The sequence below is a fragment of the Pogoniulus pusillus genome, chromosome 10 (assembly GCF_015220805.1).
Source record: "Pogoniulus pusillus isolate bPogPus1 chromosome 10, bPogPus1.pri, whole genome shotgun sequence".
NCBI classification, from domain to species: Eukaryota; Metazoa; Chordata; class Aves; order Piciformes; family Lybiidae; genus Pogoniulus; species Pogoniulus pusillus.
In genome coordinates, this window is record NC_087273.1 from 6,417,062 (window position 1) to 6,556,887 (window position 139,826).

General features: G+C 52.1%; 2 protein-coding genes and 1 long non-coding RNA gene across 11 annotated transcripts; 1 reads left to right on the forward strand and 2 right to left on the reverse strand.

Annotated features, from left to right (window-relative positions):
- Positions 1–21,441: 21,441 nt before the first annotated feature.
- Positions 21,442–58,293, reverse strand: G3BP2 (G3BP stress granule assembly factor 2). Of its 3 annotated transcripts, XR_010303653.1 has the most exons (16): positions 58,094–58,293; positions 49,896–50,014; positions 48,702–48,783; positions 46,758–46,931; positions 45,904–45,994; positions 44,882–44,984; positions 44,179–44,359; positions 43,174–43,272; positions 38,671–38,773; positions 37,303–37,431; positions 36,999–37,117; positions 34,313–36,347; positions 33,289–33,378; positions 32,479–32,684; positions 29,569–30,794; positions 21,442–21,848 (listed from the first exon to the last, which is right to left on the reverse strand). XR_010303653.1 is itself a non-coding variant. In XM_064149653.1 (12 exons), exons 2-12 carry the CDS (start codon positions 49,988–49,990, stop codon positions 36,072–36,074), a joined length of 1,452 nt encoding a protein of 483 aa, XP_064005723.1. In that variant the 5' UTR covers positions 49,991–50,014; positions 58,172–58,293; the 3' UTR covers positions 33,414–36,071. The 3 variants fall into 3 exon arrangements, 2 of the variants coding, with proteins under 2 accessions (XP_064005723.1, XP_064005722.1); XM_064149653.1 differs by lacking the exons at positions 21,442–21,848; positions 29,569–30,794; positions 32,479–32,684; positions 33,289–33,378 and having other exon boundaries at positions 33,414–36,347; positions 58,172–58,293; XM_064149652.1 differs by lacking the exons at positions 21,442–21,848; positions 29,569–30,794; positions 32,479–32,684; positions 33,289–33,378 and having other exon boundaries at positions 33,414–36,347.
- Positions 58,294–59,186: 893 nt separating this feature from the next.
- Positions 59,187–91,989, forward strand: USO1 (USO1 vesicle transport factor). 7 transcript variants are annotated; one of them, XM_064149657.1, is made up of 26 exons: positions 59,187–59,354; positions 59,823–59,909; positions 60,017–60,081; positions 66,389–66,468; positions 67,681–67,692; positions 70,415–70,515; positions 70,909–71,011; positions 71,177–71,232; positions 71,998–72,118; positions 73,745–73,923; positions 74,554–74,694; positions 75,451–75,539; positions 76,162–76,316; positions 76,507–76,718; positions 77,496–77,516; positions 80,856–80,966; positions 81,777–81,895; positions 82,259–82,440; positions 82,640–82,761; positions 83,891–84,029; positions 85,409–85,572; positions 86,003–86,092; positions 87,557–87,637; positions 88,542–88,637; positions 89,795–90,010; positions 91,060–91,989. In XM_064149657.1, exons 1-26 carry the CDS (start codon positions 59,289–59,291, stop codon positions 91,135–91,137), a joined length of 2,886 nt encoding a protein of 961 aa, XP_064005727.1. In that variant the 5' UTR covers positions 59,187–59,288; the 3' UTR covers positions 91,138–91,989. The 7 variants fall into 7 exon arrangements, with proteins under 7 accessions (XP_064005727.1, XP_064005728.1, XP_064005729.1 ...); XM_064149658.1 differs by having other exon boundaries at positions 88,545–88,637; XM_064149659.1 differs by lacking the exon at positions 67,681–67,692.
- Positions 91,990–92,975: 986 nt separating this feature from the next.
- Positions 92,976–105,037, reverse strand: LOC135178960 (uncharacterized). The gene is made up of 4 exons (XR_010303801.1): positions 104,981–105,037; positions 94,115–94,199; positions 93,188–93,217; positions 92,976–93,059 (listed from the first exon to the last, which is right to left on the reverse strand). It is a non-coding gene; the product is annotated as an uncharacterized LOC135178960 (long non-coding RNA).
- Positions 105,038–139,826: the final 34,789 nt, after the last annotated feature.

Below are 139,826 nucleotides of genomic sequence, written 5' to 3' on the forward strand. Positions count from 1 at the left end.
GTCCCTCCCCAGCCTTCCTGTAGGCCCCCTTCAGATACTGGAAGGTCACTATAAGGTCTCCTTGAATCCTTCTCTTCTCCAAAATGAAGAGCCACAACTCTTGTAGCCTGTCCTCATAGCAGAGGTGCTCCAGAGCTTGTCTAAATGTCTGCTTCTAATTGATAGAAAGTTAAAAGAGGGTTTCAAGTCTGCATAAGGCAGGCAAATGTGCAGCATTATTTTAAGACAGAAATTACTACTTGACCTCCTATGAACCATTCATCCTCTGAACAATGAGGGCTGATGTTTCTGGTGTCTCTCTCAGCCAGCACCCACACACAGGCCAGCTTCTGTTATACTGGGGGTTTGTTTCCATGATTGCTGTCCCAGTAACAAGCAAAGCTCCCTTTGCTCAGCCAGGCTTATGATGATTAAACCAGGCAGCACATCTTAAACTTCTCAGTGCCTGCTCATGCAGAGAAAGAAGTACAAACAAGGAAAGAGAAGTACAACCCCCAGGCTGATACTACAAGGGCCCATCTGAACAGTTGTCTTGGTTTACCCTTCCCACAGCACAGTGTTTCCTTCATTCCCTGAGAAGCCAGGCAAACCTTGGTCAGCACTGGATGGAGCTGGCAAAGGTTTCCTTCATTCCTTTGCTGTTTCAAACACAAGGCTCTGTTTGCCTGTCACACTGCTGTGAGGTTTGTGCCTTCCATCTGCAGAAGTCAGTTTTTGCTGCCACTCTGCCTGCTGTTTGCAGACTTCAGGGTTCTTAGGGTCTTCACAAACCATACTCACCACAGCATGAAGAGCAAAGAAAATATCAGACTGCAGAAGAGAAACATTGAGGTTGAAAAAAAAAGGTGATGCCCTTTTTCTCCTCATTCCCCAAACACAGGAAGCACAAAATGCTCAAGTTGCCACAAATATTCCATGAGCTCTGAGCCTTTCCAATAGGACAACTTCCTTTAGCAACTGGAGGGAATGGGAAATGCTACAGGTGCCTGTAAGAACCCTGCCCTTTCCACATGAAACTGCTCTAGAGAGGCAGAGAACAAAGCCAGCACTCAGGCAAGGTGGGGAAGAGCAGTCCCTACGCATCGGAGGTCACTGGAGGTGACAAAGGCAAGATGGAGAAGCCACCTCCCAGCCCTGTGAGCTGAAGTCTGCATCTTACCGTGGGATTGATGCTGCTTTTTGACACCTGCACTGAATCCAGTTCAGCTCCTGGGAGAGCAGGATTGAGAAAGGCAAGAGGAAACACAGAATCACAGAAGGTTAGGGGCTGGAAGGGAGACTGAAAACTCATCCAGTCCAACCCTGCTACCAGAACATGATCATCTACACCACATCACACAGGAACACATCCAAGTGGGTCCACTCAAGTGCCTCCTCTGTGGCAGGTCACTGCACCCTGTGAGTGCAGTCCCCCCAGCACACTGCACAGGTTCCACAGGCACTCCAGTGCAGCTCCTGAAATCCACACAGTGCCACAGAGCAGCTATGGAGTGCAGTCGTGGGTGCATCTGCCTGGCTACACCCAAGCTGGACACCAACACTGAGCTCCTCTTCCAGCCCTGGCTGCAGCACACCTTGCTGCTGGCCTCTCAGTGAGCTCCCTCTGGGAAGGCAGCACTGCACTTGTGCTGCTGCAAGCCTCAACACGAGTCCCTGGGCTGGGCCAGGGCAGAGAGGGAGCAACCAGGGTAGAAACCAGGCCTGCAGATAGTGCAGTGGACAGTGCAGCAATGGCAGGTTCAGACTAAATCCCCTCAAGCCCATCTCCACCCGCTGCACCCCAAAAGTAGGGATGTCTGTGGAAGAGTCCACAGCACTGATACTCAGCAGACTTTCATCGGGGCACAGAGGCAGGGAGAGTCAGTAACTGGCTCAGTCCCTGGGGATGAGGGGCTCCAGCTGGACACGGTGCAAAGCAGGAGACAGAAGAGCAAACTTCTCCTGCTTCCCCTGAGTTTTGTTGCCCCACTAGCTCCCAGTGCCTCTCTTTCTTCAGCACCTTGCCAGGAGGAAGCCATGTGTTTTGTACCACAAGGTCTAGTGCCAGGGAAGCTGCTGCAGATGAAGCAGTGAGTTCACGCAGCTTACACGGATCTTGACACAGAGAAGTCCCCAGATAACCTGATTTCAAAGGCTTTTTAAAAGGCACACTTAGTACTTTAACCCCAAAGAGATGAACCAAACTGTTCTCCAAAGGCCTTTCCAGAACTGGATTCCTTCCATGCCACCTTTTCATCCAAATGCATTTGTTTTATTCCCTAAGTGCTGTGTTTTAATGGGTATGTCCCAAACCTCATCCAGCTCGGACTCAGCAGGAGCATCCATGGGGGCCAGCACCATGCAGTGGTTTACATGCTGGCACAGCAATCCCTTCTCTCATATTTTGCTCCAACATTTCCTGGGCTATTTAATCTCAGTGTGCTGTAAAAGGCAACTGCATTAGAAGGAAAGCAATAAACACTTCATTCAGTCTGCTGGGCCAAAAGAGCTCCCGGAGGCCTGGGAAGAAAAGCCCCTTGTCCACAGCAGACACAATGAGGAGCACAGACAGGATGGGTTTGCCTAGGAGGAGAAAACGCCTTGCAGCTTCAGGGGGAGGGTGAAGTCTCTCAGCGGGCAGGGCTAACGATTTGCTAACGATTAGGACATTTGTAATCTGGAGTGGGGAAGAGATGGGAGGTCAGAAGTGCCCGAAGGAGATCAAGAAGTGTACCTCCCATCTTCCTAAAATTTTTCCTCGCGCTCCCTCCCTGTCTCTCTGCGGAGACTATTTGGATAACTCATCACAGGAGCATTCCAAGAAGAAAACCCTATCGATTATCGCTCCCTCCTCCATTGTGCTGTCTGGAGGTTTTAACACTTGATCCAGCCCTTGATCAGTATCAGTTTTGTCTTTGCTGTTTGCATATTACCCTTATTGCTCACTGGCCTCAGGAGGTTTTGCACTTTGCCTCTGCTTCCTCCCCTTCATCTTGAGTGCCTTTTGCTTCTCTGGCACTAATCTGCAGGTCCCCGTGGGAAAGAGGATCCATGAGGAGTTCAAGTGACTCATGTTGCAGATCATAGAATCAGCCAGGTTGGAAGAGACCTCCAAGATCATCCAGGCCAACCTAGCACCCAACCCTGTCCAGTCAACTGGACCATGGCACTTAGGTGCCTCATCCAGGCTTTCCTTGAACACTTCCAGAGACAACGACTCCATCACCTCCCTGGGCAGCCCATTCCAATGCCAATCACTCTCTCTGCCAACGACTTCACCCTAACATTCAGCCTAGACCTCCCCCAGCACAATTTGAGGCTGTGTCCCCTTGTTCTGTTGCTGGGTGCTAGCAGAAAAGCCCAACCCCACCTGGCTACAGCCTCCCTTCAGGTGGTTGTAGACAGCAATGAGGTCTGCCCTGAGCCTCCTCTTCTGCAGGCTGCACACCCCCTGCTCCCTCAGCCTCTCCTCACAGGGATTTGTTCCAGACTCCTCACCAGCCTTGTCACCCTTCTCTGGACATGTTCCAGTACCTCAGCATCTCTCTTGAACTGGACACCGTACTCAAGGTGTGGTCTTGAGATGGCAGCAGCAAAAGCAAATTAAGGTGCACCCTAGAATCCAGAGCCACAGACTTGGACAAGCATTTGCCACAGTATCAGACCCCACAGCAGCACTAAGGGGAATCCTACAAAGTTTTCCTCTGCTAACAGAGGTTGTCAGTCATAGTGCCTTTGTTTGCCATCCATTAGTGCCTCCCTGGGTCCATAAATGAACCCCTAAGGTTGACATCAGCATGGCCACTGCCTGAGCTGCAGCAGCGTTACAGACCTCAGGGAGGAGGCTTGACTGAAGCCCAGAGCTTCATGTTCACTTCTTCCTTCCCTGAAAGTAACTCAGAATTTGGCCTCAGCACGGATCAAAGAAGCAGAAATCCTGCCTAAAACATTCTGATCATGAAGTTACCCAAAACAGTTTGTCTTCTGGCAAGGCTCTAAATGCAGAGGAGCTGTCAAACGAGGGAATGCTGCTCTGCACATCTACAATGCCGTAGCTGTTCTGAAAAGGATCTTTCAGATGTCACAGCATTTCTGTCCCTTCAGGGAGTGCTGCTTTCAGTTCCTCCCTTGATCACAAGTTCTCTGACAGGACTGCATTGGAAAATAATTGTTATTTGCAAGCTCTTTTCAGGCTCTACTCTTTTCATGCTCGGGATCACTAGACTTCCACTCTGTGAAAACTACAGGCTGCAAGACAAGACTTTTGTATTTGCCTCCCTTGGCAGCACACAGGAAATTTAAGGTAGGAGTGCAGAGTGTATGAACCGTGCAGGAGACCCTGCAAGGAGTCTCAGGTGTCCTTCCTGCTTCTGCAGACAACCTGCAGGGACAGGAGACTAGCAAGTCTGTGGTGCAGCTGCCTACGCTGAGAAAACAAACATTTACCCACCAGGAAACCTGCGGGGCTCAAGAGCAGCCATGTGCTTTCAGAAGGAGATCACCTCCCGTCTCTTGCCACGCAAAGGGAATCCCTGAAGGCATTTGCACTTGCAGGCTCAGAGCAATAGGATGCGGTTTGTTCCAAGGCAAAGTGCTTTCTGAAGAGGCTGCTGCATGCCTTCCAGATGGGCTGTGCATTACCCCTCCATATTGCTAGGGTACACTTGAACAGCACTGCCAGCAACAGGAAGCTGCTGATGTGCTTGCTTGTGTGTTCCGAGATGCCTTAAGGTGAGCTGCCAGATTTTCAAACAGAGGTTTTTCTGTTTTGCCTGCCAAATACTTCTTAAAGCAAGCACACTCCATTGTCTGTGCCCTCTGATACCACCCACTTGCTCTCCTGCCATGGAAGTTTTGTTCTAGTTGTGCTGCAGAGTAAGAGAAAGCAATTTCTGGGTATTTTTTTCCCCCTGGCAGGAGTACCAAGAGAAAAAGAGAGCTGGTTAGCTCAGCTCTTCATACTGAATACACCTCCCAGAGAATGGTTTGCCTGTCAATATTGCTGCCAGCCTTCAGAGCAATGATTCCCTGCAGCAGTGCCAGCAGCACTTGCTGACCTTGTTTTCAAGTGGAAGGTTGTCATGGCACATGCCAGCATTACATCTTGCACCACTGTCTAGATACAGCCAAAATTCCTCTCAGCCTCTGCTGACACTGTTAGGGGGGCAGAGATGAGCCTATAAGGTAGCTTTTCAACCCACCTGTCAGAGCACAAAGGAAGTTGCTTTAAGCTGCAGCAAAAATGAGCCCAGACACCAGAAGCACAGCCCCATCTGGCCTGCTATTGCAAAGCACAACTATTCTTGCCTTCATGTGTCAAAAATGTGCTGCTCAGTTGCTGGGTTTGTATTGTAAATAAGAAATTCAAGATGCAAACATCCAGAGAGCTCCTCGGAGAAGGAGCATCCCTCTCTCCCCCCTCCAAGAGCCAAACACAGTGAAAGTTTACTCACTGCAGTAGATACACAACTCTCATACATCTGCTTAGCCTGAAATGCAAGGTCTAAAGCTAAAGGAAGAGCTTTCTTCTTATTCCTTTAATTCTCACCATGTGTTGTCTGATCTCAGAACCATCAGCTGCAGAGTATCAAGCTCTGATTTCCCAGCTCAGTCTGTGCTTAAAACCAGAGAGTCAGGTAGGCTTTTCCAAAGTAAGACCTGAGCTTAACAGTGCAGAACTGGCCAAAGGCCAGGTGTACCCTCTGAATGGACAGCTCTCTCTGGCTGTCCCACCCTGGACTGAACTCTCACACTGCACTACTATCCCTTACCTAGGCTAGTTGAGAGCCCTGGGTAACCACACTGAGCTCAGCTGACAGCTATTCCTACCCTAAACATCTCCATGGGAGATGCTGCAGTGCCCTGACCACCTTGAGAAGTGCTTCTCCACCTGACTACCACAGACAGGAGAAAGCAAGACTCCTCTTTGCTTTGGTAGGATCAAGATTTCCACCCAGGAAACCGCAGAGTTCCTAACTTGGCAGACCAGCCACATTTTCCACAGCATTTCAAAGGAAGAAGGTGATTAATCTACAAAATATCCCATTTTTATTTATCCTCTAATGTAAATAACCCAGCAGTGAAGCACAACATAGCCCACATGTGTCTTTGCCTTATTGCCCTGCCTGCTTCCCCTTCAGCTTGCAGCATTTGCCCCTGTGGCAGAGACTCTTCTTGCACCTGACTGTGGAACTGAAGAAAACAGAGCTAAGACATAAAGAGAATTGTGCAGCTGCTACCTTCCTGGCTCCATGCTTGTTTTAAAGCCCCTGTTTTGCCCTGTGCACACCTCACAGAGTTTGGGGTTTTTCTTGTCAGGCCAGAGCTCTCCAGTTCTTTGTACAGCACTTAGCACAGGGCCCTCTCAGAGCTGGTCGAGCTGCTTCTGTGTCAAATGGGCAATTAAGGAAAACCATTCCAGCTTCTTCATGCTGGAGATAACAGAAATTATCCACTGGGAAGCAGTTTGCCTGCTTGTGGCTGGCCTTTGTCATATCAGTTGCCATCGACCTGGGGAAGCAGCCATGCTGAAGATGATGATATGGTTGTACAGTGCAAGCTCCTGCAGTTCACAGCACCTAGCAACAGACCATAAACGTGCTTCAGTTCCCTATGAAGCTCAAAAGAAGATTTCTGTGTTCTTCTCCTTTCCAGTAGGACACCCACCATTGTCACCAGACTTCTACCACCCATTTTGCTTGCCTTTAGCAAAAAAAAAACCCAAAGCCAGATATTAAAGCTCACCAAAAGCTATGGGCACTGTCCATTAATATTTGAGATGTTTAATCTAACATCTTGGACATCACAGTATCATAGTATCATCAGGGTTGGAAGAGACCTCACAGATCATCAAGTCCAACCCTGACATGACATACTGGAGCTAAAAATCTGGTAATGCCTTGGTTTGTCTGGAATTGTCTTTGGGCCTTTCCTTGCCTCTAGTCCTCAGCACTCACGCAGGTATCTAAACACATACACAAACTCCAGGGGGAAAGCTGCATTTCTTATGCAACAAGCTGACCACAAAAGCTGAAACAAACCAATGCTGTGAACCAGTGAACATCATCTGCTCAGGCATAACCTGCAAGCAGCCCTCCCTGTACTTCGGTTTGAGACTCAGGACAAGGTTTACCAGATCTCTGCTGCTAATTGGGTGACACTGAGGGAAACAAAACAACACTGCAAAGCCCCAGCTGTCTTGGCCAAAGCCACTGCCTGTCTCTCTGTCAAACGGCAGTGACACATCACTCTCGAGTGCCATTCACTGACCTCAGCAGGAGCTGTGCTTGATAACCAGTTGGCTAAGCGCAGGACCCATCTCTGTTAGCCTGCACTGTAACAGCAGAGGAGCACAAGCGGTCCTGGTGAGTCATCGGCTGCTCAAAACAGCTCTTTTGAAAGCCTGGAGTTTCCCTTTAAGTTCCGATGAGCTCCGTGTCATTTAACAGCTCCTTTTACTTCCTGAGCAGTTTCTCACTTCCCTGCTGTGCGCCTGGCAGTCATGGTCAAAGAGTTTGTCCCTTCAGACACAGGAAAGCTTTGGGCACTGGGGCCTGACCTCACACGTACTCCCAGGCAGCACACCAAACTCAGGTGGTGGTTCCTCTGGACTGCTCTTGGGACAGAAGGGGTGAAAAGCCCTCCACAAAAGTCTAAACGAGACAAGTGAACTGCATCAACTCAGTTGTCAGTGCCACCAGCAGAGCCCTGGAGCAGCAATCCCTGGTCACAGAATCACACCAGCGGTGTAGGGAGCACACACTTTAAAAACTTCAACCTAAGAAAGCTTTCCAAGGGACACAAGCTTTTGGTTTTCACCTTTCCCCTCCCACCCACCGGAGCAGTCCCTCGAAGCTGCCACTTCACCTCTGCCAAAGCACACAGCGCAGAGGCTCCGCTTTTTCCTCCCGCGGTTCTCGATTTCAGTTCTGCCTGCTTTACACCAGCCTAAATGAGCAGAGAATCAGACATTCCATCCTCAGTGCTTTTGTTTCAAAGATAAATGGCTGTGTTTTGCTGCTTTCCCCACGGCTTATTCCAGAGATCTGCTGCCAACTCAGACTGGCTCCGTGTCAAGGCTTGACGCGCAGCAAAACCAGGCGAAAACTCGCCAGGCTGCGCCCGAGCAGCCAGAGCTGCAGCGGTGGCAAGGCAGCAGACCCCCAGCTCCTCCAGATACCTGCTTCGATGAAAGAGCTTTGCAAAAGCTTACACCAAGAGTTTTGGACAGGAAACACGCCTGGAAAAGCTGAACCGCTGAAAGGAAAGAAAGGGGGCAGGGAGAGAGGAACCAGAGAAGCAGCTGGTCGCTATAGAGCGCATGCAGATGTGGGGGTGCAGCCAAGCAGGACACAGCAGCGTCGCACTTGAAGACAGAAGATAAACTGAAGGTCAGCCAGAGCAGTGCTGCAGAGACACTGATGACATGCAATTAAAGTCTCTTCTCTGAAGAACAGCCTAGTTCCAGTATTTGATCTCCTGCAAGGACTCAGAACTGTTTTACAGCTTGTCAGAAGAAAAACCTGTATCTGCTTCCTGCCCTATAGCAGGGCCAGGTTAATTTCCTTTGAGGCTTCTGCTGCTCATCTGTCCAAGAGAAACACCTTCAGAAACACTTTAGACATTTCACCTCCATCACCAATCAAGTCCACACCAGTGGAAACAGACCATTTCCATGGGGAAATTTGATTTTAGGTAACTCCAGAGTGGACATTCAGATTCACCTCTAAAAGCAGGTGCAGAGTTTGAGGCACAGCAACTACTTCATCAGAAACAACTTCCTAGGACTACAACACGTGGGAAGCCAAAGTGTTCAGTCCCAGTCAGAAACAGATTGGCTGTTCATGGCATGCTCCAATGTGTGCAACTCACTAAAAATCCATTTAGACCACAGACTTCAGCTTCAGTCTGACAGCTGCTTCTGTACAGAGCTTTGTAAGTTCCCTACGCAATGCTGAGTGGAAGCTGCACCCTGCAGAGTGAGTCTGTGTATAAAATTATCTGTTTATTTTTGCTTCTTGACTGTGAGCATCCAGAGCCACTGACTAATGGAAAGGAGACTCTTCCTGCTTCTCCCATCCTTTGGAGCTGAAGAACAAACGTAGTAAGAGGAGAGAGCCCATCCTCAGCTCCTTGTCAAAGCCTGGGTTGCAGTGCTGCTAGGCTCAGCGTGCAGGATTTTACCTCGCTGCCATCTCACCTGTGAGAGCTGCTGGGGAAGTCAGAAAGTTTTTCCTGCAAGATGTGTGCACGAGGAGCCAGCAGAAAAGTCAGCTCTGACAGAACTACAAAAGCCACCTTCCCGTGTGCAAGCTGCTGGGGTTTGCTTGGGGAGACTCAAAGGGTGCTGCCCACTTGGATTCCTCATGGGGTGTCCTCCCTGTTTCTTTACCAAAGTCTCTTTTAGGACTGGGACTGCATTTCAAAGGGCCCGACTGAAAACTGGCTGCTGGAGAAACAGTGCAAAATAGAGCAGTGCCCAGTGATAAGGGGCAGTGAGTAGAAGTTGAGGCATAGGAAGTTCGATGGAGACATCCAGGAATGTTTTTTTTTCCCTGTGAGGGTAACGGAACACTGGAACAGGCTGCTCAGGGCAGGTCGTGGAGTCTCCCTCTATGGAGATATTCAAGACATGCCTGGGTGTGTTCCTGTGTGATTGATCTGGTATAGGTGATCCTGCTCTGGCGGGGGGGCTGGGCTGGATGATCTCTGGAAGTCCATTCCAGCCCCTAACATTCTGTGATTCCGTGCAAACCCCACCGTGAGTAAGAAAATTAGCAAGACAGGATCTCAGGCTTGTTTTGACAGACATTCTTTGGCCAACCCAGCTGCCCATCAGTGTGGAAATGGCATCAAAATCCTTCTCTTCCAGGGACAGCTGGAAGCAACTGTGGGAGAGACAAGAGCACGGTCACAGAGCAGTAACTCAGCTCTGAGCCCAGCCTCAGCCGAGGAATTTAGGATGCTCAAGTGCTCCTCGGGGATGGACATGGTCTGCACTGATGGCTGTAGCAGAGCAGGAAGGTTACAAACAACAGATGGTTAAAGTGACTGCACTCTGGGGACTTCTTAAGCAAGAATTAGATAAATACTTCAGGAGCTAACTCCATTCAGTAAAACAGAACACCACCAAACCATCATTAAAAACCACAACACTTCTACCCTCCATCAAAAGCTGCTGACTCTCCTAACTACTTGCTTCTGCTTTCAAGCACAGATTTGTGTATCCTCACCGCCCCAGTTCCCACCCAAATCAGTGTCCTGTTTTATTTTCTTTCTTTTCAAGCAGGACTATTTCTTATCTTGCTGGATTTTGTGCTTCCAGGAGTCCCTTTCTCAGCTTCTCTTCGAAGAAGCCTATTTAAAATTCCCCAGAAAACTCTCCCTTAGTGACAAGCTTTCCAGAGCTGCTATTTCCAAGGAAGAAGAGCTCACATGAGATCTGTGGTTTAAAGAGTCAGTAATCCCAAACTACCACACTTCTCCAGAGCTCCACATTCTTTAACTGACATTACAAAGGACTTTTTTCCTCCTTAAAACACAAAATTGAAGGGAAGACTGCATGAGATCATCTTCTGCCAGAAAGATGAGGCAGTATCAGCCACTACAGGTATCATAGCTGGCTGCCTTCTAATTAAAAGATCATTCCCTGGGAGGCAGATACCTTTTATGTTGGACATGGAAATCATCTGGTAGTCTCCTTTCTGCATTGCCTCAGGTGTGTGCAGACAATCAGCAAAGCTGTTGCAAGCCTTACAGGTAGAAGGCTCCAAGAGTGTTACCCAAAGAAGATCTGCCACGCATTTGGTGCTAGGTGGGTCAAGGGTCCCAGAGGTTATTCTGTCCCTGTACTCAGCACTGCTCAGGCCACACCTTGGGTGATGTGTCCAGTTTTGGGCTCCTCAATTCAAGAGAGATGTTGAGATACTGGAAGGTGTCCAGAGAAGGATGACAAAGCTGGTGAGGGGCCTGGAGCAGAGCCCTGTGAGGAGAGGCTGAGGGAGCTGGGGATGTGCAGCCTGCAGCAGAGGAGGCTCAGGGCAGAGCTCATTGCTGTCTACAGCTACTTGAAGGGAGGCTGTAGCCAGGTGGGGTTGGGCTCTTCTGCCAGGCAGCCAGCAACAGAACAAGGGGACACAGCCTCAAATTGTGCTGGGGGAGGTCTAGGCTGGATGTTAGGGGGAAGTTCTTGCCAGAGAGTGATTGGCATTGGAATGGGCTGCCCAGGGAGGTGGTGGAGTCGTTGTCTCTGGAAGTGTTCAAGGAAAGCCTGCATGAGGCACTTCTAGTTGATTGGACAGGGCTGGGTGCTAGATTGGACTGGATGAGCTTGGAGTTCTCTTCCAACTGTTTGATTCTATAATTCTGTGATTCTCCATGATCAAGTGCTCAGTGAACTCAGCAGCCACAAACCCAAACTGATTTCAGATCCAGCTGCTGAGAAAATGCTGCAAAGTGACACCTCCCCCTGTAGTCTGGGCAGTCACACAGTGCTTCTGGCTTCAAACTTAGGAGAAACAATAACCCTAGGATCATAGTGCAGCAAGGAGTACTTAGCTGTACTAAGAGCAGGCTGCCCACTACATCCACCTTTAAAGAAAGCCTCAGCAGTATCTCCACTTATTTGCCAGGGTATGTGCCCTGTGGCCCAAGAAGTGCCTTTTCCTAGCTCCAAAAAAGGGCTGTGACTAGCTAAGGGAGCCACAACTCCCCAGGCAACTCTTTTTCTGCTTTTGTACCTCAGGGAAATCCTGAGAGGTTGCAGTCTGTAGGCATCTGAGGGTCAGCCAGCACAGCACTGCCTGGAAAGCAGCAGATGCTGTGAATCATATCCTGGGAACTTCAGAGAGGGTACAGACAAGTGAGGACAGGGCAGCATTCCCTTTCCAGCCCAGGAGCTGGCTGGCTCATGTTCTAAACAAACAAAAGAAACTGTATATAGGAAGTTTTAATGGAAGTGCAAGACCTGCTAGAGAACTCTGGTGATTAATAATCCACTATCCAGATGGAAAAATGTCTTTTTTTTTTCTCTCCAACTTCCCAGATGGGTATTTTCCTACCTCAATGCTGTTCAATATTTCCACAGAAAAACTGGGTGATACTTTTAATGAAGAGAGATCATGCCTCTAAAACCTGATGCTGGGCCAGCAGCTTTGTGTGTACCACAGAAGAACAGAATTAGTTTGAAGTGTGACTTGACAAACAAGAGTGCAGGGAGGTGGGGGACTTGCAGGAAGGGCTCAGGAAAGGGGCCTGTGATGGTTTGGGTGTTACCTGCCCCTCTCCCACTTAAGAAGATCACTCAGACTAACTCAGCCAATCTGGAAATTGGAGAATGAAGCTATAAGTACAGCTTAGCACAATATGCAAGCAGATGGTTACAATATATACATATATATATAAGTTTAAAAGGTAATACAGAAACACAACATCCCTACCAGAAAACAGAGTCCCCAGGAGGGGCTCTCAACCACCCTTCCACCTTCTCCCCACCTCTCTCCCTTACCCTAGACTTTGCCTTATGTTCAAGGTAAGTTTGGAGGGTCAGCGAGGGAGGTTAGGAAGCAGAAGGATTACTCACACAGACTGCTAGAGAGAAAAGTTCATGTAGCCCCCGAGCCTAGAGAGAGACTCCCTTATCTGTGTTTATGTTCTTGTTCTTAGACATCTCAGCAAGCCTATGAGTGAAGCAGACATCACCACTGTTTCCTTTTCACAGCCTAGCATCTAATTCTCCTCACCAAAATATTCTAGCTAGCTTCAAACTAGCACAGGGCACTTAGGCAGCATCAAGAACAGAGGCTGTGAAGGAAGCCTCTTCCCTTCTGTTCCACAGCCATGGGCATACTGTGTCCAAGTAGCACACTGAGCTTTAGAACGAGGTGTGGACAGACAGAACCAGCTGCAGGGGACGTCAGCGAGAAGCACCAGGAGTCTGGAAACCACATGGGCTGTGAGCACACACCAAGTGCAGAGTGAGTCAGTCCAGGGAAGGCAGGAGAAGGTCCACAGCCTGTTACCTACCAAACCAGCACCTGGAAGGGAACAGACTGTGCAGCTGTGATCCCTTCAGTCAGGGCAGCTAAAGCTGTACCTAAACTATGCCAAATGAAATCTAGGTTAAACACTGCAGACAAATTCTGTAGCTGCAAGGATAAGGAAGTACTGAAGAAGCTGCCTGGGGAGATGGAGGAGTTCCCAGCACAGGTTGATTTTCATAACAGGTTAGACAGTTGGGTGTAGCTAGGTCTGCTCTGGGGTAGGAGAAGAAACAGGATGAGCTTGTGAGATCCCAGGAGACCTCGTGTGGGCTAGAGAACAGTGGGCAGCTTCAGCTCCTCCTCTCCTCTGCAAGTGAAAGCAAGGTGCCAGTGTGTGTTTAGAGTCCACTTCTTTACTAGCCACACACTCCCCCTTCACCTGGCTCATACAATCACCTCCTCCTTTCCCTCATCTCCAGAGCAAGCATATTAATTTCAGATTATTTCACATTCTCCATGCAGTTCCTTTTCCCCAGTGCTCCTTTGCTCAAGGATTTAACTCCTCTGTCATCACACCACCTGCCCCACAAACTTCAGCTCACTGTGAGGGTTTGAGGAGTCACACAGCCCACACAGTCCTTGGCAGCTTGCTCGGGTATGCAATTCACTGCTTCTGTGTCAGGCTGGCACAAAGCCTCGTGTGCCTCACACTCAAATATCTCCCATAATCAAGTTGCACCCTAGATCAGAGCAGGCCTCCCTGCTGTCCTCCCTCAGCAAGGGCTGAGAACCAGACGTGTTTCCTGCTTGGCTGCCAGAGCTGGACTGCAGAGCCTTGCGCAGGGAGAGATTTCTCTTGCTCAGGGAGTGCCACGGGTGATTTTCAGTGCTCCTATTCTGGAAGCTGCCCCTTGTTAACCTTCCATGCTTGGCTGCTGCCTGCTAACAGCCTTTGGAACAGCTGCAGTGTGCAGCAGGGAGCACGCAGGAGCAAAATGGGTGCACACTCCCAGCAACTGCTTCCCTAAAAAAGGCTTCTGGAGCTTAATGTGTAGCAAACACTCTGCCCTCAGCTGGAGAGTCCTCTCTCTGCCATGTTGCCATCTCCACATGGCACAACTGTTTCATAACAGACAATGCTGCAGCAAAAACCCCTCCCTCCAGCTGTGGTACTGGACCATCCCTTAGTGGTGCAAGGCACAGCACTGCTGCCAGCTCCCAGGGCCTGCTGGATCAGTGACTTCAGGAGAGTTTGCTAACCAGCTGCAGTCATCTCCTCCACCCACCAAGATGCTGACATCCAGTTAGCCAGGATTCCTTACTGACACAGCATTTCTGTGCACATTTCCATTCACACACCAAGGATGATGATAACTTCTAGCTAGCTCTTGTGGCAGCTCTGTCTGGCTCTGCTCCCATGCCAGTTTTGTCTTGAAGCTGGCTTTAGTGATGGATTACCAAACGCCAAAGTTTCAAACGGCCCAGTTCAGTTGCATTTCTTGAGGCCTCTTGCTTGTTGTCCTGCTTCTCCTGAAGGCTCCATGTCCAAGAATCCTAATCCTGCAGGAAAACTTATCTAAGTTGCCCCTGTAATGAGGAGCATACAGTGTATAACCTGTAAGGGAGACATCACACTCCCCAGGCACTTGTATTTAGAGTGTGGAGCCTGCAAGACAAGTTCTCCTTTACCCTACCACCTGATAAGCAGAAGGAGTTAGCACTGCTGTCAGAGTTCCCTGGAGCAAAGGCTATAAAGGAGGAGGGTTTGGCAAGAACTGCTGTCATCTGCAAGACTGCCTCTTTGATCCTCCTTACACGTCTGTAATCATGCCAGCATCTCTGCAAAGCAGAGCGGAGCTGCTGCGTAAAGGCAATCTCCTTCTCACTTCCTTTTTGCCTCTGACAGAATTTTTGCTTGGTGACATCTCTTTATAGACTGAGGAAACTCCTGCACCTCCCTCTCCAGTCTCTCCCTCTATTGCAGCATTTCTTTTTAAGCTCATGGGAGCTCCAGGTATGGAGTAGTGCTGACAAGAAGGCGGAACACTTGGCTGCAAATGAGGAGACCCTTACGCTGCCAGCCCTGAAGCTGAGTGCCTGGGCATTTCCCCTGTGCTGCTTTAGTCTGGGAGCTCAACAGAACCACAGCTGGGCACTGCTCATGTGCCCAGCACATTGTTGAGAAATGGTCCTCTGAGGAAAAGCAACTCTCTGGCTCTAGGGCCTGCACAAGCCACCTCCTGGGCACCACGACCATGAAGAGTGTCTATAAAGTGATCTGTGATGTCAGTGTACACACATCAGTGCAGGCAGTGCCTGCTCCATGCTGTGCTACAGGTATTCCCTCTGATTTTTCACTGTATTTTCAGTACCATATTATGTTACATGGCAGCTGAAGAGTAATTCACTACAAGTCCAGTAGGAAACCTCATCCTGAAGACTCAGCCGCCACCAGGACCTGACTCTGCTGTGCCAAAAGCTGTGGCAAAACCCCAAGCAGTCTCCCAGGGGCTCACATCCATGTCCTGGCAGCATCAGCCTTTCAGAGTCCAGTCACTGAAGTCACCAGGCAAACAGCATTAATACAAATGATGGAGTTTTTTCTCCCTCCAGTGCTCTTCTGATTTCTGAGCCCTGAGGGTAAGCATCAGGCACATTTCTGAGCCTTTGTGCCTTGTTCTTTTGAACACAGTAACTGGTTTTCCTGTCGGTGTATTCACACAAGAGCTTAGTCTGTAAGAACAGAACTGAGCACTGGAAGAACAAAGCATTTGAAGTCAAAGTCTCTCTTAATACTTGTAACAGAAACCTCTATGTACTTCATTACAGTACATCCACTACATCAGTAATTCAATATTCATTGAAGTAACTCAAGATTATCAATATAAAAGTACAGGTGGAACACAGGCCTGAGGCCTCGAGCGGCCAAGTCTAGCTGAGAGGCACCCTGCAGGGGGCTGGAGCAGATGACCCTTCCAGTCTAAGCTGTTCTAGGATTCCCTGATAGAGTCCAGCAGAAATGACAATTTCACTTGAGACTCTTTGTACAACACAGAGGAAAGCTGAGTGAGATAAAAATATATGGACAACTAGCATGCAAGCTTTCACTTGCAATTATGATCACACTCCCTAGTCCTTCCACTACTTCATTTGGGCTGTTTCTGCTTTTGAAAGGAACAAACCATGTCCAGGCTGCTGAGCTATACATAGAGAGCATGAAATCAGAGTTTCCCAACATGTGCCTTTCCAGTTACCATCCACCACATAATTAGCAGTTTCTTTAAGAACATGTGTTTTGAAGCAGGAGCATCTTTGGAACCTTTGAATAGGTATTTTTAGCTTCAAAATCGAATAGAATTGGGCCACTCAAAGCCGTGCCTTTGCTCTGTGTTGGCAGGACAAAGGGGCTGGCTTCACAAGCAGAGCTCCTGTGAACTGCCACAGGATTTGTTTGAAAAGCCCTCTCCAGGTGTCATCTGCTAGTGTGGGAACTGTGTCCTCTAGAGGAGCTTGCATTTCACATGGCTCTTGACTGCCTTTTTTAGGGGCAAGCAGAGCCCTCTCCCTTGCCAAATACTTCAAATCAAAGGTATACTTTGGCAAAGCTGCAGTGCTGGGCTCCCTTCACTCAAATGTTTCAGTGCAGCAGGCACTAGCATCTTGCTGAACAGAATCAGAGCGTGAAGACAAGTGAAGAACAGAAATCACTGCACACATGGCCTGAGTTCATCGACCCAAAGCAGGTTCAACAGTTATCAGTTTGCATTTGACCTTAAGCTTCCAGGAGTAACTGTGGTTAACAGCTTTGTCCCCTGCCCATGTATCTTTCTGTAGTGTCATTGGTACCAGCACAAAGAGATGTGAAAATGTATCTAGATCAGAGCAGCAACATCTGACATGCACTCACTTGACCCTTCTGTCCTACTTATTCGTCAACCCTTTTCTCCCTCCCATTCTCTATTTAGAGCTAAGATGACATTTCAGACAAGAGAGAGAAAGAAAAGGTCATTATTCTCTGCACCACAAGGACCAGCTTCTCCATTGCTCTCCACCATGCCAGGCCATGCCAGTGAAAGTCATTTGGCTTTTCTGTAGCACAGGAGGAGCAAAAGCAGCCTGAATGCTTTGTGTCCCTGCTTTGAGCATGCTGAAATGACAGCATGATGTGCAGGCGAAGTTCAGGTGTGCGGCACAGTCTGCAAACTGGAAACAAACAGCACCCACTGGGCTGCAACAGGTGTGCTCCCTGAACAGCAAACAAGCACACAAACCCTGCTGAGGAGCCCTAGCCTGTAGGTTACCATGTCCCCTCACTCGTTCAGATTTGGACACAGCACCAACTTTTCCTGAGTGTGTTCAGTAGGGTGAGTCTCCCTCAGCTGCTCAAGTGGGCAGCTCATCTGGTGACCAAGAAGAAAGTCTCTTGAATGCCAGGTCAGTTGTTGCTCTCCCTTGCACAGCCATTGCCTGACCCTGCCTTTAGTTGCACATACAGCTTTGGCAAAGGAGTTTCAGTGGAAACTCAAGAGCAGATTGAGATGGAGATCATTTGATCATTGCTGAGCAACATCAACCAGGAAAGCAGCAAGCAGAGCCGTTCTGCTTTCACCCCATGCCACAGGGGAAGAACACCCCAAGTCCTTTTTGACTAGCAGGAATCTGTACAGGAAAACAAAAACCCTCATGTAAGAGTCTTGCCGGAGCACTGTGAGCCCAGTGGGAGGCAAAGGGAAATCTTCCATTCATTTTTTGAAGGCAACCCCCACACACAAACACCAATAACCAAGGGTGAGCCTTGAAGCATTTAAAAACCACAGCCTTTAAATGGAGTGATCCCCAGTGATGCCCAGCACTCCAGGTGGAGATCCTAAGGCTCAGACAGGGGCCAGTCACACTGTTTCTCCTGACAAGGTTTGGCTAAGACTCTCTTCTTTTTTGACCTGTGTTTTGATGCATCTGATAATTTCCAAGCTGTGTGGGTATTCAGTTATATTGCAGGAACAAACAAAAAGCCTCCTGCTGCAAAGCAGCTGGGAGGGAGCACTCAGGTGCTCTCTCTTCTCTGCAGAGCACAGTCTTGGTTTTAACCATGTGCTTTTGCACCAGAACTCCTCTGATTCCTCTCACTGCTTTAGCCCTCACTGATTAAGCAGCCTGCTCTTACAAGCTTGCAGCTGTATTAAGATATATGGTTCATACAATAGGAATAAATCCTGTCTGGCTAAAAGAGAGCTCACAGGTTTTCCAGCCTTCCTTCCATTTCTTTCGTTCCCAGAGGAGATTCTTCATCTGGAGCCACTTCAGCATTTCTAACTCTGCCTCTTTGTTGACCCATTATGGCAGGGAAATGCACATGAATTGAGCTCAACAGATTTCACCATGTTAATGATCTAGTGCACAGCATCAGCAGCAGAATATTTCTTGCTTTAAGAGCTTGGTCCTGACAACCTGAAGCATGCCTTTAACAACTCAGATAAAGCCTTACTGTGAGAGGAGATCTGTGCAGTAGCTTAATGCTAAGCACCCATCCATAACTATGGTGACTCTGGAAAATGGAAACATTTCCTAGCCTACCAGCACCTGAGCAGAGCTGCCCTGGTCCCTGCAGCAGCTTGTGTCAGTGGAGCAATGCAAGCTGAATGACAGAAGCATTGATTTCAGACAGGTGGTAGAGCTGGGAAGCCAGGAATCTTCCAGCCATAATTGCCATCAAGTTCTGTACCCATTTCCAAAGGGAGCTGTCATTTCCCTGCTGCTAAGTTCTCCTCCGGGCTGCTGCTGACAGGCCCTCGAAGCGTCCAGCCAGTCCTGCTCACAGAGCCAGTTAGATGATCAATGGGGAGACAAGAGGAGCTCCATCTGAAAGGGCTCTTGGCCTCCTGCTGTGCTTAGATTATGATTTAATGCTGAAAAGTTGGCATGGCAACCAAATGCTTGGCAACAAAATGTCACGGCCAAGGAACGGGTCCAGAAGAGGGCCAAGCAAGAGTGCTGCCCAACTGCTCTGCAGGCACAACCCTGCCCTACATACGCCTGTCACTGCTTCTGGAGCAGCAAGATGACATCAGAGGGGAGCATTATTAGTAAAATAGGCAGGTCTGCAATAAGTGAACAGCAAAATTCTCTGAAACGCTTCAAATGGACCCTGGCACCACATTGAGACTCCTTCAGCTCCGTGCCTTGATTGCCACACGTTGCCAGGAGACAGTCCCGCTCCACACGGGGACTCGCCACCGACTGCCATTGTGCTCCCTGCCTGTCCCCCTCCTCCCCATCCTGCTCCTGCTCCCCTCAGTGACAGGAGCCTGGCAGTGCCCTGCTCCTCAGTTCTGACACAATTACCTCTTTTAATTTGCAAGCTTTTTCTACAACAGCCAACCGAGCAAAATCTTCAGCCCGTGCAGCTCCATGCTTGCAGTACAGGCTGCAGAGGGATGCAAGTGCCATAAAGGCCAGGGCTGACCCGAAGGGAGAGAAGTATACTGGGGAGGGTCTGTGTCAGATGGATCAAAGACACTCATCTGCTGCATGAACACTGTAGCTGCATCTCCTGAAGTCTAAGATCCTGAGCTTGGGCACCTGGTGAGCACACCCTAGCCAGCAGCCTCATTTGTGCTGGGAACTCTTTGTAAGCCATCAAAGCATGCCCTTGGCTAGCTCAGTGCTCCTAGGCCTTTGTTTAATCATACAGGGCTTCAAAACCCTTACTTGCCTTTGGATATTGGCAGGCTCAGTCCCATGCACATCAGAAACTCAACCATTCATTCCTCAGCCTTCATGAAATGCTCTCTTTAACCCCCTGAAGGAAGCCTTTGGGATACAGGCTCAGTCGGAGCCAGCACAGTGTCACCTTCCCAGCCTGCTGGCACCAGTGCCAATCTCTCACTTCAGAGTGCAGGGCTGCTAAGCAGATAAGTGAAGCTAAAGGCTGAGCAGTCTCAGGGCTGGTTTGCCAAGCACTGTGTGCCAGAGATCAGTTTATGCTGCCATTTGGCATCATCTGCCATGGTCAGAACAAAGTGAAAGGCGGCAGCCGAGGAGATCACTGTTGTAGCAGAGATCTCAGCACAGGAAGGCCCTGGGAGAAGAGCACAGCCAAAGCACAGCTAGAGCACAGTGCTCCAGCATCCTCAAGGGCCTTGGAAAGCAGGCAGAAAAGAGCAAGGATTTTAATGCTCCATTTGCCAGGAGTTAACACTAGCCTGGGCCTGCAGCTGTGGGGAGGGCAATTCCCCTGTATCCATGCTGAGCTGAGCCATCTTGCCTCTCCCTGGATGAGAGGCCCTTCACCATCTGCAAGTGACCTAACCCAAGCATCCCAGCTCCATCACTCCCAGCACTTCTTCTCATTCCAGCATTCCTGTTCCCTGCCCTACACATCACCACTCCATGACCACCTCTTTTCCCTCCCCAATGTCACAGTTTTCCAGATGCTCCTACACACACATCAGCTCTTCCCCCCTCCTGTCATTTAACCTGGACAAACAGACATAGGAAATGTCAATTAAGTGGACAGGCAAATTACATTAATTCATTTAATTTCTCCCTAACTTCACTGTTCTGTTTCCCATTCACTGTGTCACCACGGGACACACTTCCCCTCATTCTTCCCTCCCAGTGACAAACAAGTGATACTGTTACTGCTCTGACTCTGCAGTTGAGAAAAACACTGGGAAACAAAGCATCGACCTCACCGTTTCCAGCTCTCCCAGCAGAGGGTGAGCCAAGAGCCAGCAGGCAGGAGCAGATCCTTCCTCAGCGCCCCCAGCTCTGTGTCCTACCAGCCAAGAGCTGTTCCCATGCACAGAATGCAAGGGGAGGTTCAGGCTGCTCAGCAGTGAAGTTGCTCCTCAGCAGGCAGTGACCAGAGCTGCAGTGATGGGCAGTGAAGGTGCATGGAGAGCCCCCAGCTGCTCACCTCTCACCCAGTGTCCTCACAGCCCTGGTAGTAAGCAGCTTAGTTGTGCTTGTGAGCCTCACCAGGAGAGATGCATGAGGTGCTTGTAGCCAGTCCTAATTCATAGACTCATGGAATTGTTTCATTTGGAGAAGCCTTCAAAGGTCATCAAGTTCAACCATAGACCCAACAGCACCATGGTCACTGAACCATGTCCCCAAGTGCCACGTCCACATCTCTTGAACACCTGCAGGGATGGGGACTCCACCACCTCCCTGGGCAGCCTCTTCCAATCCCTGACCACTCCTGCAGCAAAAAACCTCACCTGGCCTCACTTGCCAGCTCTGCTCTTACTAATACAAGGAGCTAGACACAGATCTCTCTCAGCCATGCCAGAGGCATAGCTCAGGCCCAGCACAGACTATAGGCCCCCCATGCAGGGCAGGGTTGTTTGCCTGTTGCTGCCTGCCCACCCCTCTCCTTTTGTCTTTGGTTAAAGGCACAAGCCCCGGAGGGCCCAGCACGTGGACAGGCAGCAAGGGGCGTGCAAGGAGGCTCACAAGCACACACACATACAGCTGAGGCTTTGTTCCCATCGTGTTTACTGCAAGGCAAACAGGCCAGCATTGTTTCTGTTTGACAAATTGTAACTGTCCAGCTAGGAGGGATCTAGTTCCAGCTGGTTAGAGCTGTTTTCATTTCTCACCTCCTCCCCCTCCCTCTTCAATAACTTACGAATCCAGCTTATCCAGGGACAAAAACAGCAAGGACAAGCTGCCCTTTGGCTCCCTTCCTGCTCTGCGTTGACCCCGACCTAACCAGAGTCCTGACCTTGACTGCCAGCAGAGCTGAAATCCTCACGGAGCCTGACTGGGAAGGGGAAGCCACTTGGCAGGTGTCTCTGGCATTCAAGTCCTGGACTTCTGTCATTAGGAGCAGTGGAGAGAGATCCTTTCACAGTCCCAACTGAAGTGCTTTCAGCTTGTCAGGCACTGGAGAGAGATGGACATTTGACAGTGTTGGAGCACAGCCACAGGAGCCTCAAGCTACTCACTACCTACATGCCCTGACTGCCTTGTACAGCACCTGGGGCAGCAGGGCCTGACCAGCCTTGCACAACATCCAGTGCCACAGACAGCTATTGACACCAGCCCCAGAAAAGGAGATGCTCTGTCAGCAGAACAAAGCTGCTCCTTTTCTGCTAGGCATAGAAAAGCCCAGAATGCCATGGAGGGTTTGCTTTGCACCACTAAAGGTTTGCTTTGCACCCTCTCTCCAAGTAACTGCATTACCTTTAAGCCAACTCCCTACTCGATAAGGTCATCAAGGCATAGCAGAAGAAACAGCAGCCTCAAGAAGCTGATAGCCTTCAGAGAAGAGGTGGCAGAATCAGGCTGGTGTTAAGTGCCCTAAGAGCACACTCACTTTCCAAAGGCTCTTAGCTTCCACAGCATTTGGAAGCTGCTTTGTCCTTTCTCTGATTAAAAGAGGAGAGATCTTTACCTAGTACTGAAATGTACCAAAATAGCCACAAGCACACAGGGAAGTCCTTCAGAGCATAACTCAAAGCCGAACTTGTGCCATCCCTCAGAAGCCTGACCTTTGGCTCCTGAGCTGCCAGCAGGAGTGGAAGCTCAGTGCACAGCTCACCTGTGCAACACTACTGCTTGTGAAGGTGGCTGAAGCAGTGCTTCCTACGGACTACAGAAGGTGTCACAGAATCCAAAGGGAAAGAGCAAATCATGAGCCTCACAGCTCTCCACTCATTAGCCCCCTCCCCCACCAGCACACAAACCAAGCCCGAGGTAGCAGTGTTGGTATTTCTGCTGCCCTGCATTTAACAGCCTGCTTTAGAGGCTTTTGCACCACAGCTCAGAGCTGGCTGAGCCAGACACCAGTTTCCTCTCCAGAAGGGGAAACCGTTTATTGTGGGCACTGGTGAGGGAAGGTAGCTCAGCTTCAGCTTTGTGCAGCCAGCTCCCAGCAGCACATCTCATGACTCTCCCTGTTCCCCCAGTTACTCAGAATTCTGCAGATAAACTTCACTTTATCTGGAGGGAGGAAGTCGCCGCCGGATGCAGTCAGGAAGGACAGCAGCCTATTGCACAGGGCAGGAGCTGGAGTAGAGCAGTCGTTTTCCCATGCAGGGGGGAAACAGGAGTGTTAACCACTCCAGTGCCACTAGGCTCACTGCTACAGCAAAGTGAAGGCCTTTCCCCTTACAGTTGAAGGGGAGGAAAGTAAACTCTTGAAGCTCTTTGACGGCCTGACAGAACTTAGAAGCCTTAAAATGCAAGGTTCCAAGGCAGGGATTCAGGACCTTGCCCTCCAACAGGTCTTAAGCCTTTCCCTCTGCTCTCAACTTCCCACCTGACCTTGGCTCCTTGGGCTCAGTCATTAGCCAGGAGCACAACACCAAGAGCTGATAGCTGCTGGCACATGTCAAGGCAGCTAGTGCAAGCATTTTGTGCTCAGGGGTTGATCACATCACTGCTTGCAGAGTCACTATCTTTGGAGGATAGCTACAGAACAAACCTGACCTGAAAGAACATTAATAGCCTGAGCATTCTCTTTTCAGAGGTGTTCTGCTCCATCAGCCTTTCTCTGCTCAAGCAGGAGGTGCGAGGGCCACGGTGTCACCTCCTACGCCAGGCTGCCAGGCCCTGGGTGATGTCTGTCACAGCGACAGCTCTGGCAGGTGGCTGTGTTACTGTGGCCCTAAGGCACACAGTGCCCACCCCTTTACAACTCAGGCATCTGCTCGGATGTGTGCTGTGTGCTTTCAGTCTAGCTGAGCCACCTTTTTGCAGGTTTTCACTTTTTGAAGAAGAAGAGAAAAAGGACAACTTGATGTACTGCTCTGTTTGAGAGGTCAGCTGGGGCATGCCAGTTGAGCAAAATCAGCAACACAGAATTTAGCCCTGATGATAAAGAAAAGGTCCCACTGCTGTTGCTTTAAAAAATCATCTCAGTAGAAGACTAGGAAGAGATCTCCCTTGACTGCTTGGCTGGTACTGCCATTCTGAGGTGTATGGGAAGGGGTGTGGCTACCAGGTAGAGAGGTTCTCCTGCCCCTCTACTCTGCCCTGGTGAGGCCACAGCTGGAGTACTGTGTCCAGTTCTGGGCCCCCAGTTCAAGAATGACATAGAAAAGCCAGAAAGCCAACCAGATCCTGGGCTGTATCAGGAGAAATGTGGCCAGTGGGTCAAGGGAGATGATTCTCCCCCTCTGCACTGCTTTGCTGAGACCCCACCTGGAGTACTGCATCCAAGTCTGGAGCCCCTATTACAAGAGGGATGTGGAGATGCTGGAGCATGTCCAGAGAAGGGCCACAAGGATGCTCAGAGGGCTGCAGCATCTCTGCTGTGAGGACAGACTTAAAGAGTTGGAGCTGTTGAGTCTGGAGAAGAGGAGGCTCCCAGGTGACCTTCTTGTGGCCTTTCAGTATCCAAAGGGGGCCTACAAAAAAGCTGGGGAGGGACTTTTTAGGATATCAGGGAGTGCCAGGACTAGGAGGAATGGAACAAAGCTGGAGGTGGGGAGAGTCAGACTGGATGTGGGGAGGAAGTTGTCGAGCATGAGAGTGGAGAGAGCCTGGAATGGGTTGCCCAGGGAGGTGGTTGAGGCCCCATCCCTGGAGATGCTTAAGGCCAGGCTGGATGAGGCTCTGGCCAGCCTGATCTAGGGCAGGGGGTTGGAACTAGATGATCTTTGTGGTCTCTTCCAATGCTGACTGGTTCTGTGATTCTATAGAACTGCTTAAGAGAGCCCAGTGCAGAGCCACAAAGATGATGAAGGGAATGGAACATCTCTCTTATGAGGAGAGCCTGTGGGAGCTGGGGCTCTGCTGCTTGGAGGAGACTGAGAGGTGACCTTATGAATGTTTATAAGTATGTGCAGGCTGAGTGCCAGGAGGCTGGAGCCAGACTCTGCTGGGTGATGCCCAATGACAGGACAAGAGGCAATGGATGGAAGCTGAGGCATAGAAGTTTCCTTTAAACACAAGCAGGAATATTTTCCCTGCGAGGGTGACAGAGCACTGGAACAGGCTGCCCAGAGGGGTTGTGGAGTCTCCCTCTGTGGAGATACTCAAAACCTGCCTGGATGCATTCCTGTGTGATTTGGTGTAGGAGATCCTGCTCTGGCAGGGGGGTTGGACTGGATGAGCTTTGGAGGTCCCTTCCAGCCCCTGACATTCTGTGACAGCTGCTGTCCACATTACAGCACAAGTTTGACACTGCAGTACCTGCTCATCTGCAGATGAAGAACCAGACCTGCAATGAACACAATGAGGTGGTCTCTGAAGGACTGATTTCTGGGAGAAAGCAGTGGAGCCTCTGCTTCTCTAACAGCTGAAGCAAGGCAATCAGGATATTCTTTACAAAGAGCAGCCACCTGAGTTTGGAGATGGAAACCCTGAACCTCAGAAGCTGGGAGGACTGGAACTGTGCCCAAAGGTGCAACATTCTGCATGTATCCCAGCCAGGCTCTCTCCTGCTTCCCTCTGCTGCTCTGTGGGCACAGACAGAGCTCACAAATTACACAGGCAGTTGGGGTTTTTTTATTGCTCTAGGATTAAAGTTCTCCAGGACCTGCTCACCTAAAGGAACCAAAGCCCATCGACTCCATGTTTACACAGCCAACAAACCTGCCACTTAAGCCAGCCTCTGCAGAGGCACTACATCTGCGTGTCCTGATAAGATAAGGAGACATCAAAGGTGTGACAAACTCCCTGATTGCCTCTCTCAGCTCCTTCAGCTTTGTCCCTGCAGCCTCCTTCCTTTGAAGTCCAACTCATTTGCTCCCTACTTACACAGGCCCTTCAGGGAATTCTCTCCCTTGTGTTAAGTGCAGTCTGGCTGTCCTGCTGCCAGAGCAGTTACCACACAGGCCCTGCCTGGAGCAGTGTGCCACCAACTGTGACAGGCCTCAATCCTGCTCTAAGGCACAGCTCCCCCCACGGCTTGGGTATCTCTCGGTGCACTGCTCCCCCAGCAGTCTCAGGCCCACAGCAAAGCCTGAACCCACATTCAGCACACATTCTCTGGGCTTCTGTAGAGTTTGCCAGGCATTAGCTGGGTTTGTTACCAGAGCATGAAAGCTGCCTCAGCCCAGCAAGGGGATAGGAAGCAGCATCTCTGTATTTCAGCACTGGGCACAGAGAGGCTCGCTCCACCCAAGCATGCCAAAGCCAGAGGAGCTCAGCGTATGGCTGCTCACACCTTAGACACCAGCCTCACCTTTGTAACAGCTGCTCAGCGTTTCGTACCAGCCCAGCAAGGCTCCTGCAGGCATGCTCACTGTGTGCTGTGGGGGTGCCCTGGTGGACATCTGGGGTGTCCATCCTCTTCCTCCCCATGGCCTTCAGCTGAACGTTGTGCATGCTCTCTAGGCTGTCTGATTGACTCCTGCTGGGGCTTTGATTGCGTTCACTCTGGCTCTGATTCTTTTTCTAGCAGCTGTTTGTCACCCTTGCACTGGTAGCTGTCCCTGTAATCAAGCCTCCTCCTGAAGAAGTACCCTTCCCCCACCCCAGATCCATAACTGACCCATGGTGGTGTCTTTTTCTCTCTCCCTCTCCCTTTTCTATCATTCCTCCTCTTTATTTTTAGTATTTGTAATAACAATGAACTATTATTGGCTACCCTCATCCACGACTCAGTCTCACTATGGGTGAAACAGAAAATTCACACACAGCCCCAGGCAAATCAGAAGAGGACAGGAGGCCCTTCATGAGCAGCTGTGTCAGCATGTCGGGTGGTTTCTACTTTTCAGAAGGGCCACAGACCTAAACCCCTCTGAACAGCCTCTTTGGCTCATTGAAGCAGCCTCATAGAATCTCACAGAATCAACCAGGTTGGAAGAGACCTCCAAGCTCACCCAGTCCAACCTAGCACCCAGCCCTATCCAGTCAACCAGACCATGGCACTAAGTGCCTCATCCAGACTTTTCTTGAACGCCTCCAGGGACAGTGACTCCACCACCTCCCTGGGCAGCCCATTCCAATGCCAATCACTCTCTCTGCCAACAACTTCCTCCTAACATCCAGCCTGTACTTCCCCTGGCACAACTTGAGACTGTGTCTCCTTGTTTTCTAGCCAACTGAAATTTCATATAGAACTGAGAGTTGACATTTCAGTTAGACTCTCCAGCTTGTGAACTTTATCAGGCTTTCATTTCACATCCTCCCTGGGGAGACACAACTTGAACACTCCTCAGCCTCTCTCTGCTTTCAGCAGTTTGTGCATCCCCTCAGCCAGGACTGTGACTCGTCGCTGAGGTTCTGATGGCATTATGCATACAGATTCAGAGACAGGAAGGCTGTTTGGCTTGTTGGGTTGGTTTAGGTTCCTCTGAACACTGGACTGGCAGTAGCTTCAGTTTCTTGCCCTCCTAAAGGACTTTAACTGTGTCTGTCTGGGGCAGGAGTGCTGCCAGCAGTTAGAAACAGCCCCATTTCACCAGAATGACTGGGCCAAGGCTAAGAACAGTCTGAAAGGATTGCTCAAGCTGACCTTTACATCCATCAAGAAGTTACACAAGTACCTTGCAGGAGAAGAGAACCAAGTCACAAAGAGATCTTATCTTCCATGAGCAGCCTAACCGTGAACCAAGCGCAGAGCAGGAAAACTGCTCACTTCCCTTTGCCCCTTTATATTGTTCATGGGTCAGCTCCAGGGTCCTGCCTGATCCTTGCTCTGGAGGGAGACAGGCATTTAAAGGGGCCTTCACCAGTTATACTGGCAGCTACAGCCACCCTGGCTAATGCATGGCATTCCAGGTGAAAGGGGGCAGAAACCCTTACACACCTGTCCACATTTATCCCGACTCCAGAGCTAAGCTGTAGCAGTTGCTGTCACCCCCTGGCCCCCTACACAGGGCAGGGGTTGGGGGAAGGACAACTGTGGGCAACAATGAAACAGATTTAATGAAACAGCCAAACTGCCACCACTGCCAAAGCATGGAAAGTCACACTTACCCCAGTCAATGTGGGCACAACACTGGTCACAACAAACAGGAAAGCAGCACTGGAAACAGAACTATGAGAGAGCCCCTCCAGGAACAGAGAGAAGCAGAAGCCAGCTGCCTCTTTTCACAGAGTGTGAGGTTTATGATATGGGATACACCTGTGAGCAGTTCAGGGCAGCTGCCCTGGTTGACTGACACTGCTAACAGCCTGCAGGCTGGCCTAGGAGTATGTCCCAGTAAAACCAGGGCAACATCCCCTTTGGATCCTAAACCCAAAGAGGGCCACTTCCCTGTCCTGTTCCTGACAGACTTCATCTCTGGTGGAAAGCACTTTTTTCACAGCATGAACAGACCTGTCTCATCCCAGACCGCTGGGGTCCCCTGGCAGCAGCACACCTCTAAGCTGGCAGCCCCATCTCTTCTCCTGCTGCAGCTCTTGTCACAGGATCACCTTCTTTCCTCCCTTCACACCAGCTCCTCAGATGTCCCACACAGCCTGACACAGGGAGCTTGGGCTGAAGCACAGGCAGCTGCAGCCAGTGACTGTTCCCCAGAACTGGGGCTGCTCCCCACAGCTTACAAGCCAGAGAGTTGATCAGAACAGGGCAGTCACTTCTCATCTGTAACAGAATCCTCCCTTGGAAGGGTTTGATGTGCTTTCTGGACAAGACATGGTTAAACAAAGCAATCTGCACAAGTGCAGAGGGCAGGGCTGGTGGCAGTCTCCTGGTGGCACAGGTTGGCATGCTGTGTGTCATCCAGGGGTGTGGAAACTTCCCAAATTGTCCAGTTAGGAACAGTGCCTCAGGAGGGGTCAAGGATGTTTCATGCTTTCTGAACTCAGTTTGCCTGCACATCTGCTAGTCCCAGCAAGTGCTCTCTGTAACAATGCCTCTCCCTCACTGAATCATGGATCTGGGGAAAATGGCTTGGCAATGACATTATCAAAGCTCCTGGAAACTACAGAACATTTTGCCTTTCATCCCTTGAAATCACCTTGACATTCAGCCACGCAGAGAATGCAGTGTTTGGGTGGGTTACTTGTGGGGTGAGAGAGGTGACTTGGAGCTCTCCTCACGCCCTGAGCACACTGACACTAGTGCTGCAAACAGCAAAGAGCCACTCTGGAGAGGGAAGGGAAAGGAGGGGGCAGTGGGAGGCATGGAAGTGGACCACGTAGCCAAACAGGAAGCTCTGGCCAAAGGGAAATGCTTCAGTGCTGTCTTAAAAACACTTTTCTATGAAACCCCAGGCAGCTAGAGAGAGGTGAAACAAAACCAGCTTCCTGCTGATTCAGCTTCCACAAGCCACGTTCTGCAGCACATGGACTGTTGTGTGCCCCAAGGAGAGGGCTGCAGCCTGCAGTGTTGCAGGAGACAGGAGCCAACCTCCTGACTGCAAGCCCAGATACACACACTTCCACCTCACAGCCTGGGTGGGTGCTAGAAGATGGGCTGTGGCCATTCCCCTCTGGTGGCATGTGCTCCTCCACTGCTTTGGAAGCATCTTGTGCAATGATGGGATGGGCTGCACAGCCCAGCATCGCTTCAGGATGCTGCACTGGAGGATGCTGTACAGCACCAGCCTTGCAAGCCTCAGCTGGCATTTCACTTCACCAGGAGAATGGTCTCCCCAGGGCCCTCAGAGAGTCTTCTGACACAGAGGTGCTAAGCTAAAGTGGCTTAACTAGATCGTGGTGAAGGAGTTTGGCCATTCCCATACAGAAATAAAGGACCACTCACCGGTGTTACCTTCTTTCAAGCGGAGAGCAAGCAGGCTCTTTTGTAAGGGTTAGGAGAGCAGAAGTCTCAGCAATAAGAGAAAGGCAGAAGTGGCAAGTGTCTAGAGACAGGAGCAAGCCTTGGGTAGCAGGCTGCGATGTCAGACAAGTCACATATACCACTCAGGCATCGGCATGGTCACAGCCACACAGCCCCTTCCTCCTGCAAGCTCTAACTGTGACAGCCGCTCAGCCTGCTCCGCCTGCTCCCAACACCCGTGGCTGCCTCCTGGGAATGAATGACAGGATGAGAATCAATGAGGCCTGTTCTTCCCAACTCAGACCTCTCCAGGGATAATTGAAACTTCACGGACCTCAGCTGCAACTGTCCATTTAGTTTGTTAAATGCCAGGAGAACTCTTGTTCTAAAGCAAGTCAGCTCCTTAAAGCCAATTTAGATAATCCCATGATCCCTGGAACACAAGCAGGCAGAATTCCCAAGCACAAAGATGGCCCTGTAGTCAACATCTCTGAAGTTGAAAGACTCTTTGTTTTGTGCAATCAGCATCATCTCCAAGTTTTCTTAGAAGCCAATGTAAAGGAGACCTCAGTCCAGCCCCCATTCTGTAGAGGGTAAAGCTCTTCTGCCTCATGTGCAGGGCCCCTGCAGCACAGAGAGCGGCTGTTGTAGGGCACACTGAGACCCAAACACACACACACGTGACCTGCCCAACCTGCTTTTGTGGCCGTGGGCATTCAGCAAAGTCCATTCTCCAGTTTGCTGAGTCGTCTCTTTTTCTTTTTTCCTCCCGGTGAAAGGCAGTTTGCAGAGCCATCAGCGGTGATCTCAGACTGAGGGGCCAGGGAAACACTGCAGGAAGCACAAAGGAGTTTGCTTTCCTTGGCAGCATTCCCCGCGCTGTCACATCGACGCGCTGCCAGCAGCCATTGTCCTTGACAAGTGACTCTGCACCAGCAGGACAGGATCCGCTGCGAAAAATTCTTCCCATGTGGAACACTGCTAGCATCTTCTGAGCCTGCAGGAAGGCTGAAGGTTCTCCCAGCGCTGGGAAATCCTCAGCCCCTTAAGAGCAGTCGTTTGAAAACAGCTCCCGGGCAGGTTTCCCCAGAAAACTCCGCTGGAGAACAGCAGGCGATGCACACAGATCTGGGGCCTTGTCTCCTCGGTTAAAGCAGCTAAGCCTGCAGCCGAGTGGCTGTGTGCAGGTCTTTGCTGGTGTCTATGGCCTGGAAGAGAGCACAGAGATAATGAGGAAGGGGCATTCCGCTCTGTGGAACAGGCAGCAGGTCAGCAGAGCAGCAAGCACTCGGCTCTTTAGGGCAGGAGGCAGAGAGCACTTTGGAGACCACCAAAAGGCCACGTTTTGCTAACACTGAATATCAGAGAGTGATTGGCATTGGAATGGGCTGCCCAGGGAGGTGGTGGAGCTGCCGTCCCCGGAGGTGTCGAAGCAAAGCCTGGCTGAGGCACTTAGTGCCATGGTCTGGTGGACTGGCCAGGGCTGGGTGCTAGGTTGGGCTGGTCTCTCCAAACTGGGTTGATGAGTTGATTGTGTGATCCTGTCCAGGTTCTGTTTGGTTGAGAACCCCTGTCGGTGGTGGTGGAACGAAGTGCAGAAGCATTCCCAAAGAGCAGACTGACACATTTCCTTCTTCCTCCCGTCACAGAAACCCTCCTGCACAATGTGTCCTCGGGAAGGTGCCAGCCCACCTGAGCCCAGCAGGGCCCTCTCAAACTGCCTCAACACTGGCACCAGAACCTTCCCTTTCAGAAAAGGGAATGGCAGACTCATTTCGCGAGCCACAGGGAGTACAGGCCTGCGCTGACCCACGCACAGGGCACTCAGCCCTCGGGCGGCCTCTGCTGAGGGGCTGCAGCTCGGCAAGGCCCGCAGGAGGTCTGGGAGCTCTCATCTGCACCTGCAGTTCCCAAGCGTGCCCAGACTGTGTTTAAGGAGAAGACTTTCCCTCGCCGGGCACGTCACGCACTGCAAAAGCGGACAGGGGTGCCGCCGCCGCCGCCGGCGGGGTGCCCCCGGGGCAGCGCCCCACAGGCCGGCCCTCCGCTCCCTGCAGCTATTCTCACCCTCAGGGAGCCGTTCCTGCTCCCTGCTGAGTCGGAACGCGTTAAGCGGGAGGTGGCGATGTGCGTTCCGGGCAGATCAAGCTGCCGGTGCCTCGGCCAGCCCCGCCAGCGCTGCCTGCACGCCGCCACTCACCGGCAGCCCCGGGCCGCTGCCCTGCGCCCGCTTCCCGCCGCGCCGCGCACGCGCTGTCCGCGCCGCCTTGCCGCCAGCGCCCCCTGCTGCGTAGTGCCGGAACCAGGGAGGCGCAGGCGCCCGCCCCCCGCGGGGATGGCGCCCCCTGGCGGATGCTCCGCGGCGTAACGCGCCAGTTGGACCCGGTGGGCGCTGCACCGCTCCGTGCCCCATCACGGGACACGTCGTGCGTGGGGCGCCGGGGCGGCCGCTGGCAGGGGACCCTCACTGCCCCTTGCTCCTCGCCGGGGACGGCCGTGCGCACTCGGGGCCTTGTTTCGCTAGCTCTGGTTGGGTTCCTGCCCCTCCCCTTTGCGGGGACTGAGGGGTTTCGAGGTCAGGGAAGGGGCTGCAGTTGGAGGCTACCTCAAAGAAGGCGGCCGGGGAGAGCAGCTGCTCGCAGCTTTGCTCACGCACACGGCAGACACACTGTGCTTCCTTCTGCTCCCACCCCTCAGAGGGAGCACAGGTGCCACAGAGGCGGCAGCAGCGCTACTGAGATGTCTCATTTCAGCCCAAGCCCAGCAGGTGACCGCCAGAACTCGCACAAACAGTGCTCTGGCGTCTCTGGCCAACCCTGCTTGGTTTCAGATGCACCTCGGACATCTCTCCAGCACCAGCTGAACGTGAGCCTGCAGGCGCCCATGATTTACCTCCTAAAGCAATGCAGGCTCTCGGGGGGCAGCATTGAGGGGATTTCTGGCACCAGCAAATCGTGTAGCTGTGGAGGATTCTTGCTCCTCAGAGGTGACTTGGGCTTAATGGTCTTCTACAGGATCTCATTTTTCCATCCCAGTGTTTCAGCTCACACAGCTGTGCCACTGTCCAACCACTTCCCAACTGCTACTTGGCAGAAGACCTAAAAGCCAAGACATGCACTCAGCAGAGGGATTTGAGATGGCAGCCAGCAGCCAGCTGCCAGCAGGAGCTTCACCCAGAGAAGACCACAGATTCCATGACTCATACACTTGATCTGCAAGCAGTCCTTTACCAGTCTCTCTGGGTAAATGCTGGCAGCACAACAATCCTTCCACACTATCCAGACACTGAAGTGACACTAAAGCTGAGAACAAGCGACTCCAGATGTAAGACTGCTTGGCTGCTGTTCCTCCCAGTCCTATCACAGTGCCTGCTCAAGCCATGTCCCCAGAGCCTTGCAGAGTGAAGTGCAATCCCACCTGGGACACAGCCTAGAGGAGCTCATGTCCTCCTGCTACCACAAGCAGCCTGAGGCAGAGAGGAGCCACCAGACAGAGGGCAACACCTTGCCAGCCACTGGGACATAAACTGTCTAATTTCTTCACTTTCAACCCTAGACTGGGAACAACACAAGCCAGGGCTCCTCAGAAGCCATGAGGAGACCAGCCACAGTTTCTGGGTGGCACTGGCTGAATTTCCAGCCAGTCCCAGTTCCAACCAGTTCCAGCTGGGTTTGCTGCTGGCTGCAGCAAACTGTAACTCACCAGCTCCAGCCAAACGCGCTACGGTGTCTCCTGCTACCACTGGTGGTCTTCAGACAGCACAGCAAAAGGTGAAGTGTGCTCCACAGCGAGCTGTGTCCGAGAGAAGCAGGAACATGGAGAGATGCTGCAGACATCAGTAGTTTATTGGTATGTTTAGTCAAAACACATTCAGAATGGAAACTTAAAAGTAAAAATACTTTCCACCTGCCACAATTAAACTAGAATCTACTAGCATAGAATGCTGGACACGTTACAGCAAGAAGGATGGTATCCACTGTCTTGGAGACCTACTGAAGCTGAGATGGTAAGCCAAGCTGGTTGGAACAGAACCATAATGACAAAACACTCCCACCACCCACAGAGCACCCAACAGCAATGGTCAGTGAACCCCTTCCTTTGCTCTAAGAGGTACGGGTGTTACTGAGAGTCCACAGCACAGCAGGTGAGCTATCCCCGTGTAAACATCTCTGGATGATGGTCCAGTGGTTGGTTGTGTCACTCAAACAGGGAGCAAGCCAGAAAGCAGAATGGCTCAGGAGCTCTTTCTTGATACTCCAGGGTTTGTTGTGGAGATTATTCCCAGGGCCATTTGCCAAATGAAGAAAGGAGGTGGCAGCGAAGCACCACGGCACTAGGAGAGGGAAGGATAAGGCTACAGGAATCACTCCAGGGGCAAACTGCCAACAGCAATTTGTCCAGAAGCTTCAAACCCAAGCAGTGAGGTTGTGTGGAGAGCAGGTCAGCTACTACAGAATCCCAGGGAACAGCTGAAAATGCCACACCTTCAACGAAACAGAAACGTGACAACGGAGAGCGGCAGAGGTGCATCCCAGGGAAGGGTCTGACAATAGCGCAAGACTTACCAGAGCAGAGACCTCCAGCCTGGGAGCACAGACAGACAGACAGACAGAAGGACGCTGCTTTGCTGTGCCTCACGTAAAGGGAAGGATGTGCAAAATCTTCCACCTTACTCAAACCAGCAGGGATTGCATAATCCAGAGACAGAAACTGTGTGGAGCCCTACCTGCTTCTGCTCTCCGAGGTGGGACCTTCTGTGCCTGGAGCAGCGTTAAGTGGTCACACTTCCAGAGAGGCACCTGCAAACACCTCCTTCTGCTCGGGCAAGCGCAGCCCAGCTGTGCTGGCTGCTGCAGCTGCCGTCCACAGATGCGCTCCGAGACATCATCCAGACATGGGCCACTCCGCGGGACACCCACCAGTCGCACTGAAGAGGAGGATGTCTCCTTCCTATCCTTCAGCCCGGAGCCACGGACGCATCAGCTTCAGCTGAGAGTTATGTGCAAAACGAGTAAGAGTTTGTAAAAAGTGCAACTGGAAAATGCAAATACTTAAGAGCTGCTGCTTTGTCCTCCGAGAACCGCAGTATCCTCCTCCGAAGAGCTTGGCCTGGCAAAGGATGCTCAGTTCTGCTGACCACGGGCTGGCCAGAAGCTCTCACCCACCGCCACCACCTTCTAACATTCACGTCCAGGGCAGATCTCAGCTCTGCTTTCTTTACTCTGATTAAAGAGACAAGCTGCAGACCACTCGATGCCTTCTTCCTCCCTTTCCCCCCACCCCTCTACCACGAACCAGGCGAAGCTGTTAACCGAGGAGCGGATGAGCACTAGCAAGGTTTTACTGATTGACAGATACTGCAGTTTTGGTTTTGTTGTTTTTTTTTTTTTTTTTCCTTTTTTTTCTTAGTTTGTTTTTTTTTTTTTTAATACAATTTTTTTTCCCAGGATTTCCTTTAAATGCTTTGCAGCCGACCGGCTTCGCAGCACAGTAATTGATACACGGTACTGTACAAAGTCACCAGCAAGACTGGAATGATGTGTTCAGAGAAGGCACCATCATGCTTATTACATTACCAGAGAACTCAAATACAGTCAAGACAAGTTTCACTGTACAACGCTTATCGAGGGGGCCGGGGCGGGAGGAGTGTGGCGAGCGCAGCCATCCCTGTACCGGAGAGGGGCAGATAGGAAAGTAACCTGACGTGAGCTATCAAACTGGTTGCCTACTCAGGGCCCACGGCTCTGGAGCTCTGGGTTCTGGCTTCGTTTACAAGCTAAAGGGATTCCTTCTGGAATACGGGTGTAGTCTCATTAAGGTTTGTGTGTGTCCAGGTGTTGGTCACAGCCAGCAGATCAGATGCCCGCATCGTTTCACAAGCGATTCTGTTCTGAGGAAGAGGATGAAGGGGCTGTTTCCTCCGAAGCCTCCTGCAGGTGTCACAGCCACGAGTTCAGAGTACCCATCAGTGCATTGGATGAGTGCGTAAACACGAGTCTGTCTGAGCTGAGTGTTCTAAGAAGGACCGAAAACAAAAAACCCAAACCAAAAAACCAACCCAAAAGAAAAAAAAGGCAAGCTTCTCCAATTGCACAGATTGCACTGTTTGTGTTTCCAACGGGAAGAGGCAGAAACAGGAACACTGACACAAAGTGTGCAGCAGAGGGTTTGGACTGCAAGGACCCGAATTCTATTGGGCACGTCCCTTAGGTCACCTTTGTTGCAGATAGTTCACCGGTCTGTTGTTTTGTGTTCTTTATTTGTTTGTGTTCTCAGTCCTCACTTCTCCAAGTCTACATTGATAAATTAACAGCGTGATTCCTGGTGTGAACTGGGGAAACAACGTCCACCTCGATTGAAACTGGAAACCAAAAGATGCTCTCACATCAAAGAAATGATCGGGAGGGCTGTGTCACATTCCAAAGCCAAAAGAAATGAACGAGAATGCAAACACGATGGACGCTGCGCCGGCGGGCACGGGGCCGTCAGCGGCGCTGCCCGGCGAAGCGCCCCTCCATCTGCCCGCTGCCGCGGCCCGAGCCCAGCTTCTGCGCCATGGCGCCCCGCGCCGGGGGTCCTCTGCCGTCGCGCTCCCGCATCATGCCGCCACCCACTATGCCGCGGGGCCCCCCGGGGCCGCGCTCGCTGCGCCGCAGGTCCCTGCGCTCGTCGCCGCCGCCGCCGCGCGTCTCCCTCTCACGAGCGGCTCTGGTCTTCTTCTCCTCCACGTTGAGGCGCACCTCGCCCCGGAACATAATGGGCTTACGGGAGAGGGGGTCAAGCACACGTTAGGCAACGTCCCGCGGGGCCTGCCTCCCTGCGGGCACAGCCAGTGGCTGCCTGCAGCGCACGGCCTGGGCCAGAGCTCTGCGGCAAAAGCCTTCAACAGCCTCCCCTTGGCAACCTGTTCCAGTGTCTCCCCACCCTCGCTGTCAAGAATTTCCTCTTCATCTCCAGTCTAAATCCCCCTGCCTCACGCTTCAATCCATTCTCTCTCATCCCGCCTCTGACAGAAGTCCCTCCCCAGTTCTCCAGTAGCTCCCACATGCTGGAAATGAAACCTGCTGCTTTCTCCTCCACAGCTGCTGAAGTCACAGCTGCAAACAACTGTGCCCCTTTGCCCAGTGCCCAGAACTCAGCGAGGCTGCCTGCTAGGCTTTCAAGCTTGAGAGGATCTCCACAGTGGGTGCTGAGCTGCACGTGGTGCGGTGCCCGCATGCAGAGTTGAACCTGAACTCCGCCTGAGGGATGCTGGCACTGCTTTTGTAACCTCCAGACCCCTTCTGACAGAATGAGTATGCCAGAACCAGGCCTTTTGTACAGCTGCTGTCTGAACACCAGGAACAAGCACCACACAAACTCGGCCAGCCCCCAGTACCTGGGGCTGAGGGCTGCTCAACGCCAGTACTTACTTTGGCAACTAGAATTCGCTGGACGGGCTCAGAATCATCAAACACCACAAACCCGAAGTTGGGCAGCTTTCCTCCCACTCCTTTGGTGTTTATGCGAAGTTCCACCACATTTCCAAAGCCTGGGGAAACACAAGGATAAAATCCCATGTTACCAAACCCACAGTGCCACCCCCCACAGCCTGTCCCAGGCAACACCTGCAGCGCTGCATCAGGTAGAAGCTCCCCTGTGTGGCCCTGCTTGAACGTTGCAGGACCTTTCAAGAGCGTTTCCTGCTCAGCCTGTGCAGCTGACATGGGCACTTACTCATGAAGAACTCCTTCAGCTCGCTCTCGTCGATGTCGTGTGGCAGGTTCCCCACAAAGAGCTGGTGGCTGTCTGGGTAGCGAATGATCCGGCGATTATCTGACTCGTTCTGCTCCATGTCCCCTCTCCCTGTGGGCAGCAGAAAGGAGAGAGCAGAGCCACTGAAGTCAGAAGATGTGTGGACTCAGATGAATACACCTAGGAACTGCACACTCCAACAGTTCTGTCCCTTCAGCTCCTGCACTCATGTTTACCATGGGTGACACAGCAAGGAGGAGGCACCTTCCCCTTCACGCAGCCCTGACAACTCTGTGATGACACAACACAGGAACTGTCTTCCTTTCACCTGGATTCCTTGGTCAGGTTAGGTAAATCCAGGCTAACTACACCATCTGGAACACTGGGCAAGCTTGTTTAGGATGTCCTTGTTATACCTGGGCCTGTTACATTGACGAGGAGCTCAACACTCAGTAAAGGCACTTTCATAGTGACCTGGATTTAAGTCACCTCTTCAACAATGCCTCAACACAACAACACTGCACTGACCAGCGCTAAAGGCACTTTGAAGCCCTGTCCACATGAGTTTGGTATGCACTTAGTGGAGATGTTTGGTCCTGAGACTCACCCACGTGTGCTCTGCCACCTCCTGCAAGCTCTGCACTGCCACTGAAGGGTAGACACCAACTCCACTCCTCCCACTCACCACCTGTTTTCACACTAAAGAAGGTGCTGAACTGATCAGCACCCTGTAACTCCAGGCCTTTGACTGGCAGCTTTTGCCCAGCACCATCAGAGCTCTGCCACACCACTGGGCTGGGCTGAAGATTGCAGCTCTGAAGGGTTTCAGCTGTGACCACCACTTGTGACAGCTGCCAGGTAAGGTGTGTGCTCTTCAGCTAACCTACCCTGCAGCTCTGGATGCTCTGTGCAAGGAAATGCAGAGAGCTGGCTGCTCAGAAACCAAGAGAAAGGTGAGGCAGCCAGCCTGGGAATGCCATTGTAGACAACTGCACAACATAATCATAAAATTGTTAACTGAGGCAAATGTGCTGGGAAGGTTTTTGTTCAAAACACAGGGCAAAAATGGACACTGAAGAGGTCTCACTTCAAAGGAGCAGCAAAGCTAAGAGGAAATGGAAAAAAACAACAGCTGTTGACGCCAGCCCTTCGGAACTGCATCAGGCCACAGGAAAACAACCTATGGCCTGGCTATCAAAAACCATTTCTCCAGGGCAGAAGCTTGGAAGTGATGCATGGTCTCTGAACCCCAGCATACTCCCACTTCTCTAGTTGGAGACAGGAGCAGGCAGGTCACTGTCAGCCAGTCACCTCCAGTGCCCGTCCCAAGCAGGAGCTGCTGCACCTCACCTGGCCGAGGGCCGCGGGGTGGGAAACCAGGCCGCTCCCTGGGACGCTGCTCACGCACACGAGGGGGCTGGGACTGAGCTTCAGGCTTAGTTTCAACTCTTGGCTAGAACAGGAGGAGAAGATGCATTATTAGACACTGGCCCAGGCAGAAGCAAAACCAAGCACCCAAACGACCCCTGCCCCCAGACACAGATAAGCAGCATGCACAGAGCAGACTCCAGAGATCCACCTCCATGTCAATGTGTTTGGGAGTGCATTTTTTAACCTCTATTAATTCCTCTGTACCAATCCAGGACTGCAGTGCTCAGGTTTCCCTGCCAAAAGGGGCACAGCAGAGGAGCTCTCAGCTGCTGGGAGGTGCTCGCAGTCACAGTGTCTCCTTAACACGTGGCTAAGTTTGACCAGGCACTGAGACCCTCACGCTCTGCTGCTCCCCCTCACCCTGACTGTAAACCCTGCAGAGATGAACTAAAGCTTCTCTGTACCAGGCTCAGATTTCATGGAGTAGGAGGTGGCCTGGGATGAACACGAAGAGATGGGCAAATCACATTTCTGCCTGAGTCCATCAGGGATTCTTCTCCTTGAGTGCAGAAAAGCTATAGGGAAACTACCAAAAAGGAAAAGAACAAACCCCAAGCCCTCAGAAGTGCACTCAGGACACAAAGCCACTCGAGGTGACAATTCTTACAGACTACCTGCTGGGGATAGTCTTCAACTTTCCTGATGTCACGACCATGATTCTCAAAACACCCTTCACATTCTCAGGAGCTATTCTGGGTTTTGCAAGCAAGGAAAAAAAAAGGCTTTTAAAGCCCATTTGGGAAGAAGAGACAGAACAACTCAGAAACATCTGGGCAGCCTCATGCTTATTTGCCAATGTTGCTGAGCTCCACTTTTTGTGCTGCAGATGCTGCTGTGCTGGGTCCTTATCTCAGAAGAAAAAAGTTCTCCTCAGGAGCATGAAGAAGAACACTGCTCTCCAAGGGAGACTAAACACAGGACAAGCTACAGGCCCAGACTGCCCTGCAGAACTGCTTTGTGTTGAACATCTCCTTCATTTCCCTCGAGGACAGCTGGTGGTTCCAGCTCAGAAGCCTGTCTTTGACATGCAACGTGCAGCTTTGACCCAGCAAGTGAGTGTTTCAGCTCTCCTTTCACTGGTGCTCTGCCCAGCTAGACATGAGCTTGGCCTTCCAGTACTCCTTGTTCTGAGTATAAGCTACAACAATCATCCTTGCTGTGAAATCTCTGTTCACTCTGTTCAGCCTCCTCATGGCTGGCTGCAGCTCCCCTGCCATCTTACACTAACAACTACTACACTGTGAATTATACCTTGAAAGCCAAATGTAGCACATGCAGACCTTCATTCCTGACATACTTAAGGATTAAACACTCAGTCCTTCCTTCAAGCACAGCAGAGACTTTGCTCAGTCACCAATGTCCTTCCATTCAAACCCAAATAACAGTTAACTTCACTGGCTTTTTTTCACAGATCTTCTCATCTATCACACAAATACTTTGTCCACCCAAACAACACAAAGCTGCTCTCACCAGCTGCTTTCTGACCTGAATAGCCCCTTTTCTCAGCAGAAGACTGGCTCAGTGCTCCCTGGCACTGCACTTGCACCACTTCGCTCCCCCAGATCACTTCCAGCACTCTCAGCATCACAAGACACCTATTAAGGGCTGCCATTTCCAGCTACCTGCGGCAGTAGAGGTGGATCAAGACACAGAACAAGGATTTCAACAGACAGCGACTAAAGGAGCCAAGCATGGGACAAACCTCAGCCTAACAAAGCTCTCAGAGCTTCTCCTCAGGTGTTCACGTGGGGAGGGAAAGGGATGGCAACCAGCAAACCCAGCCCCAAGTCAGCCTTTACTCACTGCCTTTGGAACTGTAACCCCTCTGACACAGAAAGGTGGCTCCAAAGGCTGGGACAATTCTATCTGTGAAACCTTACAAGGCTTAGAAATTCCTCTGAAGGGAGATGCCTGCCATAATGCACACAAAGAGCCAAGCAAACCGACGAGAACCCAGGTTGCATGTGAAGCAAAAGAAAAGCCCGTGTCCTCTCAGCTAGCTTAGATGTACACCTCAGGCAGCTGCCAGGCTGTCCCCAGGGTGAACATGCAGCACACAGCTTTCTACAGGCATCCCACCAATCTCTTCCACAAACGCACTGCAGATTCCAGAGGAGTCTACCCAGAGTTTGAACAGATTTACAGTGGTGAGAATGCAGCCCCTATAAAGTGATCCTTCCCAGAACTCATCACTTCCCAGCCAGAAGACAAGAGCCAGGGAGCACCCTGTCTGCTTCCACCACCCTTCCAGGATCCCTGCAAGCAGGAGCTGTGCAGGCCTTCAGGGGTCCTGAGCCAGTGCTACCCAGGCTGTAGCTGTAACCTGATAAAAGATGGGGGGAAACTGGAGAGCCATAGAGATGGGGAAGGACAGAGAATAGCTGCTCTGGAACATCCCTGAGGCTGGCTACAGCAGCATCCCAGAGGAGCTGCCCTCCCACTAGTGCAAGCTTCTGTCCTCCTTCATGTGCACCATATCAGGTATGCAGGGATCCCAGAGGACAGGGAAAAGCTGCTACTGATCTGCAACCCTTGCAGGAGTTCCTCAGGTGCCTTCTCTGCCAGCTTTCTGTACAGCTCATCTGAAAAGCGAGCAGGACATGGAGCTAAGAGCTGACTAGTTCTGCCTCCAGAAGAGCTGAGAGATGAATTCTTGCCACTTTGGTATGGTTCAGAAACTGCCACACAGAACTAGCTCACCATGAAGGGGCAGCAGGAGCCTCGAGGGCAGAGAGCAGGCCGAGCTGCAGCAGGGGCGCCTACAGATCCCTGTTCTGCTCCGTCCAGAGCACTGCACAGGCCTGTTGCAATTGTAGTGCAGAACCCCACTCTCTCTGCTGCAATCACCTCAAAGCCCACGCTGGTTCTGCAGGAGGGAAGCCCCTTCTTTACAAGAAGCAGCACAGCTTTCACAGCTCAAACCCCACTGCGACGCCCAGAGCCCCGCTGGAGCTGCCCAAGGCTTCCCAGCTCATCGCAGAGCCCTTATCTGATTGCCACGGCAGAAGCAGCACCACACAAGGAAGGAGGTGAGGGTTTGGCTTTTTTTTGCTGTTTCCTTTTTTAGCATGCATTTGGCTGAAAGGCAGCCCTAGACAGGTCCCTCTCTGTTCATTAAGAATCAGAGAAGAAAGCAGTGCCAAACCAACAACTGCAATGGCCTGGCAGCCTTCTGGAGATGAGCTCCTGTGGCACACAGAGCTTTGGTGCACAGCATCAGCAGAAGAGGTTAAAGCAGGAGAGGTTTGAAGAGCTTTTATACCAATAGAGGCAGCTGGACTAAAGGCTGCCTCACACCAGCATGGTGTGTGCAGGACATGAACCATCACTCAGGAAAAACTTAGAATCATAGAATGCATCCAGATGGTTCTTGAATATCTCCAGAGAGGGAGACTGCACAGTCCCCCTGGGCAGCCTGTTCCAGTGCTCTGTCACCCTCACAGGGAAAAATTCTTCCTCAGGTTCACACAGAACCTCCTATGCCTCAACTTCCACCCACTGCCCCTTGTCCTGTCACTGGGCACCATCAAGCAGAGGCTGGGTCCAGCCTCCTGGCATTCACCCTGCACATATTTATAAACATTAATGAGGTCACCTCTTAGTCTCCTCCACTCCAAGCTAAAAAGCCCCAGCTCCTTCAGGCTCTCCTCATAGAATGGTCTGGGCCAGAAGGGACCTCTAGGGAAGGGGCCTCAACCACTTTCTTGGGCAACTGGTTCCAGTGCTCCACCACCCTTATAGTAAAGAACTTGTTCCTAACATCCAATCTAAATCTGCTCTTCTCAAGCTTGAACCCATTCCTCCTCATCCTGTCACTGCAGGCCTTCCTTCCTCTTTCCCCATCTATCCTAGTCACCTTAGGAATGGGAAGACAGCATTGTCCTGGCAAGGAAATGTGGATCCTTTCATTCCTCCCACAGTCATAAGTTGGTACAGGGTTCTGTGACAGGTTAATTACAAGTGGGTAATGAAATCCAGCATACCTCTGTGGCCATCAAGCCTTAAAAGGCTTCTTGCACCTCCTTGGAGAGGGTGCTGTCCCTTTTTGCTGCTGGGGCACTTCTGCCAAGGAAATGCCCCTTTCAGACACACTTTAGAGAGTCACTGTTTTGTGGGCTGTTGGTTTGTTTTTCCCCTTGCAAACCAAACCATATCCCATTAAAGACAGGTCAAAAAAAGAAGTCAGCAGTGATTTCTTGCTTCCACATGAGCAGATTTTAAGGCCACCATCACCCAAAGTTACTCCTGTTATGTGAGCAGCGTGAACATTTCAGACACAATTAATTTGTGCAATTTAAGGCAAACAAATTCATCTGTTAATTACCAAAAAAAAAAAAAAAATCCCCCCCCCAAAAAAAATCCCCAAACTGAAGCAGTTTGCAGAAGTAATGAGACAATTGGAGGTGTTCACAGATGGGTTACCTGTGAGACTGGTGCTTTAACATGGGGTGGAATTCCAGAGGAAGAAACAGTACCACTAGGAGGCAGGTTTTTACTGGTCACTGAAGCCCAAGAGAAAGCCTGCAGGAAATGCAACAAACCTAGGCTACTAATCATGGCACACCACTGACATTCCCCCAGGGAAACTTCTCTGTTGAAAACACACTTTTGCTTCACATCTGACTCTTAAATAGCAGCTGTGCAAACGTTACAGTGAGGGATACAGATGGATTTGCGGCGCTGTGGCACGGAGCAAGTGTGTATGGTGCCCACTCTGGCTACCTGAGTGAGACCAGCTCCCTTAGCACCCCCAAATTGCTGCTTTCTATACAACCAAACCTAGGACTGGAAACCAGGTGGTGTTCAGTGTCTCCTGCACAAAGGAAGAAAGTGGATGCCAGAAGTTAGAAATGAAAATGGAAAAAGAGCAAAAGGATGGACCAAAAAACCTCTGTGGGAGACAGACTGGAGCTACAAAATGACCTCTCCAGCTTCCGTCAGTGCCACCATCGTCCTCAGAGACTCAGGAGTAGCCATACCACAGTGTGCCCAGGGGTTTGGAAGATCAGGAACCCTGCCTCTAAGGGAGACAGGCAGTGTGCCCTGTTGCCTTTGAACCTGTAGTGCACTCTGGGGTTTGTCATGGAACAGCACTGGCTCCCATTGTGTGAGGCTTTCCGTGGTGAGAGCTTGCGGTGCTTCCTTAACCTGTGCTAGCTGCACATTTACAAGGGTTTACACATGCATAACACACACACACTTTAAAAGCAGAGCTAAAATTTACCATAGGTGACTTGAGCAGCACTTAACAGTAACTTTCTCCCCTTTTCTAGTGAACCCTCTCCTCTTTCCAACTACAGGCTCAAGTCCAGCTGTTCACACACTGACAGGAGGGACCAGTCTGGCCACTCCAAAAGGCTACATCCAAAACCAATCCTGCTGGTTTACAACCTGTACCTAGAAGCCCAGCTGTGACTGTTAACTAACCTTTGGTGGTTCTTGTGGCAGTGAAACAGGTTCTACAGGAGGTGGAGATGGAGACTTCTCCTCCAGCTCCTCAAGGGTCTTCTCTTCTACTTCAGTCTTCAGCTCCTCGGGTTTTGTCTCCGATTCCAATTCAGGCTCAGGCTCATGAGATGACTCCTCCAGTGCCTCCTCGATCCCATTGCTGCAATCACCAAATGCAGTTCATGCAGCTTATCAATTGCTTTGGGTTGGATGGCTTTCTGCAAGCTCTGCTATGGTAACAGCTGCCATGACAAAAATCATTCCCCTCCCAGCTGCTACCATATGGTGCCCACTGCAAGGAGCATCCCTGTAGCTGCACACAAAGCCAACTCTTACTCCTGCTGAAGCAAAAACGTGTCCTACAATTCTCTGCAGAGCCTGAAAATCACACAGCTGTACAAACCCTTAAGGGAACAGCTGCTGAACTCTAGGGCTGCTGCTCTTAACAGAACAGAAGCACGATGAGGGTCCACGGGAAGGTTAAGCTTTGCCTCTCCTTGCAATACATCTTTACAGCAACCTCCCTTCCTCCAACAAGGTCCTGTTTTCAAATACTGAGTTAACAGAGCACAGATCCTAGTTTAGTTTTCTTAAGCTACCTGCTAAATCACACCCAGAATCCACAACTCAGGCCAGTCAGTTGGCTTTACTAACAAATTCTGAGTCTGAAAGCACATCTTACGTTACAGGGTGGTTTTCATAGTAAGTACTGCTTGCATTCTCCTGCACAGGCTCAGGTGATGGTTGTCTTTCCTCCTGTTCCTCTTCCACCTCTTCCTCAGACTCTGACACAAATAGGAAAAAAAAAAAATCCTTAAACATCTCTGCAAGTGTACAAAAGTCACACTTAAACCAAAAGCATGTTAAACTAGCAATAACCCAAAGAAAGCCACAGCAACAAACTAAGGCAAGAGCGGCTGTGAAGGAAGACCCAAGACCCTTCCAGTCATTCTAGAAGCTTTATTCCTTACTGTTTTCACCAAAAGGAGAAAGAGGAGACATAATGCTGCTGGGAAGTAGGAAGAGGCTTCAAGGGTCTCTTAAAGCCTTTGATGTGTTGACAGTAAAGCAGAAAGACTGCACTATTAGTTAATAAATCTCAGCACCTGAAACTAAGCAGATTCACCTCAGACACAAGGATTGCCTGAGATGCTCTGTTCCAACTGCAGGAGCTACCCAGTGCCCACATGCACACATTCTGGCTCTAGTCTGATTTCTTTGCCTCTGTGAAGAAAGCAGAAAAGCCCAGCCAGGTGATGTTCAGCCCCTGACCAGAAGTGAATTACTGCCGGTGGTTATGACAGGGAAGTGACCTAGGGGTCACACCTGGAATGCCAACCCATTTGGTTCTTCAAATCACTTTACCTAAAGTTCCAACAGAGAGAAGGAATCAAACATCCCCGGAGCAGGCAGTGGCAGCACAAGCTCCATTGCTTATTATTCCCATTCTCTTGCCCAACCTCACCCACCCTGTGCCAGATCAGCCCCTTAAGAAGTATGGTATTGCTGCACAACCTTCACTTCTCAGAGGGTTTAGGCCCAGCAGACTGTTCTAGCAACAGAACCCATACCCCACCTGAGCCCCCCACACTGCCCCAGAGGAATGCAATGCAGATGTTGCATTTCCATCTCCTCCAGACACTGCTGGAAGCTCTGTGTACATGCTAGAGGAACAAGACAAGCTATGTCTGTGGTTCTTCTCACCTTCATCAAGTTCTCCTTCCGAATCCCCAAACACTTCATCTTCGTATCTGAAGATATCATTATGGACATAGAACTTGTTTGGAACAGAGCCCTGTAAAAGAGCACCAACGGGGAAGATCAGAGACACAGGCTCTGGGGTACACAGCAGCATTTTGGAACAGAACTACTCCACTACAGCCACCTCCTGAGCAGTGCCTCTTCTCTAAACAAGCAATGGGAACAGTAACTTCTGCCCAATGGAAAGAAAAAAAGACTATTTTTGCTTAGTCAAGGCAATCACAGGTTCTAACTCGAGAACCTCAGCTTCAGCAAGGCATCTGCATTTTCCCTGTATAAAGACTTGACAGAACAAAACCAGTGACTGAATTACACAGGGAAATAACAAAGGAATTCAACAGGTCTCCAAACATCACCCACACACAGGTTGTGGTGAAGTGGAGGAGAGCAGCAGAGGAACACACGGCACCCTTTGCCCCTACATAGCTCTGTTCTGGAAGCTACATTTGAGCAGCCATTTGCTCAGCTTCAGCCCATGCTCAGGTTTGCCAGCAGACCTGAGCTACACCAGAGACCTGGGTCTGCAGAGCTGAACAGGAGTGGTTTCATTTATTTCTACCCATAGCAGCTCTCAAATGCAAGCTCAAATTTGTTTTTTACTTCTGCTCCAACACTTCAAGACCATAAAGCAGCAGAGGACAGGTCCAGCCCCCTCCTCTCCCTGCACTCACACCCTGTGACAGGTCGGACAACATGGGCCAAGCTTTAAAAGCCAGATCCTATGGGTTTGCCCCACTACAACAAATTGTAGCCTTAGGGCAGGTCTCCATCATCACTACAAGCTCACAAGTACTTACCTCTGGAGCAAGCACAAAAGTCTGCATGAACTTCCTCATGGGCTGCCCATTGTTGGAGAGCTCTCCCATCACCTGCACCACCACCCCATCGCTCAGCGTGGCATGGGCGTCCACGTGGCGGATCTTGGTGTGGCACTCGCTGAACTGCAAGGACATCACCTTCTTGTGTATCTCCTAGGAAGGAAGAGCCACGCTGCAGCTGCGGCCAGCCGGGCACCAGCTGCACACCGCCCAAACGCCCGAGGCGGAGCCAGCACAAAGCAGCGCAAGGCTGAAGCTCAGGTGGTGAATACCAAGAAGTATCTTTCACTGAGAACAGGCTGTCTGGGCTCCTCCAGCTTTGACTCTGACACTTCCCACCAGGATGCAACTACTTCTCAGAGCAGTTCACAGACTCACAGAATGTCAGGGGCTGGAAGGGATCTAGAAAGATCATCTAGTCCAACCCCTCTGCCAGAGCAGGATCACCTACACCAGATCACGCAGGAACACACAGAATCAGAGAATGGTTTAGGTTGGAAAAGACCTCAAAGATCATCTAGTTCCAACCTCCTGCCACAGGCAGGGACATCTCCCACTAGAACACCAACAACCCAAGGGCCACCAAACCCTGCAAAGGCCACTAAACTCCACTCCACCATGGCCACCAAACCATGCCCCAAGTGCCATCTCTATTGTAGGACATGTCTGCTCCCACACAGAAGGGAATGACCAAGCAGCAGCCCATGGATGTGACAACCAGCACAGAGCAGCTCCTTCTACCTCATTCTGTCACTTCAGGCACAGATGCAACTGTGGGAGACTCATGGAATTGTTTGGGCCTGGAAAAGCCTTCCAAGATCCTTTGAGCCCACCCATCAACCCAACCCCACCAGGGCCATCAAACCACAGCCCCAAGGGCCACATCCACACAATCCACCTCCAGAGATGGCGTCTCCATCACCTCCCTGGGCAGGCTGGACAGGAACTGTTCCTCATGTCTAACCTAAATCTTTCCCTGTTGCACCTTGAGGCCATTCCCTCTTGCCCAGTCCCCCCAGGTTGGGGAGCTGGGATGGATGTACTCACAGCCAGGCAGGTCGTGAGTACCTCCAGAGAGGAAGACTCTACAACAACCCCTCTGGGCAGCCTGTTCCAGTGTTGTGTCACCCTTACAGTGAAAAAAATCCTCCTCATGTTTAAATGAAACTTCCTATGCCTCAGCTCCCACCCATTGCTCCTTGTCCTCTTGTCAAGGCATCACCCAAGCATCTCTCTGGCACTCACCCTGCACATACTTATAGACAGCATTCAACTTGCCATCAAGCTGTATTAGAGCATAGGACCTATTCTGAAGCTTCATTTTTGAAAGGGCCTCTGAGAATTTATCCTGTATTTAAAAAAAAAACAACAAACCCTTCTCAAACAAACAACCATCCAACCCTCCACACATCCACAAAGTACCCAGATGTCCCACACTGCTTTAAGATGTGGCTACCACATGGCTGATGGCATGACCCTGATGAAGAACTACAACTTGTGTTTCCTGGGTTTACTTTGCTTCTCCACAAGTTACCTTCCGCTTTAAGGAAAACTCCACTCACACAATTCAATAAGATTTGGAATTCCACCTAACTCACTCTCCTTTCCAAGGAACCACTTCTAATAGACAGAAGACACAGCAATAACACAAGTCTAACAGGTCTCTTGATTTTCCTTCCAATCCTAAACATGCTCTGCAGTTCAGACACAAAGCTGATGAACCAAACACAACCCATGGTAAAAGTAGCAACAACCAAACAGAAAAATACAAGCCAATTGCTGTCTGCCTTTGACCAGAAGGCAGCACCACAATATGTGGTTCACCAGGGAGAAAAATCAGAGTCACTGGTGAAGAAACAGCCTAGTGTCTATGAGGAAGTTCTGAGCAGTAATGAGGGCCACAGGCCTGGGTTGGATACGCACAGCTTGGCCATACACTGCCTCCTGCGGCTTCCCGCTGGCATCCAGCCCTCCGTGCACGTAAGAAGAATTCCTGCCATAAAACCTGCAAGTGAAGAGGTGGAGAGGTCACAGCAGTGAAAAGGAAACCAACAAACTCGGTATGTATTTTAGTCCACAGTTGTAGAGCTCAGTGCATCAGGAATTTTAGCACAAACAGACAGTCAGGATGTGCTGAGGCCCCATGAGTGCAGGAATAGACACCGCAGTCTGCGCAAGACATGCAGCAAGCTCCTGAACCAATCTCGACCCTTCCCTTGCCTTCCCTAAGTAAAATGGTTGTTTTGGCTTGAAGATTCCTCTCCAGGAAGAACAACTCACCTGCCTCAAGGTAGAGCTGCATCTACTGCTGCCCCACTAGGGGTACATTCAGTGCTGGATGTGGCCCTAGAGCAGTGTTCTCTCTGTTTCCTACAGCCAGGCATGGCCTGGCTCTGGCTGCACTGCTGGGTGCAGTAACTGAGTCACTGCCTACAGCAATCTCCACCCTGTACCTCTGGCACAAAAATAATGCCCAAATGCCTGGTGTTACCCAAGCAGAAGCAGCTGAGGTTTTGGCCTTAAGAATAGCACAGATCTCTGGAGCACTCCACCAAAACCAAGCGACCCTTTCCTAACCCAGCTTCTGGACTGGGCTCCCAAAGCTGCTGTGTAACATACAAACACCTGGTTCCAATGTTTTCCTTACACTTCAGAGGTGGGTTTACACTTTCATTCCACTTCCAAATGTTGAGCCTAGAAGAGTCCAAGTTTATCCCTCAAAAATTCTTCTGTCTCTGTGTTTACACAAACAGTTTCTGGGTGTCAAGACAAAATGACAGCAGGCCCCATAAAAGAATTCTCTCATTAACTTGGGCCTTTCTGTCACTCCAAGCCAACCCTGCTGTTCTGAAATCAGGATGCCCACTGCTCCATTTGCCCACGGTGTGGCTGCTGCCCTGAAGAGCTGGTGCAGTCACACCCTTTCTAAGCCTCCTAAAATATTTTCAGCTGCCTGACCTTCGTAGGTGATGGACAGCTGCAGTGTTCAGCAAGATGAAATCATTTCCCAAGAGCTACCCAGATCCATTTCCTCCCACACTCACACATTATCCAATTCACAAGAAAGAAGCAGACTTTGCCCAAAGCCATGAGTTAGGCTGTGTGTGCAGGCCCTACCTGTGCAGGAAGTCAGGAGCTTTATTTAGCAGGGTGTAGTACTGTCTCACGAACTCCCTCCCCACGAGCAGGGGACTTGGCTTCTCCATCACCATTTCTTTGGTACTCAGTGTCAAAAGCTGCAATCAGAAAGAGTCAGATTAGCCTGAAGTCAGCTCCATACATCACAACTTCTCCATAAAAGAGTGAGCACAGTGATGACAGCATTGAAACAATGATGTGTAGAGGGACAGAATCCACACAGAGCTGCTCATGTCAGGACACCCTCTCTGGCCTACTCCAAGGAAATACAAAGGCTTCAGTCAATTCCTGTGCTACTTTGACAAGGAAGGAACACTGGAAACAAAGTCCAATACAGAACAAATGCTTTTCAAACAAAAAAAAAACCCAAACAACCCAAAACTTGTTCAAAAGCTCTAATTTATTTAACTCTTTGGCATTAAAGTGATGGACAATTAAAAATGCAGGTTCAGCAGCACTGCAAACCAAGCAGGAACAACACTTCCTCCAGTCAGCCAGTGGCATCTCCTGTATCTGTTCTGCTGCCACATCTCTAACACCAAAGTGGCAGCACCAATATTCTGGATCCACATTCCCTGAAAACTGGGAAGGGAAAGCTTTATGCCTCAGAGATAGATGGTTATTAGTTTGACTTGCTATGCCCCCAGCCCTCCAAGCTATCATGCCATAAATGACCTCCAGCACTCTGGAAGTCTTTGTGATGGCTTGCCAGCACCCAGCTCAGGTCAAGGAGGGTGAACTCACTCATAAGCACCAGCATCTGCACCCACGAGAGTCCCTCCTCCAGCTTTCTAAAGAAGCTTCAGCTACTTTGCTCTCTCAAAAAGCAAATGTCTAAGGCAAGGCAGCAGGCAAGGAAGACCAAGTCAAGCCCCCAGGTTTCCAGCTTGGGAGATTACTCTAGAGCAAGATTTCTGTTTTCTTCTCAAAAGCCCTTGGTCAATCCAGAGGACTGTGGGCAGCTCAGCTGGACAGGCCATAAAGCATGAGGTGGAACTGAGATACGAAGCTCAGCTGAAGGTGGGCTGCAGTACAGGCAAAACACACACAAGGAAAGTGTCACAAACCTGTCATGTCCTGCCTCAAGAAGGATCTCTGAAGAAAACAAACCTTTAGGTACTTGGCACTACTAGTTTGTACTTCATGGACTGGTAGAACAATATCAACCCTGCAGTCCAAGCCATGGGATGCTGCAAGAGTTGCTCCCATACAGAGTTAGCCAGGGGTGAGAGGTGAGGCAACAGTCTCAAACACTGGCAGGTGAGGCAGCAGGCACAGCCCGAGTCACAGGTTTGGTACTTAAAATCACAGAATCAACCAGGTTGGAAGAGACCTCCAAGCTCATCCAGGCCAACCTAGCACCCAGCCCTGGCCAATCAACCAGACCATGGCACTAAGTGCCTCAGCCAGGCTTTGCTTCAACACCTCCAGCCACAGAGACTCCACCACCTCCCTGAGCAGCCCATTCCAATGCCAATCACTCTCTCTGCCAACAACTTCCTCCTAACATCCAGCCAAGACCTCCTCTGGCACAACTTGAGACTGTGTCCCCTTGTTCTATTGCTGCTTGACTGGCAGAAGAGACCAACTCCACCTGGCTACAATCTCTCTTCAAGTAGCTGTAGACAGCAATGAAGTCTGCCCTGAGCCTCCTCTTCTGCAGGCTGCACACCCCCAGCTCCCTCAGCCTCTCCTCGTAGGGTTTGTGTTCCAGGCCTTTCACCAGCCTTGTCGCCCTTCTCTGGACACCTTCCAGCACCTCAACATCTCTCTTGAATTCAGATACTTGGAGATAAGAAACCAGAAATATCCTTCTAGGATTATCCAAAATGTTTATTATAAGCTCCCAGGACTCTCAAACATGGTGTTAGTTGTGACTGATGGGAAACCCTGGGGGAACCAAAGTCTCCAAAGACACAATCTCAGCAGTCTGGGGATCTTCCTCCCATGATTCATATTACAGCATTGGCACACGAGTGGGAATTCTCCTTCAAAACCAACCTGAGAAGAACAAGGACCTCAGCTGGCACAGGTGAGGCTGCTCTTTCTCCTTTGTCCCCTGCCCCACAAGCAGCTGATCAACACAAGACTGGTGGTGGGGCCTTTAGCACAGGCACTTGTGAGAATACAGGAGGAGCATTTCTTTTTAAAGACCTTGTTAAGAAGCAGATCTCAGGCAGCGCCCAGGAATGCAGCAGTGAGCACCTCAGAGATGTTAACAAATTGCTGGCACACCACAAGGAGTACTGAGAATGCCTCTGGGCACAAAGCAGAATTGTCTGTGACAGGTCACCACAGCACATCAGATCTGGCAGATCTGTTCCTCACTGGAAGCTGTGCTAGGTCAGGGAAGGCTGCTGAAGTCCACAGTAATCACACACAGCCCATCCTAAGCAACTGCAACAGAAGGTGCTCCCAGAGAGGAGCTCTGGCCACCCCTGGCCACGCTGCCAGCGGCAGCACTATGGACTGCCACCACAACCACAGCACTTCACAGCAAGCCTCAGGGCAGCTCTCCACCTCTGCAGAATTCTTTATCTCTTCAGAAAGCTGAACAGGGGTAGCAGAGGCTTAATGAAGTGTTCAGGTCTCCCAAGTCATTAAAAGGCAGGACAGTGAAGGTGCCAGTACTCCTTGCTGCTGACATAGGTGCCACAGACCTGGGTGATCATTCTCACAAGTCACCAGAGACTTGGCAGGCATGAGGGGTTTGGAGGCGAGGGCACCAGTGGACACCAACAGCTTAAACAGTCCAAACTGACAAAGGATGGCATCTCCATGCACCATGAGGCACCACAGCCTGCAAAAGCTGACCTTCCAGTTCCCACTGATGCACACTCCAGAGTCAAGGGAAGAAGGATCTGAGTGCTCCCTTCACTTGAGTAACATGAGCCTCATTCTTAGATCAGTTGCAGTGGCCACTGCAGAGGCATAAAGCAAACAAAGAATCCCTTTCTGCCGCAGACAGAGGTGAGCACCTGCTCACCTCAGTGGCACCTGCTTAGAGGTAAGGGACCCAGTAGCACCCAACCAAGGGGTCAGACTCCCAAACTGGAGAGCCACACACCCCCCCCCTCAGTGCACTCTGTTCTGCAGCTGTAGCTGGCACGACTCAAGTACACAACAACTTGACAGCAACCGACAAGCCTGCAGGCAGGCCTGGATAAGCTTGTCACCACCACCTTAACAACTGGGCTCCTATCCTGAGCTATTCCACAGCCACTTCTCCCGGGAAAGCAAAAGCAAAGGGAGAGCTAGCACAGAAAGGGATGATTTGGTACTGGCACACTCAGATAAGCAGTGAACAAAAGCACAAAGGATGTTTTGATCCCAGGAGCAAGTGCTACTGCAGGCTAGCGCTGAAACAAACAGGAACATCCCTTTAAGCTGGTGCCAACAGCTCAGCTATGCTCTGGAGATTCCACACGGGAGAACTGCAGCCTTCCTTCGGCTCTGCACAACACCTCTGTTGGTGGCCCAGGAAAGCAAATGGCAGCTGTGACAAAGGAAGTACAAAGTTCACCTCTGCAAAGGATGAGGCTGCTGAGGGCTAGGAAGAGGAGATAACAGCTCCTGTTGGGGTAGTGGCGCTGAAGGACTTGGGCACCAGCCACTGGAGCACTCGGGTGACAGCCTGCAAACTCCTCCAGCCTGTGGCCATCCCTACAGATGAAACTCCTTACTGGATCGTGGTCTGCCACCCCTTCAACGAACTAAGAGAAGCAATCAGCCACCAGCCTGCAGAGGGCAGCAGTGGTTGGTTCTCAAGTGTTGAAGTGGTCAAACGTCCAAGGGCTTGTGCAGCTGGCTCAGTAAAGCAGCTCTCGTGGTGCAGACTCTTGTGTTCCCTACAATGTGTCTAGAGCTTTTCCCCTTTTCATTTCCCTTATCCTGCAGGAAAAGGAGTGTGAAAGTACCTGAAGTGATGACTAAACTGCATGCTCAACAGAAAGAACTTTGGCACAGTCTTGGATTGTGCCAAAAGAGGTAACTCAAAGCCACCTCTATCCTGGTTCAAGACAATGCCCACAACAGTGATGCTGCCTGGATGCTTCACCAATTCTACTTCAAGAAAAGCTGAGCCAAATTCTGCCAGCCTCACCTTAACCTGAGGGTAAGCTCCAGACAGAGAGACTATAAGCTTTGAGAGGGAGGTGCCAGCCTCACCATTTGTTTTACTAAAAAAAAACCCACAAGCAAACAAGAAAACTATTTTGGTTTATTGACAAGCAAACCTCATCCCCTGAACCTTGCTGCTAGAACTTGCCCATGATTAAAGGCAGACAGACATCCAGCTATAGTTTTACATGGATCTGCAACAGCCTGGATCCACACATCTGCAATTCATGGTCAGGATGCTGCTCAGAATCAAATGCACCACTGAAAATGGAAAGTAAATTGGGCAAAACACTCTTGCAAATCAAAAAAGATGCTCCCCAGAGCACACAAAGCAAAGCCACAGAGCACAACATGTGCCATGCCAGAGGGAAAGGGGAAAGCAGCTTTCACAGCCTTGGACAGGCTTCTCCCAAACCCAGAGCAGCACTTCTGAAGCGTGTTTGCTGATGCGGGCTAGCAAAGAATGCTTGGAAGAGTGGGCCTGCTGCTGCCATCCCACTGCTGCAGCACAGCCACACCTTGAGTGGAGCTGGGCAGCCAGGCAGCAGCTGCCTCGGGCTGGGGCACCTCTACCACGGCCCTGCAGGGCTTGGTGGCTGTGCCAGGAGAACACAAAACAACCACCAACAGATAGGAAAAGCAATTCAAAGCCCCACACAACCCAGCTCAGTGCTGAAACCATCTTCTCCACTCTGCTCTGCAGGCACTCAGACCATCCTCCATCTGCTGTGAGGGCCAGCAAACCCGGGCCATCTACAGAATCCCTTTCCTTGGTGCTCTCCTTCCCATAACCCACTCCCATCTCAGCTGGCCCAGCCCCATGAACCAAGCTGTGCTGGGGGAGTGGGATTCTGCAGGCAGCCCCACAAACCAAACTGTGCTAAGGGGGCCTCTGCAGGCAGCCCCACAAACCAAGCTGTGCTAGAGAGGCTTCTGCAGGCAGCCCCACAAACCAAGCTGTGCTAGGGGGTGCTTCTGCAGGCAGCCCCACAAACCAAACTGTGCTAAGGGGGCCTCTGCAGGCAGCCCCACAAACCAAGCTGTGCTAAGGGGGCTTCTGCAGGCAGCCCCACAAACCAAACTGTGCTAGAGAGGCTTCTGCAGGCAGCCCCACAAACCAAGCTGTGCTAGAGAGGCTTCTGCAGGCAGCCCCACAAACCAAGCTGTGCTAAGGGGGCCTCTGCAGGCAGCCCCACAAACCAAGCTGTGCTAGAGAGGCTTCTGCAGGCAGCCCCACAAACCAAACTGTGCTAGGGGGGGCTTCTGCAGGCAGCCCCACAAACCAAGCTGTGCTAGAGAGGCTTCTGCAGGCAGCCCCACAAACCAAACTGTGCTAGGGGGGGCTTCTGCAGGCAGCCCCACAAACCAAGCTGTGCTAAGGGGGCTTCTGCAGGCAGCCCCACAAACCAAGCTGTGCTAGGGAGTGCTTCTGCAGGCAGCCCCACAAACCAAGCTGTGCTAGAGGCTTCTGCAGGCAGTCCCACAAACCAAGCTGTGCTAGGGGGTGCTTCTGCAGGCAGCCCCACAAACCAAGCTGTGCTAGGGGGTGCTTCTGCAGGCAGCCCCACAAACCAAGCTGTGCTAGGGGGGGCTTCTGCAGGCAGCCCCACAAACCAAGCTGTGCTAGAGGCTTCTGCAGGCAGTCCCACAAACCAAGCTGTGCTAGGGGGTGCTTCTGCAGGCAGCCCCACAAACCAAGCTGTGCTAGGGGGTGCTTCTGCAGGCAGCCCCACAAACCAAACTGTGCTAGAGGCTTCTGCAGGCAGCCCCACAAACCAAGCTGTGCTAAGGGGGCTTCTGCAGGCAGCCCCACAAACCAAGCTGTGCTAGAGGCTTCTGCAGGCAGCCCCACAAACCAAGCTGTGCTAGAGGCTTCTGCAGGCAGCCCCACAAACCAAGCTGTGGTGAGGGCTTGAGGGCTTCTGGTTTTCAGAGGAGCTAACAGCACTCTGTATTTTAGGGGCATGACTACCACAGGAGACCATCTTTTGGGCCCAAAAGGCTAACGTCCACCCAAACAGCCACTGTAGCCAGAGGCACCACCTGCTCTGGGGAAGCCACTGCGCCTCTGTCATCATCCAGTGCCAGGCTCAGCACCTTCCTCCTGCTATCTCCTCAGGTACACCTATTAGCCTGACACAAATCCTTTCCCACATTCCTTGAGCTGCAAGGCAGGCCTTCATTTGTCAAAAACTCTCCAAAGGAATGACACCCAAGTGTCACAAGTGCTGCACTCCGAAGGGAAGCCTCGGCTCCACCACGGCGTGTCAAGACGCCCTGTTTCCTCAGCACTGCAAAACGCTCCTTGACTCTGACAGTAAACCTCAGATCCACGCAGGAGAAACATGTTACTCAGAAGAACACCACCAGTGGATGAGCAGCTCATTCTGTGCCTGGCTACGACAGAAAAGACTCGGTTCTGATAATGAACAAAACAAAAATCACACCACACAGAGGACAACTCCACTTCTGCCAGTCTGAACATTTCACAAGGGAAACCAATGTAGTCTCTTACACTCAGGCTACACAACAGGAAGGAATGGGTAAGAATGAAAAGGCTTTCCTGGAGCAGGCATGGCCCTGCAGGCATACTTACAGTCACAATGGACTCAAACCGCCTCCTTAATGAGAAATGACCTCCAGCAGGTAAGGCAACACCGGTTTGCTAGGGCTCAGAACAAACCCCGTACCCACTCACCTACTCACACACCTGCTACCTTCAGCAGCTTGATGTGTTCACAGCAGTGCCTGCTCCGTATGACCTCTGGAGCTGGCCAGCACGGAGAGACCGTTTCTTGTGACCACTGATCTTCATCCTGCTACTACTGTCTCATTAGAAATGTCCATGAGAGAAACTATCACGTCCCTGGGACAGGTGAGGCAGTGGAGTGCTTCATACAACAAGCACATTCATCCTATGAGAAGACTCCCTTCCCTTCCAGCCCACTACAGACCAAAGAACACTATGCTGGCTTGAACCACACAGGTCATGTCTAAGTAGTCCACCTACACAGGAGCAAAGTAAGTTCACACTCCCCCCGCAGCAGAGCAGAACACACACACTGAAGCTGAAATGCCTAGGTCACAGAGGCCCAGGGATTGCCAAACCAGCACGGAAGGTCACCACAGCAAAGCCTGCATGACTGACAACGCCGTTCAGATCAAAATCAAACAATAATCTCCTATGCTCTCGTTCCCTGCTGCCTCAGGTCTTTCACGCACTGGTGCCTGGCACCAAGCTCAAGACCCAGGGTCACCCAAGTGACCACAAGATGTAAAGGCTTTGTCGTGGGGATGCTCCTGTGCACCCACACTGGCGCTGCAATGACCTCTACCTTCAGTCCTCCGGTTAAGAGGAGCAAAAGCCTGGGAACGAACAAGGGAAATGAAAGCAGCTCGGAGAAGATCTACTCGAGGCATCCAGATCTGCAGAACAGAAAGTGCAACTTCAGCCATGTTAGGAGCGAAAGCAGAACGGCTCAGGTTGTGATGGGGGAAAGCAGGGAAAGGCGAGGGCCGCAGGAGAGATCTCGGAGTCAGCGATCCGCTGCGGTACGGATTGGCAGGGGAAAAGGAGGGCTCCCGAGCCCGGGCTGGCCGCCGAGTGCTCCTGCAGCACCCCGCACACGCCGAGCGCCAGACGCCTCTGGAGGCCCCGGGAAACAGGCGAGCGGCGGAAGGCGGGCACGGGGCCGAACGCCGCAGCGAACGCCCGGTAACGCGGGGCTCGGGGCGCTCGCCCCTCCTGGAAGCTGCGGGCAGACGGGAGATACTTTCCCCGGGCATTCCCCTCCGCCCAGGGGCCGGCGGAAGAGCGATCGGCGGTAGGCGACACGCCGCCAAGGTGACGGCGAACAAAAGCCTCCCCCCATCCTTCCCCTCCGCGCCCCGGCCGCGCCACCCCCGCGCCACAGCGGGCGAGAAGAGACAGCCCGGGAGGCAGCAGCCGGGCCCAGCCGAGGCAGAGCGGGCGGCGAAGGGCAAAGGCGGGCCCCGAGGGCGCTGCAGCCACCGTTAAACGTCCGCCGCGGCGGGGCCTACCCCCGACCAGCCCTCACCTAAGGAAAGAGTCTCGGGTGCGTGGGGCCGGGGCACGTTTCCTGCCCTGAGCCTGCTGGGTGTCGGGCGCGGCGGACCTGGCTCTCGGCGTGTCCTGCGGCGGGGGCGGCACAGGGAGCGGGAGCGGCGGCGGCGATGTCAGAGCCGGGCGCGGGAGGGGCAGCCGGGGGCTCCCGTGCGCGCGTGCCTGTGCGTGCCGTGCGTGCGCGCCTGCGCGAGGGGGGGCGCGGGCGGGGCCGCGAGGGGCGGGGCCGGGGGGCGGGAGAGGCGGCGGAGCGCGCGCGGCTCACGTGGCCTGCGCTCCGCCCGCGCGGGGCGGGTCCGGCGGCTCTCCGGTGGCTCTCCGGTAGCTCTCCGGCAGCTCTCCGCTAATCTCCGCAGCGGCGCTGCTGGACGGGCGCGGCGCCGTTGTCTGTCCGTGGGTTTCTCCCACGGGGTCTCGGCCGGCGGTGCCTGGCCGCTCATTCGTTGTGTAATGAACCCTGTTCTGCTCGCCGTACCGCGGGAGATGTGTTTGTGCTACCGAGTGCCAGGGCCGAGGTGCCCGTGGGGGCGGAGCGCGTTCTCCGCGGCTGCCCGGCGGGGTTCACTCCTTACACCGCTCCGGCTCGGGTCCCGCTGAGCGGGAGCAGGGTTCCGCTCTTGGGGGGCTCCGGCCGCCCGTAAAGTCAGATGAGCGCTCAGTGTTGGGTTAACCTCAGCTCTCCGTGCGGGGCTGTTCCTCGCGGGTAAGTCGAGTAGCAGCTCAGAGCTCTTCATAGGGACAGGGACAGTCTTTGAGCCATGCTGAGATCTAAAAGGACAAACAGCTATAAAACATTAAGTAATCCCTTCCCAGTGGGTCTAAGGTTGGACTTTGGAGTGCATTTTGCCTGCAGACTCCATGTTTGGGGGCGAACAGTGACAGCCGGGGCCGAGAGCTGAGCATCCCCGGAGGAACAGCTGGTAGCTGTAGCAGACCCCCGATGCCTGCGGTGGGCAGGTGCCCTGCAACAGGGCCGTACCCGCAGGAGGAGTGCCCGAAGGAGGGGTCGTGGCTCACGCGTTCCCCGCCCGCCGCCGGCCACGTCGGTGCCACGTCGCGGCGCAGGCGCGGTGCCCGCTTCCGTCGCGGGGGCGGCGGCGGGTCCAGGAGTAGCAGCGGCGGCGGGGCCGGGAGCACGGGGCGAGCTCCGCTGTCCGAGCCGAGCCGCCATGAACTTCCTGCGGGGTGTCATGGGCGGCCCCAGCGCCGGGCCGCAGCCCTCCGGCGCCGAGACGGTGAGCGGGGCGCGCCGCGGCTCGGTGGGGCCTGGCCTGGGGAGCGCGGCTGCGCCGGGAGCCGACAGCGGGCACCGACTGGGTGCCTGCCGGCGGGCGGTGAGCAAGCACAGGGGCATTCCTAGGTGTGGCTGGTGCCTGTGCAGCGGCGGCTGTGCGCGTCCTGCCGCTGATGCCGCACCGGCCCAGGCGGTGACAGCTTGCTCGGCATGTTCGCGGCCGCCCTGCGCTGGGCCGGCGCCCTGCGGAGCGCTCCTCGGTCCTGCCGGTGCGAGAGCGGGAGCCCTGTGCCCTTCCTGGGATGCCGGGGCTGCTGTGACAGCACCGTGCTCTGCACAGGGACGTGCCTACGTGTCGCTCCGACCTGGAGAACCGACACAGTCCTGGGCGGTTACGGCTCCGGCCGGGCTCGTTGCGGGGCTGCGGGAGGCACCTTGTCCTTTACCCCCGTGTCTCGTACCTTCCCAGATCCAGAAGCTGTGCGACCGAGTGGCTTCGTCCACGCTGCTGGATGACCGGCGGGATGCTGTGCGTGCTCTCAAATCCTTATCCAAGGTAAGCAGCCAGCTCCTCAGGAGCCCCGGGGGGTTCTCACAGCTGTGCTTCTGAAGCTGAGTCGGGTCTTTGGGCTGGACCATTGCCGTTCTGCTTTCCCCACACAGAAATACCGGCTGGAGGTGGGCACGCAGGCCATGGAGCATCTCGTCCACGTCCTCCAGACTGACCGGTAAGCTTGTGGCTGACTTCTGTGGCAGCTGCTCCAGCTGATAACCTGGCTCTTATCTGCTGCCGAAACCCTTACAGCATTGGCTCTCTGTACCAGTAACGCAGGGAAGAGCTGGGCTAGCACCTGGAACCTTGTTACAGTGACAGACTGAATCACCTGTCAGAGGCAGGAAGAACAGAATTCCAGGAACTTGGGTGAAAGGGACAGAAAAAAACAGTTCTAGAGTAAAAGTGCTTCTCAGTCACATAATGGTTTGAGTTGGAAGAGACCTTCAAGATCATCCAGTTCCAACCCCCTGCCATGGGCAAGGACACCTCCCAGCAGGCTCATCCAGCCTGGCCTTGAACACCTGCGGGCAGGGGAGCATCCACAGCCTCCCTGGGCAATCTGTGCCAGTGTCTCCCCACACTTACTGTAAAGAATTTCTTCCTAATGTCCAGTCTAAATCAAAGCTTCTCAGTGGTCAGTTTCCACTGCTGTGGATGGGTACATCCCAAATGACAATGTTAATTATATGAAGCAGCCCAAATCTCCTTGTTACTGGACAGAAATTGAGTAGGAATTAAGAGGAAACGAATCAAGGTAGCAAATGTCTGTTTTCTTAGCTGTGTGTCATCAAATGCTTTGGCAGCACAATGCTGTCATGGGGAGGAATGTGTTCTGGTAATGTCCAGTCTTGACTTGAACAGGAAGCTGGTAAATGCATAAGACCTCCCCAGGCAGAAGGGCACATGTGGGCTCCTTGCGTGTGCATACATGGGAAGCACATGGAGACAAAGGAGAACTAGGAAAGCTGAGTCTGGAAGGAGATGCCTCCTTACTCCCATTCCATTGCCTGGATGGTTGAAAATGAGTACCTGGCCTGCATGCAACTTGTAGGACACAAACAGCAAAAGCTACAGGAGGAACTGTCCCTGACACAAGGGGGAAGCCCTTCGAAAATGAGGTCATGGAACCTGCTTTCTTCCACTTACCTGCTCCGGAGCCAGAGCTGAACTTTGAGAAGGAAGGCAGGGCTCTGCTGGTCTCCTTTCCATGGAGATGGCTGAGCTGTGCCATTCAGGGTAGGACCTCGAGGGCTTTTCTGGGCTTTTTGGGCTCAGTTGTCCCTTTGGAATTGGTGCGTGCTGGGGCTCTGTGCAGATGTCTCTTGTGACCTGAGCTGCACTTCAGAATCCGGTAACTACACCTTCGTGGGGTTTGGGTTTTCAGCTGGAAAAATGCTGTCTTCCACACCTCCCACGCTGGTGGGCAGGTTTCCTGATGTGTGTTTGTGATGGACCAGCACAGCAGCTGGCCTGGACTTTGTATGCTGTGGCTTATTTAGGAGAGATCTGGTTGAAGCCCCTGTGCCTGCTGAGTTCAGGAGGGTGTTACAGATGGTATGAGCGCCTCGTTGGGTGTTGATGTGGAGGTGAGGCTCTGGAGGTCTTTGAGCTGTTAAGAACACAAACCAGAGCCAGCTCATCTCAATAACTGGTGAAGGAGTTGTGTGCTCAGCTGTCCCTGGTGCCCAGAGCGACTGATATACTGAACTGAGAGACAGCTCAAGGTGTCTTCACACATGTCACTGTATTCATGTCAGAGATTTACCTGTGCTGGTCCTGTGTGTTGACTGTATTGGTGTGAGGCTGAAGATTGCAGGAGGTCTGATCTGATGAGATAGGTGGAAGGACCAGGGAAGCAGTATGCTGGAGCCAAAGCTCTGCTCTCCTCCCCAGCTTAGCTTCAGGAACTTTTCCAGTCCTTTAAAGATGAGTGGTCAAGCTCCTGATGTGAAGCTTTTTTGTCCTGAAACTGCTGCTGGTTGTTTCTGTGCTGACTGGAGATGTTCCACTCCCAGCTGCCTGTTGTCTGGAGCGTGTGTCTCTGTGTGTGCAGCAGAATGTGGAGTTAATCCATGGGGTTCCCTCCTGATGGTGAGGGGCTGGCTGGCTTGCAGACTGCTGTAATGTGAGAGCAGTGACAAGTGCAAACTCGTTTTGCTTTTGTGCATTTCCCAGGAATGAACAGCATAGTTGAGGCAGGCAGCACAACTGTTTGATCTTCAGCAGCATTTGTCTTGCTGGAATATGTAATGGCAGTATGGAAAACTGAAACAGCTTTGGTTAGAGATGATTATTTTCTGATGCAAATCAGCTCATTGGGAAATCAGTACCTAATCAAAAAGCCACTTGGTTTTCAGACCTTCTCAGCCAGATGTGATAGCTGAGCTCCTCCTGAGGATTATGTTAACTGCTATTCCTGTAGCTGCTGGCAGCAAAGGGCTGTCTTTCATCTGCAGTGTATCTCCTGAGCTTGGTGAATCCACTTTTCCTTCCTGTGGAATCTGAATTGCCCAAGCACAACTCTCATCTCTATAGTAGTCCTTTCCTCTTTCTCCTCTGCAACCTGTGCTAATCATTGACTTGCCTGGCAGTGAATCAAGCTTTTCTGTAGCTCTTTGTGTTGTAAGCTGTGCTGATAGCTTCATGGTGAACCTGCTGCTATGAGCAGCTTCATCTCCTGACTTCAGGAGCAGTCTGTGCTAGAACTCCTCTTCTCCTTGCTCTCCTCAGGTCTACTACACTGCTGCTTCAGACTTTTCTGTCCCAAGGCAAAGGCAGTGAAATTCACCACACAATTGGCAGGGTTGGAAGGGACCTCAAGGATCATCCGGTTCCAACTCCCCTGCCATGGGCAGGGACACTTCACACTAGATCAGGTTGCCCAGAGCCATATCCAGTCTGGTCTTAAACATCTCCAGGGATGAGGCTTGCACCACCTTCCCAGACAACTTGTTCCAGTGTCTCACCACCCTGATGATGAAGAACTTACTTCTAATGTCTAATCTAAATCTGCCCTCCTCTAGCTTGGATCCATACCCCAAGTCCTGTCACTACCCAACACCTTAAAAGGTCCCCCCCCAGCTTTCTTGTAGGTCCCCTTCAGATATTGGAAGGCCACAATTAGGTCCCCTCAGAGCCTTCTCTTCTCCAGACTAACAACCCCAACTCTCTCAACCTGTCCTCACAGGAGAGGTGCTCCAGCCCTATGAGGACAGGCTTGAGAGAGTTGGGACTGTTCAGACTCCTCACAGCCTTTGCCCTGGGACAGAAATTCCCCACTCTCTCTGCAATGAGAACATCACTCCACCTCTTTCATGGCTTACTTGTACGTTGCCTTAAGCTCCATCTCCTCCTTGGGTGCTCAGGATGCAGAAGCTGTTCTACAGAAGCCTGCTGTCCTTCATTGGACCTTCACAGCCCCCTGGAGCCTGCAGCCTGTGTGTCCTCCAGACCCGCACCCACCACTGGCTGGTGCAACGTTTGTTTTGTAACACCAGCTAGGGTCTGTGACCTATGAGAGGACTTTTTGCTGCTCTCTAGATGTTGCCACATCCCATCAGGGATTATTTTGACAGAGATTTGGCAGTGAGTTTAGAAGAGGCCGATGGCACTTCACTGCTGCTGTGGTGGAAGGCACCAGAAGAACGAGTCCACTTGGATCTTTAGCTGCCTTGGTTCTGCTTGCATAACAAGGTTTTTAGGTTTCAGCATGACAGTTTGAAACCTGACATGGACCACAGAAAGAGAATCTTCTCTGTTAAGCACAAACATCAGCTGTTGCTGTGCTGTTAGTTGTCCGTTTGGGGATTGTCATACGGTTCTCACGGGGGGGTTCTGTAAGAGGCACTGTAAGTGCCGTGCCCCCTGGGATAGCTTCTCCATGACTTCATTTATTTTAGGGACCACAAAAATGCCCTCCTTTCCAGGCATGCTGTGCCTGATGACGTGGCAAACACTCTGTGTTTCCACGCTGTTCTTGACAGTGGAGCTGTTGCCTGCCCCTGTTCTGACAGTGACATGCCCTAGTTCAGAGGAAGAGATAAAAGCACTCCTGCTAGCTGGGCAGGACAACCCGTGGGTGCCCTCACTTCCATGCAGCTCCCTGCTCGTTTGGGAGCTCATGGAGCTCTGTGCTGACATCTTGATCATGTGCCTCAGCAAAGCACAGCGAGCAGGGGGAAAGCTGCCTGAAGTGGCTCACACTGAGCTGCTGCACTGCACAAGGGCTGCATCTCCCATGGCTGCAGGACAGGCTGCAAGGCTATTTCTTGCTTGGTTGTTTTTTCTCACACAAAGCAAAAGCTGCAGAGCTTCAGTCTTGAGCAGAAGGATTGATAAAATGCATGTGGTGAAGGACAGGTGGCAGCAAGGCAGTGAGCAGCAAAGATGGGCTCCTGCTTTCATAGAGTCAGTCAGGATTGGAAGGAACCACAAGGATCATAGAAGGTTGGAAGAGACCTCAAGGATCATCTAGTTCCAAACCTCCCTGCCATGGGCAAGGACAGCTCACACTAGATCAGGCTGGCCAGAGCCTCATCCAGCCTGGCCTTAAACACCTCCAGGGATGAGGCTTCCACCACCTGCCTGGGCAACCCATCCCAGGGTCTCACCACCCTCATGGTGAAGAACTTCTTCCTAACATCCACTCTGAATCTACCCATTTCCAGCTTTGTTCCATTCCCCACAGTCCTATCACTACCTGACAGCCTAAAAAGTCCCTCCCCAGCTCTCTTGTAGGCCCCCTTAAGATACTGAAAGGCCACAATAATCATTTTGATGTGTTCCTTCTGAGCAAGGCCTTCTTTGCCACACCTATCCTGGCTTGTTCTTTTGTAGCTGCTGGGATTTGCCTATCAAGGGAGAGGAGAAGGAGGAGGAAGGCTGCAGCTTGGGTTATTTCAGGTCTGCAGGAAATAATTTCTATGTGCTTTTCAAATGTGGAATGTTTCAGTTCCATGAGAAGGAAACCAGAGGCTCTGTGGTGTTGTGTTGAAGAGCTCAAATGGCAGTAAAGGGAAGACAGGAGCAGGCTGGGGAACTGAGCAAACGTGCTGCATGGACTAAAACCTCCTTCACTTTGACTTAACAGTTTGGCAGAGGAGGAGATCATTTTTTTTTCCCCTTTGTTTCCATTTCAGCCCAGCTTAAAAGCAGGTGGCAGCAACTGAGTGACATGCTGAGGAAAAAGGTCCTGGGAGAGGACATCAGCAGGAGAAGGATTCAATTCAGAACCCAGCATGACAGAACTGCCCTGACACTTGATCAGATCTGCCTTTTTTGTAGTGTGGGAGGCATTAAGAGGAGGTGTCACTTTTGCCAGCTTGCTGAAGATGCAGTGAGACAGGACATGTAGGTATGGATTGCTCCAGTCTGGCTAGTCAGAGCTGCTGGATCACCTTGACACATCTCTTGGGTTTTGACTGCAGCCCTGGCACAGGTCTGTCAGCTGTAATTAGTGCTCTAGCAGAGGTAGCTGGCCCTCAGTTAAGGCTCGGTGGGTAGGATTGCTGGTCAGGTTGGTTTTTAGCCCTCTGCCTAAACCAGCCTGGTAGCTTCTTCAAGTGCAAAGTTAGTTTGGAGTGGAGGCCTGGCTTTTGTATGCCTTGGAGCTCAGGGAAAGCAGGTGCTGCAGAGTGTGAGTGGCAGGTCTTGTTTTGACAGTGTGCTGCTCTGGGGCTTGGGCAGGACGTGAAAAGAGCTGAGGTGTGGCCTCCTGCACTCGGGCACCTTTCTTTGTGAGGAGGATTTATTTTCCTCTGTGTTTTGCCCAGCTGTGCTTCCACACTTTTCTGGTGTATGAGCAAGCAAGCAAGCAGCAAACACAGTTACGTTACCCCCTCAGACTCTAGCACTGGGCTTTGCTGTAGCACAGGGCTTCTGGCTTGTTTAGAAGGAACAGATCCATCCTAAAGCAGGCATTTTTAAGAGCAGAATCTTGGGGTAAGCAGGTGGAGTTAGGTTGGGCTGCCCAGCAGCTTCCTGGGAATGCCTGGAGTTCCAAACCCCTTAATAACTGGGTGTAGTCTGAGTTGGTGACACAGAGGCTGACCTGTTTAGGAGGACAAGCTTTCGTCCCCCTGGCTCTTGCTGACTAGGGAGCAGAGGCCTGTCCTGGCATGGGACTGCAGCTTGTCTGCAGATTCCTTGGGTGGCTTTCTGGGAAGGGGTCCGAGTCCTTCCCAGAGGTTTGTCCTGGTGTGCCTGAGCAGCAGTTTGGAAGGAGTGACTGAGGTGCTGGATGACATGCTTACAGTGAAGCTTCTTGTGGTCACCTGGTGTCACCAGGCTTTCTGGATGTGGCCACCTGAGGGAATGGAACTGGCAATAGGTGTTTGATTCCATCCAGGGATGGCTCTGTGGGATTGCAAAATGTGTGTCAAGAGCAGTCCTTCTCACCTGATCTAATGCTCAGGGGGACAAACAGTGTGTAAGAGCAGCTGGCAATCTGTCACTAAAGAAAAGTGATTCTTTCCTTTCAGTTCAGATTCTGAAATCATTGGCTATGCCTTGGACACTCTCTACAACATCATCTCGAATGACCTGGAAGAGGAGGAGCAAGGTAAGCATTTGGTAGCTGTAGCTGGATGAGCTGTGGGCTGCTTTCCTTGGTGGATTCATTCAAGTGATGACCTGTCATGCTCTGACTGATGCCCAGACTTGCTTTGCTATGGAGCAGCTGTGGTGACAGTGCTCCAAGTCTTGTTGTGTGCAGCTGACCTTCCACTTGTCCCTTGCTGCAGGTTGTTCTGTGGAAAGCCACTTCTCTTCATGTTTGCCAGTCAGGCCTTGGCTTGATCACTCTTTACACTGGCAATCTGAGCTGGCTTTCCAGGGCTCTAGGGGAAAACATTAACAGCAAATCCAGAGCCTTGAGCATATCCATGCTGCTTTTGGGGAAAGAAGATGAAAATCCATCAGACCAGCTTGTCCAAAAAGCATCAGAGCTTTTAGGCAGGCATGAATACAGTGTGAGCAGAAGGTTACACTTAAAGTGGCTGAATGTCTGTGAGTTTATCACACCCTGCATTTACCAGGGCTCTCAAGAGTCCCTCTGGTCCTTTCCCAGCCCTTGTATCTCATTTTTCAGTTTCCATTACATGTGGTGAGTGCAGATGCTCCTGTGGATGGGCAGAGTGGGAGATGATGCTGCCCCTGGAGTTGAAAAGGCTCTTGGCTGCAGTATTTGCCCCAAGATCTCTCTTCAGAGGCTTCTTAGGTGGTAAATAACCTGACAGAAAGTAGGTGAGGGTTCTCCAGCAGGAGCAGAGTTCTGCCAGCCTGCTGGCATTATGCTGTGCAGTGTGGCCTCTCCTGGGGCCTCCTGCTGTGACCTGTCTTGTCTCACTTAGCTGCAGGAGAATTGCAAGCTGAAATCCTTCAGTGCTGTGTTCTTGCCATCTCTTACACTGTTGCCTCTATCCTTGTTCATGCAGTTGCCTGATCTTGAGTTTTTGACCAAGATCAGAGTTCCACAGCTGCTGGGGAGTCCATGTTCACAGCAGTGGCTGGGATTATGGACTTCAGTGTTAGAGCACTCTGTCAGGAAAAGCAAGGAACTGACAGACCTGAGTGCTTTGTGAACTCCCTGGTGTTGTAAGATTGCAGGGTGGTGGAGTTCAGCCCCTCCTCCAGGACCACCCAAAGCAGGAACTGCTGCTGTGGAATGGCTGCAGAAAGCCTGGGGTTGTGCTGCTGTTGGTTGTGCTGCTGTGGAAGCTGTTCACCTTGTAAAACTTTCTCTTGTTTCTTTTCCCTTTATCTGCACTGACAGATGATTCTGAAGGTAAAAAACCTTTACTTATATCAATACAGCACTTTGCTTTAGGCCTAGCTGCTACTCACACCTGTAACAGTCCCTGCAGCTTAAAAAGGACACTGTGTCAACTTGCATTGAAGCCTCCTGAAAGCTTTCTGCTGGCTGCTCTCCATGTTTGCTCCAGAGCTGATATTTGGTTTCTCATGTAATTTGGGCATGCTGAATGCCAACAGGTCTCCAGAGACTGCAATAAGGATCAAATCTTGTTTAGGATGCCATGCCAGTGTGCAGCTGCAGAGCTGGCAGGGCTTTAATGGGCAGCAGCCTACAAGCAGTTTCTGTTCTCAGGAAGCCCTGAAGCTCAGCACAAACATGCTGCACATGAGCATCCTGCAGTGTCTCTTTTAAGCAATGCATGTTTGCAGAGTCTTCCCTGCTACCACTAACACTGTGTGCCTCCTTTTTTCAGCTGGCTTTGTCAAAATGCACTTCATCTCCTCAGTTGAAGATGACTTCTAGTTTGCTGTGCTGCTCGGTAGTGACTTGCTAAGAGCTAACCTAACAGATGGAAGTTGTTTCTCTTTCTCTGAGCCCTGTGAATGTGCAGACTTGTAAAGAGTGGTTATGAGTAGAGGCTGTTTGCATGGTCTGTGGTATGTCCACAGAAGTAGAAGATGCAGTTTGACTTTGCCTGTTTCTGTCTGGCTCCTCTCTCTTTGAAATCTGGTAAAAGAAATACTGATAGGAAAACTAAAGATCAACCTCTTTCCTTTAAGGGAGATCCTTACAAATGAGCTCTTACAAGCTGACACTTTGCAGTCAGCTGCCATTGCCAACAGGTGGATTGGGTCGACTGAATTAACTGTTTTCTTGGCACCAAATTTTCATGGTAGAGGCCTTGGGTTTCTTAGTTTTTGCCACACCCCTACAGGGTGCAGAGTTTGAGGATCAGATGTGGTCAGACTGGACATGAGGAGGAAGTTCTTCAGCATGAGCATGGTGAGAGCCTGGATTGGGTTGCCCAGGGAGGTGGTTCAGGCCCCATCCCTGGACGTGTTTAAGGCCAGGCTGGATGAGGCTGTGGGCAGCCTGCTCTAGGGTAGGGTGTCCCTGCCCACGGCAGGGAGGTTGGAACTAGATGATCCTTGTGGTCCCTTCTAACTCTGACTGATTCTATGATTCTGTGATTCTTTGACCCCTGTTGGAGCTGCTAATGGTTCATTAGGAGAACTCTTTGATAAGGCTGCAAATCCTGCACTTGAAGCAGGAGGAAAAATCCTGACTTTTGCCTTCACTCAACCCAATCAGACCTTTGAATCTGGTCAGAAATTCAGCAGCTTTACCAGGTATTGTCTGTGCTTTACGCTTCAGGCTGTGCCTGTGTGCCACAGTGCTGACGGTGCCTCTGCGTGGTTTGTAGGGTGACCCAATTCAGAGAGGGAACAGCGGTGTAGCTCCTCATGCTGGGCTTCCTGCACTGCTGAGAACACAGAGCAGGGCCTGGGCCCATGGCAGTGTGCTCTGTTTGGAGCTTATGGAGAGACAGCAGCAGAGCAGCAGCTGTCTAGGGGGTGTGTGGGGAGTGGGAGCTTTGTAGGCAGAAGGGTGCTTGGCTGGCAGTGGCCTGTGGCCTGCTCCCCTTGCTGCTGGTTTGTGTCCACTGGCTGTTGTGACAAGCCTTCTGGAAACAACCCAGCAAAGAAACAACCTCCCTTTTAAACCAGTTTCATATGCAGTGGCCACTGGTGTCCTGCACAACTGAATTCCTGCCCCTCTTGAGAGCTAAGCAGCTGAAAAGCCATGGTCTCAGACTGTGCTGGACTGGAATGAAATGGCTTCTCTTCCTGTCCAAATGAGAGCATGTTAAAAAGCTCCCTTTGAACAAGAGCTGCTCTCTATTTTCCAGCAGGAATCCCCTCACCAGAACCTGCCTGGGATTGTTTTGTGGCATAGCTCTACAAAGCTGTCCCTCAGCCTCGATGCCCTCTGCCTGTTTTCTCCTCTGTTATGGGCTGCTTCTGCCTTTGCTTTTGAGTTCATGCAGGAAATGGCTGTGTGAGATGAAATTTATAGGCTAACCCAGTTCCACATAACTGTGGAGTACATAACAGCCTGGCACTTCATTTCCCTCTGGAAGTAATTCACATTCCAAGCCTAAGAGGTTTTGTTGCTCACCTTTTTCAAACTCACTGTCTTGATGTTTAGATCCTTTCTACTGCCAAAGCAAGGCAAATAAGGAGATGTTGGAGCCATTTAACTTTGGATGGTTTCTGTCCCCCACTGCTCACTTCAAGGCCCTTGCTGTGAAATGTGCTTGGCTCTTGCACATCAGTGAATAGTCCTTAGAAGGAACTTCTCCACTGTGAATGTAGCCACTTGGAGGCTTGCTGCTGGTCCTCTGGAGGGTTCTATCTTTCGCTCGCTGAATTCTCTGCTCACTTCAGAGTGTGCCTGGTTATATCTGTAACAGGCAGCTGTGGGGGTGAGAACTGTGAATCTGGCTGGGTATCATCAATGGAAAGAGGATTCTTTAATGCTGAAAGGAGTTTGGTTAGCAGATTCTTGATTCCCTCTCCAAGTTAAGTTTAGAATGATGTGGGTGTCCTCTTTTGTGCAGAGCTTCTGTCGGTGTTTGTTCTGAGAAGAAATTCACATGAGAGCAATGGCTCTGAACCTTGGCCCTATTTAAGCAGGAATAAAAGTGGCAAGTGCCTCAAGTTCTCTAACTGGTTGTTTTTCACTGTTGCAGAAGAAAACTTACCAAAGCAAATTGATGATTTGGGAAGTCAGTTCACAGAGATCTTCATTAAACAGCAAGACAATGTCACGCTCCTGCTCAGCCTTGTGGAGGTGAGTAGCAGAACCCTGCTTGGCATGCTGAGGGACTTGTGCTGGGGAGGGAGGTGATCTGGAGGGATCTATAAGAGGGCTGCTTTGTCTTGCCCTCCTGAATTTCCAGGTAAGATGGGATGATCCCTGGAGAGTCAGACTGGTTGTTAGGGAGAAGAAACAGCTAGGAGAAGCTGGCCCAGGGAGCAAGAGGAAAGGAAACTGCTGGGAATTCTCCTGGCTGATAATGAAGAACAGAATAGGAGGTTGTTTGAATGCAGGCTACATGTTCTGATAGGATGAGTGAAGAAAAGAGCTGGGCAGGAGAAGGAATTCTTTACCTGCTTGGTGTCTAGAAAAGAAAGCTAAATACTGAGGAGGAATTTATTAACGTTCTCCTCTCTGGTTCTGCAGGAATTTGATTTCCATGTTCGCTGGCCTGGAGTGAAACTCCTCACATCTCTTCTAAAGCAGCAGGGACCTCAAGTGCAGCAGATAATTCTCGTCAGCCCAATGGGTCAGTGTTTGAGTTTATTGCTGATAACTTGAAGCTGGAAGCTCAGCAAACAGTACGGTGGGGGGTGGTGGTGGTGAGGGGAGTCTTCAGCAAGGTGTTTTCAAGACCTCCAGCATGAAAAAGCTGCCCCATTATTAATGCTTTTTGAATATGTGTTTCTTGCAGGTGTTTCCAGACTGATGGATTTACTAGCAGACTCTAGGGAGGTGATAAGAAATGATGTAAGTAGAGAGCAGAGAGCTCTTCATAAGTAATAACTCTCAGCTGAACTGCTCAGTGCTGCTGCAGAACTGGGGTTAGGTTAAATGAATGCATGGGAAGGTTGCTCCTTGGGAATATTGAGTTCCTCAGCTGAGTTGGGTGGCTCTTGGGTGCCTTGCCATCATTCACACAAAAGCACACTGCTGCTGTGCATTTCTTGCTCCTGAGCCTTGGGTGGGCTTTCCTTGGCCTGTCAGCTGGTCAGATTCACTCCAGCACATGTCTTGACTCATCAGGTGCCAAAATGCTCTAATTGCTACAGAAGAAATGAGGTGCTTTACAAATCACAGAATTAACCAGGTTGGAAAAGACCTTTGAGATCATTGAGTCCAACCTATCACCCAACACCTTCTAACTAACTAAACCATGGCACTAAGTGCCTCATCCAGCCTCCTTTTAAACACCTTCAGGGACGGTGACTGCACCACCTCCCAATGGCCAATCACTCCTTCTGTGAATAACTTCTTCCTAACATCCAGCCTCTTTTTTCTGTAGAGCCCCTTTGGGACACTCCTGTGCCTCTGTTTTGAGGGGCAGTGAGGCATGAGGAGCTGCTGTGTGGTGTCCATGATGGGGTTTGTTAGCTGTGCTGAGGCGCAGGGCACGCAGCTGTGGCCTGTAGTTGTGGCCAAGGATCGTGCTGCTGATTCAGCACTCTGTGACTGGTGAAAAGCCAGGCAGTTCTGTAAAGCTAAGCTTCATTTCTCCTCTCCCCACCTGTCAAGGGAGTCTTGTTGTTACAGCAGCTGACCAAGAGTAATGCAGCCATACAGAAGATTGTTGCCTTTGAAAATGCCTTCGAGAGACTTCTGGACATCATAACTGAGGAGGGAAACAGCGATGGAGGTACAGAAAAGCCTAAGACTTACTCACAGCCTTGTGCCCCTGCACAGACTGCTGGGTGACAGCATTTACAGGCCAATGTTAGTATGCACTTGGAGCTAGTCAGTGGGTAGGAGGATCAAAACACACAGCCTGGGTGTAACAGAAGGAGCAGAACCAGACTGAGCAAGCAGGCAGGGCCTTGGCACCTTCTGAAAGCTTATCCTGAGGAGTGAATTTCTGTGAGCATGTGTGCATGAGTTGGTGTGTGGCAGCTGGACTTAGGCCTCTTGAAGGGCAGTGTCAGAGATGTGTATGCAGCATTTGTCACTCACCGAGTTAAGCATCTGCATTCCTCCTGCAAGGTCCTTGGATGCTTGGAGTGCCTTGAAGTAGCAGCTCACTGAGCTCCTTCAGCCTCACTACTGACTTCAGCTTTCTGGTCAGCTCCTTGCTAAAGCATTTACCTGTTGTGGTGAGAAAAAATGGATAGAAAGAAGAGCAAACCTGAACTCTATTAGCAGCACATTATGAGTTTGCTACCAGTTGTAGCTTGCTTACAGGGTCAGTTTCAATAACAAGTGACCTTTCTCTGGGCTGCAGGAGCAGTTAATGCTGCTCTCCCAGCTGAATTACTCCAGGTATGTTGGCATGGAAGGATTAAGCAAAGCTGCTATTTTTAGGCAGCAGATAATTTTAGGGCACTTGGTCTGTAAATTCCTGAGTGCTAAGAGTTCCCTGCTCCCTCTCTTACATGTTCCTTCCCCTGCACATAGCCCTGCTGTGGGCTTGGTTGCCCAGCTGTGGGAAGGGGGAATGTGACAGCTGCTCTCCCTCTTTGTTCTCCCACTCCCAGGTCTGGCACTTGCCAGGGAGTTTGCACAAGTGCCAGGGACGAAGTCTTGATCCTTTCTGTTAAGTCCAGATTTGGAATCATCCCAGCAGACTGCCTTTACTTATGTTGTCTTCTGGACAGAGCTGCCTGGGGATTTGCTTCTCTCACAGTACAAAGCTGATGAGCATCTCTGGGGCTCTTTCAGTACAGATAAAACTTGAGGGGGGGGAAAATAACAGTGAAAAGGAAAAAGCTATTGTTGAGTAGAGTCCGAATTGGCTCATTCTAAGGGCTGTTTCTAGGACTGCTTCTCCACCAGAGTAACCCCCAAAGTCCCTCTGAAATGAGCTGAAGAGTGAAGGGCTGTGTCAGGCAGGAAGAACTGCTGCATTCCATCTGTGGTGCAGTTCCAGAGCAGCTTTGTTGTAGTGCTGGTGCAGAAGCAGCAGTGCAGCCTCTGGAGTAGGTACACTTCAGTACACAAGCTGTTGGTGAGCCTTGCTCTGAACTCCTTTCTGTTCTGACCCAATTAATTTCCCCCAAACTGTAGTCTTTGGAAGGAGGCTTTCTTTTCCCTTCAAACTTGTGGAAGAAACACCAGGATGGTTTCTGCAGGAATGTGCTGGGTCAGCATCCAGGTATTGAGCTGAGTGAGCTTTGGGTTTTTCCATGCAGGAGGTTTCAGTTCTTGGTCCAAATCTAATGCCTGTGAAGAGTCCAGCAGTGTGTGCTCTGTTCCGTAGTTAATGCAGAGAAGCTGACTGGTTTTCCATGTGTCATCCTCTCATTCATCTTGTGGGTTTTTGTCTCACCAGGAATAGTGGTGGAAGATTGTCTCCTCCTGTTACAAAACTTGCTGAAGAATAACAACTCCAACCAGAACTTCTTCAAGGAAGGTTCCTACATTCAGCGTATGAAGCCTTGGTTTGAGGTTGGAGATGACAACTGCGGGTGGTCTGCACAGAAAGTAACCAATCTTCATCTAATGCTGCAGGTAAAACACATCCTGGATGGCTCAGTGTCCATGCCAGCACTTCTTCAGCTCTCTTGCAGTGCAGAATCATGGAATGGTTTAGGTTGGAAGGGACCTCAAAGCTCAGGCAGTTCCAACCCCCTGCCATAGGCAGGGACACCTCCCACTGGAACAGGTCACTCAAGGCTTCATCCAACCTGGCCTTGAACACCTCCAGGGAGGTTGGGGAGCATAGAATCACCCAATGTGATCTTTGATCACATTGGGTGATTCTGTGTTCCACAACCTCCCTGGGCAACCTGTGCCAGTGTCTCGCCACCCTCACTGGATAGAACTTCTTCCTACAATCCAGTTTAAATCTCCCCTCTGCCAGTTTAAACCCATTTAAACAGCTCCAGGGAGGGAGCAGCCACAACCTCCCTGGGCAACCTGTGCCAGTGTCTCACCACCCTCCCTGTAAACAACTTCTTCCTAAGAAGAGGTGGAATGTCACAGCTGCGAAGCCTGGGCTGGCTTCAGCTCAGAGCTAGCTAACTGTCATCTCGACCTCCCTTTTCAGGAGCAATTCTGTTTTGTGGCTAAACTTGTTTTGTGTGTGCATTTTGGAAGCTCTCAGGCTCTCTTCACACAGCAGTGTTGCTTTGGTTGTAGCTGGTGCGGGTGCTGGTTTCTCCCACCAACCCTCCTGGTGCTACCAGCAGCTGTCAGAAGGCGATGTTCCACTGCGGCTTGTTGCAGCAGCTCTGCACCATCCTGATGGCCACGGGGGTTCCTGCTGACATCCTGACAGAAGTAAGAGGGAGCAAGCAAATGTAGGGATGGGGGCAAGCAGGACTCTGTAGGGGCAGCTGGCTGCTGCACAGACTACCTGATGTGATAAGATTTGCTAAGAGATCATTTCAGATGCCAGAGGTGTCAGCTCCTCACAGAAAGGAGCCAGGTCTGTTAGGTGATGCTCTGCAGCCAGAAAACAGTCAGACCTGCTTGGGTTTTGTATTGGGTTTCAGACTGTTCCAGGGTGGCAGAATTGATTCCTGTTTTTTCCCTGTTTTCAGGATGGTTTTCTGTTGTTTTTCCTCTCTTGAGAGAGTCTAGAAGTATTCTACCTCAGCAGGTTTTCAATGCTGAGGGATTTTTAGCTTCAGGAAAGCTGTCAGCAGTGCAGGATGAGGTTTTCCCTTGGTAAATGCTGTGCTTAGATTGAGTGTGGTTTGGTTCCTCTGGCACAGCTTCCAGTCCAGTGCTTTTCTGTCTTGGAAGTTTCACCTTTCAGCTCCTCACAAATGTGCCAGCCTCCCTGGCTGGCATAGCAAAGCTGCTGTGAGAGAGGAAATGGAGTTGGAGGCACTTGGCTATGGTAGAGCTGGCTGAGCTGTCCCTTACTCTTTGCTTCACAGCTGCCAGCTGTCTGGATTTCATCTGGAACAGTTTTACTGAATTAATCTTGGAATGTGTGTGTGGATGCTGAGCTGTCAGGGTGACCTGGGATCATTTTGTGAGTGTAGATTCTCCTGACACTAACTGTCCATTTCTGTATCCTTTCTGTAGACCATTAACACTGTCTCAGAGGTCATTCGAGGATGTCAGATGAATCAAGACTACTTTGCCTCTGTAAATGCACCTTCTAATCCACCAAGGTAGAGGAAGAAAAGTGTTTAGCTGGGCTGGATAATGAGCAAAGGATTGCTGGAATTCAGAGTCTGGGATTATGACACACACCCACAGCTTCAGGTTCAGGTTGGGAGTCTTAGGGAGTGAAGGTGTCAGGTGTGCTGGCACCTGAACTGATTGGACTTCTTCTGTGGCACCTGAAAAGGGAAGTGAGCCTTTGCAGAGGAGTTCCCAGATTGGGATGAGCTGCCACTGTCAGCCAGAGGATTTAGAGGCAAGCAAAGAGGTATTTGGAACTCAGACTGGGGAACAGCAAGTGTTAGCTTAATGGGATCTTAACATTTAGTTAGCAGAGGAGCACTACAGGCTGCCGGTAGCATGAGGAGGCATCTCCTGCAGTGTTCCTGAGGCTGGCATGGAGCAGCAGGGGTGGGAGGTGGAAATCTTGTGGAGGAACAGAGGCTCACTGCAGCCATCTGTGCTGAACCTGCTGTGGGGTTTTGTGTATGAAGACCAGAGGCTGTGCTTAGATGTTGGAAGTGGTGATAGATGGGGTAGGCAAAACTCTTTGCACTCTGTGTTGTGTATCTGTGGTTGTCTTCCTTCAAGGCCTCATCCTAACGTTTTCCCTCTTTCCTTTCCCAACAGGCCTGCCATTGTGGTGCTTCTGATGTCCATGGTGAATGAGAGGCAGCCTTTTGTGCTACGCTGTGCTGTCCTCTATTGCTTCCAGTGCTTTCTGTACAAAAACCAGAAGGGCCAGGGGGAGATTGTCTCCACGCTGCTGCCCTCCACCATCGATGGTAGGCAAGGCTGGCGCCGCCGCTTCGTGCAGCAGCTGTCATCAAGTGTCTGACCCAAGCAGGGTCTTGCTTAGCATTTCTCTCAAATGCCACTGGTTTAATTTCTCTGAGCTTTAAGTGGGTTTTGATGTCTTTTAATGTTGTCATGGCCTGTTCTAATCTCACTTGTACCTCTTGGCTGTTTCGGTAGCTACAGGTAACTCGGTCTCAGCTGGCCAGCTGCTCTGCGGGGGCCTCTTCTCCACAGACTCTCTGTCCAACTGGTGTGCTGCTGTGGCCCTGGCCCATGCCTTGCAGGAGAATGCCTCTCTGAAGGAACAGCTCCTGAGGGTTCAGCTGGCAACCAGCATTGGCAACCCACCGGTGTCGCTGCTGCAGCAGTGCACCAACATCCTCTCGCAGGTACGGCTCCCACCCAGCCTGCTCGGGAGGAAACTGGGGCTGCAAGGGCACTGCTGCCCCGTGGAGGGGCACTGCTGGAGGACATGGCTGCACACCTAACCAGAAAGAAGGTGCCCTGCCTTGCAGACTGGTTTTATGCCTCACTTGAAGCACTGTGTGCTGCGAGGGCAGGAGAGCAGCAAACCTGGCTTGCAGCGGTGACTGCTGCTCGGTGGTGTCTGCGCTCAGCAGGCAGAAGGCCCTAAAGCATCTAGACCTTAAACTTGGTTTAAAAGACAAGGCAAGCTGGCAGCACCCACAGGCACATTTTGTTGCTGAAGTGCTGCCTGGTTGGCTTTTAACCTGCAACTGCTAACTGGAGATGTCCTGAGGATACCAGGCTCTTGTGTAGAGATGGTTGCTGGGTTTGCTGGTCAAGGCCAAGAGCTTGTCCAACCACGACCTGTAAATGTTTGGCTTTGCAAATGGCAAATGAGTGGAGTTCACCTCCTAGGCCTACACTTCCTTTTGCCATGCCCTCTGTTATGCTTTCCTCAAGTGTTAAATTCTGGCAGCCATCAGCCTTTCCTGCAGTTATGGCAGAGTGCTGGAATTTGGGATGAATTCACCTGCCTTTATCTGCTCTGCACTCAGCACTCCCTACCCTTTTCCCATCACTTTTGTCTGAGGTAAACTGGAGCCAGGAAAAACTGCCTGAAGGGACTGCAAGTGTGGGGGGGCTGTGTCTGCAATGTGCTGCCCTGCAGGGCTGTGCAGTAATGTGTGTGTAACTTGCAGGGGGATAAGATCGACAGACGGGTACGTACCGACTGGCACAGCTTTGGCACCTCCTGGGGTCTTTAACTGCTTTTGACGTGTTTCCACTCACAGCTTCGTGTGGCAGTGGGGTCTGGGGATTCTCCTAGCGTAACCAAGCTTGCTCTGTGTCTGCAGGGCGTTCTCTGGGGGTGCTCCACAAAACTCTGGGATGAAGGTTGTGGGTAGCATGGGTGCTTTCTTGTCAGTGGGGAGGTTCTTCCACCTAACAGATAGCTCTTCCTGTTAGAAACGTGGGAACTGGTACAAGTGCTGTTTTCTGACTGGCCTGCAGCCAGCAGCTGGTACAATCTCAAATGGGAACATGGTGCTGATTTCCTGACTGCTACACTGCCCCCAGCTGTTTCACCTGCCTCCTGGCCTTCTTGTGCCTTCTACTTACCAGGGGTTTTAACCTTGGAGCTGCTAGTTGTGTCTAGCAGGGATCTTGTTACTAGCAAACAATCCCTGGAGTGAGCTGTATGACCTTCAGGCTGCTACTTAAAGCCCTCAGCTGGTTATCTGGGGCAGAAAAAAAACCCAATCCTGCAATATGGCTGCTGTGGGATTTCTGTTTTATTTACCACCTTGGTCACAGCTGTCCTGAAGGGGTTGTGCCCTTGGCAGCCCTGAGCTGTAGCACAGCAGCCATGGAGAGCTGCCATCTCTCACAGTAGGTACTACCAAATAGCTGTGCTGTTTTGCCAGAGTGGGTGTTCTGGGCTGAGTGGAAATCCTGAGACAGAGCAGGTTCCTCTGAGCTCAGAAGAGCAGGCAGTGCCTGAGGACAGATGTGGTTTGTGCCTGCTTCCAGCAGATGTGTGCTGCAAGCATGACTCTTGTGCCAATGTTGTCTTAAGAAGCTGAGGATGTGCCAATGGGCAAGGCTGCCAGCACCAGAGGTCATCCCTGGTGCGTGTGAGCTGGCTGATAGTGTTGGGACAGTCAGAGCCAGCTCCCTGCACATCCTCTCTTGCCTTTGTGGCTAACCCCACTATGTGCCAGTGACTGTCTGAAACGTGTCATTAGGCTCAGAAAGATGTCACCTGAGGAGCAGAGATATGGCAGTGGTGTGCTGCAGGGAGGTCATGGACTGCTGAGAGTGCAGGGTGAGGGGAGTGCATGGTGCTGATGTTGAAAGCTACATGAGCCAGTTCAGAGGAACAGAGAGAGCAAGAGGAGAGCAGAGTATGGTGGGCACTGGGCAACTCTCAGTGAGGTCTAGGTCAGTGGAAAGCAGCTGTGGCCTTCAGCTAGAAGGGGAGCAGTGAGGAAGGTGATGTGTGCTAACAGAGCAGAGAGCCAGGGTCACAGCCAGGCTGGAGACACACCTGGAGTAAAGGCTTGAGCTTGTAGTACTCACCGTGCAACACAACAGGCAGGTGCTGAGTGCTCTGCTGTGCCCACATTTCACTTGGGCCTCTGGAAGGGATGATGGTGAACAAGAGCCAGATGCTGCCTTTTGTGTGTGCAGCATTCGGGGTGGCTGTCGCAGCCTGGCTAGCTGTGCTCGGTGTTCTGCTTTAAGGAGGTGGTTTGATCTCAGTGTTGGTGATGCAGCACCTCAGAAGGAAGCCTTGGAAGCCAGGCTCTGCACAGCTTGCTGTTTCCTCCCAGAGTTGTTAGACTCAACTCCTGTCTGTCTTGTGGTCTGCAGCGGCAGTTGGGTAGCTGGAGGCCTACTAGAGAAGATCTTCTTGCCAGGCTGCTGCTCATTGGCTGTTCTGCTGAGCAGACTGGCTTAGTCACAGACCCCTGGGGATCCTCTAATGCTCAGCCACGCTAAGCCCCACACTGCCTTCAGCCCTAAAGCACAGGGGCTAGCAGTTCAGTGTCTCCTGCAGGCACTGTTGAGGAGGGCTTCACTGTTTTGCCACTGTCTCTTCCCTGTAACCACTTGTTCCAGTGTATTTTCTTCCTCCCCTTTTGAAGGTCTCCCAGCAGTTCTCTGTGCCTCATCTTGCCTTTGTGACTTGGCTGTAGCTTCTAGTTACTTTACCCAGTTTCTTAGGTGCTTGTGTGAAGCTCAGCTTTCCATGCGGGGAGGATTTCTCTTGGTTGCCTTCTGAAGGTTGACTGTTGGAAGAGATGCCGGTCGTAGCGCTGCTGTGTCCACACACAGTGCCTGCAGCAGAGACAAGGGGAGCAGAATTGAGAAGAGAGTCAGTTTGAAGGTGAAAGGTCATTTTCCCTCCTTAGCAAAAATAGTGCAGGTAGCATTCCCCTTGCAGGGTGAGTGGACACACTGGCTGAACCCAGAGCCACTCCTGTACTGTGCTTCTTGGCACTTTGTACTCAGCAGGGCAAGGCTTGGTGGTGCATCTCTCCTCCCAGGCAGTCCTCACTACACTTAAATTACACTTCTTGCCTTCTGAACAGGTAGTTGTTTGTGTGGTTCTTTATCTCACCCTAGCATTCATTAGAAATGCAGCACTAATCATAGAATGGTTTAGTTTGGAAGAGACCTCAAAGATCATCCAGTTCCAGAAAGAAACCAATCTTCATCTAATGCTGCAGGTAAAACACATCCTGGATGGCTCAGTGTCCATGCCAGCACTTCTTGAGCTCTCTTGCAGTGTAGAATCATGGAATGGTTTAGGTTGGAAGGGACCTCAAAGCTCAGCCAGTTCCACCCCCCTGCCGTAGGCAGGGACACCTCCCACTACAACAGGTCGCTCAAGGCCTCATCCAACCTGGCCCTGAACACCTCCAGGGAGGTTGTGGAGCACAGAATCACCCAATGTGATCAAAGATCACATTGGGTGATTCTGTGCTCCACAACCTCCCTAGGCAACCTGTGCCAGTGTCTCACCACCCTCACTGGATAGAACTTCTTCCTACAATCCAGTTTAAATCTCCCCTCTGCCAGTTTAAACCCATTCCTTCTCGTCCTGTCGTTACAAGACCTTGTCAATAGTCCCTCTCCAGCCCTCCTATAGCCCTCTTCAGATACTGGAAGGCCACTCCAAGGTCTCCTGGAAGCCTTCTCCTCTCCAGGCTGCAGAGCCCCAACTCTCATAGCCTGTATTCATGAGTTAGGATGTTACAGTGGTGTGGCTTTGTGGCGGGATGGGATGGCGCAGTGGTGTCACTCTGCAGGGTCACACCTGTGCTGCTTGTTTTGCTCTGGGGATGGTTCAGGCTGGGTTTAATTTTTGTGTCACCAAAGCACTAAAGCTGTGTGCTGTGTAACTAACGGGTGGGGCTCCTGAAAGATGTGCTTCTTGTTCTTCTGATGAGGAGACAAAAGTGTGTGAGCCTGCAATGGAGAACAGCTGCTGGGGGTGTTTTAGTCTTCCACTGCAGAAAGATAACTGCTTGGGGGGGGTTTACTCTTTCCAGGGCAGCAAAGTCCAGACCAGGGTTGGACTGCTGATGTTGCTCTGCACTTGGCTAAGCAACTGCTCAATTGCTGTCACCCACTTCCTCCACAACACAGCCAATATTCCCTTTGTATCCTTCACCTGCTTGCAGAGTAAACCCTGAGGTTACTTGTGTGGAGTGTTGATGTAGATCACACTGCAAGACACCTCCTGGGGCAGGAGCAACAGCTAGCATTTTGCTCAGAGATTGGCAGACTGGCTTGGATTGGAAGGGACCTTCAAGCTCATCCAATTCCAACCCCCTGCCATAGGCAGGGACACCTCCCACCAGCCCAGGTTGCTCAAGGCCTCATCCAGCCTGGCCTCAAACACCTCCAGGGAGGGTGCATCCGCAGCCTCCCTGGGCAACCTGTGCCAGTGTCTCCCCATCCTCACTGTCAGGGATTTCTTTGCAGTCAGTGCCCTGTGGATGCTGAGCTGTCCATAAGATGTGTGTTTAGTTAGAGTACAGTGGAAGGCTTCCTCATTCTGCCAGCCAAGTGCATTCCTCATTCTGACAAGCCCCGTGGTATTTTTAGTGTGCCTTGGCTTGTACCCTAGAGGAAGGAAGGAGGCTTCCTATTTATTGCTGTCCCTGCCTTTCAGGAAGAACTCTAACTTAAGACTAAAACTGTCACCTTATCTAAACTGTGTTGGAACAACTAAATCTCTTGGGTTCAGCATGAAGTTACTGAGGGGAGAGATTGCAGGGGAACCACAGATTACTCAAGTCCCTCAAAACCAGAGATAGCTTTGTGAGGGTTTCATCATTATTTCATCTGCTTCCTAATCGAGTGGTTTTGCATGAGTAAGTCACTGCCAAGTGGGAATTTGTAGAGAGGGGGGAGAATGTTACATGTGTTGTGCTTCTGAAGTACCTCAGCCTTAACAAGAGCTCCAGCTCACGGGGCAGATAGCTGAAAACCTCGGAGAGGAGGAGCAGCTCGTCCAAGGCCTCTGTGCACTGCTGCTTGGCATCTCCATCTACTACAATGACAACTCCCTTGAAAACTACAGGAAGTGAGTATGATGTGGGAAAGGGGCATGGGACAGGCTCGAGAGACTGCAGGGAGGGTTCTGTGGGGGGCTGATGATGGCTCAAGAGTCTGCTAACTGAGGCATTGAATGTTCTCTATGTATGTTCCTTACGGAATGAAGACTACGTGAGCCAGCTCTAGTTCTGCATAGCTCCTCCTGCCCTGTGTGCTCTTGGGTTGGGAAGAGATGCGAATGGCAGCTGAAAAACTGCCTCTGTAATGCAGAGCACCTAATGCAGTTAAGACTGGAGCCAGATAATCAGAGTTGTAAGTGCAAAGAGCCAGCTTGAGGGGAGAACGGGCTCGGTCTTGGCCAAGTGTCACACTGTGATTTGTCCTTTTGCAGAGAGAAGCTGAAGCAGCTGATTGAGAAGAGGATTGGCAGGGAGAACTTCATTGAGAAGCTTGGTTTCATTAGCAAACATGAACTGTATTCCAGAGCTGCTCAGAAGCCACAGCCTAGCTTTTCTAGCCCAGACCACATGATGTTTGACCATGAATTTACCAAGCTTGTAAAGGAGCTGGAAGGTGAGATGCTAACTGTCCTCTCTGCAGGGCTTGTGATGAGCTGCTGGGTGTGCAGTGTGATGGTTCTGGATGGAGTGTTCTGAGGGATGTTACACTAACAGCAGTGCAGACTGAGTTTCTAATGCCATGAGCTCAATTAAACTGTTTTGAGGACATAAAAAGATGAACTGGGCTGTAGCTCACAAACTGTTTCTGTCAGGTGTCATAAGTAAAGCTATTTACAAGTCCAGTGAGGAGGATAAAAAGGAGGAGGAGGTCAAGAAGACATTGGAACAGCACGACAGCATCGTGACTCACTACAAGAAAGTCATTAGAGAGCAGGTAAGGAACAGCCACACTGTGCATGTACCTCCAGAAGTTGGTGGCCCTGCTTTCAGGAGCACCACAGTGCAGTTTTCCCACTGTTCCAAAATGGATAACAAGGGATCTGGCAATGCAGAGGCACTTCTCAAAACACTTAAGGCAAGTGTGGGTTCTCCTGAATGTTGGTGTTTAGAATACTGGTGTGGTTTACTGTAGGTCAGGGATCTGGGATGGACACATGTCCAGTGTCCATCTACTGTGTCCAGTTCTGGGCTCCTCAATTCAAGAGAGATGTTGAGGTGCTGGAAGGTGTCCAGAGAAGAGTGATGAAGCTGGTGAGGGGCCTGGAGCACAGCCCTGTGAGGAGTGGCTGAGGGAGCTGGAGGTGTGCAGCCTGCAGAAGAGGAGGCTCAGGGCAGACCTCATTGCTGTCTACAACTACCTGAAGGGAGGCTGTAGCCAGGTGGAGTTGGGCTCTTCTGCCAGTCAAGCAGCAACAGAACAAGGGGACACAGTGTGAAGTTGTGCTGGGGGAGGTATGGGCTGGATGTGAAGAGGAAGTTGTTGGCAGAGAGAGTGATTGGCATTGGAATGGGCTGCCCAGGGAGGTGGTGGAGTCTCTGTCCCTGGAGGTGTTGAAGCCAAGCCTGGCTGAGGCACTTAGTGCCATGGTCTGGTTGACTGGCCAGGGCTGGGTGCTAGGTTGGGCTGGATGAACTTGGAGGTCTCTTCAGCCTCTTTGATTCTGTGACATGGGATGAAGGGACAGTGGTGAAGCACCAGTGAGACTTCACAGAACATGTGGTGACTGCCATTAACAGGCTTGTAATGACTCTTGAGGCAAAACACATGCCTGCAGGCTTCAGTGTGATGGAGAAAAATGACAGCCATCAGGTTCCATATGTTTCCTTTTTCCTGGTGTAGAGATGCTGGAGGATTCCAAAAGCTTGGGAAGGCATTGGCCTGGTGAGGGGCATCTGTCTCTCCCAGGCTTTCCTGCCAGGAATAACTCCCTAGACCTGTGAGACTCTGCTCTCAGTGTCCCTTGTACAGAGCCATATACTGCTGGAGCTGAGGTTTTGCTGTTTTCTCTGCCTCCCTCAGTGCTGTTATGCTGTTATTCCAAGTGCCTCTTTTGCTTCCACAGGACCAGGAGCTTGAAGAATTAAAGCAACGAGTTAACACTTTAACATCTCAGAATGAACAGCTCCAAGCAACAGTTACACAGCAAGTGTCACAGATCCAGCAGCACAAGGACCAGTACAATCTCCTTAAAGTGCAGCTAGGTAGGCTTCAGGAAGAGCAGCCAAGTCCCCTGGCTAGTGCAAAGCTCTGCTGTGCTTCACAGCAAGTGCTGCAGAGCAGGTCCAGCAGGCAGCCTTCTGCCTCCTCAGGCCTGCTGCTCTGTGTCCTGTGCCACCTGGGAGTCTCCCACAGAGATAAGCTGCACTTTTCTCCATCTGATGTGCGTTTTGTTCAAGCTGCTTTGCTGCAGATGTGCCTGGGGAGGGGAGGAGCTGAAGCAGGGTGCCTGCGAGCTGCTGGTGGAGGCTCTCTACACTTTCAAGTCAGTCCAAACTACTGCTGCTGCTGTTCAGACTCAGCAGAAAAAGAGATGAGCCATGGGGTGTGCTGAAGCTGGGGTCTGTGAATGAAAGCAGAACTTGGGGCAGAGCTGTACAAGATGGGGCCTACTGCTGTCACTAGAGAGATGCTGGATGCAGTAGTGCTGTCTTCAGGATTGCCCAGGACTAAAATTACTGGAGGAAACACTTCTCCTTCCTACATGGATTTAATTGGGAACTCACTTTGGATGAAGTGAGTGAGACAGCACACAGCAGCAGTCGCAAATACACCCTGGGAAGAGTGGCAAGTCAGAGCTTTTGATTCCGCTCTTGACAGAGAATTCTAAATCCTCTGCTTTGTTTCCTGAGTTAGAATGGCTTCTGCTGCCCTGTGAGCCAGCAGTGTGCTCAGGCGGCCAAGAGAGCCAACAGCTTCCTAGCTTGTATCAGGAACAGTGTGGGCAGCAGGACAAGGGAGGTTATTCCCCTGTACTCAGCACTGCTCAGGCCACACCTTGAGTGCTGTGTCCAGTTCTGGGCTCCTCAATTCAAGAGAGATGTTGCAGTGCTGGAAGGTGTCCACAGGAGGGCGACAAAGCTGGTGAGGGGCCTGGAGCAGAGCCCTGTGAGGAGAGGCTGAGGGAGCTGGGGGTGTGCAGCCTGCAGAAGAGGAGGCTCAGGGCAGAGCTCATTGCTGTCTACAACTACCTGAAGGGAGGCTGTAGCCAGGTGGGGTTGGTCTCTTCTGCCAGGCAAGCAGCAACAGAACAAGGGGTCAGAGTCTCAAGCTGTGGCAGGGCAGGTCTAGGCTAGATGTTAGGAGGAAGTTGTTGTCAGAGAGAGTGATTGGCATTGGAATGGGCTGCCCAGGGAGAGGTGGTGGAGTTGCCATCCCCAGAGGTGCTGAAGCAGAGCCTGGATGAGGCACTCAGTGCCATGGTCTGGTTGATTGGCCAGGGCTGGGTGCTAGGTTGGCCTGGATGATCTTGGAGGTCTCTTCCAACCTGCTTGATTCTGTGACTCTTAATAATTGAGTGTGTTTGAATCTAGCTGCAAAACAAAGTTGGTGTTTGTGACCTCTGTTACGAATTGTCTTTTAGGAAAGGACACTCAGCACCACAACTCCCATGGTGATGCCTTCCAGGTAAATGGCTTTCAGACAGAAGAAGTGAGCAGATTGAAAGAGGAGTTGGAAGAATGGAAAACCAAGCATGAAGTGCTGCAGGGGCAGTTAAGGGAACGGGAGTCTATGAGTGAAAATCTGGTAGGTGCTGTCTCAGCACAGCAGACCACAACTGGCTGCATGCTGACAATGGGAAACACAGTGGGAGGTGGCTTCAGCAGGGCTTCTTCTGCTTCACACTGTCCCCAGGAGGACTTTGTGCAGCTATACAATCACTGGAGTTTTCTTCAGTATATTATGGGTAGGAAAAAAAGTAGTTCTAGATGGCTCCCTCAGGAGGGGGTAATGTCCAAGACACATTTATGGTGGTTTCCATTGTGCTGTGCACTGGTGAGATGCTTTCTGCATCCACTCTAGAGGAGCCCATCCAGCAATGAGAGCTTTATGATGTGCATGTTTTAACCTGTTCTGCACCCTCTCTGTTGGCAGCTTTGGTCATGCAAGCACAGGGGTTTGTTTGCCTTGTGCTTTTTAGTCTGGCTGGCTCTGATTTTTCTTGTTGCTCTTACAGAAGTCCCCACAGCTAGAAATGGGAACAGCAGAGCAGTCTTCACAAACCAGCAAATCTGGTGGCTTGGAGCACAATGATGAACTGCAGAAGGTGAGCTTGTGGTACTTCAGCAAAGCTGAAGAGTGGTAGCTGGGAGTGGGAAAAGAGCTCTGGCAGGAAGGAGCATAGATTGCTGAGCCTGTTGGGGTTTTTAGTGGTGTACCCTCACATGAAGAGCATCTGGGTTATGCATCCAAAATTTTATCTGTTAGTTTTGCCAAGCAAAACAGAGACTGCAGCTGGCTTTTCAGACCCACAAAGTCTGGTTACCCATTGCAAAACACAGCTTTAAATGTTGATATGAAAGCTTCCAGACATGAAATGTACAGCACACAGGAAGCACAAAGTATCTGCAGGTCCTATACTTGAAGGTAGCAGTTGCAGAAAGCAGCTAGCAGAGTGCCTGTGATCAGAGAGCTCAGAGTGCCTTGGCAAGTCATAAAAAAAGGGCTTCTGCACCAAGGATGGAAGTGTGTGGAGGATGCTGTTGGAGTGCTGTGGTGTGAAACAAGCTCCAAGTGCTGGGTGCTGCACTTTGGCCACAACAACCCCATGCAGAGATACAGGCTGGGGTCGGAGTGGCTGGAGAGCAGCCAGACAGAGAGGCATCTGGGGGTGCTGATTGATACCCACCTGAACATGAGCCAGCAGTGTGCCCAGGTGGCCAAGAGAGCCAGTGGCATCCTGGCCTGCATCAGGAATGGTGTGGTCAGCAGGAGCAGGGAGGTCATTCTGCCCCTGTACTCTGCACTGGTTAGACCACACCTTGAGTGCTGTGTTCAGTTCTGGGCCCCCCAGTTTAGGAGGGACATTGAGATGCTTGAGCGTGTCCAGAGAAGGGCGACGAGGCTGGGGAGAGGCCTTGAGCACAGCCCTACGAGGAGAGGCTGAGGGAGCTGGGATTGGTTAGCCTGGAGAAGAGGAGGCTCAGGGGTGACCTTATTGCTGTCTACAACTACCTGAGGGGTGGTTGTGGCCAGGAGGAGGTTGCTCTCTTCTCTCAGGTGGCCAGCGCCAGAACAAGAGGACACAGCCTCAGGCTGTGCCAGGAGAAATTTAGGCTGGAGGTGAGGAGAAAGTTCTTCACTGAGAGAGTCATTGGACACTGGAATGGGCTGCCTGGGGAGGTGGTGGAGTCGCTGTCCCTGGAGCTGTTCAAGGCAGGATTGGATGTGGCACTTGGTGCCATGGTCTGGCCTTGAGCTCTGTGGTAAAGGGTTGGACTCAATGATCTATGAGGTCTCTTCCAACCTTGATGATACTGTGATACCTTTAGATCCCTGACTACTGAGCCTTGGCTGGCACAGGAGAGTGTTTGTAAGAGCAGGGTGGAAATGCCTGTTGCTGACTAGCTTTGTCTTTAGAGAAACAGGTGCTGGGCTCTCCTGGAGGGAGCTGCAGCTTTCTTCTCAGTAGGAAGCAGTTCCTCTGGTAGAAAGTAAGAAAAATGTGATGTGAATAACAACTTTCCTCTACTGAATTAATTGAAGTATGTTTTGTCTTTGTGTCCTGCAGGAATTAGAAGTGCTCAGGAGTCAGATACAGCTACAGGCTGCAGAAATCTCTAAGCTTCAGCTGGAGAACCAAAAGCTACAAGTAAGTAATGGTACCAGTGAAAAAGTTTCTCTTGTTTTCTCCCTGGGGACTAAACCTGTAAGACTTCACTTCCTGCCTCTGCTGTCTGTAGCTGTTGTCCTAACCCAAGCTTGTTCTAAGAACATACCCTGATAAGGGATTCCAGCAGACTTAAATGTTAACTAGGAAAACACTTCCCAAGGAAAGAGGGAACCACCAACACTTAATTTGCTATTGCAGGAGAGACTGGAGTGGGGAAACCTCAGGTGTTTGATGCACAGATCACCTGAGGGGAAGGCTTCTGCCACTATCAAGGCTCAACTGCTCTGAAGGCAGATGCCACTGCAGTGTTGGCCCCGTGTGCACATTCAAGTGCTGCATGCTGCCACCGGCTTTCAGGCCACCTCAGTGCCACCCTCCAGACTGCCTGCCTTCCCTAGAGCTTTGCCTAAGGGTGGTTTTGTAACTGGGGAAGCAATTGTCCTGAATTCATGCCAGGCTGCAGTTTTAGCTGAGCCAGCTGCTCCATTTTGGAGGTAATAACTGTGGGCAGGGCTGGCTGAGACTAAAGTCTTGCTGTTTTCAGTAGTCATGTACAAAGATGGGGATATTTAGCTGGGAAAGATGACATCATTGACACTTAAGAGGGTTCTGGTCTCTGCCCAGAATCTGCCTATCAAAAACTTATCAGCCTTTTAGAGAGCCATTCCTATGGGTTTGTGTGCACCCTGTTTATTGAGACCCCGGGAAGCACAGATATGCTTCCTGATACCTTCCAGCACAGGATGCAGGGAACTGCTGCACCTTGGCTATGCTGCAAGAAGAAAACTGGGTTTGACATTCCAGGGCTGACTGGGTAAGGTCTCAGCTTGCTGTCTTTGGATGGAAGCATTCAGTGCTCTGATGTGGAATTTCCTGTTCCCAGAAGGCAGCTGCGGATCCTGTGTTAGGAGATGGTGCAACAGCAGCAAACAGCTCGGATCTGGAGGGGAGACTTCAGCAAGAAATAAAAGAACTGAAGGTTGGTAGCGGGTGGACATCACACCAAGACACTTGATCCTCAGCCTTCAGTTAGGAGGACTGACCTGCTGGAGAGCAGTGATGAGAAGGACGTGGGACTCATGGTGGATGGAAGGGTGGCCATGAGCCAGCAGTGTGCTCTTGTGGCCAGGAAGGCCAGTACCATTCTGGGGTGTATTAGAAGGGCTGTGGTTAGGTCGAGGGAGGTTCTCCTTCCCCTCTGCTCTGCCCTGGTGAGGCCTCATTTGGAGTGTTGTGTCCAGTTCTGCTCCTCCCCCCCTCCCCCCCAGCTCAAAAAGGACCTAAGGGAGCTGCCTGAGAGAGTCCAGCACAAAGCCACAAAAATGATGAAGGAAGTTGAACATCTTCCTTGTGAGGAGAGCCTGAGGGAGCTGGGGATGAGCAGCTTGGAGAGGAGGAGACTAAGGGGTGACCACATTTATGTCAATAAGTATGTGCAGGGGGAGTGCCAGGAGGCTGGAGCCAGGCTCTGCTGGGTGGTGCCCAGAGGCAGCACAAGGGGCAGTGGGTGCAAGCTGAGGCATAGGAGGTTCCATGTGAACTTGAGGAAGATTTTTTTCCCTGTGAGGGTGACAGAGCACTGGCACAGGCTGCCCAGGGGGGTGGTGGAGTCTCCCTCTCTGGAGGTATTCAGGAACCATCTGGATGAATTCCTGTGTGATCTGCTCTAGGTTATCCTGCTCTGGCAGAGGGGTTGGACTGGGTGAGCTTTGGAGGTCCCCTCCAGCCCCTGATGTTCTGTGATTCTATGACTTCTACAGTAGGAAAGGCTTTGGGTGGAAGAGGTTTGTTTCCCCTGCACCTGAAGTGCTCCAGGCCATGCAAGGGGAAGCTGGATGCATCTCCTGCCTTTTTCTTTTAGGAAATGCAGGCCCTGTCTTGCCTTTAAATAAGTGGTTAGGAACTGGCTTTACACTCCAGTTTGGCTGGGAGGAAGGCAGCCACTGTTAAACTTCCACCTGTCTTACTCCTGGTTGGGAATAAGAGGATTTGGGTGAGGAAGTGTGTGGGAGCAAGGTCACAGGGCTCTTGGTGGGGTTGGAGCTGTTGCAGGTGGTGCATGGAAGGTTCTTGTAGGAAAGAAGGCCTCAGCTGTTCTGTGCTTGTGGCTAATGTGTGGGTTTGTCCTGTGGCCAGAGCGAAGTGAAAGCCCTCTCTGAGGAAAAAGAAGTGCTAAAGCAGCACCTGGACTCATCCAGCAGCACAGTTGCTATCTTGCAAGATGAGAAAAGCAGACTGCAGCAAGAGGTTGCAGAATCAAAGAAGGAGCAGGATGACCTGCTGGTGCTTTTGGCTGACCAAGATCAGAAGCTGCTGGCACTCAAGACCAAGCTGAAGGATTTGGGTTTCCCGGTAAGCAAAGCAATGGCTCCAGTGGGTCCCTGGGGCTGAGGGGAGGCTGCTGACCCTGCCTGGGCTGCTGTCTCAACTTCTGTGGGCAGCCACTGCTAAAAGGTGAGATGCCTCCTGGAAAGCATTCAGCCTGGGGTTCTGAGAGGCACCTGCCAAGCTCCTATGAGGAGAACCTGCCAAAGAAGCTGGTGAGGGGCTTGGAACACAGCCCTGTGAGGAGAGGCTGAGGGAGCCTGGAGGAGGCTCAGGGGTGAGGGTGACCTTGCTGCTGTCTACAACTACCTGAAGGGAGGCTGTAGCCAGGTGGAGTTGGTCTCTTCTGCCAGGCAAGCAGCAACAGAACAAGGGGACACAGTGTGAAGTTGTGCTGGGGGAGGTCTAGGCTGGATGTTAGGAGGAAGTTGTTGTCAGAGAGAGTGATTGGCATTGGAATGGGCTGCCCAGGGAGGTGGTGGAGTCGCTCTCCCTGGAGGTGTTGAAGCCAAGCCTGGCTGAGGCACTTAGTGCCATGGTCTGGTTGATTGGCCAGGGCTGGGTGCTAGGTTGGCCTGGCTGAGCTTGGAGGTCTCTTCCAACCTGGTTGATTCTACAATGTGTGTCTGCAACGATGCCTGCCCATGGGCCTGGCCTTGCTACAGCTTCTGCCAGCTGCAGAAAAAGCAGGTGGTGGGTGTGTGAATGCAAAGAGACTGTTCCACAGGTAGCACAAGTGATAACTAGAGAGCTTTAGTCCTCTTCTGAAGCAACACTGCAAGCTCAGGGCAGTGCTCAAGGCCTTTTTGGGCAGCTTGTTTCAAGAACCCTTTGCAGGTGGATGTGTGCCTCATCCCTTAGTGGAAGGTACGAGGCAGAGCAGACAGCGCTGAGCAGAGGCTGTGGTCCCCAGCAGGCAGCCACCCTTGGCCAAGCCGAGTAAAGACTCAGCACTAACTGACACATGATGGGTTTAGGCTGGCTTTAAGCTTCACTCCTCAGCAGCTGCTTCCCTTCAGAAGGCTGGATCAGAGCAAGGGATGTTGCTCCTCACAGCAAATCTTCCCTCATTTCAGGTTGAAGATGATGATGACATTGAATCTGGAGATCAAGGAGACGAAGATGAGGATGGGGATGAAGAGGAGCAAGACTAGAAAGCTGATGTGTCTCCCAATGAAAACTAGATTGCATTGTTATTGGGGGGGGAAAAAAAATCTACTCTTGGTATACAAAGCAAAACATCATCTGATGAGAGGCAGGTGGGAAAATGGTAACTGTGGGACTAGTTCCAAGCTGCTGAAGTGTTTGAAACCCCTTCACGCTAGGTAAAGCAAACCAAAATCACTCTTTAGGTTCTACATGAGTATCCCAAATTGTTCTTACTTAGAAGCTGCTTTAGACACTGTTTAAAGTTCAAGGATTGACAATGTGGCTGCCTCAGTTCATTATCCCTGACAGGAGGTCTGTGTGTTTATCTCTGGTTTTAACCTTCTGGAACTGTTTAACACAATTAAATACAGAAGTATTTGGTTTAACACCTGTCAGATGGAATCATTGCTGCCCCTGCCTTCAGCGCACAGCTTCAGTCTCCTTGGTGGCTCCCTGTGAAGAGCAGTGGTGAGGTGAGGGCTTGGGGTGGCTGCAGTGTGTGGTGGCCACTCTGCCAGCCCCGTGGGCTGGTTCTCCAGGTGCACCTGGACCTGCACAGCCACCGAGTGCCTTGCCACCTGACCTGGCTGCGGCGGAACCGCTACGTGGGAGAGGGGTCCTGGAAGGCTGCACAAGAGAGCTGGTGGCTCTCAGGAGAGTCTGTGGGAAAACAAAGACCAATCCACTCTGGTTTTGTGGGCTTCTTTTTTTCTGAAGATCTCTCATGCTACTGAGTCAGCATCAAAGTAAGTTAAAGATTTGCTGACTACTTCAGTAAGGAAATGAAAACTCCTGTGATTTATATAACTTATTGGCTCTTGATGAGTGAATAAAAGAGAACCTTTTAAAAGAAAGAAGTGAAGAGACTAAGTGCATCACTTTCATTTGGTGGGTAAGAGGTGTGTCCACTTGGTACTCATTGACTGAACTCTCCTCTTCAAGAAAGTCCATTTTAATACCCATATAAATCTGTCTAAACCCAGTCCAGGGTGCCCAGTGCCCTACCGTGCACTAGGGCTCTCATCACAGAGCTGCTGGGGCAAGTTGTGCAGTTTTTAACAGCGTTGCCTTCAGCTGCTAAACTTCTGAGAGCTGCTTTTGAAAGCAAAACTGTTCTTAAATAACCAGAGGAACAGCAGGGAAAGAAAGACTTCTTCAAAGTCACCTCTGTGTTCAACCACTCCTTCTAACAAGTTCAGGTTAAAATAAGCTCTGGAGTTGTGCTCCATGCTTGGGCAGATATTTTTGCAGTAGCGGGGGAAGGGCAAGGATGAGATGCAATCCTAGAAGATGAGCTGCAGTACTTTGTGGCCATGAGGGCCTTACTGCCATACAGCAAGGCCTGGTTTCCTCCTTCAGTGGAACTTCTGCTGAAGGAGGAGCTGTGAGCATCCAGCTTGCTGGTGCTGCCTGCCCACCTCTTCTCAAGAGGGAGAGAAGGAGCACGGAGCCCCAGAAAGCTTTTCTAGGTGGCTGTGCCATGTTTACTTACCCAGCAAGAGCTGCACAGAGGTTTAGGGGCAGGAGAGCTTTTATTCTGAGGCAGTGCTTGTTCAGTGATGGGAACAAGCTCTAAGAGAGCTGACAGCTTTCCTGTTTGCAAAGCCTCCTCACAAACACTACACGAATGCAGCCCCCAGCTGCCTACTTAGTCTAAGTCTCTCCCCTTAACTTTGCAGAGTGATTTGGACAGAGTGGTGGTGGAGCAGGGATAGTGTCAGGAAGCACCATGGCCTTGTTAGGTATGGAGAGCCTGGGAAAGCTGATGTGGCCTGTCGAGGTGGACCAGCAGGGAGATCTGCACTTCCCTCCCCATGTTCCATTAGGTGATGGGTGACCTTGTAGGCTCTTTTATGCACCTTTTACCTTGTTCCAGATGATTTTACTTTCTTGGCTTCTGGTGCCTTCTGTGAGGTCTCTCAAAATGCTGTGGGCAGAAAGGAAGAGATTTATGTTAGTTTTCTTCACTCTGGGATCATGCCTAAGCAGACAAGTGTGCCTGTCCAGAGCAGAGGGGAAGGGCACAGAGGAAGGAAAATGGGGAAAGAAACCAACCTTGTTCTTGCACTGGTGAGGCAGAATCACCTGAAAAGAAAGCACAGCCCCAGCTTCAGGATGGGAAAGCACAAGGCAAGTGCTGGATGGTCTGGCCTGACCTTGGTCAGGAGCTGTTCATCCAGCTCCTGGCCTGGCCAGCAGTGCCACTCCTCAGAGATGGTGCCCAGCAGAGATGGTATCCAGCCAGCGGCTTTTGCCGTTCTCTGCAGGGTTCTTCCTTTTGGATTCAGCTTCAAGATGTTTGAAATTGCAAAAAAATGCAGGAGGAGATAACTAGGTGGGGTAGGAAGTTGAGGAGACAGACAAACTGGTTACAAACAGGTTTGAAAGAAGCCTGTTCAAAGCCCTTTTCCCAGCTAGAAAACCTGTTTTGTTGTTGATTTCATTGCACCATCCTAGTGGTGGCTCTTCCTGTTGGCAGCAAGATGTGTCTGGAGTGTTAACTGTACCCTTGTCAAAGGGGTGGCCTCTGCCCAGGAGGTATTCAGTTGACTCTGCATCCTGGGCTGCCTCATGAAAATCAGACTAAGTCTTAATTCTCTGGTCTCTTTTCTTGTCCCATCGTGACTGGGACATGAATGTTGGGTGCTTATCTCACCCTGCACAGTGTTTGGGTCCTTCCCACAGTCTCTGTGTCAAAGCTAAGCAGGCCAAGAGGTGCTGAGCTGCAGTGAGTAGCAGGAATGAAGAGCAGAAGCTCTGCTGGTGGTGTGCTAACGCTCAGAGCTGGTGTTATGTCCCACGTCCAGAGGCAGCAGTGTGGGTCCCTTCACGGTCAAGCTTTCAGTGCAGGAGCCCTTAGGAAAGGTCCAGCACTGTCTGCTCTGGACAAGGGAAGCCTCTGTGCTTTCTTTAAAGCAGCTGCTGCCCTGTTTTCTGGGTCAGTTGGCAAGCAAGGATCCAGGGCAGTGAAAGCAGCCTTACCTGTGCTATGCTGCCTCTGCCTGCCCATGGTCTTCTGCAAGCTCCAAAATTGCCAGACCCTCTTTGCTTGTGTGAACTTCTTCCTCTGTAAAGCAGAATCAAAGCAGAGGTTCAGCAGAGTGCACAGGCTGGAGAGGTCTTGGAGTCAATAAACATCTGAGTTCAGCTGCAACACCTGCCAAGTGCCTGTGCTTGGCTGAGCTCTGCCCTTTTCTTCTGCAGCACAACTCTGTTCTGCAAAGGGAAGGGAAATAGGTCTGTCACTTGCTCACTGCCCCCTCAATTGCTGTTCAAGATGACTCTGTCACACAACTGCCACCTCTGCTACACCGTCTGGCATGTTCATATGTCACACTCCTCCCTGCCCAGCACAGTGGGCTGTGTGCAGGGCCTCTGTGCAGGGCTGGCTCCTGGGAGGTGACAGCTACAGACTGAGGCCCCTCCAGGTGAGGTGCTGGAGCTCACCTGGCATGCAGAGCCCTCGAACTGATCTGTGCAAAGCCCCAGGCCCTCTGTCTGGGGGGGGGAAGTGACAAACTCATGTCATTAGGCAGGTAGTTGTGGCACTTCCAAACTGCTAATTCACAGCCCTGCTGGGACAGCTGTGGGTGTCTCCACACAGAGCTGACTCTGCTCCATGAGGCAGGCAGGAATGGGACATTTATGGAATAATGTTTCAGGTCATTCCAAGGAACTGGGCTGGGCAGGCCTGAGCTCACTGCCTATGGCTTCTATGAAGCACCAACAGCCTTGTGACACTGTTCTTGATAAAGGACATCCTGCTGGCAGCAAACTGTGATGCAATGCACTGGGCTGCCCAGGCTGAAGTGAAGGTCAGGCCAAGGCTGCAAACACCCCTGCTGCGTGGTGCTGTGCCTTGGAGCTGTGAGTGTCACTGCTGGACAGAGAGGGGACAGTCAGTGGTCACCAGCAGCTGCTGGGAGGCTGCAGGGGCTCCAGCAGCAGCAGGGCAATAACCCCCTGGGCAGACAGCCTGTGTGGTTGCAGGCAGATACGGGTGCCAGCCCAGAGTGGCTGTTGCTCCTCAGGCTGCTGTGTTCACACGTGGGGAGAGCCTTGAGCAACCATGAGCTCTGGGGTCAGTGTCACAGAGGGGCCTCGGCCTGACCCCATGACAGCAGGTGACAGATGGATTACCCCCGTGATAGTGAGACCTGAGGCACAGCAGAGCCCAGGCTGCCCCAGCCAGCTCAGCAACCATCTCCTGCCTGACCCACGTGGTGGGCTACGTGCCAGGCTGGGTGACAGAGGTGCTCCCCAGCTGCTGGGGCTGGCACAGGACACTGCTCCTCAGCTCTCCGCCTGCGCCACGCTAGGCCAAGGACAGCCCAAGGGTGGAGAGACACTGGCACAGGTTGCCCAGGGAGGCTGTGGATGCTCCCTCCCTGACGGTGCTCAAGGCCAGGCTGGACGAGGGCTGAAGCAACATGGGCTGGTGGGAGGTGTCCCTGCCCATGGACACCTGGGTGAGCTTTAAGGTTCCTTCCAACCCGAACCATTCCATGAATCCAGGAATCAATGACACCGCTGGGGCTCATGCACTGCAGAGCTGTGCTGCTCCTGGGAGTGCATCAGAGCACACAAGCCCAGGAGAAGCTTTGCTGGCAGCTGCATGGCTCTGAATTTGCTGCTCCCTGCCCCTGCTCCTGCCGCTGCTGCCTGCATCTTAGGGTACTTGCAGGGATGTGACCTGAAGCCTTTCCTCCTTCCTTCCACACCTGACTTGCCTCAGCTCTCAGCCTGGCCTGTCTGCTCCTCCCCTCTCTCAGAACTCAGGGTGGGGTGGCACAAGGGGCCTGCAGAGCTGCTATTTGCAACTGAAGACAAAGAGTAGGTGCAAAATGGCAGGACCTCTGCCTCCTTGGTGCAGGAAGGGCCAGGCTGCTGCATGCCCACATCTCTAACCCTCCAAGCTCACTCTGAGCTCTGGCCAGGCTGCTGCATGCCCACATCTCCAACCCTCCAGGTTCCCTCTGGGCTCTGGCCAGGCTGCTGCATGCCCACATCTCCAACCCTCCAGGTTCCCTCTGAGCTCTGGCCAGGCTGCTGCATGCCCACATCTCCAACCCTCCAAGCTCACTCTGAGCTCTGGCCAGGCTGCTGCATGCCCACATCTCCAACCCTCCAAGCTCACTCTGAGCTCTGGCCAGGCTGCTGCATGCCCACATCTCTAACCCTCCAGGTTCCCTCTGAGCTCTGGCCAGGCTGCTGCATGCCCACATCTCCAACCCTCCAGGTTCCTCTGAGATCTGTACCGGCACCACTAACTCCATCACGGACTTGGACAGCTCACTGGGTAAAGAGCTTAGCTCCTGCATTGCCCAAAGGCAAAGGAGCAAAGGAGCAAAGTGACTTCCCCACCGACCAGGGCAGTCTGCTGACACGTCCTGCTTCGAGCCATCAGTGCAAGCCTTCCTGCACCTCATCTGGTGGCAGTCTCACTGCTGACCAGCACAAGATTCAGTCTAAAATGAGAACAACCTACAGTCAAATAGCTTTGTGTCACCTTCCACGATGACAAACTGGACAGGTCCCAAGCTTGATCTCCAGCTGCCCTCCCAAAGAGCCCCTGGCTCCAGCCGGCATCCTTTCAGGCCCAGCAGGTTTGCTGCAGGCTGCGTTCTTCTGCCAGTGGCTCTGAAGGATGAAAGCTGCCGAGGTCATTCCTTAGCCCTTGTTCAATCTCAGATGTGTCTCTGCAGCCGGCAGAGATCCTGGAGAGAGCTCTGCCAGCAGGTGCCCTGCAGCTGCCAGCCGCAGTGTGCCCAGCAGAGGTCACAGTGCTCACACGGAACCTCAGCTCCCAGCCGCACACCCAGGCGCTGCGGCTCGGCGGTGACAGCGGTGGAAGGGCTGCAGACACAACCAGATGCTTGCTGCTGCTTTCAACGGAGCTGGAGGGCAGCCACCAGTGACATCACTCACCCTGCTGCTACCTAATGCAGCCATCCTCAACCCAAACCAGCTGTGACATCACTCACCCTGCTGCTACCTAACACAGGCATCCTAAACCCAAACCAGCTGTGACATCACTCACCCTGCTGCTACCTAACACAGGCATCCTCATCTCTAACTAGTTGTGACATCACTCACCCTGCTGCTACCTAATACAGGCATCCTAAACCCAAACCAGCTGTGACATCACTTACCCTGCTGCTACCTAACACAGGCATCCTAAACCCAAACCAGCAGTGACATCACTCACCCTGCTGCTACCTAACACAGGCATCCTCATCTCTAACTAGTTGTGATATCACTCACTCTGCTGCTACCTGACACAGGCATCCTCATCTCTAACTAGTTGTGACATCACTCACTCTGCTGCTACCTGACACAGGCATCCTCATCTCTAACTAGTTGTGACATCACTTTACCCTGCTGCTACCTGACACAGGCATCCTCAACCCAAACCAGCAGTGATCACTCAGCCTGCTCCAGTGCATGCCCACAGTGGCTCCTTGTTAGGCTTCTCCTGCTCCTGGAGCCCCGAAGATCCTGGGCTTCCTGTCCTGCCCTTGTGAAGCAGCAGTCAAGGCTGTTCTGCTCAATTCCCCACTACAGATGGCTGTGCCTGACAGTTTTGAGGTGGTCTCTCCCCTCGCCCCTGCTCCTGAGGTGGAACAGAGGAAACCTGTGAGTGCTGCAGCTGTCAGGCTGCAAACTCTTCCCCACTGCTCAGTGCAACGTGTGGCTGTGTCCTGCTCACAGGACCATGGTGGGTTTGCCTGAAAGGCTTCCTTTCAGGAAGCTGTTTGCTCGTTGAGGAGGTTGGGTTTGGGTTTCTTTTTAGTTGGAGCTGTTTGCCCAAACATCTCTTGGTGGGAAAAACATTCTCCCAGGTGGCCGCAGAAGAGCATCTGTTAGAATGGTGGTGAAAGAGCAAAAGGCTTCTCTGACCTGTTGCAGCATGGGAGGCTGCAAGGCTCTGCTTTGCTGGAGCTGCTGGTGGCAGGAAGCAGCTGGGTTTGCCCCAGAGCAGCAAGCAAAGAGAGCAGGTATGGCCCCCAAAGGTGACAGCAGAGAGCTAACTATGCACGCTCCTTCTCCCCAGCTCCCTCCAGCATGGCTGCCCCAGAAGGTGCACAGCACAAGGGTTGGGGCTGGGTGAGGACACAGCAGGCTCTGACAGGGCCTTAGAGCTGCCCCTCTTCCAGGAGGAATGGAGGAGACTGTGCCAGCCTGCCCCGACGTACAGGCATATGCCCAGGGCAGAGCAGAGCCACGCCAGGCTCACTCATCACCCCAGCAAGCCTGCTCGCATGAGAACAGACTCTGTTACTCCTGCAGCTCACTCAGACACCTCCACCCCACCTCTGGCCACAAGCTGCCCTTGCACGCTGTGCACTGCATCAGGCAGCAAGGGCTGCTGGCTGGGCAGGGGGACACAAGGCTGCAGGCACTCCCTGCTCACCCCTCGGGGTGCCAGCAGGGCACACTTCTGCTTTTCAAGGTGCTTCTCAGCGCCTGTGTAGCTGCAGGCCGTGGGATCAGCTGCCACGCCAGAATGGATGGGGCTTGGGCTGAGGGGTTTGGATCACTGGAGTTTAGTTATCTTCTGGCCTGCCTTTCTCCTGCCACTGCTATGCACCAAGAGCAGCTGCTGCTCTGGCCTCCCTTTCCTGCCCTGGTGTTTGAGAAGGATCAGCAGTACCAGCAACAGAAGGAGGGGACACAGTCTCAAGCTGTGCCAGGGCAGGTCTAGGCTGGATGTTAGGAGGAAGTTGTTGGCAGAGAGAGTGATTGGCATTGGAATGGGCTGCCCAGGGAGGTGCTGGAGTTGCCATCTCTGGAGGTGTTGAAGCCAAGCCTGGCTGAGGCACTTAGTGCCATGGTCTGGTTGCTTGGCCAGGGCTGGGTGCTAGGTTGGACTGGATGAGCTCGGAGGTCTCTCCCAGTCTGGTTGATTCTATGGTTCTGTGATTCTATGATTCATCCACAGGCTAGAACCTTTCAGCAGGGAGATTACCCTTAATTCCCAACACTATTTCCCACACATTATTCATAATCCAAGACCAGACCTAGAGGCATCTTTCCTATCTTTCCTCTGGATTTCCAGCCCAGGTGACTGTATGTCCAAAGGGAAAAGGTGAGTCAAGGCCCCTCAGGAGCACTGTTCCCAGCTTTTGGCAGGTTAAGCTTTGCCCAGGTGCCCTGTGTGATGTGTGGGTGGTGTTCCCACAACCCCTGTGTCTGGGCACTGTGCAGATATGTTTCCTTGGCTTGCTTGAAAATAAAGCTGGAATGCTCAAGAGTGACTTATATTGGGATGCTATCCAGAGGGACCTGGACAGGCTGCAGAGGTGGGCACAAGCCAACCTCATGCTGGTGGATGAGAAGCTCAAGAGGAGCCAGCAGTGTGCACTTGCAGCCCAGAAAGCCAAGCAGAGCCTGGGCTGCAGCAGCAGCAGTGTGGCCAGCAGGGCCAGGAATGTGATTCTCCCCCTCTGCTCTGCTCTGCTGAGACCCTACCTGGAGTACTGCAGCCAGTTCTGGAGCTCCTGGGACAAGAGGGATGTGGAGATGCTGGAGTGTGTCCAGAGCAGGGCCAGGAGGATGCTCAGAGGGCTGCAGCAGCTCTGCTGTGAGCACAGACTGAAAGAGTTGGGGCTGTGCAGGCTGGAGAAGAGAAGGCTCCCAGGTGACCTTCTTGTGGCCTTCCAGGATCTGAAGGGGGCTACAAAAAAGCTGGGGAGGGACTTTTTAGCCTCTCAGGGAGTGACAGGACTAGGGGGAATGGAGCAAAGCTGGAGGTGGGGAGAGTCAGAGTGGAGGTGAGGAGGAAGTTGTTGAGCAGGAGAGTGGTGAGAGGCTGGAATGGGTTGCCCAGGGAGGTGGTTGAGGCCCCATGGCTGGAGGTGTTTCAGGCCAGGCTGGCTGAGGCTGTGGGCAGCCTGCTCTAGGGTAGGGTGTCCCTGAGCATGGCAGGGGGGTTGGAACTAGATAATCCTTGTGGTCTCTTCCAACCCTGACTGATTCTGTGATTCTCTGATCTCTGATGCCACCATGTGCCACCCCTCAGTCTGACCCCGCTGTGCTGCGCGCTGCTGAGGCCAGGCTGCGTTAGCCGCAGCCATCTCCCATCACCCTGCTGCTCTGCCACTAAGGTCCCACTTCTGCAGCCTGTCCTGCCCACACTGGCCAACCAAGCAGGCCTACAGACGTGGCTGTGCCACTGCACACATGGCCTTGCTCCACGTCCCCGTGCAGCCTCGAGGGCTCTGTTGCTGACTGACAGCTGCCACTCCTGCCAGCCCTGCTGTGCTTTGCTGGCCCTGGATGAGTTGGTGGCCTTGAAGGGCCACCCCAGCCACAAGTGTCACAACATGCACTCGTTTATGGTGTGCTGGCGAGGCCATGGAAGTGGCTGGGCTTACATCAGCTACACCAGGCACTTGAGGCCTTTGTCCAAAGCCAGGCACTGGATGTGCACTCTGGAGCTGGTTGCATCACCCACGCACATCACTGCCTTGGCCAGCGGAACAGCAGCGCTCAGAGAGCGTGCGAGGGGCTGAGCTGAGCCCAGTGCTGTGGGTGAATGCTCTGATGTGACTGCTGGGGGCCTGAGACAGCTTCCTGGTGAAGTTTCATATACACTTGAGTCATGCCTGCCCTTTGCTCTGGAAATCTCCTGCTTTGACCTCAGCAGACAGCAGACAGAAGAAAATCCCCTCCCATTTCTGCTCTCCCAATGAAAGCAGCTTGTACCATGGGCTGGCCAGACAGTTACCTCTCCTCAGCCTTCATCCCCTGTCTGAATGCTCCTGCTGACTCTCCCAGCTCCTCATCACAGCTCTGTGCCGCCGTGATGGAGCAGATAAGGTGACTGTTATCCTTTCCTCTCTGTTGATTCATGGTATGCAAGAGGACATTAGTCAAAACAGCTGCTTCCAGTGTCTGCTGCTTCAGGAATGGCCTCTCTGCAAATACCCAGTGCTTGCAGATTTGCTGCTCTCTGTGTGCCAGGGCAGCAGGACTGATGAGGTAGCACATCTTCCCATCTCTGAGAAGAAGACAGCAGCTAAAAGTCAGCATGAGACCAGGAGCTGCACAGAGGCTCCCTGCTCTCTATCAGAGCCACTTCTTACACCCTTACAGCCAGCAGCATCCCTTCCCTTGGAGGCTCCTGTCCAGGACGTGCTTCTGAGTGCCTGCTGCACCCAGCAGTCAGCAACCTGCAGGAGCTGACTGCTGCTCTGGGGGCCTGCCTCAGCTGTCTGTTCACACATTGTGGTGCCTCTCACCCATACCTGCCACAGGCTTCCTGCCAGGAAGAGCAAACTCAGGGGAAGAGTGTGAAGCCCACGCTCAGTTTCTCCATGCACCTCTCTCTGTGTTTTCCAAGTGGATTTCCAAGCCCCAAAGAAACACCTGAGTGCAAGCCCCTCAGGAAATAAAGAGGGAGGGAGATCCCCATTTCAAACGGCCTCTCTCTTTAAAGGTCTCAAACCATGCTGGTGCCACAAGTATGGTTTCCACAGCAGCCCCTTGAATGCAGTTCCCCTGGACACAGAGCAAAACACTTTCAACCCTTTGCTTCTCCATTCTTTGAACAAAGAACAAGAGAGAGAGGTGGTGTGGTGCAAAAGCCACCCTAATGGGGAGAGAACTGGGGACCACCTTGCAGCTATGGGCTAAAGACAATGTGCATGGCCCCTTGCTGCCCAGCCTCTCCAGACAAGAGAACAGGAGAGGTCCTACCTGCCTAATGTTTTCTGGATCAAAGCAGAAGGGCTGGAGGATTCCTTCAGAAACTTCCAGCCACTGCAGAATAAAGACTGCCAGGTAATACAGCTAAACACTAACAGCCTGCACAGGATGCTGTCAGCTCAAGCTTCCCAGTTTCTCCACGTGCTGCCAGAAGATTCATTCCAAGGGGGGTTTTGCAGAAGCATTTTATTATCATCCTTCTCCTGTGAAGGTCTGGATGGGACTCCAGAACAGGTGGTGCTCAAAAAGCTCCTCCTTTGAATTGATGCCAGGAGTGTATTTATGCTACAGGACTGAAATGTGTCCTGCAGATGGATTTATGGCATGTGATGGAAACACTGCACCTCAGAGGTGGATGTTGCAGGAGTATGGATACACACCCCCATGACTCTACCTTTAAACTGCCTGGGACTCTAATTAGCATTGATTGCCATGGCTGCGGGTTAGGTGAAATCCCTCCCAGTGCCTCAGAGGGCCTGCCAGGCTCAGATCTGAGCTGGCAGCACAGGCTGGAGGGCACCTCCCAGAAACTCTGCGCTGATGGGGGGCCGCTCTTCAGTATCTGTCTGCAAAGAGAGCTCCTGCAGCACTGGGCTTAACTGCACCCAGCACAGCCCCAGGGAGCCAGCAAACCCCACGGCTTCTGTGGCTTGATTTTTGTCAAGACCATAAAGATCTTTGCTGTGGTGTGAAACCTGCAAAGAAACTAGGGCAAGAGAGTGTTGAAATACTACCCCTGCGTGCACTGAGCATTAGGTTGTTTGTACACTCCAAGAATCATAGAATCATAGAATGAACCAGGTTGGAAGAGACCTCCAAGATCATCCAGGCCAACCTACACTTTCAGGAAACAAAGGATTTGAGTTTGCATTTGGCAAACACAGAATCACAGAAATCACATAATGTTAGGGACTGGAAAGGACCTCTGGAAATCATCAGGGCAGGGTCACCCAGGGCAGGCCACACAGGAACAGATCCAGGTGGATCTTGAAAGTCTGCAGAGGAGACAGAGAAGGTCTCCACAACCTCTCTGGACAGCCTGCTCCATGGCTCCAGCACTCTCACACCAAAGAAGCTTTCCCTCATGTTTCACAGAATCAACCAGGTTGGAAGAGACCTCCAAGCTCATCCAGGCCAACCTAGCACCCAGCCCTGGCCAATCAACCAGACCATGGCACTAAGTGCCTCAGCCAGGCTTTGCTTCAACACCTCCAGCCACAGCCACTCCACCACCTCCCTGGGCAGCCCATTCCAATGCCAATCACTCTCTCTGACAACAACTTCCTCCTGACATCCAGCCTAGACCTGCCCTGCCAGAACTTGAGACTGTGTCCCCTTGTTCTGTTGCTGCTTGCCTGGCAGAAGAGACCAACCCCACCTGTTTGGCTGAGTCCATTTTGCTTTCCTATCATTGAATTTTTATTTTTAAGGAAAGCCTCTGGAGTTTCCCCTCTTTGAATGTGTTTTTTTGGTAAAAATAGCTGTGATTAGATGCTGGAAAGACAAAAAAAAGGGAAATGTCTTGGTCAACAACCAAACAAACACAGACTGGCTGTGTGCATTCAGAAACTCCAGCAGCTCGCAGGTGTTGAGGGAACTGAAGGATTTTGGTTCAGGAGAAGCTTTCCTAGCGTGCCACTGATCCAGTGCAGACTGGGGAGAGAGGATTCCTGAGTCTTGCTTTCTTGTCTGGGAGGGTGGAGGCTGCTTTCCAGAGTCTGCAGAAAGAACTCAAGGCTTTGCATAGCCTCTTGGCAGACGAACAAAGCCACCCTGGAAGCTGTGCTGCTGCGCTGCAGCCTTGCTATCTTGTTTGGTTTCCGTTTCTACCCTAGCAAGGTAATTTTTGGCAGAGCAAACCCGAGCCAAGCCTCTGGCTCTCAGCAGACAGGAGAAGGCAGTGCAGGCTCGGCTGCCAGCATGAGCTCTGCCAGCTGCAGGAGGCAAGACTCACTCCCCAGGTCGTAAAATTAAACATGAGTTAAGCACCCAGCAGGTAATGAAGGCACAAACCGCCTGGCAAACCGCAGGCCTTGGAAGGGCTACAAACTAAACGCAGACAGGAAATCCCCCACCCAGCCAGGACCTGGAAGTTGTCTGCACCTGAAGGAGAAGTAGCTGGGGATGGTTTACTTTAGGTCTCTTATTTGCAAATGACTGAATGTGAGTGACGTTCGCTCCCTTAGCTCTACAGCAACCTTATCGCACGAGTGCCAGATCAGCCCCTGCTATCTGCCTTCACCGGTTCCCTCCGGTTCTCCTCTCCCAAGACCTGATCCTCATCTCTCTGACTCAATGGCTCTGCATCACGATCCAGGTGCCAAAGGGGCACTTCCGCCAGCCAGTGACCCAGGTCACGCTCTCAAGGCACTCAGGGATGAGGCAGGGGACTTACGCCTGTGGGCTGCAGAGAAGGCTACAGCTCTTGGCAGAAGCAGGCTGTGGTGTTTCAGGAGTCACTGCTTACATGAAATATCTTTGCTCCCATCTCTGCACAGCTCCACAAGTTTTAGTTTGAAAAACAGGAGGCTGAGAAGAGACCTCATTGCTGCCTACAGCTACCTGGAAGGAGGTTGTGGAGAGAGTGATGCTGGTCTCTTCTCACAGGGAGACAAGAGGGAATGGCCTCCAACTGTGACTGGGTAGGTTTAGACTGGGCGTGAGGAAAGAGTGGTCAGGTGTTGGAATGGGCTGCCCAGGGAGGTGGTGGAGTCACCTGGATGTGTTTAAAAGTCATTTAGATGTGGTGCTTGGGGATATGGTTTAGGGTGAACCTTGCAGAGTAGGGATAGGGGTTGGACTTGGTGATCCTGAGGGGCTTTTTCTATTGGAACGTTTCTGTGGTTCTGTGAAAAGCTGACAAGGACTACAGGGCAGCAGACAGAGATGCAAGGGTAAGGCAAGCCAGCTGTACATACAGCCAACACTCAGCAGGAGGAAGCTGGCTGGGACAACAGTGCCATCCTTTGCTCCCTGGCACCCTACTTCAGCTGATTGGCATCTTCACTAGAGGAACACATCCCTTAAAACCCACTGGTCTCACCAGTGTCACTGCCCTACTCACACAGCATGTCCCTGTGAGTTCAGCCTGGCTCAGCCAGCTCTGCATTTCTGCTGCAGGAACACTCAGCCACTTACCTTTTCTGGCTCATGGACATTCTCCCATCTGGCACCTGGCTCCCGTTGTACTCTGTGATCAAACTGTCCTCCTGAAGACTCCAGGATGGCTCCCAGCTCCGTGTCTCAGTGCCAGCAGCCACGGGTCAGACCCTGTATCATAGCACAGAATCAACCAGACTGGAAGAGACCTCCAAGATCCTCCAGTCCAACCTAGCACCCAGCCCTATCCAGTCAACTAGACCATGGCACTCAGTGTCCAATCCAGTCTTTTCTTGCACACCTCCCTGCAACAGAGCAGGGAGCTTCACAAGGGCAGAGATTCCAGGTGGGCTTTGCTGGGGAAACGACAAAGAGGGCCTGGGCTGGGTGAACCTCAGAGCTCTCTGGCTAGTGCTGCAGATGGGACATAAAGCTGGTCAGAGCCACCAAGTGTACACATTTCCATGCCACGTTTTCAGCATACAAAGCACTCACTTGAACAAAGGGAAAGGAGCACCTGAAGGTCTCCGCAGGCAGAGGCTGCGGTGGTGACGAGCAGCATTCCTGCAGGAGCTCTGAGCCTGGCCTTGTTATCTAACCCTCAGTGTACCAAGGGAGCATATTTACACTGCAGGGTTCCTCAGGTATCAGTGGGTCTATGTGAGGCAATCAGGGAGTACTTTTAAAGCTTTCCAAATAAACTTCAAATCAGGGAACTTCCTGCGCTAGGGAAGGGCTCTGAACGCCACCTGCTAATCTCTTCCTGCCTGCCCCCACGGGTGGGCTTCTTCTGCCCTTGTTTCCTAGCAGAATGGCCTCTTGAATCACCAGGAAGCTCTAGAAGAGCCCCAAATCTCGCAGAAGGAGGCTGGAGCAGCAGAGACTGGAAAGGTTTCACAGGACCTCCAGGAGCAGCCTGGTGCAGTGGGCTGCTGTGCCTCACCTCTCTCCCAGCTGGCATTACAAGTTTCAGAAGCAGGACTGCTCCTGTCTGCTGGGGTTAGTGCAGGGCACAGGCTAAACAGGCAGAGCAGGACCGAGCAGGAGGACTCCTGCTCTGACCCCACCACTGCCTTTCTGGCCCCCAGGAGGGGAGGAGACTGCCAGCCCCGCTGGCTGTCCACACACCAGCTCAGAAGCTCAGTGCCTCCTCTCTGCCCAGATGCTGCCTCTGGAGGGAGATGCCAGACATCACACATCACCTTCCCGACAAAGGATGGAAGATGTGACCTGTGGCTTCCTCTATGACAGCTGCATTCTGTGAGGGTTGATAGGGAGAGCCAGGGAAAGCTGTGCTCTGAACTTTGGGCCCAGCTTTGGTTCCCAAACTACTTAAAACCTAATGAATTAAAAACTGGGACTCAAACATAAAGGAATTGCACCTCTTTGGGTTATGAGATCTGATTTGCCTTCTTCCTCAGACTATTTAAATGGCTTTCCTCTTCTCCCAGCAAAACTCACTCCTGGCTCAGGACACCATCCTGCTTCTCTGCTGCCTCCTGCCACTCCCCCACCACAGAAACTTGGGTCCCTGCTGGGCTGTGGGCAGTGATCCAGACATGGAGCAGAGGCAGAAAGCTTGGTTCTTGGGTAGCCTGAGAAGGCTGTGGTGCTTCTCAGGGCAAAGCAGCAGTTAGGTGAGATGAAAGGCAGTCATGAGCTGAGGATGCTCAGGGGTGCCCACACCCACAGCACTGCCCATGCTCAGGTATCAGCCTGCAGGGCACTGCAGGCCCAGGATCATTCCAGAAACGTGCATTTTTGGGAAGTGCAACTGACCCTTGGGAATGGAGACACCCTGAAGGTGAAACCAAGAAAAGCAAGAATGCATTGCAAGTATTTGGGCAACTTCCTCTTGGCACATAATTGCTTGTTTTGTGACCTGAAAACCAGAATCCCTTCACAAGGGTACAGGTTACTCTATTTATAGAGGCTTTGATCCTTCCTGCCACCCAGGCAGCGATGCGTGGATCAGCCAAGGGGGAGCTCGTACTGGATGCTGCCACCTGGACACGTCACCTCCTGCTCCTCGCAGCTGCTGTGGGCACACTTATCAGCTCCATCTATTGCAGACTTCCAAGAGGTCCCTCCCTAGGCAGAGGATGCTTGAGAAATGGAGGGCAGCAGGCATGCTGGGTTGTGTCACCTGCCCTTGATGAGGGGGTGAGGGAAGCCAGCCCTGGCAGTACTTTTCCACTGGCTTCCCTACCAGGGAGCCATAACCAGGACGTTGCGACACACGAGAGCTCTGCTGAGGCTGAGCCTTGCAGAGGCAGAGGTCAGACTTGGCTTTGAATACCCCAGAGGTGATGCTAAAGCAATGTGAGCTATTTTCAGGCATGAGAGATTTTGGATATCTCTTTCTTCCAGAGAGCAGCTCTGTGACCCAGCTCCGCATCACAGGCACACCAGGCTTGGTGGCTCAGGTTTGGGGCTGTCAAAGATGTGTCGAGGGCTGGGACAAGCTGGAGGCTCTCTGGACCATGAGCTAGTCAGATTTTGATCCAGAGCAAAAGACACCTGGGAAAGGCTTTTCCTGGAGGTTGCATTGCCACTGAACAGTGAGGATCCACGTGGACCTTCTGCTTGTGAAATCCTGACCCTTCACAGTCCCTGTTCCCATGTGAGTTACGAAGCTTTATGGTAAGAAGCTTCTATTGACATGCACAGGGGGATGTCCCCTGCTCCTGCCTCAAAAACCTGGTGACTTATAAGCAAAAGAGCCTCACTTATCCAAACAAACTCCATTAAGTGCCCTGTTTCTCCAAAATTACACTTCCTGTAAACATTTTCTCCTCTCATTTCCTGTGTGCTCCTCGCTGTGCTGGTCAGAGGAATCACCACATGGCAACCTGACTAGGGCCTGTAGTGATGGGAAGAGAGGGAATAGACTGGAGCTTGAAGAAGGCAGACTGAAACTGGAGATTAGGAAGAAGTTCTTCACAGTGAGGGTGGGAAGACACTGAAACAGGCTACCCAAGGAGGCTGTGGATGCTACGTGACAGGCTGGGTGACAGAGGTGCTCCCCAGCTGCTGGGGCTGACACAGAGCACAGCAAATCAGCTCTCCATCTGTGCCACACTGGGCCAAGGACGGTCCAAGGGTGGTGAGACACTGGGACAGGTTGCCTAGGGAGGCTGTGGATGCTCCCTCTCTGGAGGTGTTCAAGGCCAGGTTGGACGAGGGCTGGAGCAATGTGGGCTAGTGTGAGGTGTCCCTGCCCATGGCAGGGGAGTGGAACTGGATGAGCTTTAAGGGTCCTTCCCACCTAAACCATTCTATGAAACTATGAACTGCTAAGAGTGTCTGGAAGTGCCCTGGGGACAAGTGACACCGCATGGACAAGGAGGGCAGGTGGAGGTGGGAACCACCAATGCAGCAAAGTGCAGCTGATAAAGCCAATAAAAAGCTCTCTCTCCTTTCTCAGCTGGCACTGGCCTGAGCTGCTAAACTGGCCTTTAGCACAGGCCACAGAAACCTGCTTTAGGAAGGGATCTGAAAGGACCAGAGGGCACAGCGCCCAGGCTAACGTGGCAGAGTCAAAGGCACATCTGTTTGTGACTCAGTGCCTCTGATGTCATTCCTGCTACTGGCATCAAGAGACAGAAGGAGCAGTGAGTTCAGATAGGACCAAGGCAATTCCTAACTCCAAGTGGGTGGGATGTCCCAGCCCGGGCTGCGGGGAGGCTGCAGCAGCACCCAGCCTCTCTCATCAGCTCGTTAAATTCCCCCTCCCTTGAAACAAAAACCAACTGGAGCCAGATCCTCTCTTCCACCCTGGGTACAAGCAGCCTCTAAGCTCTGTGGTCCCTCTGGGAGGCTTCACCAAGCTCTGCAGAGGTGAGAGAGCTTTGCACTGAGATGGGGAGGTGTCAGCCTGTGATGGAGAAGGATGTCCTGCTGGAAGCACTGTCACAGTCGGCTGCTGCGTCTGCAGGCCTTTGCCTCCTCCCTGCTGCCCTCCAGATGTTTGTGGTCCTGACCCTGGAGCGAGCCATGCTTTGTCTCAGTGCCAGCCCTGGGGACTCTGCACAGATGCAAACCTGCCCCTCAGCAGCCCATGTAGATGGTTTCTCCCAAGGCTGGCTGTTTCCAAGGGCTGTGTTGGGACCTACTGTCCACCAGCCAGACCTCAAGACAAAAACTGACAGTGCTGGCTCCTCAGTGGAGATGCTCTGGAGTCTGCAGCTGTTTTAATGAAGACTGAGCTCCAGTCCCTAGAGCAATGGCTGCATGCAGTCTAAGGAAGAGCATTTCTAAAGCACCTCCTTTCTCTCTTGTCCCCAAGAGATCAGAGGCTTTTTTTGTCATCCTTATTCTAAGTCATCTCCCTTCTTCATGAAGCAGCAATTTCTTCCCCACATCGGCACATCCTCTGCAGCCTGCAGGCAGCATCAAAGCCAGGCAGGGCAGGCTGTGGCCTGTCCCATAGCAATGCCACCCGAGGCAGAGGCAGCAGTGTGCAGGGCTGACCTGGCTGAGGTGGCAGGGAGCTGCAGGAGATAACCCTGCACCTGTTTTATTGAAGGCTGTTTACAGCCAGCAGCAGATCTCGTCTCGCTGGGCTAAAACCGTAAGGTGGAGTGAGTGGCTCTTCTGGAACAGCTCCTGGCAGGGCTTGTCCAAACAGCAGCAGGGGAACATCAAAAGGTGCAGCGATCACCCACAGATAAGCACCCAAACTGTCTGATCCTGAGCTATCCCCCGGGCATGGCTCAGGAGTTTGTCTGCCCAGCTCTGCCAGCAGAGCCTCCTTGCACGGCGACTGCACCAGACAGGCGGCACAAGGCTAACTGATGGCCAGGCAGGGAGCTTTGCTACCCAAAGAACAGCTGCTCCTTGTCTGGGGACCACGAGTGTGCAGAGGAAGGATTGGGAAGGCACCCTGGGTCAGTGCTGCAGTGACCCAGGCACAGTGGGAAGGGTGTTTGCATCAACCACCTTCCAGTAATTATAGCAACAGCTGACTGGAGATCAAAGTGTGCCTGTGAATGATGTGGCCAAGGAGATCAATGGAAAGCTGAGCTGCCTTATCTCTGCATCTGCCTTTCATGCTGACTTCTGTCCAGCTTCAGCCTGCCCTGGGAACACATCTCAGCTTCCACTGCTGCAGCACTGCTCTGGACTGACCCCCGACAGCTGCTTGGCCTCCTCCCCGTCCCCCTCCTGGCCTTGTGCTGTGGCAGCCGTAGGGACAGCAGCTCCTTGCCGCTGGGCTTGACCCCAGAGCTCTTCCCAGTGCAGAAGGGCAGAGAGTCACCAGAGCCAGGTGCCCAGGAGCCTTGTGCTGACATGCCGAGGTGCTGCTGGTGGTTGCTGCTTCCAGGGTCTGCCCCTCCCATCATCAGCACCCGACGGGCAGCTGCTCTGCTGCTGGGCATAGCCCAGGCACTCCAGAGATGGGCTCTGATCCAACTTCTGGCCTTGCCCAGCCAGGAGGCTAGACTCCAAAAAGGCTTTGCCAGGAAGGCCCCTTGGCTTTAGTGTGACAGAGGAGCTGGCCAGAGGCTGACCAGCAGATGGAGAGGGTGCCACTTGCCCAGCCCTCTGAATGCATCCCATGATTGCCCTTTGTCTTGGCTGAGTCTGTTCCACCTTTCTGTCACCTCCTATCAGCTTCTATCCTGTGTCTATCTGTATTTTCCAACTAGTTAATTACTCTGCCCACGATGCTGAGCTCCAGCCCTTACCCACATTGGGCCAGATGTCTGCACAGACTGCTCCAGACAGCACCACACAGCCCTGAGGAGACCTTTCCACACCCCATGAATGCACTGCAGCTCTCCTGCCCGTGCCTGTAGCTCCCAGCCGTGCTTTCAGCAACCTTTCTCTTGCACTACTGCACTAAACTTTTGATTGCCACTTTCATCTATACAACATGGCTTTTGCCTACACACTCTGCACGTGAGGAGTGCAGATAATTCTTGGTGTTAGTTTAAAACACAACAGAGGATAACATCCTGCCAGAGGAGTAACTTGCTGAGAAAATCACAGACTCATAGAGTTAGGGGCTGGAAAGGATCTTGAAAGATCATCTAGTCCAGCCCCCCTGCCAGAACCTTGGCTGTCTTTGCCTATGTCCCCTCAGAGACACCAGGGTCCCAAATGTCACCTGCCCAAGCTGCCCTGCAGGGAAAACCAGTAAAAGCCTTCCAGGGCCACACTGAGAAGGTATTGTGATGATCAGTGGTGTGGCTCCTGTCATGGGTATTCACCTGCCTCACCTCATGCTGCAGCATGCAGAGGATGGTTGATTGTCTGACAGAGGTTAGGGGAACAAGGCAGAGTGAGGTCTTCTGAGTGTGAGAAGCAAAGAAAGAGAAGGTCCTGCACACACTGACCTCTGCTGAGCTGCACACTGGCTCCAGACATCCTTCCTGCACAGGTCTTGGCTATAGGTGGGTCACATGAGCAGAGTGCGGAGAGAAGGCCAAGGGTGGCTGGGGGGCTATGTGGAGAGCCAGAATCCTGACTAAGAAAGTGTTTCTCAGGTGTCCCTGAGACAAGCTTGATCTCTCTTGGTGACCTCTGCTGCCTTCATGTGCTGTTTTCATTCTGAAGGCAACTCCATGTCCAGTGCCTTCTGCACAGTTACCACGCGCCAAGGGTGACCATGCTGGGTAAAGATTAGAGCTGCCACCTGAGACTAGGGACAGGTGGCATCTGCAGACAGGACTTCCCAAATCACATCAATCACCTGGAGTTTTGCAGTGCTCCTGCTGAGGTGCCTGCTGCTCCTTACCTGCTTGTTTCTCAACAGAGAGGCTTAATTATGGGCTTGCAGAGCTGCCGAGGGTCTTATGAAGTCTCATGACACACTGGGGCTCCTTAACCAGGGACAGGCTGCTCTCTGCTGATGTGCTGCAATCCAGGGCAAGTCTGTCCCCAAACCAGCTGTGTTTTGGTTGCAACCATCAAAGCCTACAAGGTGAACAGGGGATTTGTTATCACTGAGGGTAGCGCTTTGAATGTTATCATCTGAGCTGCTTAAAAGCTTAATCTTTCTGTCCCTGGGATCACATCCTCCAGAGGAGGAACAATTAAGAGTATCCTGTGGTGAAACACTGGATTATTATTAATGAAACTTGTGCTGCCCTGGAGTTTTAATTGACTCAAGTGTTTAAACACATGCCTGGCCTCAAACATGTGGGCACTCTCGTTCCTGCCACAGGAGCTACCCATGCTTTGCATGCGATGCCAAGGCATGCCAGCTATTAAAAATGAATGGTGGATAATTTATTAGCCTCAGTTCCTCACATGTCTAACTCAAAATCTCTCATCAGCAAGTGATGAGCTCTTGTCGTGCCCTTGAAACTGAGCAGGGCTTAAAATACATCTTTTGCCAACGGCTACCAATGGCTATCAATGAGGAGCACTTGGTGCAAGTCACATCTGCTGCCCTGCTCAATGTCATGGGCCAGGAATGCAGCTACTGCTCAGGCAGCTGCCAGCTGGCCAAGGCAACTGCAGGTGTGTGTCTTTTTATTTGTTTATATATGTAAATGCAGTCCAAAGTCTCAAGGGATTAAGTCATGGGGTACAAGGCATGTGATGGAGCGCTTAAGAAATAGCCAAAGGCAGACAAGGGTGACAAGAGGAAAGCATTTCACAGAGGCAGCTGTGAGCTAAATCCTGTTGGAATTGGGTAACCTGGAACTAGGGGAGAGGTTGGAAAGGAAGGGCGTAGCACTGGCAGAGGAGGGGTTTTTTCCCCTCTGGAAAGGGCCCTGCTGCTCAGGCCAGGCCCTGGTTAGTGTTGTCCCTCCTCTGCTGTCCCTCCACTGCCCCCACTGCAGACAGGCTGGACTGATGCCCAGAGAAACCATAACTCACTGGGGTTGGCTGTAGGTTTTGGGAGGTGCTCCGGGCACAAGCAGTGCCCTCTGCCTCCATCTCCTCTCCTGTCCTGTCCTCTCCTCTGGGATCAGGCAGGAAGTCAGAAGCTGAGTGGAAAACAGCCACTTGAAGGGCAGCTGGAGTTGAAGCCACCATTATCGCCACCACCTCCTGTCTGATCTGCGCCTGTGTGCACAACCAGCTGCTTGCCCACGCACTGCCTCTGCTTCAGGTGAGCTGCTCCTGCTCTTGGCCTGCCACAGAAACACACAAGCAGCTGTCTTTAGCAGCACTGCTCTGCTGCTGCTGGGGAGCAGTTGCTGTGCTGACTGCAGGAGTGTACCCTGACACAGGAGCCAGCCTGGTGGCAGACATCAAATGATGTTGTTCCCCTGAAGTCTCCTGATGCTATCACCATTTCTTTGGGCAGTTAGAAAGCACAAGATCCTGCAGCAACAAGCCACAGCGTTTGTTGTGGTACAGAAAGGAAAGTGAAAGAGAAAAAAAGGAGAAACCTTCTCAAATAACTAAAAAGCAAAAACCAGCAACAAAAGCCCAAATAAAAAAGCAAAACCAAAGTTGCATTTTGTGGCCCTTCTGGTTTTGATGGGTCAAGAATCTTAGAGGCAGTCTGCCCAAGCTACATTTCAGAATCAGAAGGGAACCCACAGGACAGCTGCAGAGGGACTGTTTAGAAGGGTTTGTGGTGATAGGGTCAGGGGCAATGGTTTGAAACTGAAGCAGAAGAGATTTAGGTTGGACAACAGGAGGAAGCTCTGCACAATGAGAGTAGTGAGACACTTGGAACACGTTGCCCAGGGACATGGTTTAGGCTCCATCCCTGCAGACATTCAAGATCAGACTTGGTGTGGCCCTGGGCAGCCTGCTCTAGTTGGAGATGTCCCTGCTGCCTGCAGAGATATTTGACAAGATGACCTTTGAGGGTCCCTTCCAACCCAATGCAATCTGTGACTCTGTGAATCCAAGGGGACAAGCATACACCATGGCACGCAGGCAGAAAATGAAGGCTGGAGAGGAGAGCTGCCCTGTTCCAAATGAATCATGACACAATGCTCTACATCAGCACCACCTTTGCTAAGCTTTGAGGCAGACAACCCCAGGGAACAATGAAAAGTTGACTGAACATTAATTGATTGATAAGGTTACCTCTGAGTTTCTTAGTGGCAGCTCTCACCCAGTGCCCGAGCGCTGCTTACGGCACTGCCACATGGAAAGCACCACAGCAGCCAGCAGCTCTCCCACCCCTGCTCGCCGCCGGCTCAGCAGGAATCAGCTACTTGCACTTTGGCTGTGAATATCTGTCAGGCAGGTAAAAAGCTAACACAAAGGCAGCTGCAAGAACCAGGCCAGAGTCTCTGACCTGTAGGAGTGTCAAACTTCACAGGCTCCTGTGCCCCCTTCGCCTTTCAGAAGAGATTTTTTTCAGACAGGATTCATCAAATCCTGAGTTTATGAGTCCACAAGAAATCAGCAAGGTAGATGTGGACCATCTTGTGCCTGAATCCAGAGGAATGAGTGCAAGCCCTCAGCAGGGCCCTTCCTAAGGGAAGTGGGGCAGGAAAGCTCAGTGGGTTCCAAGTGAAGCATGATGCAGGGATGAACAGCATTATGTAACCTGTTTGTGTGCCAGGCCATGGGCTGGGCTCAGGGGCTGGGAGTTGCTTTCCAGTCCTTTTCCTACTCAAAGCCTGAACTCTACATTAAAGTGCTCCCTGAGCTGTCTGGGTGCTGCAGAGCTGTGGCACAGAGGCAGGCCTGACTGGCCTGCCCCTGTGTCAGGTGTCTTGGTTATGTTTCCACACTGCCCCACAGCCAGTATGCATGGCACTGACGTCTGCAGATACTGACCTACACTTTGAGGTTTAATTGGAGCTATTTGCTCCAACAAGCCCTATGATTTGGGCCACTTCCTTGCTTGATACCCTTGGCAGCTCTCCCCTAGCAGAGTAGCCACTCCAGAGATGCCAAGAGGGTTGAGCAATATGCCCTATAGACTTCTGTGCCCTGTCATCAGGATTTCACTCAACCACTAAGTCCCAACACCCTTTGCACTGACTGCCTGCTGGCTTCTGCAGCACTGTTAAACAGCAGGGAGCAGAGCAGGCCTTGTCCCACCAGTGCTGTTTGTTACCCTGCTGTGAGCTGCCCCAGCTCCTCGTGTCAGAACAGCCAGGAGTGCTGTCTGTTCTATCAGCACTGCCTGTCTGTCCTGCTCCCACTAGGAAAGGAACCACATCAAACAGCGGCGCTCCGAGCTGCAGCTGGCTTCTGCTGCCTCTGTGCTCCCTGCTGGCATCCAGGCAGGCCAGGCTTGGGGCTCAGCCTGCTGGGGGAAGCTGGTCCTCTTAGAGTGGTCAGGCACTGCAATAGGATGCTCAGGGAGGTGGTGGAGTTACCATCCTTGGGGGTGTTCATGGCACTTGGGGACATGGTTTGATGGCCATGGTGGTGTTGGGTTGATAGATGATCTTGGAGGGCTTTTCCAATTGAAACAGTTCTGTGCTTGCATGCTTGCTTGCTTGATTCTAAGAAGATGTTGCTGCAGTGATGAGAATGATGGGAAGGATCTCCATAAGTGCTGTGGAGTTAAGGTGAGGAGCACAGTGACACTGACCTAACACCACCAGTGCAGATGACACCCCAGCCCCACTGCTACTGGCCACAAGAGTTAGCACAGAGCAGCTTTAAGCTGGAGGCAGGAACCACCACATAATCACACAGAAATGAAGTCCTTCATCCCTAGGTCTGGCTGCCCTCTTCCCATGGTCATCAGAAGGTCACAAACTCAGCTGGACCAGCTGCAGCCTCTGCCTGCTGTAGGGCCTCATCTAAAGCACCTTCAGCAGCACCTGCAAATCCTGTTGGGTCTCTGGAGAAACAGGAGTGGAGCAGTGCTGCAGATCATACTGCAGGGTGGAGCCTTCTCCCCAAACCAGCTGCAATTGGCTCTTGTGTAATGGTGCCAAGGAAGTTTTGTAACCCCTCACACACTGGGAGGATTCACTTCATCACAGGAGCAGTTTCACTTTCTGGCACCTACATCCACCAGAAATTCCAGGCCAGAGCTTTAAAAAGCAACTGGTGACTTAGGAACTCATGACTGCTGAAGATCTAGATGGAGGCATCTCAGCAGGCATGCACAACCTTCCTCCCCAGCCTCCTCCTCAGAACAAGCACCAAAACTGTGGGTTGCTCCAGAAGTCCTAGGCTGTGATGTGGAGCTGACACTTGCCCAGGATGAGTCACAGAAGCTTCTTCCAAAATGTCAGCTCCAGACTAAGACCCCTGCCCAAAATCCCAGGGTGAACACATGTCCTTCCCACAGCTGTGGGGCTGCTCACAAGCTCCAGGTGCAGCAGTGCCACAGGCACATGGAGTGCTGCTTAGGAACACCCGAGGCCACCTGCCACCAACACCTAGAGGCCACAAGGCCTGCTAGTGCTGACAGGCTCACGGCAGCACCAAATCATGGCTACTCTCAGCCCTGTGCCAGGCTCTGAAGCTCTCTACAACCAGATGGCAAACAGGTGAGGGGGCAGAGGGACACAGCAAAGGGTCCAGCACAGAGAGGGCGATGACAGCTGTACAAGCTTAGCCTCCTCCTGCAGCATCCTCCAGACATAGCTGACAGGAAGGTGCCAGGTGTCACCTCAACAGGCTCTCTTCTGCCACATGCTGTGCTTCACCCAAAGCAGGATGGCAAGGGGATGCTCAGAAGGCTTCTGCTGTGCTATGCTGGCACCGGGCTGCCTGCCCTGCGGTCCTCTGGTCCCAGGGGTCTGCTCTGACAAGTGTGGCTCCTTGTCCCCGAGGACGAGTCCAGTCGTGGTGTTTCCTATCAACTGATCTCCCTTCCGGAGCCAGGCAGCTTCTCTATGCTGTGACTGGCACACATTAGCTGAACTTCTGCTCCTGCTGGGCAAGCAGGGAGGGACTGGGAGGCCTCTGCAGTGGCACTGGCTTCAGGGGGGCTGAGGAGGCTTAGCAGGACTGCCAGGAACCCAGCGAGGAGAAGCTGGGTGCACATCTGCACAGGACTGTGTGGTGGTTCTGTACTTCTGCACAACTTTCCCCAAACCAGCCTGCTGATGCTCAGGGCTGTCTCAGCTTGGGAAAAGCCTGGGCCTTTTTTGTGATAGCAAGACAGCTCCTGCTGCAGAGAAAGCCTGGCTGAGGATCTCCAAGACCTTTCCATCCCACAAGACTGACCTTGCTTGGGCGATGCTGCAAGTGAGGTGAATGCAGTGTACAGCTACAGCTCTTCAGAAAGTTCAGCTGTAAAAAAGCATCCCCTGAACCCATCCTGAACTTTGCCCTACCCCAATTCCTAGCAAAATGGTACTTGCATCCACCCAGGCACACAATCAAAAGGTGACTCACTGTCACATATCCTTATTCATGCATTTATTGCTCAGATAACTCTCCATTAAGCTAATGACTCACTCTTTTACACCCACCAAACACATAGCTAGGATGCTGCTGCTTTCTGCTGCTCAGAAATTAGGAGAACAGGCAGAGCCTTGATCCAGAAGATGTAGTTCCCCTAGAGAAGCTCTTCAAAGTACACACAGTGAGGTTGGTGACCTCTCCACAGAGCCAGCACATCTAATAAAAGCAGGGCTGTGCTTTTCCCACATGGGTCCTCTGCAATCCTCTGCTGCTGTTTAAAGCAACCCGGGTGAAGGAGCACGACTGCTGTGGGATCTGCGAGGCTGCCAGGTGTGGCAGCACTGACCCTGCAGCTTTGTTATCTTCACCCTGCCTGTCCCTGTGTTCCTGGCTAGAGGACTTGCTCTGCAGGGACTGCAGGGTCCCTCTGGATGGGTGTCGGGAGCCGGAGCGCAGAAGCTCTTTGAGCTGAGCGTGAGCCAGTTCCTGCTTGGTGGAGGCATGGGGGGGGTTGTTCTTTCCCCAGTGAGCTGCACTCATGACACAGCCAGACAGAGACATCACATCCCTGGGATCCCTGACGCGTGCTGAGCTGGGCCTGTCCTCAGAGGAGGGCTGAGGGAGCTTGGCCTTGCGCAACAGCCAAGACTCACTTCCGTGGGAAAACAGCTGAGGATCCTGCAGCGAGCCCCAGAGCAGGGCCTGGGCAGGCTGGCCAGCCCTGCTGCCTTCTCTGCACCCTGCCTCCCTGCACACTAACCCCTGCAGGCAAGCAAAGGCCAGCTCCAGCCTGCTGCTCCCTCTCCAGCCAGGTCAGCCTCGAGAGCAGAGGTGCACAACAGCCCACCTGTGCGTGCAGGGAATCACAGAATGGCTTAGGTGGGAAGGGACCCAAGAGATCATCCACTCCATGGAACAGGGATCATCCCTGCCGTGGGCAGGGATGCCTCTCAACTAGGCTTGGCCCTTCAAGGCCTCATCCAGTCTGGCCTTAAACACTTCCAGGGAGAGGGCATCCACAGTGACTTTGTCAGAGTTTCACCAACCTCATAGTGAAGACTCACAGAATCACAGCATTTCTTAGATTGGAAAAGATCTTCAAGCTCATCCAGTCCAATCATCAGTTCCACACTGACAAGTCCTTGACTAAACCAAATCCCTCAGCACAGCATCTAATCACTGTGAATCACTTTGGGTGGAAAAGACCACCAGGATCAGCAGAATTTTTCCCTAACACCCAGACTTACTCTACTCTCCCTCAGCTTAAAACCATTGCCCTTTAGTCCTGTCTCTAGGGAAAGTCCCTGAGCTCCTCTGAAGGCCCTGGGCTGCCGTAGCTCTTGCAACTATTCTTTGTTCCTCTTTCTAAACAGCTAGGCATGCTTTAAAAAGGTTGAGCAATTCTTTCCAGCAGCTTTTGCTCACTCCTAGAGCAGCTCTTCTAAGAAAAGAAGAGCTCACGTCTGTTGAAAAGGGGAAGGACACAACACTGACGAGTTTTAGGTTGGATACTAGGAAGCACTTCCTCATGCAAAGGGTCCTTAGGCACTGGAATGGTCTGCCCAGGGAGGTGGTGGAGTCACCATGCCTTGAGGTCTTTAAGAAATTGGATGTGGCTCTTGGTGGCACAGGTTTAGCTGATGTCCTGGTGTTAGGTTATAGGCTGGACTTGATGAGTGTGTGATTCTGCCTCAATGAGAACTGGCCTCTCCTTGCTTCAGAGGCAGCCGTGGGAATGTGCTTCTGTTCACATGGAAACGTCTGTCTGCAGCAGCTTGCTGAGTGCTGCCTTGAGTCACGCTTTGATAAGTGATGTGTCTGAAGCTTCTGCAGGCAGTACCTTGCTGCCATTCTGTTTTCAGTGCTCAGGTAGTCAGGCTGGAGTCCATTCGGCTAAACCTAAACCTCAGCTGGGCCTATTCACTTACTGACCAAACCCAGGCAGGGGAAGGACCAAGGAAAACAACCTTCTCCTGAACCATGTGCCAGCAGCAGCAGCAGCTGAAGGCAAGCAAAGAGCAAGACCCTTCCAGCTGCTCATAAAGCCCAGTTTTGTGCAGGTCATGGCAGGTGCTGCCAGGGCTGTTGGCTCCTCTTGTTTCTTGGCTGTCCCCCACACAGCTGGGCCACCATGGCTCCATCCACGGAGTACACTAACACACCCAGGGCTGTGAGCAGCCCTGTGACTGTCTGCAGATCAAAGTCACCCCGGGCTGGCAGGAGCAGCCGTGAGCACATTCCAGGGTAACAAGGTCCGGAGAAGCCGGCAGGCTCGCAGTGCTCCCCACCCACTGCTGACTTCCATTAATTAATTAACTCTGCAGCTTTGTTCCCTTATCATCATCCTCCCAGCAACAGCACAATAAATTGTACTTGCAACAGATGCTTAAATGAGATGATCCCAGGTCTTTGCAACTTGAAACGAGGGTGGGAAACTCACAGCTTTGTGGTGAGCTCCAATTCATTCATTATACAATCGGATCTTAATTGCTTTAAGAATGTGATTCTAGTAATTTTGGCCTCTGGTACCACTCGTGTTAGAGCCTGCAGTTGCTGAATCTCTGTTGCTGTACCCACCTGGTGGATCCCATGTGGGCTCTAAAGGACTGAATTACCTGTAGAAGCTAATGCAGGGCTCACCCACCTCATATTCACCTGAGTGGACAGGTACCAAAGTGAAGGAGAAGGCATCTCCATAGGGCAACTGATTTAAAACGAGGAACCTAAAGTAATCCAGATGAATCATTCACTAGAGATCTAACATCCCAGGAGGGAGGTTTGGAAGATGACTCTTCCTTGAAAAGCAAGGCTGCATCCAGCAAACTCATACCCAAATCCTTCTGTCCAAATGAAATGTGTCTGAACAGCAACAGAATGCAAGAAGCTGCAGCTGCTGAGGAAGAACTCAGAGCCAGGGGTGAGCAGCGTGCCATGGTGTGCCTGCTTAGACACCTCAGAGGCAGCTCAGGTGTCACCAGAGGCAGCTCTGGTGACTCAGTAGGTGGCAGCCTTCGCCTTGACTTTGAATCACAGAATCACAGATTGTTAGGGGCTGAAAGGGACCTCAAAAGCTCATTCGGTCCAACTGCCCTGGATCACCTAGAGCAGATCACACTGGATCACATCCAGGCAGGTTTTGAGTATCTCCAGAGAGGAAGACTCCACAACCCACCCTGGGCAGCCTGTTCCAGTGTTCTCTCACCCTCACAGGGAAAAACAAAATTCCTCACACTTACATGGAACTTCCTATGCCTCAACTTCCACCACTGCCTCTTGTCCTGTCATTGGGCATCACTTTGCAAGGACCTGTCACCTTGCAGAAGGTGTTGGGGAGCACTGGGGACAGAGGTACAAAGTGCAGAGCCTGGACAAAGTCAGCTGTGAGACCTCACCCTAGGTCGGGTGTGAATAATCCCAGGACAAAGAGCCAGAAGAAATGTCCCTCTGGATGAGTGGCCTCATGAGTTGCCTTTAAGGTACTTCCAGCATCTCTAACTCCAGCACACTCCAAAGGATCTCTGTGTACAGCCAGTGGAGTTTTAAAGGCAAACCGAGAGAGTCTGGCACTCCGGAGGAGATCTAGGGCTGCAGAATCCCTGCTCATTCATATGGTGAACAGGGGCAGGGAGCAGGATCAGTTTCCTCTAGTGTTTTTTAGGGGGAGATTTGCTACAGGATCAAAAAGTGGAGCCCACAAGAGCTGTGTTCTGGGAAAGGGACAGTTTGGGGAGGAAAGAGAATGCAGCAGAGCTTTCTGTGGGAGGTAACTCATATGCCCATGAAGAGGGGAACAATTTCACCACGCAAGCCAACACTCATACCTTAAGGAAGGTGGAATAAGAAAGTGGCCACAGGGGAAGCAAGACAGGCTCCTTCTGGTCAATAAGACTGCTGCCAACATCAGGAATAAGCCCTTTTGTTGGGGGCAACATCCTCCAACGGGATGGGACAGGGACAGAAGCATCTTGTCATGATTCAGCTACAACTAGAACAGTCCAGCCAACCCTGGCCTGGGCCTCCACATCCTTTCAAACCTGAGGTGTTCCTAAGAAAGGTAGTTCTGACTTTAACACTATTTCCCAAAGCTCTGAAGGCTTCAGAGACTGTCAAGCTGAATTTTTGTGAACTGTTCACCTGAACATAAGGGGAGGAACCATTACTAATGTGAGAAACCATCCTGGTTTCCTCAGCGGATACTGGCAACGCCTGCCTTGCCACTCAGCATTATGCCTGCCTCCCCTCCTCTCCCCCTGAGCAAGCTGGAACGCAATACCAAGCATATTTTCTCCTCTTACCAAGAGGCAGAGATCTGTCCTCACACTCCTGTCACTCTCACAAAGCCTTACATAAACCACCATTGTTCCTGGAGAGGAGCCAGAGCAGTCTGAAGGAATGTGTGCTGCACCTACCAGAACAGGGCTTCCCCACGTTTCTGACTCTCTAATCCCCTTATTCAGAGCTAAACCAACAGGCTCACACACCTCTTGCTCAGAAAACCTTCCCCAGCTCCCTCCACTGCCTTTAAAAACAAACAGGGAAACCCACAAAAGTCATGCCCAGCTATTAGCAGGAAAGAGAAAACAAGAGGCACAAAGCAGAAGAATCTGCTGCACACAGAGCTGCAGATGCTAAGCCCAGGAGTGAGGAGACATCTGGGTTTGCTCCACGGAGTCAAACGTGTCCTAACCTTCAAAACACCTTCACTCTGCAACTGCAGCTGAGGGCTTGCTCACAGGGGACCTGCTGTTAGTGCGAGAGCCCCAAAGCCATGTTGCTGCTGGACTGTGAATGTAGGCCTGGACTGTGAATGTAGGCTTGGACTGTGCTTGGGGAAGAGACCTGTGAGACAAAGTGCTGGGGGTGAGGGGATTGGCAGGGCTTCTGGGACCACCATATTGCCACCACAGGCTGCAAAATTCCAAGCTGCAGCTCCAGGTGGGCTCTGCAAGGTGAGCAGCTGGTATGGACAAGGCTGGGTGTTTGCATTGGTGGCCAGCTCTGTAACCAGCCCATCCACTGCACTGTCCAGAAAAGACCAGAGGTGGAGATTTTACTCTTCCTGCTTTGTCTGCAAAGAGGTTAAGTGGCCTGCTGAGGTCCACAGAGAACAACTAAGCACAGAAGTGCTGTTGGATATAACAGTTCCTGAGCTTTCTCAGTCAGCTCTTCCACTTTCTAGCAGACTCTCCTGCTCCTTTATCATCAGACTGAAACCTCCATGACAACTCGCTTCAAGCTGCCATCCCTTCAGCCTTGGAGTTGGGAACTGTTGCTCAGGGTCCTGCTGGCATTCCCCCACATGCAGAGGGAGAGCCTCCATAGTGCAGTGTTATTCCAAAGGGAGCCAGCTGAGGTGTGAGGATTACTGGGGGGATTTGACAGAAGTGAGGGCTTACCTTCACTGCCATCTTCCACCTTCCACAGCCTCTTCCGTGCACACTGTCACTGTCCTCGTTTCTGTGTCAGCTGTTTGCCCTGGGAGGAGAGGGCACAGTTAAACACAAGCAGCTGTGTTAGCACCAACTGTCTGGGCAGCAGGAGAGCCCCTCCGGCCCTTTCTGCTCTCAGGCACTTCTCTTCCCTCTGCACACACAGCACACACCACTGCCTAGCTTTGAGAAGCCTGCACATTGCCACACAGCATTTCTGTAAGGAGCAGACAGGATGCTCCTGAAATCCACAACAGCAGCCAGGAAAGGTTTTCCCAGCCCATTCCCATCTGGCCATGGAGGTTTTCTGTGGAACCTACAAGCCCAAGTGTCCTTTGGCAGGTTTCTGTGAAGGGGGAGCTTACTGCAGAGCACAGACATGTGCCTGGGAGCATGTCTGTGCCAGCACAACACTGAGCACACCTGGTTTGTGCTGAGGATGGGAGCTGGGCACACACATGTGCAGCTCTGCTGACTGTGCAGCACTGCACAGAGCTGGGAGCATTTCCCACAGCATGGAGGGCTGCAGAGCTCCAACAGAGGAGCTGAAGGTATGTGCCCAGCCTTGCAGAAGACCTTCCTCCATTTTTAGCATCCTCTCTCATTTCTTTTCTCCTTGCAATATTCAAATTCCAGAGTATTTCCAAACTCCAAACACTTGGAGCAATGAGTACCTTGCAGAGCTGTGTGTGCTTTGCATCCCAGGAAAACAGGATGTGTGGAAAGCCTGCGGCCCCCGCTGTGTACAGTCATCTCTGCTCTGGGGACAGTCCTCTTCCCCCAGTTCAGACCACTGGCCCTGGGTACTTGTCTGACACAGGACAACGAACTGCTCTCTGGGTGAACCCAACCCTTCCCACCCACAGCAGACAACCAGCAGAGCCCCAAGGTCTCCTCTTCTGAAGGCCAAGACCAGGGTACCAAGCGTGGAACGCAAAGCTACAGGGACTGATGTGTACGGAGGGGCAGAGCTGATGGCTGAAGGGCTGGCCTGATCTCTGCCACAGCAGCCTAGGGTCTAGATGGAAACACAGTGAGGAAGGGCAGAGTTCCCTGCATGCTCACAGCAGCCCAGCTCTGACCTCTCTAAAGCAGAACTGCTGGTGACACCCGTGGTGGCAGTCTGGCTAACCCCAGAGCACCGTGCCCACACGTCTCTAATGACAGCTACATTTCCACCCAGCTATCATCCCTGTGGGGCCTGAAGGAGGCAATTAGAGAACAGTAGCCTGGGGTGATGTGCTTCAGGCAGAGCTTTTGGGAGACATTTCCCTCTAACCCAGGGGAGAAGGCAAGAAGCAGTGCATAAACTCAGGAGTCTCCTCCAAGCACCCCCTACGATGGCAGTGATGGGGCAAAGAGCCCTTTCACCCTGAGAGCCCTGAGTGCCTGACTTGCTTCAGGAAGCCCTCAGCGATCTCCTAGCCCTTGAAGCTCCACAGAGATCCCCAAGCAGCCTTGGGTGTCACACAACAAGTCATGTGTGGACAGCTGAATGTGCTTTTGTAGTCTGGCTATGGAAAACAGGATTGTTCAGGCTTGCAAAACAGCGTGAGAGCGTGCGAACAGAGCCTGCAGACTGCTTCCTTGTTCCCAGTTTCCTCTGGAATAATTGTTTACTTTAGCCAAACTCTTCCTGATCTATATCCACACGGATCAGCAGCAGGCTCAGCACCACAGCCTGGCATGCACTGTCCCCAACGTGAAAGCAGACAGGAGATACGATGGGGCAGGCTTCTACCCAAGGCCACTCTGACAGCTTTGAGGATGTGGTGGCTTTGGGACGCAGGCTGGTCCCTACCTTTCTAGCCTGAGCATCTGGCCAGCTGTTTGGCTCGAAAGGGCAGGGCAGTGCCACCTTGCAGTGCTAGCGTGGCTGTCCTGTGTCTCGGTGCCCTGCTCCAGACCCCAGCTCACCGCCGCCTCCCACCAGTCTTTCAGATCTCCTGTGCGGCCAGGAGCGTCCTGGCAATCTCCAGTTGCATCTCCCCGGTCTCAGCCCCGTGGCTGGCCTGGGCTGCCGCTGTGCCTGCCTGCTGGGTGAGCCCTGGCCTGCTGGGTGAGCCCTGGCCTTGCTGCCCGCTCCCGGAGCCGGCTGCGCAGGGCTGCTCTGCCGCCCGTCCCGACCAGCGCCTCCCATGCTAATCGCCTGCCTTTGATCCGCTGCCTTGCAACTGGAGCTGCCATCTTCTGCCCCGCTCCCTCCGGGCTCTTCTCCAAAGCAGGCACTGCCTGGCTGCCAGGGCACATGATAGGAAGTGCCACATGCAAGCAGATCAGAAACCTGCAGCCCTGGCGAGGCTTTTCTGCAGGTAATTGAGGGTGTTTGCATCCCGTACAAGCCAAACAGTACCGGTTTGTGCAGCTGCCTACATGGCTGCACCACTGCCTGGCCTGGACATGCAAATGCTCCTTGGTTGAGAGCAAGTGCAGCCTCTGCAGAGGCAACACAAGCCTCAGACATCAACTTCAGATCTGCTGATCACAGAAAACTCAAGTTTTCAATTTCCTAGCCCCAAAATAAGTCATTAGAAACCAATGCCAGTTTCTTGACATCAGTGATCTGTTTGAGACGGGTGAAGCTGCTCTCCCAGCCCTTGCAGATCTTCCTTTCAAGGCAGGAGGCTCCTCCTAAGTGTAGTTTTGCACACCAGCACTAGAAATGTTTCCATTTCACAGTCATTTTCAGCTTACTCAAAACAAGGATTAAACAAGATTTTCACGGTGGGTTTTGGGGTGAATTTAGTTTTGCTCTTTAGTTAGTAGGTTTTAAATAGCTGCTGTTGAATTTGTCCTCTTGATTTACATCAGGTTGAGTATCAAACTCTTCAGGTTGGGTATCCAACTAACTCTTCAGGTTGAGTATCAAACTCTTCAGGTCGGGTATCAAAATCTTCAGGTTGGGTATCAAACTCTTCAGGTTGGGTATCCAACTAACTCTTCAGGTTGGGTATCAAACTCTTCAGGTTGAGTATCAGACTCTTCAGGTTGAGTATCAGACTCTTCAGACTGAGTATCAAACTCTTCAGGTTGGGTATTCAACTAACTTCTCAGGCTGGGTATCAAACTCTTTAGGTTGAGTATCAGACTCTTCAGATTGAGTATCAAACTCTTCAGGTTTGATAGCCACCTAACTCTTCAGGCTGAGTATCAAACTCTTCAGGTTGGATATCAAACTCTTCAGGGTGAGTACCAAACACATCAACATTTGGGAGACTTTTTCCTAATCAGAGCCCAAAATAAATCCTGGGCAGCTTTTTTCTTCCCTACTCCCCCCTTTTATTTTTCTTTTCTTTTTCCCTTTTGAGAGCCCTGAACCAGGTCTGGGGGTGCCTCCAGGTATCCCATAAAGCACCAAAGCTCACAGGTCCCCTCTGCTCCATCTGCCTCCCTAGTCCCAAGGAGAGCATTCCCTGGCAGGCTGTTTCTAGGAACAGTGTGGCTCTATTAGCCTGGTGTCTCATTAATGCAGTTGCACAACACAGCTGCAGCCTGGCTGTGTGCAGCAGGCTCCGAGCACAGCACAGCCACACCAGGCAGGGACGGGCAGAGCTGTCACAGGAGCAGCCTTCCTCCCCAGCACAGCTGAACTTAGCTTTGGTTGGCAGTGCTGTGAAGGGGCCACCTTTCAAGGTGTCACAAAGCTATGCTGCTAAGTCTAGCATAAATCTTTGCCTAAATGCCGCTCGCTTGGCCTGGTCTGGAAGGGTTTGAGCTCACAGTTGCCACTGCTACCTCCCTGTGCAAAAGCTTGGGAGACCTCCAGAGGAGCCTTGATCACTCACTGAACCTAAGTGACAGGCAGCTCAAGAATCAAAGATGGCCCTCAGGGAGCCCTGAGCACCATGATGAAGTGATGTGACCAGAGGGAGCCTCCAAAGCCACACCAGCAGTGAGACAGCCACTGAGGCTGGTCAGCTGCACAGCCACTGGCTTGTACTGGCGACGAGTCACAGCAGAACCATGCCAGAGGGAAACCCCAAGCTCTGCAGAACTGCCAGGCCTGGAGAGTGACAGACAGTGCAGAGTGAATTCCTTTCCTATTCTGCAGATTTGGGCCTTTCTGGTGACTGGGTACAGCTGGCTCCTCCTGTTGGCTTGCCAAAAGAACATCATTGCTGCCCTCTTCCAGGCCCCGCTTCTTGTCACAGCCTCATTTAAATGCGATTGGTTGCCTTGACATAAGTGAGCTTTGGACCACTCTTAAGGCCAGCTGTATCCTAAGGCCATCAGATAACATCCACAGAGCTCTGCATGTGCCAGCCTGACCGAACCCTCAGTTCCTATGCTATGTTGAAGAGCAAAGAACTCTCCACTGCCTGCTCCCTGCCAGCCAAAATGTGCAGGGTATTTCCTGCAAGAGACACTCTGGAGGGCTCAGGCTGACCGTTGCCATTTGATGACAGGCACCCAAAGTCAGTCCAGCTCTGCCTTCCTGTGACTCCCACTTATCTCAGCTGCTTTGTCAGATCCCGTGGCCTCCTCTGAAGCACTAGAAGAGAACCCCTAGCAAGGGAGGTCACTTCCACCAAGCACAGCAAAAGGGCAGATTCTCTGTGATGTTTTTCAGAGCATTCCCCTTGTGCCTTCTGGCAGCTACTCTGGGCTCTGCTGCTCCAACAGCCAAGGCCTGCCACGCTGCCAGAGAGGGTGCAGCTTCTGTGTGACCAGCTCTCACGCTGGGGACTGAGTTCTGTCCCCCATGCAGAGTGAACTGACTCGCTTGAGGTGCAAGCCAAAGCGCCAGCCAGCTTGTAAACAGAGACAGAGCCTGCAGACACTGATGTGGTGGAGACAAAACCAGAGCAGCTCCACGTGATGCAGCAACACAAACAAGAGGCCTGGCTGTGCAAAGCTGCTCCTAACCTTCTGCCTGTTTGGGCCAGTCTGGGGGGCTCCTGATGCTGCAGTGGCTTCCACGAGGTACAAGTGGCTGCTTAGTTTGAGGAAGAGGAGGCTGAGGGGAGACCTCACTGCTGTCTACAACTACCTGAAGGGACATTGTGGAGAGGCTGGTGCTGGTCTCTTCTCACAGGTAGCTGAATCATAGAATCGAGCAGGTTGGAAGAGACCTCCAAGCTCATCCAGCCCAACCTAGCACCCAGCCCTATCCAGTCAATGAGACCATGGCACTGAGTGCCTCACTCAGTCTTTGCTTGAACACCTCCAGGGATGGTGACTCCACCACCTCCCTGGGCAGCCCATTCCAATGGTTGGAGACAGAAGAAAGGAAAATGGCCTCAGGCTGAGACTGGGTAGGGTTAGACTGGACATTAGGAAAAAGATTTTCACAGAGAGTGGTCAAGGACTGGAATGAGCTGCCCATGGAGGTGGTGGAGTCACCCATCCTGGATGTATAAGAATGGGTAAGAATAAGGGGAAAGGCCAACAGGGTTGACATCCTGGTTAGAGTCTGCTATAGACCACCCAACCAGGAAGAAGAGGTTGATTTATTGTTCTTTAAGCAGCTGAAGGCTGCCTCAAAATCACTTGGCCCTTGTTCTTGTGGGTGACTTTAACCTGCCAGACATCTGCTGGGACTTCAACACTGCAGGGAAGGGGCAGTCTAGAAGGTTCCCAGAGTGTATGGAGGACAACTTCTTATCTCAGCTGTTACGTGAGCCTACCAGGGGTGCAGCCCTGTGTGACCTGCTGCTCACAAACAGTGAAGGGCTGGCAGGAGATGTGGTGGTCAGAGGCTGCTTGGGGTCCAGTGACTATGAAATTATATACAGTGAAACCAGGAGGGGCATCAACAGAACCTCCACACTGGACTGCCAAAGGGCAGACTTTGCTTATTTAAGGAAGTGTGGGAGGGTGAGGAGTGCTGCTGCAGCTTGGAAACAATGGACAATATGAAAGAAAGCCTCATTCCCTGCTGGCATATACAGGCACTAGAAATAAACCTGTTCAGCCTGGAGAAGAGGAGGCTCAGAGGTGACCTCAGTGCTGTCTACAACTACCTGAAGGGAGGCTGTAGCCAGGTGGGGTTGGGCTCTTCTGCCAGGCAACCAGCAACAGAACAAGGGGACACAGTCTCAGGCTGTGCCAGGGGAGGTCTGGGCTGGATGTTAGGAGGAAGTTCTCCCTAGAGAGAGTGATTGGCATTGGAATGGGCTGCCCAGGGAGGTGGTGGAGTTGCTGTCTCTGGAGGTGTTGAAGCAAAGCACTTAGTGCCATGGCCTAATTGATTGGTCAGGGCTGAGTGACAGGTTGGAGTGGATGAGCTTGGAGGTCTCTTCCAACCTGGTTGATTCAATGACTGTAAACATCAGAGCTCCTTGGGAGCTGGGTCACTGCTGAGAGCAGGCAGAGGAGCTGCCACCCCACAGAAGAGGCATCACGTTTGGCTAAGCTATGCAAGCCACCAAAACGCTGCTGTACAGTAGCACAGCCTCTGCAGACTATATTGTTCAGCCCTCTTGAGAGATTCCCAGAAGTAATTCCTGCGAGGAGCACACACCCAAAAGCCAGTCAGAATTTCTGGAATGACATTCCAGTTGCTCAAGCCCTGGTTATGCAGATAGAAGAGAAAACAGAGCGACGCCTTAGCCAGGATAATAGATAAGGGTGTGAGAATTCAGCTCGCTGGCTAGCACATGAAAGTGTCAATGACCTCGCCCCACGGCCAGGATTGCTCAAGCCAGAGGAGATGGCAGTATCAACACACACATCTTCCTCTGCACTCACAGCACAGCTCTCTTCTCACTGCTTGCTTCTGCCCTCACACCTTAACCCCAGAGTGGAGAGGTAGCAGGATGCGTGGCCCACAGCGCCTGCAAAGTGGTCTGCTCCTGCAGTGGAGCAGTGGAATTCCCTCTGCTGGTTTTCCACCTTGCGGAAGAGCTTGGCCAGCAGGGCAAGGGAGGGGATTCTGCCCTTTTACTCTGCTCTCCTGACACCCCCACCTGGAGTCCTGTGTGCAGTTTTGGAGCCCCCAGCACAAGAAGGACATGGACCTGTTGGAGCTGGTCTGCAGGAGGCCACCAAGATGCTCAGAGGGCTGCAACAGCTCTGCTATGAGGACAGGCTACAAGAATTTTGGCTCTGCAGCCTGGAGAAGTGAAGGCTTTGAGGAGACCTTGGAGTAGCATTCCAGTATCTGAAGGGGGCTACAGGAGTGCTGGGGAGGGACTATTGACAAGGTCTTGTAATGACAGGATGAGGAGTAATGGGTTTAAACTGGCAGAGGGGAGATTGAAACTGGATTGTAGGAAGAAGTTCTTTCCAGTGAGGGTGGTGAGACACTGGCACAGGTTGCCCAGGGAGGCTGTGGTTGCTCCCTCCCTGGAGCTGTTCAAGGCCAGATTGGATGAGGCCTTGAGCAACCTGTTCTAGTGGGAGGTGTCCCTGCCTATGGCAGAGGGATGGAATTGGATGAGTTTTGAGGTCCCTTCCAACCTAAACCATTCTATGATTCTGTGATTCCACCTCTTCCAACAAACTCTTGTGCACTCAGTGGGAGGTCAGAGTAACAGCTCCTCTTCTCTTCACACTCAGACTAGTGGCCCCACCACGTCGTCTCCTACCTGGCTGGGTCACCTTCCCAGAGTGAAACAGAAAGAGGCTCTCTGGACCTGACTGTCTGATGTCCTCAGCCTGCATGGCCTGAAATGTGTCACGTAGTAAGTGACACCTGCCAAGTCTCTTGGCTTCTCACTAAATGTAGCAGGGTTCAGACTGGCCCAGTATGGACTAGCAAATGGTTCTCTGGAAATGATGCCTGGAGCCCTGGTGAGATGGCACATGTGCAGGTCTGTCCCCAACTTGCTCTGCAGTGTTAGTGACACAAGCACTCAGAGCTCACAACCTGAGCCAGGGAAATCTCCTTGGCAAGGACTAAAAAGCCCTCCTGTAGCTTTTAATGCTTGTTAGCCAGCAGAGAATGGGATAAGTGACCAAGGGCGAACCTGAAATGGGCAAAGAGAAGGGACTTGAAGGTCATTGGTCACTGGATGGAGAGTGAAAGGATTCATCATGTGCTCAGCAGCTGCTTGGGATGTAGGCTCCTGAGGGTAACATTTGCTGTGCTGCCCAGGGAGTGACTTGGGGTGACCTTAGGCATGATTTTCAGCTATGCAATGCCTCCTGCTTCAGCAAGACACTTGGTTAAAGCTTGCACTCTGTGTCCTCCAAAGGAATGGATTCCTTGGACAGTCTGTTGTTTGTCCTCTTCTCCTTGTCTTTGAAGACAAGGCTCTGGGGAGACCTGGGAGCAGCCTTCCAGTACCTGATGGGGCTACAAGAAGGCTGGGGAGGGACTTAACAAGGGCTTGTAGTGACAGGATGAGGGGCAATGGCTTTGAGCTGGAAGAGGGCAGACTGAGAGTGGAGATGTGGTAGAAATTCTTGACAGTGAGGGTGGGGAGACACTGGCACAGGTTGCCCAGGGAGGTTGTGGATATCCCCTCCCTGGAGGTGTTCAAGGCCGGGCTGGATGAGACTTTGATCAAGCAGGGCTGGTGAGAAGTGTCCCTGCCCATGGTAGTGGTCTAGAACTGGATGATCTTGAAGGTCCTTTGCAACCCAAGCCATTCTGTGACTCTGATTTTAGCAGACAATCCTATTCCAGTGAGAACAGAAGCAGGCCAGATTCCTCCAGTACAAAGAGCTGCAGTCAGCAGCGAGGTCTGGGTTCAGCTGGCAGCACTGCTCTGGCAGTCAGCTGCTGGCCAGGCAGGGCAGCTGGGCGCTGCTATCGCCGTGGCTCTGTCTGCTTTCTGGGAACAGCCATTAAATATTTGCCTGCATGACTGCTGTGCTCTCCCCGCTGCTCACCTGTGCTGCTAACGCACTTTCCCCAGGAGATGGAATGTTTACCATGCCCAGAATAGCAACTCACTGAATGAAAGTTCAGGAGTGGCTATAAATAGCCAGGGCAGCAGGGCCCTCGCAGTGCGCACGGAGAGCTGCTTCACACCCACTTCCCTTTGTCTGCCCTGAGCTCGGAGCCCTGCACTGGAGTGACCTTGCTGCACTTTGGAAGAACAAACACCACAACAATAAGGAGGCCAAACTGGGATGAGGAAGTCCCTGAAGCTGCGCAAGGAAGGTGGACAGGGCCATTGTATGCCCCACGGTGCTCTGCCCCACGGCCCAGCTGCCAGCCACCCACTGAGACGGTGGCACGGCACGGGTGGGAGCCTGGGGACTGGCAGAGCTGGGAGACGTTTCACTCTGCCCACTCCTCCAGAGCAGTCCCTCTGATGGGCAGCGTGGAGCAGTGCCAGCAGCTGCCTGTGGGCTGTGCACAGTGGCACCTCTCGGTGGAAACCAGTTCCAGGGATGGGAGCAGCAAAGTGGGGAGTCAAAGGCTTGATGAGGCATAAACAAGGGGGGACAGTCTCAAGTTGTGCTGGGGGAGGTATAGGCTGGATGTTAGGAGGAAGTTCTTCACAGAGAGAGTGATTGGCATTGGAATGGGCTGCCCAGGGAGGTGTTCAAGAAAAGAGTGGATGAGGCACTTAGTGCCATGGTCTAGTTGACTGGATAGAGCTGGGTGCTAGGTTGGACTGGATGAGCTTGGAGGTCTCTTACAACCTGGTTGATTCTATTCTATTCTGTTCTGTTCTGTTCTGTTCTGTTCTGTTCTGTTCTATTCTATTCCAACAAAGCTAAGCCCCAAAGAAACAACTCCTGACAGGACAAAGCCCCTCTGCTTTGCACAGCACAGGCAGAGCACACCAGCACCAGCCCAGCCTTGCTTTTCCACACACATGTAGGCCTGTTGGTGTCACCACAAGGCATGTTTAGGACACCATTGCCTGGAAGGGAACAGGTTGGCAAGGCAAAAGGTGTGGAAGGTGCTCTACAAACCACCTCCTCTAGACTCACTTCTCACCCAGAACCTTGCAAAGCCTTACACTGTTCTGAGTTCTCCTGGGTTCGCCCTCTCTAGAAGTGCTCTGTGGAAGGCACAGAGCCTTAATAGTCAGCAAGTGTCACTGAGATAAGACCCAACTAAACCTGGAGGAAAAGTAGCTGAGTCAGGCTAGATTAGATATGGGACAACTTACTGGCTTTAGTTTTAGCTGTTGGAAACAGACACCAAACAAAGCCTCAGTGGGGAGAAACTGCTGCCTAAAGTGCAGGCTCATGAAACCAGCAGGATTTGAGAGGCTGGGTTTGTGACAGGAGATCTGCAGGCATAAAGGGATGCCCTCTGCTCTCTGGGGAGCTTCTCTGCAGGCTGGCATGTGCAGTGCTCGGCCCGATGGGAGCTCCATGCTGTTTCTAGGTGCAAGGGTGATGATGAGTAAGAGAAGAAAGTATCACAAGCTGTTCCAAGGTGTAGGCTCTGGTGAGAACTCGGAGCAGCTCTGCACAGCTGTTTGCACACAGCTCCTTCCTGATCCTTAGCACTTTACTCCTGCCAAGGGAGGTGGCTGGGCTTTTTCTCTGAACTTCAAGAACCTTGAGGGAAGAAGAAGGGAATGCTGACAGAATGGCTTCCTGCCTCCTCTCCTGAGCAACTGAATGTTTGCTTTATCATCTCCCAGCTCACCAGATCAAAAGAGACAGGGACCTGCTGGAGAGAGTCCAACAGAGAGCCATGAGGATGACTGGGGGACTTGAGCATCTCCCCTGTGGAGAGAGACTGAGAGCCCTGGGGCTGTTTAGTCTGGGGAAGAGTGAGAGGAGATCTCATCAACGTGTACAAATACCTGAGGGGTGGGGGTCAAGTGCCTGGGACCAATCTCTTTTTGGTGGTGCACAGCAATAAACCAAAGAGCAATGGATAGAAACTGGAACAGAGGAGGTTTCAGCTCAACGTGAAGAGAAACTTCTTTACAGTGAGGGTGACAGAGCCCTGGAGCAGGCTGCCCAGAGAGGTTGTGGAGTCTCCTGCTCTGGAGACTTTCCAAACCCACCTGGGTGCATTCCTGTGAGAACTACCCTGGGTGATCTTGCTTTGGCAGGGGAGTTGGACTTGATAATCTCTGAGGTCCCTTCCAACCTCTAAGGTTCTGTGATTCTGTGATTACAGGATGTTAGGGGTTGGAAGGGACCTCAGAGATCATCGAGTCCAACGCCCCCTGCCAGAGCAGGGCCACATAATCTAGTGCAGTTTGCACAGGAATACATCCAGAGGTTTTGAATGTCTCCAGAGAAGGAGACTCCACAGCCTCTCTGGAGACCTGTTCTAGTGCTCCCCCTCTGCAGCGGGACCTTGACCGCCTGGACAGATGGGCAGAGTCCAATGGGATGGGGTTCAATAGCTCCAAGTGCAGGGTGCTGCACTTTGGCTACAACAACCCCATGCAGAGATACAGGCTGGGGTCGGAGTGGCTGGAGAGCAGCCAGACAGAGAGGGATCTGGGGGTGCTGATTGATACCTGCCTGAACATGAGCCAGCAGTGTGCCCAGGTGGCCAAGAGAGCCAGTGGCATCCTGGCCTGCATCAGGAATGGTGTGGCCAGCAGGAGCAGGGAGGTCATTCTGCCCCTGTACTCTGCACTGGTTAGACCACACCTTGAGTGCTGTGTTCAGTTCTGGGCCCCCCAGTTTAGGAGGGACATTGAGATGCTTGAGCATGTCCAGAGAAGGGCGACGAGGCTGGGGAGAGGCCTTGAGCACAGCCCTACGAGGAGAGGCTGAGGGAGCTGGGATTGTTTAGCCTGGAGAAGAGGAGGCTCAGGGGTGACCTTATTGCTGTCTACAACTACCTGAGGGGTGGTTGTGGCCAGGAGGAGGTTGCTCTCTTCTCTCAGGTGGCCAGCACCAGAACGAGAGGACACAGCCTCAGGCTGCGCCAGGGGAGATTTAGGCTGGAGGTGAGGAGAAAGTTCTTCACTGAGAGAGTCATTGGACACTGGAATGGGCTGCCCGGGGAGGTGGTGGAGTCGCCGTCCCTGGGGCAGTTCAAGGCAAGGTTGGACGTGGCACTTGGTGCCATGGTCTGGCCTTGAGCTCTGTGGTAAAGGGTTGGACTTGATGATCTGTGAGGTCTCTTCCAACCCTGATGATACTGTGATACTGTGACCCTTACAGTAAAAAAGTTCTTCCCTATGTTGAGGTGGAACTTCCTGTGCTGTAGTTTAGAATCATAGAATCACAGAGTCAACCATGTTGGAAGAGACCTCCAAGCCAACCCAGTCCAACCTAGCACCCAGCCCCGTCCAATCAACTAGACCATGGCACCAAGTGCCTCATCCAGTCCCCTTCTGAACACCTCCAGGGACGGCGACTCCACCACCTCCCTAGGCAGCCCACTCCAATGCCAACCACGTGCCTTATGCTGCAGGCTGGGTGGAGAGGTGCCTGCAGCTCCCAGGTACAGAGTGGGACACTCCTGCCATCCCCTGTGGAATTACTACTTAGCCAGGCTCACCCAGTCAGATGGCCTCTGCAGCCTGCTGGCTCTCACTCAAAACAGCCCCAAGGGGAAGCAGCCTGCATGAGAAAGGAGCTGCGTCCACAGAAGTGCTGCAGTGCAGAGCTGCTTATGCCAGGCCCTGCGTGGCTGTACACAAGGTGAGCAAGGAAATCGTGTCTGGGAAGCTGCTGCACATGAAAGCAGCTGCCTGCAGCTAGATCCCATCAAAGCACAGATCTGTGGGCTGATCTTCCCAGTGTGACAGCTTCCATCTGCAGAGCACTCAGGTTCTTTTATTAGCCCCGCTGCTGCTGGTGATTCAAGCTCCATGATGAAACAGCTCCTGCAGAGGGGCTTGGCCCCATGAGCCACACAGAAAGTCCCCAGGTGGGGTGGTGGTGGCAGCAGGGGCAGGGGAAATGCAGACAAGGTGAGTGGTGAGGGCTAGATGTGGCAGTGGCATTTCTCAGTCTCTCACTGGAAGCCCACCTCATCTCCCGGGGACAGAGTCCAAGGACCAACCTGTGCCCACATGAGCAAGCAGAAGCAGGGGCAGGAGCAGGAGCAGAGTGGCTGCTGCCAGTGCATGCACTCAGCTGCTGTTTCCCTCTCTCCACTCAGGTTCCCTGCAGGCATGTGCACGTTTTTGGGCATTTCTGTTTTATTTGCAATGATGTCACGGGCAACCTTTTGATGACTTATGACCCACGGCAGGCTAAGTACCACTGGCTAATGAAACAATGGAACAGAAAGTCAGGAAGAAAGCTGGAAGACATTAATTAAACAAACTCAGCAACCAAAAGGGCAGAAGTGGCACAGAATTTCCACAGTGACCTGCCACACGTGTGGCAGGAGGAGCCAGCGAGGGATGGAGGCTTCCAGAGTCCCTCTCAGACTTGGACACAGCAGAACATGTTCCCTAGGGCTGAGCACCTGAAGCCTGAAGAGCCACATCAAACATTTTTGGGGCACAGCACACAGCACGTCAATTTGCTGGGGACTGGGCTCTGCCACAGGATATGCTAATGCTGCACAGAGGGCTGAAAACACCCTTGGAGCAACCACAGCACTTTGCATATCCTGCTCCAGAAGTGGCTGTCAGGAGGTGGCCTGAACCATATATTCAGCACAAGTGAGCTTTTCTGCCCTCAGCCCAGCAGAAAGGACCCTTAGACCATCATGCTGGTGAGCTGCAGCCTCTTACATGTCAGAGGGAGGCTACTCCTGAGCCATTCCCTGTACTTTTAATTGATGGGAGAGGAATACGTTGTTCCACAAGAGCATTTCCTACTGATTCATTTCTCTTTATCATCTGGTTTGCAGGTCTGATCTTGACTTTTCACCACACCCAGCTCTGCCATTGACTTCAAGGAACAGGGCTCTGTGGGGGCAGTGTGAAAGTCACCCAATAAAAGTTTTCAAGAGGAAGCTGCTGAATTCATCAACACCAGGATTTACATAGATCTGAGAGATGCTAACAGCCTCACTATGGCAAGCCTGAGGAGGAGCTGTGTCCACTGAAGTGGCTTGAGGTATGGAAGGCCAACAGAATGGTCACACAGAATCACAGAATGTTTGGGGCTGAAAGGGACCTCAGAAAGTCATCTGGTCCATCCCCCCTGCCAGAGCAGTCCTTCCCACCCCTTGGCAGAGCATGGCATGTCCCCTGCAGAGCCCCCCTCTCTCAGTGCCAGGATGTGGAGGGGCTCTGCTGTGCATTGCTTGTGGCTCCTGAGGGACTGCCAGGAGTCCAGATGCTATGGGAGCAGAGGCTGCTGTCTCTAAGAGAAGCCAGAACATGCTGCCATTATTTTGTTTCCTGCACAGACACTTAGCTGGTCCTCAACTCTGACTAGAGAGCCCTTGTGTTAGGTGCTACATAATCACATAAAGCAGGAGTGACCCTCAGAGCTGGACCCAACCTGGGCAGTTCTAAAGGGTTCCTGTCTTCCTTTTCCTTTTCTTCCACCTCCATCCCATTTGCTGTGACAGGAGAGCTTTCAGTGTACCTCTGGGGCTTGAAGAGATGATTCCTTTTGTTTGCCTTTCAGCCATCAGGCACAGTCAGCAGTTAGGAGCCAGTGCTGAGGTGTCAGGATGTGAGGAGATGTTTCTCTCCAGAAAGCAGATTTCGAGGGCCCAGAAGGTTTGGCAGTGTCAGCTAGCAGAGGGGGATACTGTCCAGGAAAGATGGGCTCAGCCCCAGCAGGAGTCAATAGGTGTTGCAAGTTTGTGTTCCCTAAGCCTTTCTTTCTTTGTGACCTTAGTGCATCACTGCCACTTGGGGTTCAAGTACTGCTGACCACTAGGAAGCCATCTCACTCTGTCACCATCTCACCAGGACAGGTAAACATTTAGACCACTGCCTCTGCACTGATGTGGTCATTACCAAAAGTGATCCAGTCCAAAGGACAGCTGCTGCCTGCTGTGTGGCCACACAGCTTCCAGCCCAGGCTCACCAAAGCCACCAGTGATGGCCTGTGAAGTCACTCAGATTGGTTTCTGTTTCCAGCACCCCCAATGAGTGGTTTACAGTTTGTGAAGTACTAAACAAACTCTGGAGTCCACCATGGTTTACATCAGTGACAGGAGCTCTTCCCTGCCTGTTCCCCCCCAGAGATGTGAGTGCCTCCTGGTCCAGCAGCCTGACCACTGCACCAGTCCTCATCTCACCTCTCTTGCCCTTCCTAACTACAACAGGAAGAAAGAGAGATGTTGCCAGCAGGAGTCTACAGGACGGTGGGAGGGTAAAGCTCAACTGCTGAATCCTCTCATGCCTAAGCAAAGGCTGCAAGCCTCGATGTGATCATTCCCCTCCCAGCAGCACTGGAGGGCCTCTTCCTCCCTCTCAACACAAAGAGAAATGTCTGCTCTTGCTGCTCCAACACCCTACAGGTGCTGAGAGTTGCAACATGTCTCAGAAGCCACCACTGAAGCCCTGGCTCCCCTGATGCTATCGTTGCACCCAACAGAAGACCTGGAGATGGTATGAAGAAAGGGGGACCACGATCTGGGAGGTCAGCAGCAGCTCCATCTCTCCAAGAGACAGCTCTGGGAGAGATGAATCACTGCAGATCTCAAGCCAGCAGAACAGGACTTGAAGCAGTGTTTTATCTCAGGCAGGTGCCCAGGCCAAGGGACTATAAATAAGGACTTTTTCTCTCTCTCTCAGCCTTTCCTGCTGGAGTTGCTCTTCACCATTAGATGCTCAGTGACCTCTCTGACCTCTGAATCCCACGGAGCCATCACAGCCAGCACAGACCTTGCTCACTAAAAGATAAGAAGAACCTGCCCCATTTACAAATGTGGCACTCCTGGAGTAGCATCTTCTGATCCAACTGCTCCTCCCCTTCAAAGTTAGGAAGTTGAGTTGGGGGTAAGAATCTGGATGTGTGTGGCTCTGGTTAGAGAGAACACAGCACAGCTCTGCTGTTTTGCCCTAGCTCCTCACACAGTCTCTTATCAGTGATGCCCAGTGACAGGACAAGGTGCAATGGGTGAAAGTTGAGCATAGGAGGTTCCATGTGAACCTGAGGAAGAATTTTCCCTGTGAGGGTGACAGAGCACTGGAACAGGCTGCCCAGAGGGGTTGCAGAGTCTCCTTCTCTGGAGATATTCAAGAACTGTCTGAATGCATTCCTGTGTGATCTGCTCTGGGTGATCCTGCTGTGGCAGGGGGGCTGGACCAGAGGAGCTTTCAAGGTCCCTTTCAGCCCCTGACATTCTATGATCCTATGACTCCAAAGACAAAGCACATCTAAGTCTGTAGCATCAGGGTGGGCCAGTGGTCCTTCAGGTCTCTGGGATGCTGAGGTCCAAGGCTGAATCTTAGGAGCGAGTGGGCTCAGCTGTAGCACAGAAGAAGTTCCTCTGCTGCAGCTGTGATGATCCAGGCACACCAACCAGATTTGAAAACCAGTGGTTTGGAAGAAGCCTCTTCCAGGGCCAGCCAAGCTGAGCTAACAGACCTCTTCACTCTAGACCAGGGCTTTTTGCCTTCTGACCCTGTGCTTTCCTCAATACAAGTCTCAGCACTGCCACACAAAGCTGCTGCAGTGTGACTGCTGGAGGAACGCTTCAGCAGTGCAAGTCCCTCATCCCTCACATTCACTCCCGTGCTGTAGAGGCTGCCAAGGGGTAGGACTCACCCTAGAGCTGGTGAGGGCACAGATGTGTCCAAGCAGGGCATTACAAAGGCGGCAGGAAGCTCGGTCTTTGGGTGCCTGAGGAAGTGGCAGGTCTGCACAGCCCCCGAGTGTGCATTGTGAAACAGTGCTTACACACAGGCAGGACTTTGAATTTGCCTCTTTTCATGCACAGGCCAGGGCCTGCTTCGAGCATGAATCAGAGAAGAGCACTGTTGTCTGCAGCATCCCAGCCTCAACAGCTGATGAATTGGGACAATAGTGTGTAAGTGAGGCCGGAACTGTAGGAAGAGCACAGATTAGGGCAGCCAGCTGCTGCCCTGAGGACCTGACAGCTCTCCTGCCCCTGCTGAGCGAAGCCAGAACTGGAATTTTTTGGGGCTGTTTACAGAGTGTATGTGCAAGGACCCCTGCTGAATGCTCAGCTGCACAGCACCCCACCAGTCCTGCAGAAACTCAGGGAACTCAGTCGCCAGAGGGAAGGAATGGTCTCTTCTTAAGCTGTCTGCCAGCCTCAGCTCAGTCTGTATAGTGGGGAACAACACCTCCAGGTGTCTCAGCAAGGGACTTGTGAAATACAAGGGCACTGGAGGGATGAAGGGCCCAAGGAAGGAGCACAGAACTGCTTGGGTTTGGCGCAGAGGGGCACAGAACTCACCCATGTTTTCACCTGGCACTTTTCTCTTTCCACTCAGCCTGTTATCCCCTCTACTGACCTGGCTAATGGGGCACAGGGACCAGGGACATGA

Bases quoted from the DNA above. Each gene is read 5' to 3' on its own strand.
- G3BP2 (XM_064149653.1), bottom strand. From the start codon at position 49,990: ATGGTGATGGAGAAGCCAAGTCCCCTGCTCGTGGGGAGGGAGTTCGTG. The intron at 44,360-44,881 runs GTAAGATGTGCT...TGGTGATTGCAG, and splicing joins TATGAAAACCACCCTGTAAC to CAATGGGATCGAGGAGGCAC. The intron at 38,774-43,173 runs GTAACCCATCTG...CTCCTGTTCTAG, and splicing joins TTAAAGCACCAGTCTCACAG to CCAAGAGTTGAAACTAAGCC.
- USO1 (XM_064149657.1), top strand. From the start codon at position 59,289: ATGAACTTCCTGCGGGGTGTCATGGGCGGCCCCAGCGCCGGGCCGCAG. The intron at 82,762-83,890 runs GTAAGGAACAGC...TTGCTTCCACAG, and splicing joins AGAAAGTCATTAGAGAGCAG to GACCAGGAGCTTGAAGAATT. The intron at 85,573-86,002 runs GTAGGTGCTGTC...TTGCTCTTACAG, and splicing joins AGTCTATGAGTGAAAATCTG to AAGTCCCCACAGCTAGAAAT.